This window comes from Hypanus sabinus, chromosome 11, assembly GCF_030144855.1.
Source record: "Hypanus sabinus isolate sHypSab1 chromosome 11, sHypSab1.hap1, whole genome shotgun sequence".
Classification (NCBI taxonomy): domain Eukaryota; kingdom Metazoa; phylum Chordata; class Chondrichthyes; order Myliobatiformes; family Dasyatidae; genus Hypanus; species Hypanus sabinus.
The window spans coordinates 106448594-106592772 of NC_082716.1; the positions used below are offsets into that span (position 1 = coordinate 106448594).

A 144179-nucleotide genomic window follows, 5' to 3' on the forward strand; every position below is an offset into this window, starting at 1 on the left:
CCCAAGGCGCAAATCCATGGTCTATCGAGACTAACGGTATACATCTCGCTTGGAGGATTCTTTGTCTCATTACTTCATGTTTTCGTTATTATTGCTATTTATTTATATTTGCATCTGCTCAGTTTGTTGTCTTCTGCACTCTGGTTGCTCTTTCATTGATCCTGTTATAGTCACTATTCTGTAGATTTACTAAGTATGCCTGCCGGAAAATGAACCTCAGGGCTGAATGTGGAGTTTAAAATGAAATCTACTTTGAAGGAAAGGAATTGGCCAGAGGAATCTCTCCCGCTGTTTTAAATGATAAAGAGGTTAAAGATGGCAGCTACCTGACGATAGTGCCTTAATTTCTGTGTCACAGGATGAATGAAGAACAGATAGCGACCGTCTGCTTGTCTGTGCTGAAGGGTTTGGCCGTCCTCCACGCACAAGGGGTGATTCACCGAGACATCAAGAGCGATTCCATTCTCTTAACCCACGACGGAAGGGTAGGTGCATGTTGCAAGACAACTGCGTGCTATTGTGGCCTTTTTGAAATTATAAATAGGAGGAAATCTGCAGATGCTGGAAATACAAAGCAACATACACACAAAATGCTGGACCTGCTGAGATCCTCCAGCATTTTGTGTGGGTTGTTTTTGAAATTATGATGCCCCTCCTACTTTTGTTAATGTTAGTAACAGTCTCTGTAAATCATCTTTATCCTACACAAGATAACGTGATTTAATGATTCATCATCATATTATGTGCTGTTTCGCATGTCATGGGTGATAGTAGTCTTTAGCTGTGATTGTTCTTGGCAAATGGGGTTTGCCATTGCCTTCTTCTGGGCAGTGTTTTTACAAGACGAGTTACCCCAGCCGTGGGCAATACTCTTTGGAGATTGTCTGCCTGGCGTCAGTGGTCACATAACCAGGATGTGTGATGTGCACCGGCTGCTCGTGGAACCTGCTCCCATGGCTCCACGTGACCCTGATCAGGGGTGAGGGTCTAGGCGGGTGCTATACCTTGCCCAAGGGTGACCTGCAGGCTAGCAGAGGGAAGGAGTGCCTTAAAACTCCTTTGGTAAAGGTGTATCTCCACCTCGCCACCCTAAATTTTGTATCAAATCTCCCCTCGTTCTCCCACGCTCCAGGGAATAAATCCTAACCTGTTCAACATTTCCTGATAACTCAACTCCTGGCCAATGTCCTTGTAAATTTCCTCTGTTCCCTTTCAAGCTTATTTACATCTTTCCTGTAGATCGGTGAGCAGAACTGCACACAATTATGTCTCAAATGATGTCTCACCACATCTGATACAGCTTCAACATAACATCCCACCTCCTGAACCAAACTTTGATATCTGAAGGCCAGTGTGCCAGAAGCTTTCTTTACAACTCTTCACCTGTGATGCCTCTTTCTTGGAATTACGGATCTATATTCCCAGCTCCCTCTTCTACCACACTCCTCAGTGCCCCACTGTTCACTGTGTAAATCCTACCCTGGTTTGTCCTCCCAAAGTGCGACAGCTCACCTTGTCTTCATTGACTTCTATCTGCCATTTTTCCAGCTGGTCCTGCCACAACTGCACAACAAAGATTTTGCTTTCTGAATTCTTTTGGGTTTATCTTATGGATTTCTATTTATTTATTTATTAGATACAACACAGAATAGGCTTTTCCAGTGATGCCGCCCAGCAATTCCTGATTTAACCCCAGCCTAATCACAATGACCCTACTAATCACTACGTCTCTGAACTGTGGGAGGAAACCGGAGCACCCGGAGGAAACCCACGCGGTCACAGAGAGATCATATAAACTCTGTACAGGCAGCAGCGGGAATTGAACTCGGGTCACTGGTGCTGTAAATTGTTGTGTTAACCACTCCACTACCATGAGCTGTTTGTGGATCCTGAATATCATACACCGTTTTGTTAAAAATCACCTGTGCTTGTTACTTCAGTTCATAATTCAAGCCAGTTAAAGCGTTGCCCACAATGTCCGCTGGGAAGTTTTCCATCTTGTCGGGCCTGTCTGGGCAGGATGGATGCTGCATGGCAGGACAGGTTTTAGAGAAACAGGACATGGAGTCCACTGGTGTCCTCTATGCCACCGATCGTGGTGTCATCTGCAGACTTGCTGGTTCAGTTTACTCTGCACCAGACCCTGTGGCACACTGCCTGTCACAGGCCTCCGGTCGGCGAGTTTGTTTTGAACATACGAGAGTAGTCAATGGTCCTACAGCAGCAGGATAAACGCTGTCCCTGGGTCGGGGGGTGTGTGTTCTGAAGTGTTTAGGGAGGTGGTAAGAAGATGTCAGACTGGGTAGAATCTTTAATTATTTTGGATACTTTGGAAAGACCATTAGACATAGGAGAAGAATTAGGCCATTCAGCCCATTGAGTTTGCTGCTTGATTTTCCTGGCTTCTCCCTGGGACTTTTGACTCCTTTCCTAATCAGGAGCCTTTCATCCTCCATTTTAACTGTATACACCCGATGTCTTGGTTTCCATCGCCAAGTGGACGGAGTGGATGGAGGGGTGGATGCTTTTGGGAGGCAGTATGCCCTCTCCTCCCCTCTGCTCCTCACCATTGTGCGTCACCCCCTCCTTCAATGTATCCTCTTCTCTCGTACACCCTGCTCTTCTCGTTTCTACGCTGGCTCTCACGTGTTTGTGCACTCTGCATGTTTCAGCTCCCCTCCTCTCACTCACACCAGCACTGTCCTTCTCCGCCCGCCTGCTCGGATTTAGATTAATTTACTGCCTGTACATCAAAGCGTACAGCCCTCCTCATGTATCCTGGGCTGCGATTTGTCAGTAAGCACGTTTACTGTTCTAGTTGCCGTGCGCACAGCAGAACGGAAAATACACAGCAGGGTTCAGCTAATTGTTCAGTGACTCTGCCACGCTGCCTTTGAAGATTTCTGTAGGTCTGAGGGTGTTGCATTTGCCACGTGGACAAGAATTATTCCCCCTGATGTAGCAGTCATTACCTTTGATTTTAGTTATTAAAAGGTTGTTTCTGTTTTGGGGCACTCTAATAACTGAACTATAAAATTATAGAGCACTTAATTCTGGCCACAGCTTGCTTTAGTTGGATGTGTGTGCCCCTTTGTGGCCAAGTGAGGTACTGCGTGGGAGATTTCTCTTCTGCAGGAAGGTTGGAATTAAATGGAGTCAGTTTCTTTCAAAAACGCGAGGGATTCTACAGGTGCTGGAAATTCAAAGAAACACACACAAAATGTTTGGAGGAACTCAGCAGGCTAGACAACACCTGTAGAAATGAATGAACAGTCTACATTTTGGGCCAAAACCCTTATTCAGGGCTGGAAAGGAAGAGTTCTCACCCCAAAGCGTCGATTGTTTATTCTTTTCCAAAGATGCTGCCTGACCTGCTGAGTTGCTTCAGAGTTTCTTTATTTTCATTGGCATTTAACTTGTTTCATAATCAAAAACACATTCTTCCAGTGGTCATCTGGTTTCTGTGATCACCAACAGTCTTCGGACATGTTTGAACATGCATTTGTTTTGAATTAATTACAAATAAAAAGGAAACAGCGGGCAAATGAGCTGTGCAGTACTGGGATCCGAGTTCCCTCTGCCTAGCGTGATAAAGGCATTGAACCATATGGACCTAAGAACAGCGGCCAGCAGGAGAACGAAAGGTCAAAGGAATTAAAAGAAATCTCAAAAACTAAATTTAAAGAATGAAGTGTACAAGATGATAAGAGGCATTGATCAAGTGGACAGCCAAGGCTTTCTCCCAGGGTGGAAATGGTGAGACAAAGGGCATAATTTTAAGGTATTGTGAGGAACGTATAGGGGGTGTCCCAGAGGTAAGTTATGTAACCGAGAGTGGTGGGTGCTCGGAACATGCTGCAGGGGTGATGGTAGAGGCAAGTGGCTTTGGGGCATTAAAGAGAATCTTCGGAAGAGGCAAGGGTTGGACTGATCTAGTACTGTGTTAAATGGTCAGCACAACATTGTGGACCGAAGGGCCTGTACTGTTCTCTGCTCCTGGTTTAGTTGTGGAACTCCAGCCTTCAGTAGGAAGTATAAATGTACCGTATAGTCTACACCTCTTGACAAATTGGTTATAAGGCCCTTGTCTATATTTTTTCACCAGTGCTGTGCTATGTTCAATAAAGTCTTTCTTATGCTGACTGAGGAAGAAAAAGCTTTTTGAAAGAACTTTCATTAGCTCAACACTAATTCCCCTCCTGCACCCGAATTACTACATCACTACATTTCAACTCGATTTAAAGATAGGTACTGTGAAGGGTTACAGGTTGTTTACACTCTCTCTATTCGTCTTTCAGGTGAAGCTATCGGACTTCGGGTTCTGTGCCCAGGTGTCAAAGGATGTGCCAAGGCGCAAGTCACTGGTGGGCACACCTTACTGGATGGCACCAGAGCTCATCTCCCGGATGCCATATGGTCCCGAGGTAACTTCGTGCTTTTCCTTATCGGCTTCATTCTCAACAACAAACCACAATCACTGCACAGCAATTTTTTTCGAATCTGTTGCTTCTCCAGAAACTTTGTTTTGTTTGTGATAGACTGCTTGAAGCTGAAAACAAATATAATTTCAGATTATCTGTATCACGTCAGAATTCGGAGAAATAATAAATTAACTTTTATTGAATATAATTCGTTTAATTTCATTATGGTGCTGATGCTTTGCAATAGTTCAACTGAGCTAAAAATGGATCTAGTATCTAGAGCTTCCCCGGCGTATATGGTGAATAAACTCTTCTCCGGCTTCCAGCCAGGTACAGGTATCGATTATAACCAATGACAACTCCACCATCTTTATCAGAGATGATGCCTGGTCATGTCTAGTCTGGTGGTATTAATACCCCTGTATTCCAACCCTCCTGATTGGTTAGTCCTTATCCAATCAGGTTTCTGCTTTCCCACCATGAATTCCAGTTCTTACTAAGAGCGAGACCTTTGTCTTTGTTAAAATTCTCTTCCTCCAGTTTTATTTCAGTGGCTTCCTTCACTTGGTGGTCCCAAAAACAACTGGCAGGGCCCTGTAGCTTTCTGCCGTTGAAGTCAATCCTACGGCCATTGCCAATGCAATGTTCTGCTACCGCTGACTTCTCTGGGGAACCCTAACGGGTACACCTCCTGTGCTCCTTGATGTGGGTTTCCATGCTGCATCACGTCTGCCCGATATACACTGCTCCACATTCACACGGAATCCCATAAACGCTAGCTGGCCTGAGTCCCAAGTCATCTTCAACCTGCACGGGCTGTGACTTGAGCTTCCTTACGGGTCTGTGGATGGTATTAATCCGGTATTTCTTCAGGATCCTGGTGATCCTTCCAGAAGCTGTGGAAATATAGGGAAGACAGGCCGTAGTAACAGGTTCCTCCCTGGTGTTAGGCTTCCTGTTATTTTTGGTCATCAGCCAAACCGGCTAAAGTATTGACGAGGTGACTAGATCAGTCCCTGCCAAAGGGCTAATCCACTCCCGTTCTCTCTACACTGGCGGGGTAGAGCAAGCAATCCAGATACCGCGGAGGAGGTAAGGGTGGCCCTCAAAAGGGCCGTTTTGCTGAAACCAGACACCACCAAAGGAGGGGGACTGGCCCTCCAGGCACACAGACATCGTGATTTTACCAGTGGGCAAAGGGAATACCACAGGGATGTCCAGCGGGTTCTGGACGATCCCGCCGACAGAGGTCTACAACGGGATCCCACAGACTCGATTGTCAGCTTTACTGAAGAAATCCGGTCTGCCGGCAGACATCTGCAAGACACTTCTGCCTCGGTACCACCGAGACTTCATGAGCTCCATTAGATACACAAGGAGCCCCCCCCACCCCACCCTCACGACCTATCGTCAGTGGGACAGATTCTCTGACTTACTGCCTCGCTGAGCATTTAACGACCATGCCGTCTCCCTTTGTTGGGGGCTGTGAGCATCACATCACAAACGCGACCGACATTGTTAAAACATCCAGCTGATCCCAAGGACATAACGGTCAGTTTCAATGTGCTGTCCCTGTTCACGAGTGTTCTCATTGACGGCTTGGTCCTCCTGCTGTTTTGAAGGACCTGTCCTGCACCCAGCACAAAAACGCAACTCTGCAGCAGCACCACTACTTCCTTAGTGGTTTGCAAAGATTCGGCGTGACACCTAAAACTTTGACGAAATCCTACAGGTGTGTGGTGGAGAGTGTATTGACTGGCTGCATCACAGCCTGGTAGGGAAACACCAATGCCATTGAATGGAAAATCCTACAAAAATGAATGGATACGACCCAGTTCGTCCCCAGTCAATGGTGGGGAGGGGGGTGCTTTATCATCATGGATCACCCCCCCCCTCCCCATCACTGAGCACATCTACATGAAACGTCAATGCAGGAAAGCAGCGTCCATCATCAGAGACCCCCACCCCACCCCTCGCCACCACCCAGGCCACGCTCTCTTCTCGCTGCTGCCATCAGGAAAAAGGTACAGGAGCCTCAGGTCCCACACCCCCAGGTTCAGGAACAGTCACTAACCCTCGACCATCAGGCTCTCAAACCAGAGGGGTAACTTCACTTGCCCCAACATTGAAGTATTCGCACAACCAATGGACTCACTTTCAAGGACTCTTCCTCTCATGTTCTTGATATTTTTTGCATATTTATTTATCATTATGATTTCTCTCTTTTTATATTTGCACAGTCTGTTGTCCTTTGCACTCTGATTGAACGCCCCAGTTGGTGGGGTCTTTCATTGATTCCATTATGATTATTATTCCATTATGGATTTATTGAGTTCGCCTCAGGGTTGTATGTGGTGACGTATATGTACTTCGATAAAAGAAGTTTACTTTCAACTTTGAAAACTACAAATGGTGGAAGACTCAGCAGGTCAGGTAGCCCCCTCGCCGAGATACCAGGATTGGTGGCATCCGTTAGTCTCGCGAGACCATGGATCTGTGCCTGGAATGGTTTCCAGGGCGCAGGCCTGGTCGAGGTTGTACGGGAGACCGGCAGTTGCCCAAGCAGCGAGCCTCCTCTCTCCACGCCACCGATGTTGTCCAAGGGAAGGGCAAGGGCCGATACAGCTTGGCACCCGTGTCATCGCAGGAGTTGATGGCGATATCAGACTGCCTTAGGGACTCCAGCTCCGGATTTGTCCTCAGGGTTTACTCCCGAAGCCTCTCCCATGAGTGGGTATGGCCACAAGGCAGCGGAGGTTTGAAATCAGAGTTTTCCCTCTCTTAGATGGACTGCCGTCCCAGGCTGACGAGCTCCAGGGTTAGAGAGCATATGTATTAATAGGGCAGGTTGAGCTAGCAAGGGCTTCCCTCTTTGGAGCGAAGGAGGATGAGAGGTGACTTGATAGAGGAGCACAATATAATAAGAGGCAGGCTGAATGGATAGCCAGAGGCTTTTCCCCCCAGGGGAGAAATGGCTCATACTCGGGACTTAATTATAAGGTGAATGGAGGAAAGCATAGTGGGGGGTGTCGGAGGTAATATTTTTTACACACGGAAGGTGGTGGGTGTGTGGAATGTCCTGCCAGGGTGATGGTAGAGGCAGATACAGTAAGGATATTTAGATAGGCGCATGGATGATAGAAAAACGGAGGCTACATAGGAGAGAAGAGTTAGATTGATCTTCGAGTTGGGTAAGGAGTCCGCTCAGCATCGTGAGCTGAAGGCTCAGCACTGTGCTCGAATGTTGAACATTAACGTCACCATGAAATTTCCCTCTCACGTAGCATGTTTTTGAAACGGCCTGTATCTGTTATTTCAAAGAGTTGGCTCAGCACTGTGCTCGAATGTTCTGTGTGCTACAACAGTTGACGGTTTGATTCTGGTGAAGGCTATCGAAACTGAAAAGTTTCATCTGTTTCTCTTCCCACAGATGTTGCTGGGATTTGAGGACTTCAATTATCAGGAAAGATTGAACAGGTTAGGGCTTTATTCCTTGGAATGTAGAAGACTGAGAGGAGATTTGAGAGAGGTGTACAAAATTATGAGCTGTTTAGGTAGGGTTCATGCAAACAAGCTTTTTCCCCCGAGGTTGGGTGAGACTAGAAGTAGACATCGGGAGTTAAGGGTGAAAGGTGAAATGTTCAAGGGGAACCTGAGGGGAAACTTCTTCACTCAGAGGGTTGTGGCAGTGTGGGATGAGATGCTGTTACGAACGAGGAGCAACTCTGATGGGCCGAAGGGTGCAAAGTCGTTCCCCCCCCCCCTTTTTGAGAATCGCAAAATCGCTATTATTTTGGGTCTGAAACCCAGGAAATGAGAGAGATACACAGCATGTCAGTAATGAGAGAGAGACAACGCCAGGATACACAAAGGTTGGAATGTCTCCTATTGACAAAGAGAGAGATTACTGCTATTGTCTCTTGGAGAAGGAATCGTGTATTGAGTACTGTTCTATTCATTGAAACCCCTCAGGGGGCAACCAGAGTGGTCTGGTTGAGGGATTGCATCATCCCAACCTGATTGACATCTGAGACCCCGTGAGTGGGGATAAAAGAGGGGTCTGGGGAACAACCCCTCAGATGCACCAGGAGAGACGCTACGAGGCCGGCGGGGGCTTGTGTGTGTGTGTCCACCCTTGCCTGGGTGATGAGTCCTCCACAGAACGATGTAGCTAAAGGACGGAGATGGATCAAGATCATAAAAGGAAAGTCGCCAAGTTAATAGCTGTTATTCTCTCTCTCTTTCTCTCTCTCCAACAATTGCAACAACAACAACCGCAGCCTGCATGAACTGAACTGAACTCTATATTTCCATCAGACAATTCATTATCCCCTAGACAATGATAGAGCTTATTTCTTATTGATTATTATGATACCCGCACTTTTAGGTTTAGTATTGACGACGTATATTATCTGTATATTTGCATTGATATTATTTTTGTGTATTTTTACTAATAAATACTGTTAAAAATAGTATCATCAGACTTCAATGGTTACTCCTATCTTTGCTGGTAAGACACCCAGTTACGGGGTTCGTAACAGATGCCAGCAGAAGTGGTAGAAGCTGGTTCAGTTGCAACATTTAAGAGTTTGGATAGGTATGTGGATGAGAGGGATATGGTCCAGGACGAAGTAGAAGACCGGGTCAGCATGGACAGGATGGGCCAAACGACCTATTTCTGTGCTGTAGTTCTCTATGACTCTCTGCTGCCCCCTGATGGTCACCTCTGGCAGTTTCTCTTTTTGTTTCAGATTCCCAGCAACTACAGTTCTCGTTTCACTCTTTGGTTTCTGTGGAATTCACTGCCACGGACATTTGTGGCGGCCAAGTCATTGGGTAGATTTAAAGGGGAGGTTGAAAAGTTTTTGATTAGTCAGGGTGAGAAAGGTTATGGGGAGAGGGCAGGAGAAAGGGGGGGGGGAAGAGGGAAAATAAATCAGCCACAACGGAATGGCAATGCAGACTCGATGGTCAAATTCTTCTCCTGTGTATTGTGGTCTGTGGTCTTATTAGTAAATCTGTTCCTGGCCACACTGACAGGCAATTGCTGCTGGGACAACTTGGCTGAATTTACCTCCCTCCACCCCCTGAATATCACAACCGAGGAGTCCGGCTGCTCTTGCAGGCGGGCAGCCGAGAGACAGCGATCAAACACGTGAGAATGCACACATTCCGGCTAAAGAGAGCTTCCTTGTAATTATTTTTAACTCCCTTTCTTTTGGTTCAGTCTTGATGGAAGCACAGCAGCAACAATGCTCCCCGCTTACCTTGGTCCTCGCTCCAGGAATGAAAATATTGATTTAGATAGACACTGTATTGTTAGGGGTGTTATTATTTGGTTCCAGGATACTGCTCTTGATTTGCAGTGTTGGCATTAGTTTTTAGTTAGTTTAGTTAGCAACTTAATTGACCTGGAGTTTATTACACTGGAAACAAAGATTTACTTCCTGAATACTTCTGTCTGTATCTTAAAGATTTTGGACTGCTGATCATAAAAATCACCATGAAATTTCCCTAGCGCACATCATTTTTTAAAATTGTCTATATTTGTTCTTCCAATTCTTAATTTGAGTCAGAATAACTGATGCCAAGATTAAGGAAGGCATTTTTGTTGGTCCACAAACCAATCAGGTTATCAATGTCGGGCAATTTGAAGAACTTCTCGTGGGACCAGAGAAAATCACATGGAAGGCATCCAAGGATGTTGTTGAAAATTTTCTTGGCAACTACAGAGCACCAAACTACGTGCAGCTGGTTGACAACATGCTTCAAGCACACAAAACCATGAAGTGCAACGTGTCACTAAAGATTCATTTTCTGCATTCCCATTTAGACTTCTTCCCTGCAAATCTTGGCGCTGTCAGTGACGAGCACGGTGAAAGGTTTCACCAGGACATTGCGGTCACAGAGAAACAGTATCAGGGCAACTGGAATCCATCAATACTGGCTGATTATTGTTGGACACTTAAGCCAGAAGCCTCAGACACTGAGTATTGAAATGAATTGACTTCATACTTACATCCTTCATAGACATGAAGAATAAAAATCTTTGTTATGTCTCCATCCTAATGTGCAATGTGAAATTTTTAACAATTTATAATAAATAGCACGTACAACAGGACAGTCAATACAAAATAGAAATACAATTGTATCAGCATGAATTAACCAGTCTGATGGCCTCTTGGAAGAAGATGTCCCACAGCTTGCTGGTCCTGGCTTTTATGCTGCGATATCATTTCCTGGATGGTAGCAGCCGGAATAGATTGTGGTTGGGGTGACTCGGGTCCCCAATCATCCATCAGGCCCTTTTTTCACACCTGTCTCTGTAAACGTCCTGAATCATGGGAAGTTCACAACTACAGATACACTGGGCTGTCCACACCACTCTCTGCAGAGTCCTGCGATTGAGGGAGGTACAGTTCCCATATCAGGCTGTGATGCAGCCAGTCAGGATGCTCTCAATTGTGCCCTTGTAGAAAGCTCTTAGGATTTGTGGGTCCATACCAAACTTCTTCAACCGCCTGAGGTGAAAGAAGTGCTGTTGTGCATTTTTCACCACATAGCCGGTATGTACAGAGCATGTGAGATCCTCGGTGATACGTATGCTGAAGAACTTAAAGCTGTTCACTCTCTCAACTCCAGATCCATTGATATCAATAAGGGTTAGCCTGTCTCCATTCCTCCTGTAATCCACAACCAGCTCCTTTGTTTTTGTGACATTGAGGGAGAGTTTGTTTTCTTGACTCCACTGTGTCAGGGTGTCAGGGTACGAATAAAAATCAATAGCTTAGTTGAGCCAAAGCATCAGCACCATTAAACACATTATATTCAAAGAAGCTAATTTCTTCTTTCTCCAAATTCCTAGGTGATACGAGTAGTCTGAAATTATATTCGTGTTCACCTTCCAGTGGTCTATCATTACAAAAAAAATTCAGAGGAAGCAACACTTACGAAAACAGTTGTTCAGTGTTATTTTCCTTTGTTCTGTACAGTTGTTGTTATTATAGATAGCATGGCAGTGTAGTGGTCAGCATAACGCTTTACAGTACCAGCGAGCCAGGTTCAATTCCCGCCATCTCCTATAAGTGTAAGTTCTCCCTGTAACTGTGTCAGTTTCCTCTGGGTGCTCTGGTTTCCTCCCACAGTCCAAAGGCAGACTGGTTGATTGGTTAATAGATAAATGTAAATTTTCATGTGATTGGGCAAGGGTAAAATTGGAGGGTGCTAAGGTGGCGTGGATTGAAGTTCTGGAAAGACCTGTTCTGCACAGCATAGATGTGCTCAATAGCGGGGAGGGCTTTACCCGTCATGGACTCGGGTGTATCCACTACTTTTTGTAGGATCTTCTGTTCAAGGGCATTGTGTTTCCATACCAGGCTGTGATGCAGCCAGTCGGTATACCGTCCACTACACATCTATAGAAGTTTCAGATATCATGCTGAATCTTCACAAAGGAAGTAGAGGTGCTGCCTTGCTTTCTTTGAAATTGCAATTATGTGCTGGGCCCAGGACAGGTCTTCCGAACAATAATACCGAGGAATTCAAAGTTGCTGACCCTCTCCATCTCGGATCCTCCAATGAGGACTGGCTTGTGGACCTCTGGTTTCCTTCTCCTGAAGTCTAGAATCAGCTTGCTGATGCTGAGTGAGAGATCGTTGTCGTGGCACCACTCGGCCAGATTTTCAATCTCCCTCCTATATGCTGACTCACCGCCATCTTTGGTGTCAGCAGCAAACTTGGAAATGGTGTTGGAGCTGTGCTTAGCCACATTTGTCCACACAGCCATAGGAGTGGAATTAAGCCATTCAGCCCATCGACTCTGCTCTGCCACTCAACCCCACACACCCGCCTTCTCGCCATAACCTTTGATGCCCTGACCGATCAGGAAACTATTAACTTCCGCTTTAAATACACCCATGGACTTGGCCTCCACCGCTGTCTGTGGCAGAGCTTTCGTAAGTGTAGAGTGAGTAGAGCCGGAGTTAAGCACACAGCCTGTGCTGATGGAGATTGTGGAGGAGATGTCGTTGCCAGTCTGTACGGACTGGAGTCTGCAAGACAGGGAATTGAGGATCCAGTGGGTTTTACCTCAGTGGCCAAACGTTGGGAAAATATGTTTCACCAGGACATTGAGGTCATGGACAAACAGTATCGGGGCAACTGGAATCCATCAATACTGGCTGATTATTGTTGGACACTTCAGCAAGAAGCCTCAGACACTGAGTACAAATGAAAATCATCAACAAAACATTTTTAGCTCAGTTGAAATATTGCAAAGCATCAGCACTGTTATGTAATTACATGCATTATATTCAAGAAAAGTTAATTTCTTGTTTCCCCAAATTTCTATGTGACACAAGTAGTCTGAAATTATATTTGTTCAAAGTCAAATTTATTATCAGAGTACATACATGCCACCGTGTACAACCCCCAGATTGTTTTTCCTGCGGGCATACTCAGCAAATCTAACAGTAAACAGGATCAATGGACAACAAACTGTGCAAATACAAATATAAATAAATAGCAAATAAATAACGAGAATGAAATAACAGGGTAAAAGGTCCTTAAAGTGAGACTATTGGTTGTGGGAACACCAGAAATAGAATGAGTGCAGTTATCCCCTTTTGTTCAGAAGCCTGACGGTTGAGGGGTAGTAACTGTTCTTGAACCTGGTGGTGTGAGTCCTGAGGCTTCTGTACCTTCTCCCTGATGGCAGCAGTGAGAAGAGAGCATGTCCTGGGTGGTGAGGGTCTCTGGTGATGGATGCACTTTTCTACAGCAACATGCGCAACGTCTGGGAGAGTTTTACCCGCAATCTACCGGGCCGAATCCACTACCTTTTACAGGATTGTCTATGCAAAGGCTTTGGTGTTCCCGTACCAGGCCATAATGCAGCCAGTCACCACACGTCGATAGAAGTTAGCCGGTGTTTTTAATGACATGCCGAACCTCCACAGTCTCCTGAGGAAGTCGAGGCACTGTCATACTTTCTTCGCAATTATATTTATGTAAGTGTCCAGGACACTAAGGTAGCGAGACCCAGGAATTTAAAACTACTGACCCTCTTCACCTCTGATCCTCCAATGATTATTGGCTCATGGATGTCTGGTTTTCCTCCCTTGAAGTCTACAATCAGATGGAAGGCAGTCTATCATAAACAAAAAAACAGGTTCTGAGCCAGTAACACTTTTGAAATAAATTGTTGTCCAGTGTTATCTTCTCCACCTCCTCCTCGAGATCCTGAGCTGAAGTCACCATTCGTTCCACTTGCAGCTGATTGGTTCTACCCGTCCCAGGCGTCACTGAGGCTGCACTTGAACCGAGTGGCTCGCTGGCCATCGTGGAGGACAGCAAAGAGATGACTACACTCTGGCTCCCTTCTCTTCTCCTCACCTCCCTTTGGTGTCCCTCTTCCTTCCCTTTCTCCCACGGTCCACTCTCCTATCAAATTCCTTCTTCTTCAGCCCATTACCTCTCCCACCTATCCCCTTCCAGCTTCTTACTTCATCCCACCCTCGCCCACCCACCCACGTTCCCCTCACCTGGTCTCACCTACCTCCTGCCAGCTTGTACTCTTCCCCTTTCCTCCACCTTCTTATTCCAACTTTTTCTCTCTCAGTCCTGATGAAGGGTCTCAGCATGAATCATTGACTGTTTATTCCTCTCGATAGATGCTACCTGCTCCAAGAGGACAACAATCTTGCCGTTGTGTTTGGAGTCTTGCGTGCATCAATGACCCAGAGAGCTATGTTGGCTGGAGTTTTTATGCTTTGGCTCTTGGTCGGGTCACCCGTGCCAAACAGGTCAAAGGGTAGAGGACAGACTAAGAGAGATCCACTGGTCCTCCAGGTTCGGAGGTTCAGCTCAGGTTCAACCCTGGCTGGTCAAACAAAATTGTTACAGAAACAACAATGAAGAATCCTTCTACATCCCAGTGCGTTGGTTCCTCAGTCTCTACCTGAGACTTGCATTACTCCACTGGGAGTGAAAGCTGAGAGGAAGCTACTGACACGATGAAGGAAGCCCTGAACACCGCCAGAGATGGAGGATCTTCACTGCTGCCCTGAACACCAGTGGGGTAGTGGACAGTAACACAAAGACGCTGCCTGACTGCTGAGCTCCTCCACCATTTTGTGTGCATTGCTCTGGATTTCCAGCATCTGCACAACCTCTCGTGTTTATGAGTAGGCTGCATTGTTGTGGGGCCCTGGATCAGACACAGAGCAGAGCAGAGCAGGTAAAGGCAGGAGAATCCCTTCCACTGAGCGTGTCTGTGAATCAGACGGGTTTTGCTGACACCAGCAGTTTACGGGCAATGATAACAATTCTGGATTTTTACGTCAGATCCGACGGGCAGAGCTTAAATGGTTAGTCCTTAATGTCAACGTGACTCTTTCATTGACCCTGCTGAACTGCTGAAGAAAAGGTCGACAGCTTCAAGTTCCTTGGTAGCCACATCACCAGCAACCCATCCTGGTCCCCTAACACTGACGTGGTGCACATTTACTTTGCCAGGCTTTGGAGAAGATTGGACTTACCCCGCGAGGATTCTCTTGAACTTGGGCAGAGCGCTATAGAAAGAGTCCTGATGGGTTGTACCTCAGCCCTGCTCTGCTCTGGACCGTCAGAACCCACAGGGAGCAGTAAACACTGCCCCACTTTGTCACATTTCACTTTTTAATTCTGTTGAGATACAGCACGGAATAGGTCTAGCCAGTGATCCCCCGACTTAACCCTAGCTTAATCATGGGATTACTTACAATAACCAATTAACCACTATGCTATACCGTGTCACCACATCATTCACTTGCATTCAGTCCATCTTCACGGTACCAATATTTTCAAGGATTAATGTTACGGCTGCCAAACTGTACAGCCCAGGAACTGGCACTGAACATGATCAGCACGATATGGAGGGCAGGCTGTTGCCCATGTGGCAGGCTCCCCCTCTCCACTCAGCTGATGGAACGGCAGAGACCGATACAGTTTGGCCCCAGTGGCATCGCAGGAGTTGCCAGTCAGCGTTGAACTCAACACCGGACTGCCTTAGGGACTCCAGCTCCAGATTTTTCCCTCGGGGTTTACTCCCAAAGCCTTCCCCATGAGTGGGTATAGCCGCAAAGCAGCGGTAGTTTGAGATCAAGAACTTTTCTTCTCCTAGTTGAGCTGCCAACCATGGCTGGCAAGTCCCTTCTGCCCAAAGCAACTGGTTGTAAGTCACCAGTAGCCCATCTTTACCCCTTCTCCTGTCAGTAGAAACAGTTCCACTGGCTCAGTAGCTAAACCAGACGTGAAGGCCAGAAGCTGGACTTGGTTGTCAGAGGCTATTTGAGGTGTACGTCATTGGGAGAATTTAATTGGTATCTATTTATTTGCTTATTGAGGTACAGCACAGAATAAGACATTTCGGCCCAGCCACGCCACCCAGCAACTCACCAATTTAATCTAAGCCTAATCATGAGACAATTTACAATGATCAATCAACCGATTGACCGGTACATCTTCGGACTGTGCAAGGAAACCTACTCGGGCACAGGGAGAACATACAAATTCCTTACAGGCAGCGGTGGAATTGAATCTGGATTGCCTGTAGTGTATACTGTTGTTCTAACCGCTACGCTACCGTACCAGTGGGAACTTGCCCCACTACCACCTCTGACTACAACAGCCTTCAGGAACCTTTTAATTGTTTCTATAATTTTTATAGCAATTGTATTTTATTTAGTATTAATCTTAATACTAAAAAGTATAAATTTGGAGTATTGTGTACAGTTCTGGTCACTGAATTATAGGAAAGATTTCAACAAAATAGAGGGAGTACAGAGGAGATTTACTAGAATGTTACCTGGGTTTCAGCACCTAAGTTACAGAGAAAGGTTGAACAAGTTAGGCCTTTATTCTTTGGAGCGTAGAAGGTTGAGGGGGGACTTGATAGAGGTATTTAAAATTATGTGGGGGTTAGATGGAGTTGACGTGGATAGGCTTTTTCCATTGAGAGTAGGGGAGATTCAAACAAGAGGACATGAGTTGAGAGTTAGGGGGCAAAAGTTTAGGGGTAACACGAGGGGGAACTTCTTTACTCAGAGACTGGTAGCTGTGTGGAACGAGCTTCCAGTAGAAATGGTAGAGGCAGGGTCGATATCGTCCCATTAAAAAAAAATTGGATAGGTATATGGACAGGAAAGGAATGGAGGGTTATGGGCTGAGTGCAGGTCGGTGGGACTAGGTGAGAGTTAGCGTTCGGCACAGACTAGAAGGGCCGAGATGGCCTATTTCCGTGCTGTGATTGTTATATGGTTATGTGGTTTAGTTTAGTTCTTAATACATAAGAAATCATATATATGTTGTACTGCTGCCACAAAATAACAATATTCATGACCTCTGTCAGTAACCAGTCTGGTATGGGGGGGGGGGGGCAGTCTACTACACAGGATCAAAGTCAGCTGCAGAGAGCTGTAACAGCTCCATCATGGACACCAGCTTCATAGCATCCAAGACATCTCCAAGCTGAGATGCCTCAAAAAGGCATTAAGGACCCTCACCACCCAGGACAAACCCTCTTCTCATTGTTACCACCAGGGAGGAGGTACAGGAGCCTGAAGACACACACTCAACGATTCAGGAATAGCTTCTTCCCCTCTGCCATCAGGGAGGAGGTACAGGAGCCTGATGACACACACTCAACCATTCAGGAACAGCTTCTTCCCCTCTGCAATCAGGGAGGAGGTACAGGAGCCTGAAGATACACACTCAGTGATTCAGGAACAGCTTCTTCCCCTCTGCCATCAGGGAGGAGGGACAGGAGACTGAAGACACACACTCAGTGATTCAGGAACAGCTTCTTCCCCTCTGCCATCCGATTTCTGAATGGACTTCAAACCCATGAACACTATCTCATCACCTTTTTTTAAAATTTCTATTCTTTGCACTACTTATTTAATTTATTTTATATTATATTTAATATATACTTACTGTAATTAACAGTTTTTTCCCCCTCTGTTATTATGGATTGCATTGTACTGCTGCCGTAAAGTTAGCAAATGCCACGATACCCGCCGGTGATTCCGGTATTTCACGCATTGCACGGTACTGCTTCCGCAAAAACAATAAATTTCACGGTGATACTGTCAGTGATAATAAATCGGATTCGGATCATGAACCTTTTCTGTAACGGGGTCATACGCATTATAACCAAGTATGGCCCAGCGGAAGTTTTGCACAAAAACGGTGCTCTCCCCGTCATTATTTTCTGCGCAGACACAAATTCGTTCCCGGCGCATTGCCTTTAAGGGTGTTTCCCCTTTAATCCGCCCTGCTAACCTTGCCGAATGCAACGTTGCTGTCGGCCGCGCCGAGGGTAAATGGGCCGGCGGTCGGGCGTCGCGGCCCGGGTGAGTCGGGCCGGCGTCCCCCCCTCGGAGGGGCCGGGGCGGGGGGCAGCAGCAGCAGCAGCTCGGGGAGGGCTTTCCCGAGCAGGAAGTCAGCGTGTGCGGAGCGGGATCCCGCAGGGTGGCGGGGGGCAGACCCCGGGCACCGAGGGAGGCATTGCCGGGGCGGGGGGCAGCAGCAGCAGCAGCTCGGGGAGGGCTTTCCCGAGCAGGAAGTCAGCGTGTGCGGAGCGGGATCCCGCAGGGTGGCGGGGGGCAGACCCCGGGCACCGAGGGAGGCATTGCCGGGGCGGGGGGCAGCAGCAGCAGCAGCTCGGGGAGGGCTTTCCCGAGCAGGAAGTCAGCGTGTGCGGAGCGGGATCCCGCAGGGTGGCGGGGGGCAGACCCCGGGCACCGAGGGAGGCATTGGCGGGGCGGGGGGAGCCGGCGCTGCCGACCGGAGAGGGCCGGGGCCCGGGGTAAGGCGAGACTCTAAAGTGCCCCCGCCTCCGATAACTCCCACCCGGGACCCGCTTAAAGCCTCGGCTTTAACCCGGTTCTACTCCCTGTGCTCCGCGGGTGTGTAGGAAGGGGAACTGGGTGAGGCGAAGCTTGGAGTCTGGAGTTTCACAGTCTGCTGCAAGAACTCAGCAGGTCGAGCAGCGTCTGGGAGGGGAAGTGACATTTCAGGCCGAGATACCTTGATCTCCCCTCCAACTTTCACCCGCTCATGCCTCCCCCCTCTTTTGCCTGTTCCCCCTCTCTCCGTCTCCTCCTCCCCCTTCCCCATCTTCCATGGTCTTCGGTCCTCTCCTGTCACATTCCCCCTTCTCCAGCTCTTTATCTCTTTCACTAATCAACTCCCCAGATTTTACTTCACTCCCTCCCAGTCCCCTGGTTTCACCTATCACCTACCACCTTGTACTACTCACTTGTCTTCCCCCCCCCCCCCACCACCCCCTCGCCCTGACTTCCTCCCCCTTTCCGCTGCTGAAGAAGGGTCTCGCCTTGAAATGTTTCCCCTTCTCCGCAGATGCCGCCCGATTTGCTGAGTTCTCCCACCTTTCTTGTTTGATGCCCTGGGGTCGGAGCCTGGCCCCCGATGCGTGGTCTTCCCAGACCCTGGAGAACTCTTGTCCTTAGGTTCACTTTGGGCTCAGCGACACACACTTAGAATCCAGGCACTGAGGATCGTGGGGTGGGGGGGGGGGCAGTATGCAGGTTGAGTTGTTGTAGGGGGTGTTTGCTGTGGAGGGAGGTGGGTAGGAGACCTTGGAAGCTGGAGTGTGTGTGTGTGTGTGTAATTGGTGCTTGTGGGTTTGGGGGAGAGTTAGGTGTTTGAGTGCATTTTGATGTTAAATTGCTTGGGGTCCTTAGCTCCCACGGGCTTATGATCTCCCGTCTCCATCGTCCAAAGTCGACGGTATGGTTGGAATTCACCAATGTTTCTGTAATGCACTGTGCAGGGTATCGGCCGATATGGCTTCACCAGGATAGGTGTCCTTGCCCATTTCCACCTCTCACAGCAGCTTGGACTTTGAGTGGCATCTCTGGATTCACTGACCAAGATGAGCTTTGTTTGTTGCACGCTCTTGGAGACGTACAATGAAGTACGTCACTTGCGTCAACGGCCCACACAGTCCGAGGAGCTGGGACACTGCTCAAGTGTCACCCCGATTCCGTTACCAGCGCAGCGTGCCCGCACCTCGCTGGACACCTTTTGAACGTGGGTGGAAAACGGAGCACCTGGAAAACCGAGTTCCCGAGGGAATGGGCGTTTAAGGACGTGTTCCCGGCACTGCCACCCTGAACAGAACGCAGACAAACACAGGTGGTAGGCAGTCACAAGTAAATCCAGTCAGGAACTGGGGAGAAGTTCTTCTCCTTGCAGAAGAAGGGGGGGGGGGGGTGAAGAGAAGTGCTGAGAAGGGTTACAAGGAAACTACAAGGGAGAAGAGAGAGAGAAGTAAGAAATAGTTTCCTGCAAGGGAGAGGCAAGATACTACAGATCCTGGAACCTGCAGAAACACGCAGTCATTGGGAGGAAAGAAATAGTCAATATTGTGGGCCATCAGGCCGACAGATGTTTTCCTACAACTGTGTACGGTGTGTTGTCCTTCATTAAGTTCAGGAGCCACGAGGTAATGTTGCGACCATATAAAACACTGGTTAGACCACACTTACAATATTGTGTTCTGGTCACTTCATTATAGGAAGGATGTGGAAGCTTTGGAGAGGGTGCAGAGGAATAGTGTTTGGATTAGTGAGTGTATCTTATGAGGATAGGCTGATTGAACAAGGGCTCGTCTCTTTGGAGTGAAGGAGGATGAGAATTGATTTAATAGAGGTGTACAAGATTATCGGTAATCGTATAGTGAATGCTCAAGGCACCATCAGGGAGTGGTTCCATACCTCTGTAGGAGTCTGTCAGGGCTGCCTCCTCTCCCCCACTCTCTTCGACGTCTTCCTGGAACAGATCCTGAGTGATGCCCTTGAAGATCATGTGGGCACAGTCAGCATCGGAGGGAGAAACATCACAGACCTAAGATTTGCTGAAGACGTTGATGGACTTGCAGGAAAAGAGGACGAACTGGCCACCCAGCTTGACAGAGCCTCCACCAAGCTTGGAATGGAGATAAGTGCCGGGAAAGCCAAGCTGGTGGCAAATGCCAGCAGTGCCATCTCAGTCCGTGGTCAGAAACTTGAGACAGTGCAGCAGTTCAAATACCTCGGGGCAATCATCAGTGATGAAGGATCAAGATGACAGACAGACAGAGACACTTTATTGATCCGGAGGGAAATTGGGTTTCGTTACAGCTGCACCAACCAAGAATAGTGAAGAAATACAGCAATATAAAACCGTAAATAATTAAATAAAAATAAGTTAGTCGTGCCAAGTGGAAATAAGTCCAGGACCAGCCTATTGGCTCAGGGTGTCTGACATTCCGAGGGAGGAGTCGTAAAGTTTGATGGCCACAGGTAGGAATGACTTCCTATGACGCTCAGTGTTACATCTCGGTGGAATGAGTCTCTGGCTGAATGTACTCCTGTGCCTAACCAGTACATTATGGAGTGGATGGGAGTCATTGTCCAAGATGGCATCCAACTTGGACAGCATCCTCTTTTCAGACACCACCGTCAGAGTCCAGTTCCATCCCCACAACATCACTGGCCTTACGAATGAGTTTGTTGATTCTGTTGGTGTCTGCTACCCTCAGCCTGCTGCCCCAGCAAACAACAGCAAACATGACAGCACTGGCCACCACAGATTCGTAGAACATCCTCAGCATCGTCCGGCAGATGTTAAAGGACCTCCGTCTCCTCAGGAAATAGAGACGGTTCTGACCCTTCTTGTAGACAGCCTCAGTGTTCTTTGACCAGTCCAGTTTATTGTCCATTCGTATCCCCAGGTATTTGTAATCCTCCGCCATGTCCACACTGACCTTTTGGATGGAAACAGGGGTCACTGGTGCCTTGGCCCTCCTCAGGTCCACCACCAGCTCCTTCTCTTTTTCACATTAAGCTGCAGATGATTCTGCTCACACCACATGACAAAGTTTCCCACCGTAGCCCTGTACTCAGCCTCATCTCCCCTGCTGATGCATCCAACTATGGCAGAGTCATCAGAAAACTTCTGAAGATGGCAAGACTCTGTGTTGTAACTGAAGTCCGAGGTGTAGATGGTGAAGAGAAAGGGAGACAGGACAGTCCCCTGTGGAGCCCCAGAGCTGCTGACCACTCTGTCTGACACACAGTGTTACAAGTGCATGTACTGTGGTCTGCCAGTCAGGTAATCAATAATCCATGACACCAGGGAAGCATCTACCTGCATCACTGTCAGCTTCTCCCCCAGCAGAGCAGGGCGGATGGTGTTGAATGCACTGGAGAAGTCAAAAAACATGACCCTCACAGAGCTCGCCGGCTTGTCCAGGTGGGTGTAGACACGGTTCAGCGGTGACAAGACAAGAAGTCCGGGCAAGAACTGCACAGACAATGACTGCACTATCCAAACTCAAGACAATATGGAGGGACAGCAACATCACTATGATCAGACTCCTGCATGCATTGGTATTCTCCATCTTCCTGTACTCATGTGAGACGTGGACCCTCACAGCAGAGCTGCAGAGGAAGGTACAGGCACTGGAGATGAGATGCTATCGCAACGTCTTGGACATCTCATACTTGGACCACATCACAAACGAGCAGGTCCGCAAGACCATCCAGCACCACATTGGCCCTCGTGAAGACCTTCTCACAACGGTGAAGAAAAGGAAGCTGAGATGGTACGGCCACGTAGCAAGATCCAGTGGCCTTGCAAAGACCGTTCTACAAGGAACTGTGGAGGGGAAAAGAAGGAGAGGCAGACAGAGGAAAAGATGGAGGGACAACACTAAAGAATGGACAGGGAAAACATTTGCGGCGACCCAGGCCCTGGCACACCACCGTGACAGATGGAACAGACACGCTTGTAATGACGGCTCCCCGACGACTCCACCGGGAGTTAAGGGCGCAACAAGAAGAAGAAGATGATAGGAGAGCAAGATCAAGTGACTGGCCAGAGACATTTTCCCATCATGGAAACAGCTCATACGTGTGTAATTTTAAGGTGATTGTTGGAGATTATATGGGAGGGATTCAGAGGCAAGTTGTATTTTTTTTCCCCCCACACAGAGTGGTGAGTGTTTGGAACTTGTCAGGGGTGTGGTAAAGGCAGATACATTCGGGGCATTTAAGAAACTCTTTGATAGGCATGTGGATGATAGAAAAATGGAGGGCAATGTAGGAGGGAAGGGATTAGATCGATCTTGGAGTGGTCCACAAGACTATAAGACATAGGAGCTGATTAGCCCAGTTGACCCCTCGAGTCTGATTCCATCATGGCTGATGAAAGTTGGCACGATATCATGGGCTGAAGAGCCTGCACTGTGTTTTATATTCCAGCATCTGCTGTCTCTTGGTCTCCTACAAGGCAGTGACTGACCTGAGCACAGCAAGATCCCACTAACATCTGACTATGAACTGAGAGATGTCCGCAAGGCCCCAGATACTGGTTTCCACTTGCCGGACCTCTCAAGTCCACCTGAGAGATCAGATGGGCTGAATGGCCTCTGTTCTGCTATGAATCCCCACGAACCGAGAAGCCAGCCCTGCTTGGAATCCTAGACACCACGGTGGCGTAGCGGTTAGCTCAGGGCATTCTGGCATTTGGAGTTTAATTCTGGTGCCGTTGTGTAAGGAGTCTGTATGCCCTCCCTGTGGAATGCATGGGTTTTCTCCCAATATCCAGAGACTGGTTAATACCTCATTGCAAATTTTCCCATGATTAGGTGTGTCGGGAGGTAGCTGGGCGCTGTGATTCGAAGGGCCAGGAGCTAAATGAAATAGCTCTTCGGTATCCCCAGGCACAACACGAGCTGAGTCGATTTATTTGAAGGTATCTGTAAGTCAAGCCGGGGATCTGCTGACTGGATAATCCTGCCAGGTTTAGTGTTTCCGCTGTCTGCTGCACTCTGTCAGGCCAAGCTGCTAATCTCCTGAGACGGGATTGCGTTGCTGAGGTTAACTTCTCCTCCCAGGTCCCCTCCTTCTCGTCCGAGTCATGTGACTGTGGGCGATCGCGGTCTTTCCGTGACCATGATTGTTCTTGGCAAATTTTCCTACGGAAGTGGTTTGCCATTGGCTTCTTCTGGGCAACGCCTTTACAAGACAGATGATCCCAACCGTCATCGATGCTCTTCACAGATTGACTGGCTGGCGGGCTGGCGTCCGTGGTCTGATAACCAGATCTTGTGATGTCCATTAGCTGCTCGTACGACCATCTACCCCCTGCTCCCATGGCATCATGCAACCCTGATCGTGGGTCTAGGCAGGTGCTACACCTTGCCCAAGGGTGACCTGCAGGCCAGCGGGGGAAGGAGGTCCTTGCATCTCCTTCAGTGGAGACATATCTCCACCCCTTGCTAATCAAGAGCTGAACAACCTCCACTTTAAGTATACCCAATGACTTGACCTCTGCAACTATCTGGCAGTGAATTCCACAGACTTGCCTCCTGACTAAAATTTTTCCTCCTCTCTGTTCTAAAATAGTTAAGTAGTGCAAAAATAGAAATAAAACAGTTAGTGAGGTAGTGTTCATGGGTTCATTGTCCATTCAGAAATCAGATGGCAGAGGGGGAGAAGCAGAAACAGGCCATTCGGCCCATCTAGTCCATTTCAAAATAATTTAAGCTGCCTTCTCCCATCGACCTGCACCAGGACCATAGCCCCCTCATACTCCGACTATCTATGTACCTATCCAAACTTTGCTTGCATGTTGGGATTGGACTTGCGTACACCACTTGTACTGGCAGCTCGTTCAGCACCCTCGCCACCCTTTGGCCTTTCAACCTTAACTCTGGTTGTAGTGTCACCCACCCTCAGTGGAGAAAGCCTGCTTGCGTTTACCCTACCTATGCCCTCATAATTTTGAATGCCTCTATCAAATCTCCTCTCAATCTTATGTTCCAGGGAATAAAATTCCAATCTATTCTATCTGTCCATACAACTCAGATCCTCCAGGCCTGGCAACATCCTTGTAAAATTTTTCTGTACTTTTTCAACCTTATTTACATCTTTCCTGTAGGTAGGTGACCAAAACTGCGCACAATACTCCAAATTAGGCCTCACCAATCTCCCATACGTCTGACATCCCATACACAGACGCGTTCCCATCAGACGTTGGTTCTGAATGCTGGTCTCAGCTAATGCAGAAGATCTAAGCTGGACTAGCCGCTTGTTCCGCTTATACCAGGGACTGGGTAGACCCAGGAGAGCCACAGGATATTGGTGGGTGGGGGGTTGATGTTGGGTGGGGAGGGGGTGCGGTGACACGTTAAGATGACAGCCTAAGCTCTCCAGGTGAGGTGAGGAAGGTGGACTCTTTAATAACTCTCTCAGCCGGGAGCAGCGACACCACACGGTGCTTGGCAATCTGTCTTCCTCAACAGTGCAGACCGAGCTTATGTGACCATGTTGTGCTTCACCTTTCCTGCAGGAGTTACAGAGAAGATAGCTCGCTGTCGGTTGATCTTGCCCAGCTGACCAGAATGGTAAGTGCACAAAAACTCCTGGTAGAAAGCCGCCGGTGTAGTTGTTAACACACCTTCCAAGACACGGTGAGGAGCTGGTCTTGCATACTGTTGACACATCAGACCTTTACAGAGTGCATTAAGCTAGAACAAGGTAAAGCAATAACAGTGCAGGATAAAGTAAAAGCTACAGAGAAAATGCAGTGTAGGTAATCGATAAAATGCAAGATTGTATTGAGATAGATTGTGAAGCCAAGAGCCCATCTTATCCAAGAGGTCCTTCCGGCATCCTGATAACAGCGGGGTAGAAGCTGTCCTTGAGCCTGGTGGAACGTGTTTTCAGGATTTTGTATCTTCTGACTGATGGCGGAAGGTCTGAGGTGGTTGGGATTTTTGATTATGCTGGCTGCTTTACTGATGCAGCGGGAATACAGACAGAGCCCATGGATGGGAGGCTGGTTAAGTGTCGACAGAGTCCATGGAGAGGAGGCTACTGAGCTGCGTTCATAACTCTGCAGTGTCTCGTGGTCAAGAATGGAGGGAGTTGCTGTACCAAGCTGTTATGCATCTCGCCAGAATGCTTTCTATGGTATAGCGATTAAAAAAAATCAGTAAAGGTCGATGAGGCCTTGCCAAATTTCTTTAGCCTCCTGAGGAAGCAGGGGTGTTTGAGTTGCATTGATATCAGGGTGGTTGGACCAGGACAGGCTGTGGGTAATGTTGGCTACTTGAAGCTCTCAACCTCAACAGGAGCACGTGCACCACCTCCCTTTCCGAACACCACCGATGTAGACGGGAGCACGTGCACCACCTCCCTTTCCGAACACCACCGATGTAGACGGGAGCACGTGCATCACCTCCCTTTCCGAACACCACCGATGTAGACGGGAGCACGTGCACCACCTCCCTTTCCGAACACCACCGATGTAGACGGGAGCACGTGCATCACCTCCCTTTCCGAACACCACCGATGTAGACAGGAGCACGTGCACCACCTCCCTTTCCAAACACCACCGATGTAGACAGGAGCGCGTGCACCACCTCCCTTTCCGAACACCACCGATGTAGACGGGAGCACCACCTCCCTTTCCGAACACCACCGATGTAGACGGGAGCACCACCTCCCTTTCCGAACACCACCGATGTAGACGGGAGCACGTGCATCACCTCCCTTTCCGAACACCACCGATGTAGACAGGAGCACGTGCACCACCTCCCTTTCCGAACACCACCGATGTAGACGGGAGCGCCACCTCCCTTTCCGAACACCACCGATGTAGACGGGAGCACCACCTCCCTTTCCGAACACCACCGATGTAGACGGGAGCACGTGCATCACCTCCCTTTCCGAACACCACCGATGTAGACGGGAGCACGTGCATCACCTCCCTTTCCGAACACCACCGATGTAGACAGGAGCACGTGCACCACCTCCCTTTCCAAACACCACCGATGTAGACAGGAGCGCGTGCACCACCTCCCTTTCCGAACACCACCGATGTAGACGGGAGCACCACCTCCCTTTCCGAACACCACCGATGTAGACGGGAGCACCACCTCCCTTTCCGAACACCACCGATGTAGACGGGAGCACGTGCATCACCTCCCTTTCCGAACACCACCGATGTAGACAGGAGCACGTGCACCACCTCCCTTTCTGAACACCACCGATGTAGACGGGAGCGCCACCTCCCTTTCCGAACTCTGTGACCAGATCATTGGTTTCGTTGGGATTGAGAGAACCGTTGTTGTCAGGACACCATGTCACTAAGTTCCTTGTCTGCTTACTGTACTCAGTATTATATGTAATGTTTGAAGTTTTTCTTTTTCTGCATTAATTGAAGTTCATTTCTCGTCAGTGCCTTCCAATTTGATATGGTAGTCAAATATTTAACCTTCCACAAGTTCAACGTTAATGTTTTTTAACTTTTATCTCACCTACTTAATTGCTGCTTGGAACCTAACCCTCTGATTGCTCTTTTCGGCACCTCGGGAGAAGCTGACGTGCGTCTGACTCCGAGTTAGTCTCGTGCATTGTCTTCCGCCTCTCTGTTGGCCAGACTTGCTGTCCTCCTTAGGTGGCGAGATGCTGCCCCACCCACTCATGCTCAACGGCTCAGAGACATTATGTCCTGCTTAGACCTTGAGAAGATTCATTATTCACTTCTTAATTCGGACACAAAGTTCCAAAAGGTGTGGGGACCTTTTCTTGCATATTTTCATAATTCCGGTTTAGATTAAGGGTGCATCCCTCCCTTTTTTCTTTTGCATTTAAATCCCTTACTTCCAGCTTGTGTAAACATTATAGTTCAGGTAGTAGGCAATATACCTTTTTATAAATACAGCTCTGTGGTGATGAAAGTTCTGATCAACTTTTTTATATATAGCAAGGTTGGCTTGGAGTTGGGTCGTGGGAGGTTGGGGTGGTAACTACCTTTATATGATTCTACAAAGGTGCTTTTTCTTAATTGTTACGAATTGTACATTTGATATGTTTGTTTTGCACTGTATAAACCTTTTTTTTGTTTTTCTTTGTTTTATTGCATTGTAGAAACTCATAAATCTTTTTAAATTTCAAAGCAAATTTATTATCAAAATACATATATCACCATATCCAATCCTGAGATTCATTTTCCTGTGGACGTACTGAGCAAATCTTTTGAATAGTTCCTATAGCAGGATCAATGAAAGACCAACCAGAGTGCAGAAGACAACAAACTGTGTGAGTAAGTAATTAGCAATAAATAATGAGAACATGAAGTAATCAGATAAAGAGTCCTTAAAGTGAGATTGAAGTGAGGGTTGTGGGAACATCTCAATGATGGGGCAAGTGAGTGTAGTTATCCCCTTTTGTTCAAGAGCCTGAAGGTTGAGGGGTCGTAACTGTTCTTGAACCTGGTGGGGCGAGTCTTGAGGCTCCTGTACCTTCTACCTGCTGACAGCAGCGAGAAAAGAGTATAACCTCAGTGGTGGGGGATCTCTGTTGATAGATGCTGCTTTCCTGCAACAGCATTTCATGGAGATGTGCTCAACGGTTGGGAGGGCTTTACTGGTGATATACTGGCCTGAATCCAGGACCATTTGTAGGATTTTCCATTCAAAGGCATTGGTGTTTCAATGCAGGCAATCGATACACTCTCTCTGTAGACTTGGCCTACTCTACCCTAAACCTGCCTCGGCAGTGAAACACTACGGACCACCTCTTGCATGGCTGTGGACTTTTTTATGTGACTGGGTTGTTTTTGCACACTTCCTTTCTCCTCATTGTCGTGTATAATTTGTGTTGCCAAGGGTTATGGGGAGAAGGCAGGAGAATGGGAATTGCGAGGGAAGTTAAATCAGAACTGAACACAGCATACTAAGTGTGGCCTAGCCAGAGTTGAATAGAGCTGCAACATTACCTCACGTCTCTTGAACTCAATCCCCTCTCTCATAGCCCTTCTTAACACCTGTAATGCCCTGGTTAAGAATTTTTACCGCTATGCTGTGAGGAATTTCATTTAGCAGTTTTCTGTAAAAGCAATATATCCTGCTGGTAGAATGCTTTCGTTTTGGCTAAAGATAAGGGGCTATGATGTTTAACTTAGGAATGTTGTGTCAGCCAATCAGGATGGTGGGATCAGGAGAAGGTTCTAGAGAGAACTGGGTGGAGAGAGATTTGTGATGGATGCTGGTGCAGTTCTTGGTCTTCTGGCGGTGGGGGGGGAGGGGGGGAGGTGCCATGAAGAGAAAACCGTGAGAAACAACCGTAGATTTGACCAGAAGATGCCATTGCAAGGAGTGCTTCTCGAGACAAAGGATGCTCTACCAGAGATAGGTGATGTGAATTCAGTAACGTGAGTTATGGATGTACCAAGCTTTTGGAAGATACGATCTCCAACGGTCACATTTCTTTTCTTTCCCTTGATAAAGCTGAAATTAGTAAATATATACTTTCTCTATAATTTTATGCAGGTGCGATCTGTTATTTTTTGCTAACCTGTAACTGTGTATGGGCAATATATTCACAGCATTCACTCAAATCGAGGTTTCTTTAATTGGAGCATCACAACATTCCAGTTTGGTCGAACCCCAAATCACAGCGACCCTAGACGTACATTGTTAATAAAAGGTGGCCTTCTTGCCCCTGAGTCACATGGGTGTTAGCAAAGTTGGCTAACGAGCCCACGGAGAGGGTTACACACCCTATCAAATTGTGAGGCAGCTTTGAGGAAGTGTACACCAATGTGCCTCTGTTCCTGCACACTGCTGAGAATCCTGCCATTAACTTTGGACTCTGTCCTGCATTAAGGATGTAATGTTGAGGCTTTATAAGGCACTGGTGGGGCCTCACTTGGAGTACTGAGAGCGGTTTTGGGCCCCTTATCTAAGAAAGGATGTGCTGACATTGGAGAGGGTTCAAAGGAGGTTCACAAGAATGATTCTGGCATTGAACGGTTTGTCATATGAAGAGTGTTGATGGCTCTGGGGCTGTATGCTTTGGAATTCAGAAGAATGAGGGTTGACTTTGTTGAAACCTATTCAATGTTGAAAGACCTCGATAGAGTGGCTGTGGAGAGGATGCTTCCTAGTGGGGAGATGTGTGGGTCCTAAGACCAGAGGGGACAGCCTCAGAATAGAGGGGTGTCCTTTTAGAACAGAGGTGAGGAAGATTTTTTTTTTTAGCCAGATGGGTGGTGAATCTGGAATTCATTGTCACAGGTTCTTGTGGAGGCGAAGTCGATGGGTATATTTAAGGCAGACATTGAAAGTCCTTGATGGGTAAGGGTGTTCAGGGTTATGGAGAGAAAGTGGGAGAATGGGCCTGAGGGGAAAAATCAGCCATGATCAGGCTCGATGGACAGAATGGCCTAATTCTGTTCTTGTATCTAATGGTCTGATTTCTGTGAGTGATTACAAGTTGGGTGGTCACAATGGCCAAAACTTTGCTTGTGTGCCCTCTAGCGGTGTATGGTCTTCTCCAAGCTCCACTGAGTGGGTGCCTTACTCCGAGGAACCTGCATGTGGAATTGGAAGGGTTGAGTTTGGGTGGGGGTAAAAGAGCCATCAACCAGAGGTCCAAAGGTGGCTCAGTCAGTTAGGTAGGTGTGGAGTTTGATTGGGATGGGGGGGGGGGGGAGTTGGATGGGTCAAATTGAGGCTTGGTTGAAATCTTGGCGGAGAAATGACGGGTCCTTTGAGAGATGGAATGGGTAAAACCGGGAATACTGTATCCGGTCACCCCCTCAAAGTCAAAAGGGGCTGTTGTGAGGGCATGGGGCTCCTTTTTCAGGTTGAGCTGTTGAGGGGGCACAGGTAGTCAGAAGATGGGAGTTGAGCGACAAGCACTGAGGTTTTAACTATGGAAGTGAAATGATCACACTCGGAGAGCACAGAAACAGGCCTTTCAGCCCATCTAGTCATGACAAACCTAGTCCCATCGAAGTACACCTGCACCATTGGCCTCCATGCCCCTGCCATCCATGTACTTATCCAAACGTCTCTCGAATGTTGAAATCGAACCTACATCCACCTTTAACGCTGTCAGGTTGTTCCACTCTCCCACCATCCTCTGAGTGAAGGAGTTCCTCCTTAAATATTTCATGTTTCACCCTAAACCTAAGACTACCAAGCCTCAATTTGACCCATCCAACTCCCCCCCTCATCCCAATCAAACTCCACACCTACCTAACTGACTGAGCCATCTTTTGACCTCTAGTCTCAGTGGAAACAACCTGCCTGCATTTACCCTATCTATACCCCTCATAATTTTGTATACCTCTCTCAAATCTTCCCTCGTTCTCCTGTGCTCCAGGGAATAAAGTCCTAACCTGTTCACCTTTTCCCTATAACTTGGGTCCTCGCACCTTAGCTGCATCATTATAATTTATTCTGTCATGCTTTTTTCGATCTCATTGATATCTCTCCTGCAGATGGGTGGCCAGAGCTGCACACAGTACTCCAAATTAGGCCTTGGGGTGACTTAATCTAAGTTTTCAACAATGAGGGATGTTGTACTTCTGTGCGTGATAAAGTTGGGTATGCAGGTGACTCCTGGAACTTCTAGAGCAGGGGTGGGCAAACTTTTTGACTCGAGGGCCACAATGGGTTCTAAAATTTGACAGGGGGGCCGGACCAGGAGCAGATGGACGGAGTGTTTTGGTAATACACCTCATAAGAGAAAATAAAATATCATGGGATTTGTAGAAAACATGTGCTTTAATTTCAATTGAAAATGAACAAATGCATTACAACAAAATATATGTCTTTGAAGTCCCATGGTATTTAGCTATTTATTGAAATGACTTTTAAAACACTGAAAATTAAATGAATAAAATACAGCTTTTTTTTAATAGTAACAGTTATTATTTTAAAGCACTGAAAATTCTGTTATCCTTCAAGATATTATCATCATCACTCTCCTCCTGACTGTCTTTATTTCAAAAACGGTAGGAGATGCAGGTCTACTTGTCCTGCTCCTTCTTATTCAATTGTCCCCTGTGCCAAAACTCAACAACGACCCGCAGAATGACAAAGCAGGGAGAGCGCGCCAATATGCGGAGCTCTGTGCTCGCAAATCCCCGCAGGCTATCTCCCTTAGCCGGAACGCTGGCTAATTGTGAGCCGGTTCGGATGTGCCAGGAAATGGGTCGCCACAAGGTCACAAAGTAAAGCGCAAATGTGGAGTAATACGCTGCACCTCAACAAAGGTCAATGTATATAGAGTGCGTCATCTATTGGGAAAACGGCAGAATTGCGGGGAGAAAACGTTAACAAGGTTTATTAATATAATTTCATCAAGATCTGCGGGCCGGATTAAAAAGCTTAACGGGCCGCATATGGCCCGCGGGCCGTAGTTTGCCCATGCCTGTCCTAGAGGGATGTGTAACTGCGTGTTTTTTATTTTTGCAAAGAGAACTACCTTTAATTCCATCACACTGCACTCTGGTTGAATGCCCCAGTTGGGCAGTTTTTCATCGATTCTGTTATGGTTATTTTTCTATAGATTTATTGAGTATGCCCACACAAAAATGAATCTCAGAGTTGTATGTGATGGCGTTAGGGTATGTACTTTGATATTAGAATTTACTTTGAACTTTGATCATATCTCTATCATGTTTCTGAGTCCCAACTCCCTGCCCCAAGCTCTCACACAATCCTTGATACTTTCCCCTTCCTCCCCCAGTCGGCCGTTGTGGACCCCACCCTAAAGAGCCGCGAGGAGCAGGATGCGGAGCTGGACCGGAGGATTGAAGCTCTGAGGAAGAAGAATGAGGCCCTAATGAGGAGACATCAGGTGAGGTGGAGTTGGCTGCCGTTTTACAGCCATCAGCGGTGTAGGAAACCACTGTTTTTTAAAAATAATACATGTTATAAGATGTGTACTTTTTAACAAACCCGTGCATTTTTCACACTCGCTGACAGAAAGCGGTATAGCAGCTAAACTAACGGTTTATCACCTTTCTCGTTTTTCATTGGCTAAGTATTAGCTCATTACCCGCTTATTGTAATTATGTAGCCTGTTAAAGAGTTTATTCCTATCTATGGAATTTCCATTATCTATAAAAGTGATGGATTTTTCAGGGGTACCATCTTGGCTTCTTTTTTGCATCCATACACCCCTTAATGTTGGTCCTCAGCCCTCTGTTAAGTTTGCTTAGTATTTGTATGTTTGTGCTCTAGAATAAACTAAGAGCTTGGAACGAAGATCTTAATGTCCAACATGGGTGAGTGGGACGAGGGCACTGAGTTGTGACTGTCTCGGCACCTCACCCAGGGACCAGGACACCACCCAGAGTGATGAAGCAGCTGTGGTGCTTGCCGTTGTGCGCTGGCAGCGGGAAGGGGAGCCGGCGCGTGACGGTGCATTGCTCAAGCTCCCGGATATCCCAGCACATCTGGCAGCCGATGTGCAGTGTTGAAAATGTAGCAGGCCCTCTGTGTGCAGCAAGCTGATTACTAATACTAATTACCTGTCTTTTAACTTAATTTCATTTGAGTGGGACCCACTCCCCAGAGAAAACCTGCCTGCGTAACGAATATTGGAGGAATTCCACAGGTCAGGCAGCATCTGGGAGAGGAGTAAGGAGCCTGTGTTTCAGTTTGAGGCCCTCTATCACGACTTGGGTCTCGGCCTGAAAAGCTGGCTCTTCAGTCCCCTCCATTCTACATCACATTCTACAGGGGTTGTAATGAGAGCATCCTGAGCAGCTGTATCGCTGCCTGTTTGGAAATTGCACCATCTCTGATCGCAAGACCCTGCAGCGGGTAGTGAGGTCAGCTGAGAAGATCATCGGGGTCTCTCTTCCCACCATCACGGACATTTACACTACACGCTGCATCCACAAAGCAAACAGCATTATGAAGGATCCCACGCACCCTTCATACAAACTCTTCTCCCTCCTGCCGTCTGGAAAAAGGCTCCAAAGCATTCAGGCTCTCACGAACAGACTGTAAAAGTTTCTTCCCCAAGCTATCAGACTGCTCAATACCCAGAGCCTGGACTGACACCTTACTGCCCTATTGTCTTGTTTATTATTTATCGTAATGCCTGCACTGTCTTGTGCACTTTATGCAGTCCTGTGTAGGTCTGTAGTCTAGTTTTTTTCTGTGTTGTTTTTTTATGTAGTTCAGTCTAGTTTTTGTACTGTGTCATGTAACACCATGGTCCTGAAAAACGTTGTCTCATTTTTACTATGTACTGTACCAGCAGTTAGGGTCGAAATGACAATAAAAGTGATTTGACTTGAGATAGATGCTGCCTGACCTGCTGAGTTCCTCCAACATTTTTGTGTGTGTGTTACTCTGGGTTTCTAGCATCTGCAAGGTCTTTTGTGTTTATGAGAATCTGCCTGCTCTTCTTCACAAAAGCTCCTATTTATTATTAGTAGTGAGGTCACCTGAGCCAAGTATGATCTTCAAAGGCTTAGGAGAACAACCTTGGGACCTAAGGGGTTGTCTGTTGGTTGGGTCCTCTGATGGCAGTAGAGGTTGATCTGGGATCTACACATTCTGGCGCAGTTCAGGCAAGAGTAAGCAGTGGCTCCAGTCAGTGGTTGCTCACTCACATCTGCCGCTTGTTCTCTGCGGTACAGTGGAGGTCGCTGTCAGGTAGCGCAGTTCCCTCTCGAACAGATTTCCTCCAGGTGTATCTATTGGGTGCAGTTTCTTCCCAGCTTTTAAATGTAAAACTGAATTTCTTCAGGCTGATTTACATTGTAAACACCTGCTGGTATCTACATACATTTTATTCCGTATCCGTACTTTAACCTCTTGGCTTTTTAAAAAATTTATTTCATCGTTTGTTGTGTTTATTGAATGTTGTTTTTTGTTGCATGTCCAACACGCCGCAGCTAATTCCTAAGAGATGTAAACGTTATCATCGCTGTTTTCTGTTGTGAGGGACGGGGCCGGGGCTTTGGGGTTTTTGGGGGGTGTGGGCAATCAGTTTGGTTTTTAGTGTGAGGGAGGGGGTGGGGTGTTTTGGGGTTTGCGAGTTTGTTTGTTTTTCCTTTTCATGTGGGGGGTGTAGTGATGGCGTTTCACCAGCTCTCAGTTTTTGTACGTCATGGCTATCTGGAGAAGACAAATATCAGAGTTGTATTGTACACGCATACTTTTACAATAAAGTTGACCTTTGAAACTTTGAAATGAACCCTTGCATATGGGAAATTAAGTTGATCTGTGATATTACTTAAGCCCAGCATTCCTACTGGGGCATAGGTTGCCGATGGCAGCTCACCCAGGGTCTTCTGCCCTCATCCAGTCTTACATGTTGCCCCCAGGTGTAGCCCATCATATGTCTTCTTGGCAAAGATCCTTTCTCTGCCAAGCATGAGACCTTGGCAGTTTCTGTTGCCATTCCTGTGGCTCTGGGTTTTTTATGGGATGGCTTTGCCAGCCCATGCCCAACCCTCCGCCTTTCTCTGCCGGTCTTAGGACTGTCAATGGCAGAGTTAATCCCTGATATGGCATGCCATCATGGTCATCATTGTGCATTATGACATCATCATTATGCGCCGTGTCAATAGACAATAGGTGCAGAAGTAGACCATTCAGCCCTTCGAGCCTGCACCGCCATTTTGAGATCATGGCTGATCATCTACTATCAATACCCGGTTCCTGCCTTGTCCTCATATCCCTTGATTTCCCTATCCATAAGATATCTATCTAGCTCCTTCTTGAAAGCATCCAGAGAATTGGCCTCCACTACCTTCCGAGGCAGTGCATTCTAGACCCCCACAACTCTCTGGGAGAAGTTTTTCCTTAACTCTGTCCTAAATGACCTACCCCTCATTCTCAAACCATGCCTTCTGGTACTGGACTCTCCCAGCATCTGGAACATATTTCCTGCCTCTATCTTGTCCAACCCCTTAATAATCTTATATGTTGCAATCAGATCCCCTCTCAATCTCCTTAATTCCAGCGTGTACAAGCCCAGTCTCTCTAACCTCTCTGCATAAGACAATCCAGACATCCCAGGAATTAACCTCGTGAATCTACGCTGCACTTCCTCTACAGCCAGGATGTCCTTCCTTAACCCTGGAGACCAAAACTGTACACAATACTCCAGGTGTGGTCTCACCAGGGCCCTGTACAAATGCAAGAGGATTTCCTTGCTCTTATACTCAATTCCCTTTGTAATAAAGGCCAACATTCCATTAGCCTTCTTCACTGCCTGCTGCACTTGCTCATTCACCTTCAGTGACTGATGAACAAGGATTCCTCGATCTCTTTGTATTTCTCCCTTACCTAACTCTACACCGCTCAGATAATAATCTGCCTTCCTGTTCTTACTCCCAAAGTGGATAACCTCACACTTATTCACATTAAACATCATCTGCCAAGTATCTGCCCACTCACCCAGCCTATCCAAGTCACCCTGAATTCTCCTAACATCCTCATCACATGTCACACTGCCACCCAGCTTAGTATCATCAGCAAATTTGCTGTCTTTCCAAGACTGTGATTTTTCTTGGCAAAATTTTCTACAGAAGTGGTTTACCATTGCCTTCTTCTGGGCAGTGTCTTTACAAGATGGGTGACCCTCAGCCGTTATCAATCCTCTTCAGAGATCGTCTGCCTGGCGTCAGTGGTCACGTAACCAGTACTTGTGATCTGCACCGGCTGCTCATACGACCACCCACCACCTGCTCCATGGCTTCACACGATCCTGATAGGGGTGGGGAAGGGTGCTTCACCTTGCCCAATGGTGACCCGCAGACTAGCAGAAGGAAGGAGCACCTTACACCTCCTTTGGTAGAGATGTATCTCCACCCGGCCCACCAATCTCCACCCCACCACCCAAGCATACTATATTTCTATTATTCAGTGATTTGGTGCAGAGTAGGCTCTTCTGCCCCCCCCCCCCCCCCCCCAGCAACCCCACAAGCCCAATTACCCCCAACCTAATCGGGGGCAATTTACAGTGACAGTTAACTTACCTGGTATATCTTTGGTCTGTGGGGGGGAAACCCCACACGTTATGTGGGGAGGACGTATGGAGACTCCCTACAGAACGATGTCGGAAATGAGCTCCGGGCTCTGGTATGCCCCAAGCTGCATAGTGTCACACTAACCACAATGCCGCCGTTGTTGTGATAGGAAATCGAAGAAGATCGCAAGAAGGCGGAAGAAGACGGCATCTCTGTGACCACCCGGAGACCGAAATATGAGGCGGAGTATGACCGTAGGCAGAATGGGAAAGGAGTCCCGGCGGAGGCTGGTGACCTCAGTCGATCCCTCCCTGTGAGTAAACGTCTCCTTGCTCTGTTGCAGATCTGTGTATCAACGGTTCTGTGTTTATAAGCTACCTTGCGTTTGCTCGCTGAGCCTGGAGGTCGTGTCACAAACATTTCGTGACCAGTCGAAGTGACGTCATCAGTGGTGTTTCTACCAAGTGCTCGATTTTTATATTGTTCCGACTTGTTCTGGTTTGTTGGCTGCTAGTCTCCGCTGGGTGTCCGCGGCTCACCCCTCGGCCCCGATCCCAGCAGACGCATCAGTTTGTAGATTGCATGCATCCAATATGCTTGTTAATAGAATCTCCCGCTGAGAACCAAGCTTCTTTTTTAAAAAAAAAAGTTCTCTTGTTTTCTTGTTTTGTGCTTCGGTCAGGATCTTTGTAGTTTTGTCGTCCTCTCGTCCCTCAGGAAGAGCAGGAAGGAGACAAGTTCATCTGGGGGAACTAGGAAAATCCTGGCTGAAGCACAAAACAAGAAATGAAGCCAATGCTCGTATCAAGTGATAACCAGAGATATGGGCCAGCAGAGATCAGTCAGCTATCCTGGCTGGCTCCAGCAGCCAGCGTGACAGCAAACCAATCAGAAGAAGGAGTCAGACCAGTATAAACTCGAGCACTCAGCAGAAACAACACTCAATTGTGTGCTGATGATGTCACCTCGAGTAGTGGTGAAACGTTTGTGACCTGACCTCCAGTCTCAGCGGATAACTCCACAAACGTGCAGCCAACCTGAACTACCAATCTTCTCTTTCGTTTCCAGCTATTCCTTGTATTTATATAATCTTTAAAAAGAAAAAAATTATTGTGTTCTTTATCTTGCGGTGTTTTTACTTGTGCTGCATCAGATCCAGAATGATGGTTATTTCTTTTTCCTTTATACTTGTGTACTGGAAATGACGTTAAGCTATCTTGAAATGTTAATTTTTTTTAAATCTTTAAAGATGAGTGATGGGGAACTTCTTCACTCAGAAGGGGGTGAGAGTGTGGAATGAGCTGCCAGCGCAAGTCTCTTTATTGCCTGTTGTGCCACTGGCAATGGAAGTCCTCCATCTTCATTGTTTTCATTACTGTCAGTCGTGCAAGTTCAGAGTGGGGAATCAGGAATACCGTCACACTCAGATGTAGAAGGGTTCTTCATTACTGTTTCCATAACAGTTTTGTTTCACCACTCAGGGTTGTTTACCCTGAGCTGAAACCCGGAGGACCGGTGGACCACTCTCAGTCTGGCCTCTACCCTTTGACCTGTTTGGTATGGGTGACCCTACCAAGAGCCAAACCGGAAGGCTCAGACTGCAGCCAGCTGAGCTCTCCGGGTCACTGAGGCACACAAGCCTCCAAACCCCATGACAAGGTTGTGGTCCTCTCGGAGAGTCAGCGCAAGTGGCGGGTGCAAATTCGATATCAGCGTTTAAGAGAAGTTTGGATAGATACGTGGATGGGAGGGGTATGGTGGGTTCTGGTCGATGGGAGTAGGCGGTTTAAATGAATCAGCACTGACTAGATGGGCTGAATGGCCTATTTCTGTGCTGTAGTTTGCTATGACTGTAAAAATGGAGAGGGACTTTTAGAATCTCAATTGGAAATGCTTCCTGACGTGCCGAGTTCCTCCAGCACTCTGTGTGTCCAATGGAAAGGCTCCTCATTGGACAGCAGGCCATGGCCTGTTTTATGGTGATACGATACCCTTGTACTTATCTGGAAAGAGGTGTTTTAGGACGTGCTCTTCCCTGGAGCTGCTCGTAGAGTCACAGGGCCCTAGAGCACAGAAACAGGCACTCGGGCCATCTGATCTGTGCTGACCCCATTATTCTGCCTAGTCCTATTGATCCACATGGTAGCGTAGTGGCTAGCACGGCACTTTACAGTGCAGGAGACCTAGGTCTAATCCGTGCCGCTGTCCGTAAGGAGCTTGTACGTTCTCCTCACGTCCGCCTGGGTTTTCTCTGGATGTCCCGGTTTCCTCTCACCATTCAAAGGTGTACCGGTTGGTAGGTTAATTGGTCATTGTAAGTTGTCCTCTGACTAGGCCGGGGTGAAATTGGGGATTGCTACAAGGGGCAGCTTGAAGGGGGTGTGTCCATGCTGTATCTCAGTAAACAAACTCCATATCCCTCCCGTCCACATAATAGCTCTTACATGTTGGAATTGAACCACTTTCTCTCTGACAGCTCGTTCCACACTCTCGCCACCCTCTGAGTGAAGAAGCTCTCCTCAGGTTCCCCTTGAAATTTCACCTTTCACCCTTAACCTACGACCTCTAGCTCGAGCCTCACCCCACCTCGGTAGGGAAAAAGCCTCCCTGTATTTATCCTATCTACATAGACCCCTCATGATCTTGCCCCCCCCATCAACTCTCCCCTTGTTCTCCAGCACTCCAGGGATGCCGCAGTCCCTGCCTCCCTCTGAACAATTAGTGCTCTGTCCCATCTATATTTTCAGCCCACAGGAAGGGTCACAACACGAAATGTCTGATGTTCCTTTCCCGCCACCAAGACCTCTCCACTCGCTGAGTTCCTCCGGCAGGTTGTGGCTGTCGATCCCACCATACTGGGCACACCATCCTTCCAGATGGAATGTAGAGTACAGATGTGTACGGTCATGCACTTTGATAGAAGGAATAAAGGAGGAGCAAATTCAGAAATTGGAGGGGGAAAGGCACTTGGGAGTGCAAAGGTTAATTTGCAGCTTGAATCGTTAGTGGGGAAGGCAAATGCAATGTTAGCATTCATTTCAATGAGACTGGAATATAGGAGCAAGGATGTGATGTTGGGGTTTTATAAGGCATTGGACAGATACGTTTGGACTATTGTGAGTGGTTTTGGTCCCCTGATCTAAGAATGAATATGCTGGTGTTGGAGAGGGTCCAGAGAAGGTTTATAGAAAGATCCCGGGAATGAAAGGATTATCGTATGAGGAGCATTTAATGGCTCTGGGCCTGTACTCACTGGAGTTTAGAAGATTGAGGGGGTAGTCCCACAGAAACCTGTTGAATATTGAAAGGCTTCAATAGAGTAGATGTGGAGAGGATGGTTTTCCCTACAGTAGGGAAATCCAGGACCAGAGGGCACAGAATAGGAGAAAGGTCCTTTTAGAACAGAGATGTGGAGGAATTTCTTTAGTCAGAGGCTGGCTGTGGAGGCCAGGTCACTGAGTACATTTAAAGCAGAGGTTGATAGCTCTTAAGCACAAGGGATTTTGCAGAATCTAGATATCCAGAATAACACGCACAAAATGCTGGAGGAACTCAGCAGGTCAGGCAGCATCTGTGGAGGGGAATAAACAATTGGCATTTCGGGACGAGATTTTTCATTGGGACTGAAGGGAGAGGAAGCCAGAATAGGTGGGCGGGAGGGGAAGGAGTACAGGCTGGCAGATGATAAGTGAAGACAGGTGGGGGGGGGGGGGGGCGGGCTGAAGTAAGAAGCTGGAAGGTGATAGGTGGAAGAGGTAAAAGGCTGAAGAAGGTGGTTTCTGATAGGAGAGGTGAGTGGGAGAAAGGGTAAGAGGAGGGGCATTACAGGGTGATAGAAAGATGGGGAGAAGAGAAGGGGTGAGAGGGGAGCCAGAATGGGAAATGGAAAAAGGAGGGGGGGGGGGAATTACTGGAAGTTTGAGAATTCGATGTTCATGCCATCAGGTTGGAGGCTACCCAGACTGAATATGAGGTGGTGTTCCTCCAACCTGAGAGTGACCTCATCATGCTGATGGGTTCTTAGTTAGTCAGGGTGTCAAAGGTTACGGGGAGAAGGCAGGAGAATGGGGTTGAGAGGGATAATAAATCAGCCATGATGGAACGGTGGAGCAGACTCGATGGGAATGGTGTAATTTTGCTCCTGTGTCAGTGTGTGTCTTACAGTGGAGACTGCCCTTGAGGGTTCTTTGTCACTTTGTGTTTGACATGTTCCTGCTTATTCTCCACAGGAGAAGCGGATGACGAACGACAGGAGAGCTCGCAGCGGTCTGGGCTCGCCCGGCCGAGGGGGTTGGGCGGGGAACCCCACGTCCCCCGGCCCCAGAGCCTCGGTAGACCAGGCCGTCCACTACAGCTCTCCCAGCCGCCGGCCTGACAGGACGCTGCAGACTGATCGTCCTGAGCTGACCTCGCGAGGTTTCGCCGGCCCCGAGGGGGAGCGGAGAGGTCGAGGCAGGAGGGGCCGTGGAGGCCGAGGAGGGGGTGGGATGGACGGAGGAGTTCCCACTGGAGTTTCACTGCAGGACAGAAGAGTAAAGGTAAGGTGGGGCGCGTCGTTTATCGTTGTGTGCGTCAGTACAAATTCAAGTTCAATTGTCGTAGAGTCGTAGGAAAGTACAGCACAGAAACAGGCCCTTTGGCCCATCTAGTCTATGCTGAACCATTTAAACTGCCTACTCCCATCCACCTGCACTGGGCCCCATAGCCCTCCATACCCCTGCCATCCATGTACTTATCCAAACTTCTCATTCAACCATACGCTTGTATATAGCCAAATGAAACAGAATTCCTCTGGGGCCAAGGTACAAAACGTAGTACCAACAGTTACACACAGAACAAGGCACATAAAGCACACAATTACAATTACAGTAGAGCATACGGTTATATATATAAGGGAATAACGTAGCCCAAGCCCCTGAGCGTCATATGCTGTCGGTTACGGATTCCCAACATGTTTTATGACATGGACCTCTACCGCTAACAGATGGATCCGTGGACTCCAGGTTGGGAACCCCTACTGTAGATTGATGGTGCATGGGATAATTGTCCTGGAGCCATGTTCACAGGAATTCCTCATCATGCACTTGTGCGGCCATAGTTGCCGGCTTGTCTTTCACTGAGCGAATACTGGAGGGCAGCACTGTCTGTTAGTGAGGTACAGGTACATCAACACCAGCATCATGGCACGTTGCTACAGACCACGTGCAGTATATAGATTATACTGGACAGAACATTTTTTCCCAAAGTGTTGCTTCCTCAGAATTTTTTGTTTTTGTTTATGATAGACTGCTTGAAGCTGAACACAAATATAATTTCAGACTAAGAGACACAAAGTACTGGAGGAACTCGGCAGGCCAGGCAGCATCTGTGGAAAGGAGTGAACAGTCGACATTTCGGGCTGAGACCCTCCATCAGGTCCAGAAAAAAAGAGAAGTAGTTGAGGGGGAGGGGAAGAAGTAGTCCAAGGTAGTAGGTCATAGGTGAAACCAGGAGAGGAGGAAGGGGTGAAGTAAAGAGTTGGGAGTTCGATTGGTGAAAGAGATAAAAGGCTGGAGAAGGGGGAATCTGATAGGAGAGGACAGAAGAACATGGAAGAAAGGGAAGGAGGAGGAGTTTCACCAGTTGACTTCTCAGCTCTTCACCCCTCCTCTCTTCCCCCCTTCCCTAGTTCCACCTATTACCTATTACCATGTACTTCTTCCTCCCCTCACCACCTTTCTCTAACTTTTCAACACTTTTTTTCCCAGTCCTGATGGGGGGTCTCGGCCCAAAAGGTCAACTGTTACTCTTTTCCATAGATGCTGCCTGGCCTGCTGAGTACCTCCAGCATTTCCTGTGTATTACTTTGATTTCCAGCATCTGCAGGTTTTTTTCTTGTTTATCATTTCACGTAGGAGTTTGGCGAGACAAGAAATTAACTTAATGAATATAGTACGTTTAATTCCATAATAGTGCTGACCCTTTGCAATAGTTCAACTAAGCTAAAAATGTTTTGTTGACTGTGTTCATTTGTACTCAGCGTCTGAGACTTAGGGCTTAAATCCCTAACAATAATCAGCCAGTATTGATGGATTCCAGTTGCCCTGATACCGTTTCTCCACGACCACAAAGTCCTGGTGAAACCTTTCACCGTGCTCATCACTGACAGTGCCAAGATTGGCAGGGAAGAAGTCTAAATGGGAATGCAGAAAATGAATCTTTAGTGACATGTTGCACTTCATGGTTTTTGTATGCTTGAAGCATGTAGTTTGATGCTCTGGAATTGCCAAGAAAATTTTCAGCAAAATCCCTTGAATCCCATGCGATTTTCTCCGGTCCCACTAGAAGTTCTTCGAATTGCCCGACATTGATGACTTGTTCAATTTGTGGACCAACAAAAATGCCTTCTTTAATCTTGGCATCGGTTATTCTGACTTGAATTAAGAATTGAAAGAACAAATATAGGCAATTTTAAAAATGGTGCATGATAGGGAAATTTCATGGTGATTTTTGTGATCAGCAGTCCAAAATCTTTAAGATACAGACAGAAGTATTCAGGAAGTAAATCTTTGTTTCCAGTGTAATAAACTCCAGGTCAATAAAGTTGCTAACTAAACTAACTAAAAACTAATGCCAACACTGCAAATCAAGAGCAGTATCCTGGAACCAAATAATAACACCCCTAACAATACAGTGTCTATCTAAATCAATATTTTCATTCCTGGAGCGAGGACCAAGGTAAGTGGGGAGCATTGTTGCTGCTGTGCTTCCATCAAGACTGAACCAAAAGAAAGGGAGTTAAAAATAATTACAAGGAAGCTCTCTTTAGCCGGAATGTGTGCATTCTCACGTGTTTGATCGCTGTCTCTCGGCTGCCCGCCTGCAAGAGCAGCTGGACTCCTCGGTTGTGATATTCAGGGGGTGGAGGGAGGTAAATTCAGCCAAGTTGTCCCAGCAGCAATTGCCTGTCAGTGTGGCCAGGAACAGATTTACTAATAAGACCACAGACCACAATACACAGGAGAAGAATTTGACCATCGAGTCTGCATCGCCATTCCGTTGTGGCTGATTTATTTTCCCTCTTCCCCCCCCCCCCCCCTTTCTCCTGCCCTCTCCCCATAACCTTTCTCACCCTGACTAATCAAAAACTTTTCAACCTCCCCTTTAAACCTACCCAATGACTTGGCCGCCACAAATGTCCGTGGCAGTGAATTCCACAGAAACCAAAGAGTGAAACGAGAACTGTAGTTGCTGGGAATCTGAAACAAAAAGAGAAACTGCCAGAGGTGACCATCAGGGGGCAGCAGAGAGTCATAGAGAACTACAGCACAGAAATAGGTCATTTGGCCCATCCTGTCCATGCTGTCCCGGTCTTCTGCCTCGTCCTGGACCATATCCTTTCTTTCTATCCAAACTCTTAAATGTTGCAACTGAACCAGCTTCTACCACTTCCGCTGGCATCTCATCCCACACTCCCACAACCCTCTGAGTGAAGAGGTTTCCCCTCAGGTTCCTGTAAACATTTCACCTTTCACCTTTAACTCCCGATGTCTACTTCTAGTCTCACCCAACCTCGGGGGAAAAAGCTTGTTTGCATGAACCATACCTAAACAGCTCATAATTTTGTACACCTCTCTCAAATCTCCTCTCAGTCTTCTACATTCCAAGGAATAAAGCCCTAACCTGTTCAATCTTTCCTGATAATTGAAGTCCTCAAATCCCAGCAACATCTGTGGGAAGAGAAACAGATGAAACTTTTCAGTTTCGATAGCCTTCACCAGAATCAAACCGTCAACTGTTGTAGCACACAGAACATTCGAGCACAGTGCTGAGCCAACTCTTTGAAATAACAGATACAGGCCGTTTCAAAAACATGCTACGTGAGAGGGAAATTTCATGGTGACGTTAATGTTCAACAGCCCAAAATCCGTAAGATACACACAAATGTATTCAGGAAGCAAAATCTTCATTGTCCGGTGTTATATGAGACTGAAGAAAGAAAATGTCAAATGTGAAACAAATAGAAGTGTAAAACGAAAAAAATCACACAACTCTTTGGGTCCATTGAGCCCCACCACCAAGGACTCCCATTTATATTCAGACAGACAGACAGACATACTTTATTGATCCCGAGGGAAACTGGGTTTCGTTACAGTCGCACCAACCAAGAATAGTGAAGAAATACAGCAATATAAAACCATAAATAATTAAATAAAAATAAGTTAATCATGCCAAGTGGAAATAAGTCCAGGACCAGCCTATTGGCTCAGGGTGTCTGACACTCCAAGGGAGGAGTTGTAAAGTTTGATGGCCACAGGTAGGAATGACTTCCTATGACGCTCAGTGTTGCATCTCGGTGGAATGAGTCTCTGGCTGAACGTACTCCTGTGCCTAACCAGTACATTATAGAGTGGATGGGAGTCATTGGCCAAGATGGCATGCAACTTGGACAGCAACCTCTTTTCAGACACCACCGTCAGAGCGTCCAGTTCCACCCCAACAACATCACTGGCTTTATGAATGAGTTTGTTGATTCTGTTGGTGTCTGCTACCTTCAGCCTGCTGCCCCAGCACACAACAGCAAACATGATAGCACTGGCCACCACAGATTCGTAGAACATCCTCAGCATCGTCCGGCAGATGTTAAAGGACCTCCGTCTCCTCAGGAAATAGAGACGGTTCTGACCCTTCTTGTAGACAGCCTCAGTGTTCTTTGACCAGTCCAGTTTATTGTCCATTCGTATCCCCAGGTATTTGTAATCCTCCACCATGTCCACACTGACCCTTTGGATGGAAACAGGGGTCACCGGTGCCTTGGCCCTCCTCAGGTCCACCACCAGCTCCTTTTCTTTTTCACATTAAGCTGCAGATGATTCTGCTCACACCATGTGACAAAGTTTCCCACCGTAGCCCTGTACTCAGCCTCATCTCCCCTGCTGATGCATCCAACTATGGCAGAGTCATCAGAAAACTTCTGAAGATGGCAAGACTCTGTGCAGTAGTTGAAGTCCGAGGTGTAGATGGTGAAGAGAAAGAGAGACAGGACAGTCCCCTGTGGAACCCCAGTGCTGCTGACCACTCTGATGCACAGTTTTGCAAGCGCACGTACTGTGGTCTGCCAGTCAGGTAATCAATAATCCACTTATAATTCACTTATTTATCACGTATACATCAAAACATAGTGAAGGTACGAAGTTCAAAAGTTCCAAGTACATAAATTATCAAAGTACATATGTCACAATATACAACACTGAGCTTCATTTTCTTGTGGGCATACTCTGTAAATCCATAATAAAATAATAACCATAATAGAATCAATGGAAGAACACCCAGCTAGGGTGTTCGACCAGAGTGCAGAAGACACCAAACTGAGCAAGCACAAAACAAAAGTAGTAATAAATAAATAAATAAGCAATAAATATTGAGAACATGAGATGAGTCTTTGAAAATGAGTCCATTGGTTGTGTGAGCATCTCGCTGATAGAGCAAGTGAAGTTGAGTGTAATTATCCCCTATAGTTCAAGAGCCTGATGCCCGAGGGGTTGTAACTGTTTCTGAACCTGATGGTGTGAATCCTGAGGGTCCTGTACCTTCTTCCTGATGGCAGTGTCATATACCTTTTGCTAGATCTGATAACAAAGAACCGAAAACAGAGTGGATCTGTTGAAGAGCGCGTTTATTACTTGCAAGGAGAAGTCCACCTCCATTCCTCACAATTGATGGCGGATGGCCCACCAACCAGGACATGTTCTCTTCTCATTGCTGATGTAGAAATATTTTCGAAAGGATGTTTTCTATGCTGGGAGAGTCTAAGGCAAGAGGATACAGCCTCAGAATAGTGGTGCATCCTTTTAGAACAGAGATGAGGAGGAATTTCTTTAACCAGAGAGTGGTGAACCTGTGGAATTCTTTGTCTCAGGCAGCTATGTGGTGACCCATTTGGGCTAACCTCACACTGCATTGGGTGTTAACACAAACACATCATTATCTCCAGTTGCAAAACTCCATGTTCCTGACTGGAGTTGTCTCTTCCTGTTATCGCAAAATTTCAAAACCTCCAAACCTCGGAGAGTGCGGCTGGAGAGCTGGGTTCAATGCCAACTTTTGATGCTACCAGTGTAGCTTTTTTTTGTAGGTTCTCCCAGATACCATCCGTCACGGGTAAAGCCCTTTCCACCACTGAGCACATCTGCATGAAATGCTGTCGCAGGAAAACAGCATCCATCCTGCTCACCATCAAACACTCAATGTGCAGAGAGAAAAAAGCAAATCGTGCAAACAATAGAAGTCAGCGAATAACTTTCTGTACTGAAGTCCACAGCCGATTCGCAGAGATGAGTAAACCTCGCGAAGCAGCGGTCTGAACTGGCCTGCGCCTCACCTCCGGCCCTGCCACCCTCACCTTTTCAGTCAGCTTCAACAAAAGCAAGATTAAACAGGGTGTCAGAATTTACAGAAAGAAGGCAGGAGAATGGGGCTGCGAGGGAAAATAAATCAGCATGATCTGATAGGGGAACAGACTTGATCGGTTGAGTGGCCTTATTCTGCTCCTTTATCCAATGGAAAGGTTCTCTGGAAACTGTCCTTTTGGAGGGTGAAGGTTGCAGATGACCTTAATCCTCGGAGTCTTTTTCCAGTTGGCTCACCTGCATTTATTTGGTCCTGAGGCCCAGTGAATAATGACATCCGAGTTTCTAGGTTGGGACCAGTTGCAGAGATTTGCTGCAAGCCAGTGCTTGGAATATTTCCTCTTGGCCATCGATTAACTTCTCTTCCTTTGTGTTATCGGGGAGTTCCCGAAGGCTTAATCATTTCATGTTTCTATCTCTTTTATTGATTTTCAAATAAAGAATATACAAGTACAAATCGAAAGGGGAGTTTAACAAGTAGATAATATAAAAGACATATAAACAGCAATATTAAAGACAAAAAGCATATAATATCAAACTCAAATAGGTAATAAATTATGCTGTTATATATACAATGGTCAGAGAGAAATTACAACTCCTCATTGCAATCGTAAAAAAAAAGATTGGAAATTTTATTGATAGAGAAAGAAAAGCCCCACTAACTAAACTAAAACAAAAAAGAGAGAAAGAAAAAAAAAGAAAGGTAAAGAAAGATTGGGCAGTCCAAATGAGGATAAACTTAAAAAAGAAAGAGAGAGGAAAAAAAACACATCCTTCCAGTCATCTCCGAACCTTCGTGGACAAGGATATTCTCCAAAGAGAATAAAGAAAAATAAATAAATAAAGATAAATTAAATCATGTGAAAGTATTGAATAAGGGGTCGCCAGGGACTTGTTCAAAATCAAAAGATGTATCAAATGTCTGGCTTCTAATTTTCCCCAAGCTTAAACATGACATGATGGAGGAGAGCCAATAGAAAACAGAGGGCGAGTTAGGTTCTTTCCAGTTTTGGAAAGTCAAAAAATTTTGCATCCTGTCATCTTGATAATGACATCTGAGTTTCTAGGTTGGGACCAGTTGCAGAGATTTGCTTCAAGCCATCGGGGAGTTCCCGAAGGCTTAATCACGCTGGGCGAAGAGCAGCTTCCTGATGAGGAATGACTGCGTGTGCCTCTGTGATTGGGCCCAGGGGAGAGTTCCATGACTCGGCAGCCGGAACCTTGGGATCCACTGCTGCCTCTCAAAGTTCTTGTTTGCATAAGGAGGTCAGTGTGTTGAACACTAAAAGCGAGACGTTAACTTGCCTTTAACTTGGTGGCGTGTTGGTAGCACAGCACTTTACAGTACAGGCAACCAGGGTCCAATTCCTGCCACTGCCTGTAAGGAGTTTGTACGCTCTACCCCATGGCTGCATGGGTTTCCTCCGGGTGCTCTGGTTTCCTCCCACAGTCCAAAGATGTGCCGGTTGTAGGTTAATTGGTCATTGTAAATTATCCGGTGATTAGGCTCAGATTAAATTGGGGGGGGGTTCTGTGCTGTATCTCAAATAAATTGTACAAGTTCCCATTGGGTGTGCTCCCTCTGGAAAGTGAGATTTCTATCACCAAACGTCATTTGGAGTTGGCTGATACTTCAAGCTCAGCAGCATATGAGGAAAACAGTTTTCTATATACACATCAGGAGGACCAAACCCATCATCTTTAGCCTCCATCGTTGTCCCAGCCGCTGAACAACCCTCTGGCCAGAAACTCTCTGGACACTGGCTTCAGTGGCATTTCAGCCAAGATGCAATCCTGCCATATCCGTACTAATGATGAACAGATGAAAGGTTAGCTTTGTCCATCACATGCATGTCGAAACATACAGTGAAATGCACTGTTTGCACCAATGCCAACCAGTCCGAGGATGCGCTGGGTCAGAGTGAGGATTGGAGCGAGGGGGGATTTGAAGAACGAAGGCAGGATCTCATTGTAACCTGTTGAGTATTGAAAGGCCTGGGTAGACTGTTTTTGATGTACTCTGAGCAGTTTTGGGCCTCTTTGTAAGAAAGGATGCGCTGACTTTGGGATGAATTATTTTGGGATCGGAAGTCTCGTATGGGCAGTGATTGAAGGCTCTGGACTGCAAGGCCACTGGAATTTGAAGGATGAGTAAGGGATCTCACTGAAAGGCCTCGAAAGAGTGAATGTGGAGAGGATATTTTCAATAGTGGGGGGAGTCTAGGACCAGAGGGCGCAGTTCCGCTGGGGTGGGATTTCTTTCACCAGAGAGTGCTGAATCTGTGGAAAGCATAGGTTCTTGATTAGTCAGGGTGTCAGAGGTTACGGGGAGAAAACAGGAGAATGGGATTCAGAGTGATAATAAATCGGCCATGATGGAATGATAGTGGGCTGGATGGCCTAGTTCTGCTTTCATGTCGTACGGTCTCTTACGCCCGCAAGGTATATCTGCACGTCCTGTTATCTCCAGTCGCACAGGCTCTGCGTTCCAGGGTGGAGCAGTTTCATCCTGTTATCTCTAAATTTCAACATGCCTGAACCTTGGTTCAACTCCAACCACCCTGAGTGGCAAAGTTCCCCTTAAACATTTCAACTTTCAACCTTATGACCTCGTAACTTTCAGTAATTTTTTTTTGTATTCCACTTTTCACAACCTGCAGTACTGTGCAAAAATCTTAGGTGCCTATATATAGCTAGGGTTCCGTGTTTGCCAACGTGGGGCAGAGGACGGGTTTGTAAGTCTGGTGGGAGCAAAGGAAGTTGGGAACGGTGAGGGTGGGGCACCACAGGAGGGGTGTGGGACAGGTGGCAGAGAAGGAGTGCCGGAGGTGGAGGGTGGTGCAAGGGCAGATGCACCCAGCTCTGAGGCACCAGGCAAGGTCATTTGATCCTGAACAATTGGTTCATTGCTCATTATAGAGTGCCTCACTGGTTCTGCTCCCTCCCCTCTCCTTTCCCCCTCGCACTCTCAGTCCACAACAGACACCCACATCAGGATCAGGTATCATCCCTCACATAGTCATGAAATTTGTTTTATTCTTGCAGCAGCAGTACAGTGCAATACATACAATTACTACCGTACTGTGCAAAAGTCTTGGGCACTTGAGCTATATATATGTGCATAAACTTTTGCACTGTACGAAACTGTTAGGCACATAGCAAACTTGATTCTGATTCCAACCATTACTGATTTTGAGTTTATATTCCAAATTTATAAAGCCATGCCTCCAACCCAACGACCCTGAGCTTGAGATCTTAGATCAGTGAGTGAAAAGCTTTCCACTTAATCTCTCCTGACAGGAGTGGGAAGAAAAGCGACGGCAGAACATCGAGAAAATGAACGAAGAGATGGAGAAGATCGCGGAGTACGAGAGGGGTCAAATGGTGAGGACACACAGCTAATCCCACTGCTCTCCCCAGGGTACCGGTGAACTTTCCAAGCCCATTCATCTGTAATGATCGTGGCTTCGGTGCGGACAACCTCGACTTTTCTGACAAGTGAGGAGATGGGGGTAGAGTGCGTGGGAAGGAAATGGGGTGGAGGGTTACTGATCCACATTGATTAATTACCTCCATCATATCATTACATGATGGAGGTAATGGGGCAATTTGCCCCATTACTGCAATTTGTTTATTAGTTGTCCATGCTCCTCAACATCTCAAATTGTAAATGATGTTTTTCATGCCCGTTATGCCACTGGTGTTAAGGGCATCAATGAAGGACCTCCATCTCCTGTGTTCAGGCCTTCCTTCATCATGTCAGTAGCTTCTTCTAGCCTTTCACTGTCACGCAAGTCCCAGCTGGAATCTCAGGATTACTGTCACACTCTGATGTAGAAGGATTCTTCATGCTGTTTCCCTAACAGTTTTGTTTGACCAGTCGGAGCTGTTAGCCCTGAGCTGAACCCCCAGACCTGGAGGACTGATGGACCAATCTTGGTCTGGCTTCTACCCTTCGACCTCTTTGCCATGGGTGACCCAACCAAGAGCCAAGTCGTAAAGCCCTGACTCCAGCCAGCATACAGGGACTCTCTGGGTCATTGAGGCACACAAGCCTCCAATTCCAGTGACAAGGTTGTGGTCCTCTTGGAGGTTAAATGATGTACCAGAGGTTATTTGTTTGGAGTTGAAGCGTTGAAACCCTCTTAGCGCACAGTTTTGCCATGGTGTTGTTGCTAATGTGCAGCAGAAAGTTTTTCTGGAGCCAAAACATTTCCTTGGTTGGAGGAAGTTGGGGGAGGAGGTTAGGTGGGAGATTTGAAGTCGGATGCCAATCCAAGGTTTTGGGTGGGGGGGGGGGGATACGGTGGGAGAGATGGTTGGTGATCGGGTACCTGTTTGGAAAGGTGGGAGGTGTCCCGGGGATTTACGGTGATCGGGTATCTGTTTGGAAAGGTGGGAGGTGTCCCGGGATTTACGGAGATCGGGTACCTGTTTGGAAAGGTAGGAGGTGTCCCGGGGATTTACGGTGATCGGGTATCTGTTTGGAAAGGTGGGAGGTGTCCCGGGGATTTACGGTGATCGGGTATCTGTTTGGAAAGGTGGGAGGTGTCCCGGGGATTTACGGAGATCGGGTACCTGTTTGGAAAGGTAGGAGGTGTCCCGGGGATTTACGGGGATCGGGTACCTGTTTGGAAAGGTGGGAGGTGGCCCGGGGATTTACGGTGATCGGGTATCTGTTTGGAAAGGTGGGAGGTGTCCCGGGGATTTACGGAGATCGGGTACCTGTTTGGAAAGGTAGGAGGTGTCCCGGGGATTTACGGGGATCGGGTACCTGTTTGGAAAGGTGGGAGGTGTCCCGGGGATTTATGGGGACCGGGTGTGGCGACACATGGATCCTCACTTTGTGTTTTCAGGATCCGAGGTTGGGGTGGGGTGATGGGTCAGTGGGGAGGAGTTGATGGGGAAATTCGGTGATGAGCCAACTTGGGCTGAGATTTGAACGGGGCCAGATCCACGCAGAATCTTTCAAAGAGAAGATCCCAGTTGTGGAATGTATCCAGAAGCAGTTTTATCCGAGTGAACGATGAGGCCCTCCATTGGACAGTGTCGACCATGGATATCGTGTCCTAGTTGTCTAGAGGATTACAATATGGAGAAGAAGCTGTTGCCCATGTAAGCTCCCCCTCTCCACGCAGCTGGTGAATCAAAAGAAATGGCAGAGACCGATACAGTTTGGCACCAGCAGCGTCACAGGAGTTGTCTGTCAGTGCTGAACTTGACGTAGGACTGCCTTAGGGACCCTCGCTCCAGATTTTTTCCTTGGGTTTACGCCCGAAGGCTTCCCATGAGTTGGCGTAGCCTCGAGGTAGTGGAGGTTTGAGGTCAGGGTTTTCTTTCTCCTAAAATGATTTGCCAACCATGGCTGACAAGCCCCATCGGCCCGAAGCGACTGATTTTAAGGCGCCAGTGACCTGCCTTTGTCCCTTCTCCTGGCAGTAGAAACAGTTCTGCTGTGTTTAGTAGCCAGAAGTGAAGGGCATTAGCTGGACTTGATTGTCAGAGGCTATTTGAGACTTGGAGCTTATCCACACTACCACCCCTGGCTTTAACAACGCTAAGGAACCCATGTAAACATGGGGCAGCACAGTAGTCTAGTGGGTAGAACCAGCAACCTGGGTTCAACTCCTGCTGCTGCCTGTAAGGGGTTTGTACATTCTCCCCGTGACCGCGTGGGTTTCCTCCCGCAGTCCGGTTGGTAGGTTAATTGGCCATTGTAAATTGTCCCGCAGTTAGGCTAGGATTAAATTGGGGAATTGCTGGGCAACGTGGCTCGAAGAGCCTATTCCACGCTGTGTGTCAATAAGTAAATAAATATACGATCAAAGGGTAAGCTGAGGTGGGGTGCGTGGGCCTCGCTGCAGTTTGTCTGTGGGGGTGAATTAAGGTGTGTCCCCCGCCCCCGGCTGGTGACAGGGCACCTGGATTCCCCTATCCACTCTGACTCACTGCAGCTTCGTTCACAATTGCCATTAACTCTTCGTGCAAACAGATCGAGTCTCTTGGGTCTTAAGCTTCCCTAGTGAGATGAACTGCCGGTGTTAGGCATCAGATAAATAGTGATCACCAGCGGTTTTAAGTATATAAGCAGCAGATGTTGGTATTTTGCTTGGAAATTGGGCCTGGGTGGCAAGGCTGAAGGTTGCTGCCGTCCAACATTTTCAACTACTGCTGCGGAGGGAGTTGCAAGATTTGTACCTAGTGTCATACAGGCCATTCCTCCCAACTCATCCGTGCTGACCAAGGTTCCTATCTAGGCTAGTCCCATGGTGGCAGATGGAATACAGCGTCAGGAGTTGTAAGGTCATGCACTTTGGTAGAGGAAATAAAAGCATAGACTATTTTGGAATGGGGAGAAAATTCAGAAACCTGGGGTGTAGAGAGGGACTTTGGAGTCTTTGTGCAGGGTTCCCGAAAGGATAATTTGCAGGTTGAGTCTGTGGTGAGGAAGGCAAATGTGAAGTTAGCATTCATTTCAAGAGGACTGGAACATAAAAGCAAGGATGTAATGTTGAGACTTTATAAAGCACTTATGAGGCCAAAATTGTGAGCAGTTTTGGGCCCCTTATCTAAGAAAAGATGTGCTGATTGATATTGGAGAGGGTTCGAAGGAGGTTCACAACAATGCGCCTGGCTTGTCCTGTGAGGAGAGTTTGAAGGCTCTGGGCCTCTACTCACTGGAATTCAGAAGAATGAGGGGTAAGGTCAATGAAGCCTATCAGATATCGAAAGGCCTCAGAATGGAGGGACATTCTTTTGGAACGGAGACGAGAAGGAATTTCTTTAGCCAGAGACCAGCGAATCTATGGAATTTGTTGCCAAAGGCTGCTGTTTTGGCCAAGTCATTGGATATATTTAAGGCAAAGGTTGATAGATTCTTGATTAGTCAGGGCATGGAGGCATACAGGGAGAAGGCAGGAGATTTGGGACAGAGAGGGAAAATGGATCAGCCACGATGAAATGGCAGAGTCAAGTGGCCTAATTCTGCTCCTCTCCTGTATCTTCTAGTCTTGTGGTCTCATTTGCCTGTGTTTGGACGGGATCCCTCTTAAGAGGTTTAGAGTCTAAACTTTTCCTAACCATGGACCTACGCCTCCATGATATCACATAGATCATAGAAGAGTACAGGCCCTTCGGCCCACAATGTTGTGCTGAACCAGCTAAAAATCTTAAAAATGCAATTAACTAATCCCTTCTACTTAAACCATGTCCGTATCTCTCCCATCTTCCTCGTATCCAGGTGCCTATCCAAACGTCTCTTAAAAGCCTCTATTTGGCTCTACCACCACACCAGGCAGGGCATTCCAGGCATCCACCACTCTCTGAGTAAAAAAACTTGTCCCTCCCATCCTCTTTGAACCTACCAGCCTCTCACTTGCAATGCATGCCTTCTGGTATTAGACATTTCATATCTGCTCTATCCATGCCTCTCATAGAAACATAGAAAACCTGCAGCACGATACAGGCCCTTCGGCCCACAAAGCTGTACCGAACTCGTACTTACTTTAGAAATTACCTAGGCTTTACCCATAGTCCTCTATTTTTCCAAGCTCCATCTACCTATCCAGGAGTCTCTTAAAAGACCCTATCGTATCCGTCTCCACCACTGACGCCGGCAGCCCATTCCACACACTCACCACTCTCTACGCAAAAAAAAATTTACCCCTGACATCTCCTTTGTCCTTACTTCCAAGTACCTTAAAAATATGCCTTCTCGTGAGAGCCATTTCAGCCCTGGGTAAAAAACTATCCACACGATCTATGCCTCTGATAACCATGTAAGTCTCTATCAGATCTCCCCTCAGTCTCTGCCGCTCCAGAGAAAACAGTGTAAGTTTGTCCAGTGTCTCATTATAGTACACACCCTGTAAACCAGGCAGCATCCTGGTAAATCTCTTCTCCATCCTCTCTGAAGCCTCAGCATCATTCCTAAATTTGGCGACCAGAACTGTATGCAATACTTCACTCATTTTCAGAAAATTCCCTTGAATTAAATCCCAACCCCTCCCCATCATCCAGTGTCTCGAGCCCTGGCAACATCCTCATAAATCTCCCCCACACTCTTTCAAGCTGAGTGGCATCCTTCTCTGAGCAGGGTGACTAAAGCTGAACATGGAGTCCCAAACATGGCCTCACCATTGTCTTCAGCAGCCAAAGTACATTTATTACCTCCTCGGGTATACAGAGTAAACCTGTGATTCGTCCTCCTGCGGGCAGCCGCGAAACAAATAAAAACACCGTGGAACGAAACAAGTGCAATATGACATCTCGGTTAACGTCCTGACAGATCAAGGTTAGAGTTCAAAGGTCTTCACCACCCTGTCCATATGTTCTGCAGCACTCCCCATTGTGATAATCCTACCCAGGTTTCTTTCCCCAAAATGCATCACCTTACACTTACCTGAATTAAACTGCATCTCCCATTCTTTGGGCCACTTTCCCAGCAGATCAAGACCTGTCTTTAATCCCTAATAGCCTCCTTCACTGTCCACAAAACCATCTTCTAATGGCCCCTACAAATTTACTGACCATGCCTTATTGTTATGTGACAACTTTCCATGACTATGATTGTTTTTGGCAAACTTTTCTTCTTCTGGGCAGTGTCTTTACAAGGCAGGTGACTGCATCCTTATCTTCAGAGATTGTCTGCCTGGTGACAGTGGCCACATAACCAGGACTTGTGGTCTGCACCGGCTGCTCATGTGACTTGCTCCCACGGCTTCACATGACCCTGAATAGGGGGCTGAGCAGGTTCTGCACTTGGCTCAAGGGCGACCTGCAGGCTAGCGGAGGGAAGGAGCGCTTTACATCTCCACCCTGCCGCTGATGACTTGAACATTCTCATTAACGTAGATGACACATAGCAATGTTCTTGGTGCCAACTCCTGGGGAACACTACAAATCATAGTTTCCCAATCCAAAAATAAACAAGCTTCCTCCATCACCCTTTGCCTCTTACCAACAAGCCAGTGTACATCCAGTTAGCTCCAGTTAGCATCTTCCTGGATGCCCTCCAATCCAATTTTACAGAGCAGCCAGTCCTTAATCAAGTCATGTCAAATCAAGTTTATTGTCATTTAACTATATACATGCATGTAACGTATATAGAAACAAGACAATGTTTCTTCAAAACCAGGGTGTAAAGCAAAGTAGTAAATGTTACACAATAACTTAAGGTAAGGATAAAATCTACACATGAATCAAGCATAAATAACAAAAGTAAAAATATTAAATATTGTCAGGTACAGAACAGATTATCCAGTGACCCTTCGAATGCGATGAGGCAGGGAGTTCCGAAGCCTAACGGCCTGCAGGAAGAAACTGTTTCCCATCCTGACCGTTCTTGTCTTTGTGCATCGGAGTCTCCTGCCTGATGGTAGAAAGTCAAAGAGGTGGGATCCTTGAAAATACTAAAGGCCCTGCGTAAGCGACGCTCCTGATAAATGTCCCGATGGAGGGTAGGGAGATCCCTTTGATCCCGTCAGCTGTTCTCACAGTCCTTTGAAGGGACTTCTGGTTCAATACTCAGCTGCCCCCAGACCAGATGGAGATGCAGCTTGTCAGGACGCTCTCAATGATGCTCCTGTAAAATGCAGTTAAGATGGTGGGGTGGGGGAGAAAGTGAGGAGATGTAGGAAATGAAGCTTACATGTACCACCCTTGGGAATGATGAAGGAAGGGGCAATTATATTCCCAGACTGGGGTGTGTACCCTGGCGAGGCTCTCCTTCTTTCTTCCGCATAGTAGAAAGGAGGCCCTTGGAGACGCTGTTGGAACTCGAGCCTGCCCCTTTCTGAGAAAGGTTTTGCACTTCCTCCTGACCATTCCTCTTCCCACGTTACTGTGCTTTGAACTACATTTACCACTTCGTTTTGTAACGACAGTTACAGGCCCTTCCAGCCCAACGAGCCTGCGCTGTCTAAATACGCCCATATGAACAGTGAACCCAAGAGCCCATACGTGTTTGGAATGTGGGAGTAAATTGGAGCACCCGGAGGAAATTCATGTGGTCAGAGGGAGAATGTAAAAACTCCGTACAGACAGTGCCAGGGATTGAACCTGTGGTCACTGGGGCTGCAAATGTCTTACTCTGTGTCAGCCCAAAATGTCGACTGTACTCCTTTTTCCATAGATGCTGCCTGGCCTGCTGAGCTCCTCCAGCATTTTGTGTGTGTTGCCCAGAGCTCATTTTGTGTTTTTTTTTTTAATACTCTTTTTTAAAATCTTCATTTGAAATCTGCCCCTCAGGTGAATAAATTCCATTTACACGCCAACTTAATTATCACTTTTTCATTGATAGCCAATTCAGAATGGTGGGAGTTTGTTGGGGGGTGGGGGGGGGGTGTGAATGAGCGGAGCAGGAAAAGTCAACTTACTGCTCATCGTGGTCACAACTGATCTAGCACTGTCCTGATAAAATTTTATGTCCTGAGGTCTTACAAACCTATAATGGAAACCATGATTGAGTCTGTAATGCCCATTGGGGGCGGTGGGGGGTTCAAAACTTCAAAGGTTTGCCAATCTGAGCAAAGATGTGTTTCCACACCTCTGCTCTAAATGTCTTGCTCTAGACCCATTCTTGGCCCTAAACCCCTCAGCCATAGGAAGTGTCTCTACTACATCCTTACTGTAAGAATTCTGTGGATTTCAGTGAGATCTCCCTGTCAGATCCCTCTTCTAACCTCCAAAGATTATAAATCCCAATCTGCTCAACCAGAGATGAAAGCCCATCATCTCTGTTGCTTTATGACAACACCTGGCGAAGTACAGCACAGAAACAGGCCCGTCCAGTCCGTGCCAAGCCATTTAAAGCGTTACTCCCATCGACGTACACCAGGACCATACCCCTCCATGTCTCTACCATCCATGTACCAATCCAAACTTGTGTTGGACACTGAAATCGAGACTGAATGTAGCACTTACACTGGCAGCTCGTTCCATACTCTCATGACCCTCTGAGTGAAGAAGTTTCCCCTCATGTTTCCCTTAAACTTTTCACCTTTCATCCTTAACCCATGACCTCTGGTTGTAGTCCAACCCAACCTCAGTGGAAAAGTCAATTTGCATTTACCCTGTCTGTACCCCTTATTATTTGTATACCTCAATCAAGCCTCCTTTCAATCTTCTACATTCCAAGGAATAAAGTCCTAACCTATTCAATCTTCCCTTATAATTCAGGTCCTCCAGACCAGGCAACATCCTTGTAAATTTTCTCTGTACTCTTTCAATCATACTTGCATCTTTCCTGTAGGTAGGTGAATAAAACTGCTCACCATACTCCAAATTAGGCTTAACCAATGTCTTATCAACACAGCGTTTCATCCCAGTATCCCAAGAATGTTATTTCTTAGCCAAGCAGACCAAAGATTTGAATTGAGATTCAAAATGCAGGGATGCAACGGGACTTGGGAGTCCTTGTGCAGGATACCCTAAAGGTTAACCTCCAGGTTGAGTCGGTGGTGAAGAAGGTGAATGCAATGTTGGCATTCATTTCTAGAGGTATAGAATTTAAGAGCAGGGATGTGATGTTGAGGCTCTATAAGGCACTCGTGAGACCACACTTGGAGTATTGTGTGCAGTTTTGGGCTCCTATTTTAGAAAGGATATAGTAACATTGGAAAGGTTTCAGAGAAGATTCACAAGAACGATTCCAGGAATGAAAGGGTTACCATATGAGGAACGTCTGGCAGCTCTTGGGCTGTATTCCCTAGAGTTCAGGAGAATGACGGGAGATCTCACAGAAACATTCCAAATGTTAAAAGGCCAGAACAGATTTAGATATGGCAAAGTTATTTCCCATGGTAGAGGAGTCTAGGATGAGAGGGCATAACTTCAGGATTGAAGGATGTCTGTTTAGAACTGAGATGCAGAGAAATTACTTTAGTCAGAGGGTGGTAAATCTGTGGAATTTGTTGCCACGAGCGGCTGTAGAGGCCAAGTCATTGGGTTCATTTAAGACAGAGATAGATAGGTTCTTGATTAGCCAGGGCATCAAAGAGTATGGGGTGAAGGCAGGGGAGTGGGGATGACTAGAAGAATTGGATCAGAATATAAAACACAAAAGGCATATTTCAGTTCAGTTCAGCTTAGTGTTCACTATCCCCGCCCCCCCAACCTTATTCTTTTCCTTTCTCTGCTTGATCTTTGATACCTCAACTAATCAAAAACCTAGCAGCCTCCACTTTAAATATACCCAAACATTTGGCCTCCAAAACCAACTGTGGCAATGAATTCCATAGATTCTCCACTTTCTGGCTAAGGAAATTCCTCCTCGTTCCTGTTCCAAATGGACGTCCCTCTACCTTAAGTTAGTGCCTTCTGATCCTAGACTCTCACACTAAAGGAAACATGCTCTCCACTCCCCCTCCAGCAGCCACAGGCTCAGAGCCATCAAATGCTCTCTATACGTTAACCCTTTCGTGGGAACATGGGACGTGATCACAGAATGGGGATGCTCAGATTCTGCCTGTCACTTCCTGAAGGACTGAGATTGGTGTCTCCCGAGAGAAAGTGAGTGTCTTTATTAACCAACACACAGCTGTGTTTAATTAAAGCCCTCTTCCTTGTGGAGGAGTTACCCGACTCCGTGTTGCTGTGCATTATTTCTGTCAGAGTGTCAATGGCCCTTTTCAGATCTAATTATCTCCTGTGTTGTTTTTTCTGTTATTATCTGAAGAGGAAATAATCTTGCAGCAGTAGACCAGAGCTGGTTCCCCCCCCCCCCCCTCCGCCATCAGTGATGCAGTCATCTTCTTCATGGTTAGAGCTGAGGAACTTGTGTTTCTGTAACCCTTTCTCTGACCTTGGGGTATGCAGACTCTGAACTGCTATCTTCAACAGGGGGCCATGGTAGCGCAGTGGTTAGCACGGTGCTACTACAGCATTGGACATCATCTGTGAGGAGTTTGTACGTTCCTCCCCATGGACCGTGGTGTTTGCCTCCCACGTTCCAGAGACGTACCAGTTAGTAAGTTAATTGGCCTTTGTAAATTGTCCTGTGATCAGGCCAGTGTTAGGTTGCTGGGCAGTGTGGCTTGTTGGGCCTTGTCCACGCTGCCTCTCTTAAATAAATAAAGGAATGCGAGTGCCTAGCAGAGCAGTTAACGTAACACTTCACAGCACCAGCATTTGAATTTGGGGTTCAATTCCCGCCGCTGTCTGTAAGGAGTTTCTGTCATCTCATGAGCGTGTGGGTTTCCGCTGGGTGCTCGGGTTTCCTCCCACATTCCAAAGACGTTCGGATTAGAGTTAGTAACTCTAGGGCATTTCAAGCTGATGCCAGAATCATGGCAACATCTACGGTCTGCCCCCAGCACAGCCGTGGATTGTTGGTTGTTGATGCAAATAGCCCACTGTGTGTTTTGATATGACAGACAGAGGCCCTCCATCGGTCAGGCTCAACCATGGACATTGTGTCCTAGGTGTGTAGATACGACGTGGAGAGCAGGCTGTTGCCCACGTAGCAGGCTCCCCCTCTCCACGCAGCTGATGAATCCAAAGGAACGGCAGAGTCTGACACAGTTTGGCACCAGCAGCGTCACAGGAGTTGTGCGTGTGTCTTCAGGCTTCTGTACCTCCTCCCTGATGGTAGCAATGAGAAGAGGGCATATCCTGGGTTATGGGGGTCCTTAATGATGGATGCCGCCTTTTTGAGGCATCGCTCCTTCAAGATGTCTTGGACACGATGGAGGCTAGTGCCCATGATGGAGCTGACTGAGTTTACAAATGTTTGTAGCTTATTTTTATCCTGTGCATTAGCCCCAATCCCATACTAGACAGTGATGCAGCCAGATAGAATGCTCTCCATAGGTTCTGGTCAGGTATCAAACCTCCTCAAACTTGAAATGAAACATGGGTCAGGGGAGGGTTAGGGTGGCACAAGTGCAGATACACCCCGCCCTGAGACGCCAGGCAAGGTCATTTGATTCCAAAATAATTGGTTTATTGATCATTACAGAATATCTCTCTGGTGCTTCCCACTCTCTCCCCATCCCTTCTCCTTTTCTCAACCGTGATTTCTCCTCTCCCTGCTCCCTTCCCACTGTCTGTCGACAGTAGAGACCCATATCAGAATCAGGTTTATCATCACTCGTATATGCCATGGAATTTTTTTTGTAGTAGCAGTAGGGTGCAATACCTAAAATTACTGCAGTACTGTGCTAAAATCTTGGGCACCATAGCCATATTTATGTGCCTAAGACTTTTGCACAGTCCTGTGGGTCAGCGATAATAACCCTGCTTCTGTTTCTGACCATTACCTGATCGTAAATTTATTTTCCTCATTTATAAAGTCATACCTCCATTTCAAAGCCATTTAGAGAAGTACATGAACAGGACGGGCTGAGTGGGATGGGATAGGATAGGATGGGCCAAACATGGGCAGAGGGGATTAGTTCACTGGGCATTAGAGTCGATATGGATCGTAGGACCTTTCTCTAATGGTTTGAGTTTGCTAGGTTATTGGATGGCTCTATTTCAATGAACTGAAAAATGGACCCAAATTCTTGTTTTCAAGGATGGCACTGGGGAGAGAAACCCCACGCGGAACTTCCTGGATGACCCGCGACGCCTGGGCTCCCTTCCCGATGGCGACAGGAAGGGCGGCAGCCGCCGACACGTGCGTAACTGGGGCGGGCCCGACTTCGACAAGGTGAAGACTGGGTTGGACCGTGGCAAGGACCAGCGGGTAAGGTTTGGGGTTAGCTCAGCCTGCCCGCCCGCCATCCGTGGCTTTGAAATGGAATTTGTAAATTCCCGATGGTGCCCGACCGTTCTGAGCACAGCTCCCTGTTGTCCTGTCCCTCATGAGAAGTACTGCCCTTTTGCTGTAGATAAATCGGAGCACCTTCAATATACTGGGTGGATTTAAGGAGGTCTGTGAGGCGGGAGGATGTGAAATGCTGAGATCTGGAATGAAAACAAATAAATAAGTTTATTATCGATAAACCATTAACATGTATTGTTCCATTTGGGCCAAGGTGCAGAACAGCACGTAAAAGTCGCACAGTTATGATACAGCACGTAGTCGCTGCAGCAGCCAATTCTAACCAACTGGAGATGCTGTTGACTCCCCATAGACTTCTTATGCTTGTCAGACGTGCCCTCGGCTCCGGTAATGATTGTTCTAAAAGTCGAAGATATGTATTCGATCCTTTGTTAGCAATTAGTAAACATACAATCTTGAAGCAATCAAACTTGAGTGCACCAAAATGTTATGTTACATGAAATTGAGCGGCCAACAAAACTTTCGGCATCCGTCAGTCCCCAGCTGCAAACTGCACAGAGCCAAGTATGAATACGTAACTTATACCCTTCGCTGTGACCACGTCCCACTTGTGACTATTTACCATAATAAACGCACATCACAGAATGTAATGCAGAGAGAGCACAGATACTTGGCTCCTACACATTCACAAAATAATATTTGCACAAAGCCCCTGAGCAGCATGGCCTGAAGATTGACTGGTTGATGAAAATTGTGAGGTGCATGTTTATGTAAGACAGTATAATGTTACTGACACTGTAACAAAGTCACCGGAGAGATAGTGAAGTAATGGATATACAAGTGTTTTATTCAACAAAAACGATCAACAGGCATCATATTGAGACACACTTGGAAGAAAAGGCCTCCTGACCCAATATTACATGACGTTTTTATGTGCTGTAAATCAAAGGTAACAGCAGGACAATTCTACAATTACAATGAATCTACAATGCTTCCTTTGAATTACATATAGTTTCCCAATTCACCGACTTCCCACCCACTCTCCACACACCCAGAATGAATGTTATTCAGCATTGTCTGGTTTGCAATTAACTCTATGGTCAGGGTCTTCGGTGTTTCTGGGGTAGTATTGGGGTACAGTGTGATCTGGGATGGCATCGGGGTACACTGTGATCTGGCATGGTGTTGGGGTACACCATGATCTGGGATGATATCGGGGACACATTGATCTGGGATGGTATCGGGGTACACGGTGATCTGAGGTGGTATCGGGGTACACGGTGATCTGGGATGGTATCGGGGTACAAGGTGATCTGAGATGGCGTCGGGGTGCACGGTGATCTGGGATGGTGTCGGGGTGCACAGGGATCTGGGATGGTGTCGGGGTACACGGTGATCTGGGATGGTGTCGGGGTACACGGTGATCTGGGATGGCATGGGGGTACACGGTGATCTGGGATGGCGTCGGGGTACACGGTGATCTGGGATGGCGTTGGGGTACACCATGATCTGAGATGATATCGGGGACACATTGATCTGGAATGGTATCGGGGTACACGGTGATCTGAGGTGGTATCGGGGTACACGGTGATCTGGGATGGTATCGGGGTACAAGGTGATCTGAGATGGCGTCGGGGTGCACGGTGATCTGGGATGGTGTCGGGGTGCACAGGGATCTGGGATGGTGTCGGGGTACACGGTGATCTGGGATGGCATGGGGGTACACGGTGATCTGGGATGGCGTCGGGGTACACGGTGATCTGGGATGGCGTCGGGGTACACCGTGATCTGAGATGGTGTCGGGGTACACGGTGATCTGGGATGGTGTCGGGGTGCACGGTGATCTGGGATGGTGTCGGGGTGCACGGGGATCTGGGATGGTGTCGGGATGCACGGTGATCTGGGATGGTGTCGGGGTACACGGTGATCTGGGATGATATCGGGGTACAAGGTGATCTGGGATGGTGTTGGGGTGCACGATGATCTGGGATGGTGTCGGGGTACACGGTGATCTGGGATGGCGTCGGGGTACACGGTGATCTGGGATGGTGTCGGGGTACACTGTGATCTGGGATGGTATCGGGGTACACCGTGATCTGGGATGGCGTCGGGGTACACGGTGATCTGGGATGGTATCAGGGTACACTGTGATCTGGGATGGCGTCGGGGTACACGGTGATCTGGATGCTGTATGTCAAAGAAAACGAGCTGAGAAGATGAACTGTGGCTTCGTGTCTCATGCATGAGCAGCATTCGTTGTGAAGGCTGTTGGCTCGCTTTTATTGTGTGCATGATTTGTGTTTTTTTTTCTCTCTCTGCACTTTGGGTCTTGGTCTTTTTTTTAATGGATTCTTTCAGGTTTCCTTGTTTTGTGGCTGCCTGGAAGCAGACAAATCTCAAGCTTGTATAATATATGCATACTTTCATAATAATACTTCGAATGAGATTCATAAAGAACAGTTTTTCAAAAAAAGGACACAGTTCTCAAGAAAGATCTGATTGTGGGGAAGGTTCAGTAGAGTACAATTTACTCCACTAACTGGCCACGCTTAAAGGCCTAAGCAATAGATGTCATAGAAACGTCCAGCACAGGAACAGGTCCATCGGCCCTTCTAGTCTAGTCTATAGGGAGATGTAGGGCAGGTTAGAACTTTGTTCATTGGAGTGAAGAGTTACCCGCTCGTGTTTCCCTTAAACGTTTCACATTTCATCTTAACACATGACCTTTAGCTCTATTTTCACCTAACCTCTGTGGGGTTGAGGGGGAGAACTTCCATTTACCTGTCGCAACGCACCATAATTTTGTGCACTTCTGTCAAATTTCTGCTCATTCTCCTGTGTTCTAATGGTAATTTACAGAGTTCAAAGTAAATTTTATTATAAATGTTCATGTATGTCACCATGTCCAACCTTGAGATTCTTTTTCCTGCGGGCATACTCGACAAATCTATAGAATAGTAACTATAGCAGGATCAATGAAAGATCAACCAGAGTGAAGAAGACAACAAACTGTGCAAATGCAAATATAAATAAATAGCAATAAATAATGAGAACATGAGATAATGAGATAAAGACAGACAGACAGATGGGCATACTTTATTGATCCCAAAGAGTCCTTAAAGTGAAGTAATTGGCTGTTGGAACACCTCAATGACGGGGCAAGTGAGTGTAGTTATCCCCTTTTATTTAAGAGCCTGATGATTAACTGTTCTTGAACCTGGTGGTGTGAGTCCTGAGGCTCTTGTACCTTCTACCTGATGGCAGCAGCGAGAAGAGAGCGTGACCTGGGTGGTGGGGATCTCTGCTGATGGATGCTGCTTTCCCACGACAGCGTTTCATGTAGATGTGCTCAGTGGTTGGGAGGGCGTCACCCGTGATGTGAAGTGATGACACAAGTGACGCATTTCGCTGGAGGTTTCGATATGCTGTGCGCGTGACAAAGAAAGCTGATTTTGGTTTAAACTGTGGTGCGGTGTTCCCTTCTCAGGGCAGGCAGTCCGGTGCCAAGGACCATGGCAGGATGGACATGACCCTCTCCATGACCGGGCGGGAGAGAGCAGAGTACATGCGCTGGAAGAAGGAACGAGAACAGATTGACCAGGAGAGGTTGGCTCGGCACCGCAACGCTACGGGGCAGTGGAGGCGCGAGTGGGACGCTGAGAAGACAGAATCTATGTATGTTTGTTTTTGCTTTGTGGCGGGGTGATAAGTGTCCGTGCCTTCGAGGGTCCAGAGGAGATTCATGAGAATGATCCCGTGACTCTGGGCCTGGCAGTGGAGTTTAGAAGATTGAGGGGGAAGTCTCCTAGAAACCTATCAAATATTGAAAGACGTAGATAGTGGGCATGGAATGGATGTAGTGGGAGAAGCTAGGATCAGAGAACACAGCCTCAGGATAAAGCGATCAGAGATGAAGAGGAATTTTTAGACCGAGGGTGATGAATCTGTGAAATTTGTTACCACATCTGTGGAGGCCAAGTCATTGAGGGTTTCTGAGGTGGAGATCAGTAGGTTCTTGATTGATTAAGGGGAGAAAGTGGGAGAATGGTATTGGGGGGGGGAGGAACAATCAGGAATGACTGAATGGTGGATCAGACTGGATGGGGCAAACGCCCGAATTCTGCTTCTATCTGTTACGGTCTAATCCTGAATAGGTTTGGCTAATCTCCTCTGTTCCTGGAGAAGCAAAAGGAGGACATTGGGTGCAGAAATGAAGCTACTGGGTTAAGGCAGAGCAGCTTAGAAACAGGAGTTCCGATGGGGGGGGGGGGGTGGAATCAGAATCAGGTTTAATATCACTGGCATGAGTGTGTGCCTTCAGGCTCCTGTACCTCCTCCTCGATAGTAGCAATGAGAAGAGAGCATGACCTGGGTGATGGGGGTCCTTAATAATGGATGCTGCCTTTTCGAGGCACCGCTCCTTGAAAGTGCCTTGGATACTTCGGAGGAGAAAATTTTCCTTGTGACACAAAGCTGCTAAGCAGCTGAGTCCAAGGTGCGAGTGGGTGCCAGTATGTATTAATTTTTTGGTGTCAAACCAGCATGAGTTTTCACACCATCTTAATCCCTCAGACATTTTATTCACACCTTCCAGGAGAGACAGCTGTTGTACTCTGCCGTGCTCTCCAGTTCTCGGCCGTTGCATTGCAAACATTTTTATTTTGCCTGTCCCCAAATATTAAAATGAAATAAAATTTGCAATAGTTTATTTCCCCCCATTTCTAGCTCCTCGGCTTTATACCTGTTAGGATTCTAACACCGGTTAGTCAAGACCCAGGTACACACTAAGGAGGAGAGGGGATGCGTTGTCTTAGACGATAGGACAAAGGAGCAGAATTAGGCCATTCAGCCCATTGAGTCTGCTCTGCCATTCCATCATGGCTGATTTATTATTCCTTCCAGCCCCATTCTCCTGCCTTCTCCTTGTGACACCCTGACTAATCGAGGTAAGGTGGTGGGGTGGAGCTTCGTGAGCAAGGTGATTAAACTGTTAGTTTAGCCTCTATACTGTTTTCTGCCAGTGAGTGTGGGAAAAACAGTGGTTTCCAACAGCAAAGCAGACCCCATTCCTCCCTCCCTCCCACCTCCACCCCCCGTGCACGTACACAGTCGTCTATCCCGAGGACAGGCCGTCTCCTTGGCCTCCTACTTGCAGTGGATTCTCAAACATTAGGTCTCCAGCTTCGGCTAGGGGTGGGGCTCAGGTTTTTAAAGACCCAATGATGATAAAGAAGTGGATGTTCATTGCGAAGTCAGGAAGGGCTTTGTAATGCTCCTGCAGCCCCGATGAGGGGCGACTGGTGTTGGTGTCCTCTTCAGCCGCAGTGCGCTGAAGTCCCAGTGCCAGGATGGTGGATTGGCATGAGCAAGCCATGGTTAATATCCTGCCCTCCTGTTATTTGCCAGCAACCTTCCTCCTCTCCAACTGATTCAGCCAAAAATCAACAGTGCAGTTTATTGCTGTTTGACCGTTTCTCCTTCAGCACCAGTGAGCGGTCTGGTTAATTACTTGGCTGTTATAAGGGGCTGTCATTGTGCTTAACATAGAGCATAGGACGGTACAGCCAGCCCACAACATTTTGCAAAAAGTAAATCAAAGCACCCAAACTCTGATCCCTCCTACCTACACCGTCCATATCCCTCCATCCTCCTCATATCCATGTGCCAAACCTCCCTCTAATGTATTTGCCTCTATCACCACACCAGGCAGGGCATTCCAGGCATCCACCACTCTCTGAGTGAAAAAACTTACCCTTCACATCCCCCTTGTACCTCCCCCCTCTCACATTCAATGCATGCCCTCTGGTATTAGACATTTCAACCCTGGGAAACAGATACTCTCTCAGTCCACTCTCTGTGCTTCTCATAATCTTGTAAACCTCTATCAGATCTCCCCTCAGCTTCCACCGCTCCAGAGAAAACAACCCGAGTTTATCCAGCCTCTTATGACAGCACAGGCCCTCTAAACCGGGCAGCATCCTGGTAAACCTCTTCTGCCCCCTCTCCAAAGCCTCACCATCCTTCCTATAGTGGGGTGACCAGAACTGTATGCAATACTCCAGATGTGGCCCAATCTGAGTCAACATTAGTTTTGGAGCAGTTCTGAGTAGACATTAAAGTTTGTGCGTGAAGTTTGTGTTCCCTGTAATCTCTGTCTGCTGACCACAATGCTAATTACCTGAGTCCCATTTGCCTGCAGTAAGCCCATATACCTCAACTCATTTCCTATGCCAAAGCCTTTTAAAAGTTGAATCTGCCTGTACCACCTCCTCAGGCAACTCGTTTCAGACGTTCATCACCCTCTGTATGGGGCTGAAAAAAACTTCTTTAAATTTCTCCCCTCTCACCTTCAAAGTAAGTTTATTATCAAAATCTGTAACCGTGACCATATCCTACCTTGAGATTCATTTTCTTGCAGGCAATCATAATAGGACAAAAGGTACAGTAGGATCAATGTAAAACAACCAATGACAAAAGATTCAAAGTCAGTGTGCAGTATAGAATCCTGAAATTCATCTTCCCCACAGACAGCCACGAAATAACGAAACATCATGGCATACATTCAAAGAAAAACATCAAACCTCTTCTCCCCCCCCGCAAAAAATTGTACATACAGCTACCAAACAAAAGCGAGAAACACGGAATATAAAACACAGAATTAAAGAGTCCAGTTCAGCTCAGTGTTCCTTATTTGCTGTCCACCCTGACTCAAAATCACCCAAAATAGCAACAAAAAAGGAGCAATCAGGAACTCATCCTAACATGAACTGCAATTCCAATAAAGTAACAATAAATAGAAGTGAAATTATAAACAAATAAATAATACTGAGACCATAAGTTGTAGAGTCCTTGAAAGTGAGTCCATAGATTATGGAATCAGATTAGTGGTGAGTGAAGTTACCCACACTGGTTCAGGAGCCTGATGGTTGTGGGGTAATAACTGTTCCTGAACCTGGTGGTGTGGAACCTGAGACTCATTGTGGTGAGTGAAGTTACCCACACTGGTTCAGGAGCCTGATGATTGTGGGGTAATAACTGTTCCTGAACCAGGTGGTGTGGGACCTGAGGCACATTGTCGTGAGTGAAGTTATCCACACTGGTTCAGGAGCCTGATGGTTGTCAGGTAATAACTGTTCCTGCACCTGGTGGTGTGGGACCTGAGGCTCATTGTGGTGAGTGAAGTTATCCACACTGGTTCAGGAGCCTGATGGTTGTGGGGTAATAACTGTTCCTGAACCTGGTGGTGTGGGACCTGAGGCTCATTGTGGTGAGTGAAGTTATCCACACTGGTTCAGGAGCCTGATGGTTGTGGGGTAATAACTGTTCCTGAACCTGTTGGTGTGCGACCTGAGGCTCATTGTGGTGAGTGAAGTTATCCACACTGGTTCAGGAGCCTGATGGTTGTGGGGTAATAACTCTTGTACCTCCAGTCCAATGGTGGTAGTGAGAAGAGAGCATGAACTGGAAGGTGGGGGGCCCTTGATGATAGACGCTGCTTTCTAGCAGCAGCACTCCTTGTAGATGTGCTCAGTGGTGGGTAGGGCTTTGCCTGTGATGGACTGAAAACAGGGAAAGAAATTTGCCTCTAGTCACTTAGAGCCAAACATATGTAAGAAGAAACCCTCCCACTAACTGTGGTATGTTGGAGGGAGGAGGGAAAGTGGCTCTAACCAATAGTCATTTTTATCTATTTAATTATTTACTTAGTAATCTGGATAGGTGGATGTATGATGGACAGACAGGCGTTCGGAAAGACACCCTTTTGATGGATAGACAGGCGTTCGGAAAGACACCCTTTTGATGGACAGACAGGCGTTCGGAAAGACACCCTTTTGATGGATAGACAGGCGTATGGAAAGACACCCTTTTGATGGATAGACAGGCGTTTGGAAAGACATGTTTGATGGATAGACAGGCGTTCGGAAAGACACCCTTTTGATGGACAGACAGGCGTTCGGAAAAACATGTTTGATGGACAGACAGGCGTTCGGAAAGACACCCTTTTGATGGACAGACAGGCGTTCGGAAAGACACCCTTTTGATGGACAGACAGGCGTTCGGAAAGACACCTGTGATGGACAGACAGGCGTACGGAAAGACACCGGTTTGATGGACAGACAGGCATACAGAAAGACAGGCGTTCGGAAAGACATGTTTGATGGACAGACAGGCGTTCGGAATGACACCTGTGATGGACAGACAGGCGTTCGGAAAGACACCCTTTTGATGGACAGACAGGCGTTCGGAAAGACACCTGTGATGGACAGACAGGCGTTCGGAAAGACACCCTTTTGATGGACAGACAGGCGTTCGGAAAGACATGTTTGATGGACAGACAGGCGTACGGAAAGACATGTTTGATGGACAGACAGGCGTACGGAAAGACAGACAGGCGTACGGAAAGACAGGCATACGGAAAGACACCTGTTTGATGGACAGACAGGCATACGGAAAGACACCTGTTTGATGGATAGACACATGATAGAGCTGAATTGGCCCTTTGAGTCATGCCACCCAACAATCCCCCGATTTAACCGTAGCCTAATCATGGGATAATTTACAGTGACCAATTAACCTGCCAACTGGTGCATGTTTGGACTGTGGCAAGAAACTGGAGCACCCAGAGGAAACCCATGTGATTAAGCGGAGAACATGCCAACTGCTTAGTGTTAGCGTGTGGCCTAGTGGATAAGACATCGGTCTAGTGATCTGAAGGTCATTGATTTGAGCCTCAGCTGAGGCAGCGTGTTTTGTGGCCTTGAGCAAGGCACTTAACAGCCTTGCTCTGCAACGACACCGGTGCCAAGCTGCTTGGGTTCTAGTGCCCTTCCCTTGGACAACATCGGTGGCGTGGAGAGGGGAAGGCCTGCAGCTTGGGCAACTGCCGGTCTCCCGTACAACCCTGCCCAGGCCTGCGCCCTGGAAACCTTCCAAGGTGCAAATCCATGGTCTCACGAGACTAACGGATGCCTATTACCAACTGCTTATAGGCAGTGGCGGGTATTGAACTCGGGGCACCTGTTTTGTAAAGCACTGTGCTGACGTGTTGTCCCATTAACTTTGGCAACTGAAGATGAATTCCTCTATTGAAGATGAATTGGTCTAATTTTTTTCCTTCTTGCATATCTCAAGGTTCAAGGCTCAAGGTTCACATCCCGTTGAAAAAAGCAGTCCTAGAGGTGAGTACTGAAATGAATTTACAGACCATTTTAGTGGATGTCTGCATAAATTTTAGTAAGGCATTTGACAAGGTTTCCCATGGTGGGTTCATTCACAATGTCAGCAGAAATGGGATCCAGGAACAGTTAGCTATGTGGATTCAGAATTGACTTGCCCACGAAAGACAGTGGGTGGCAGGGTGGAGCTGTGTCTCTCCCAAAGAGATGTAATGTGCCCTTTTCCTCTGCTAGCCTGTAAGTCACTCTTCAGCTGGGTGCAGCACCTGCTTCGCCCACCCCTCCAATCAGGGTCACGTGAAGCTGTGGAGCAGAAGGCAATGGCAAATCACTACTGCGGAAGCATTTGCTAAGAACGATCACAGTCGAGACCACAATCACCCACATCATATGACTCGACACAGGATGAATGAATGAACAGAAGGCAGAGAGTGTTAGTAGATGGAGTGTATTCTGTCTCGAAGTATTTAACTAGTGATGTTCTACGAGGGTTTGTCCTGGGGCCCTGCTCTTTGTTGCTTTTGTAAATGACTTGGATAAGGAATTGGAAGAATGGGTTACTAAGAATGCAGATGACGAAGGTTGGTGGTGTTTTGGGTGATGTAGAAGGTTGTCGTAGATTACAGCGGGACATTGATAGGATGCAGAGCTGGGCTGAGAAGTGGCAGATGGAGTTCAATCCAGAGAAGTGTGAAGTGATTCACTTGGCAGGTCAGATTTGAAGGCAGAATACATGGTTAATGGCAGATTCTTAGCAGTGTGGAGAATCAGAGAGATCTTAGGGATTCACGTCCGTAGATCCATCAACATTGCCGTGCAAGTTGAGGTGATTAAGAAGGCAGTTGGTCTTCGTTAGTTGGAGGATTGAGTTTAAGAGCCATGAAATAATATTGCAGCTCTATAAACTGGTTAGACAACACCTGTGCTCAGTTCTGGCCATCTCACTACAGGAAGGAAGTGGAAGCTTTAGAGAGGGTGCAGAGGAGATTCACCAGGATGCTGCCTGGATTAGAGAGGGTGCAGAGGAGATTTACCAGGATGCTGCCTGGATTAGAGAGGGTGCAGAGGAGATTTACCAGGATGCTGTCTGGATCAGAGAGGGTGCAGAGGAGATTCACCAGGATGCTGCCTGGATTAGAGAGGGTGCAGAGGAGATTCACCAGGATGCTGTCTGGATTAGAGAGGGTGCAGAGGAGATTCACCAGGATGCTGCCTGGATTAGAGAGGGTGCAGAGGAGATTCACCAGGATGCTGTCTGGATTAGAGAGGGTGCAGAGGAGATTCACCAGGATGCTGCCTGGATTAGAGAGGGTGCAGAGGAGATTCACCAGGATGCTGTCTGGATTAGAGAGGGTGCAGAGGAGATTCACCAGGATGCTGCCTGGATTAGAGAGGGTGCAGAGGAGATTCACCAGGATGCTGTCTGGATTAGAGAGGGTGCAGAGGAGATTCACCAGGATGCTGCCTGGATTAGAGAGGGTGCAGAGGAGATTTACCAGGATGCTGTCTGGATCAGAGAGGGTGCAGAGGAGATTCACCAGGATGCTGCCTGGATTAGAGAGGGTGCAGAGGAGATTCACCAGGATGCTGTCCGGATTAGAGAAGGTGCAGAGGAGATTTACCAGTATGCTGTCTGGATTAGAGAGGGTGCAGAGGAGATTCACCAGGATGCTGTCTGGATTAGAGAGGGTGCAGAGGAGATTCACCAGGATGCTGCCTGGATTAGAGAGGGTGCAGAGGAGATTTACCAGGATGCTGTCTGGATCAGAGAGGGTGCAGAGGAGATTCACCAGGATGCTGCCTGGATTAGAGAGGGTGCAGGGGAGATTCACCAGGATGCTGTCCGGATTAGAGAAGGTGCAGAGGAGATTTACCAGTATGCTGTCTGGATTAGAGAGGGTGCAGGGGAGATTCACCAGGATGCTGCCTGGATTAGAGAGGGTGCAGAGGAGATTTACCAGGATGCTGCCTGGATTAGAGAGGGTGCAGAGGAGATTTACCAGCATGCTGTCCGGATTAGAGAGGGTGCAGGGGAGATTCACCAGGATGCTGCCTGGATTAGAGAGGGTGCAGAGGAGATTTACCAGGATGCTGTCTGGATTAGAGAGGGTGCAGAGGAGATTTGCCAGGGCGCTGCCTGGATTAGAGAGGGTGCAGAGGAGATTCACCAGGATGCTGTCTGGATTAGAGAGGGTGCAGAGGAGATTTACCAGGATGCTGTCTGGATTAGAGAGGGTGCAGAGGAGATTTGCCAGGATGCTGCCTGGATTAGAGAAGGTGCAGAGGAGATTTACCAGGATGCTGTCTGGATTAGAGAGGGTGCAGAGGAGATTTGCCAGGATGCTGTCTGGATTAGAGAAGGTGCAGAGGAGATTTACCAGGATGCTGTCTGGATTAGAGAGGGTGCAGAGGAGATTTGCCAGGATGCTGCCTGGATTAGAGAAGGTGCAGAGGAGATTTTCCAGGATGCTGTCTGGATTAGAGAAGGTGCAGAGGAGATTTACCAGGATGCTGTCTGGATTAGAGAAGGTGCAGAGGAGATTTACCAGGATGCTGTCTGGATTAGAGAGGGTGCAGAGGAGATTTACCAGGATGCTGTCTGGATTAGAGAAGGTGCAGAGGAGATTTATCTGGATGCTGTCTGGATTAGAGAGGGTGCAGAGGAGATTCACCAGGATGCTGTCTGGATTAGAGAGGGTGCAGAGGAGATTTACCAGGATGCTGTCTGGATTGGAGAGGGTGCAGAGGAGATTCACCAGGATGCTGCCTGGATTAGAGAGGGTGCAGAGGAGATTCACCAGGATGCTGTCTGGATTGGAGAGCATGTCTTAGGGTAGGTTGAGTAAAGTAGGGCTTTTCTGTTTACAGTGAAGGAGGATGAGAGATGACTTGATGAAAGTATACAAGATGATGAGGCATAGATCGAGTGGACAGCCAGAGACTTTTTCCCAGGGTGGAGATGGTTAATATGAGGGATCATTTTAAGGTGTTGGGAGGAAAACTTCGAGAGAATGTCAGTGGTAGCTATTTTACAGAGAGGGGCGGGTGACTGAAACACCATGCCAAGAGTGTTGGTAGAGGCAGATCATTAAAGGTGTATTTTTTTTTAAAAACTCTTACAAGATTGAAAGTTTGGGATGTCAGGCCGGAGAAGAAGGACACTCTGAAGTGACCTATAAAGGGGGGGGGGGTCATTCTAAAGTGATTGGGGGAAAATCTACAGGGGTGTCAGAGGTAATTTTAAACACAGAGTGTTGGTAGAGGCAGATACATGAGGGACATTTAGGAGAATCTTAGATCAGCAGGTGGGTAATAGAAAAACAGAGGGCAATGTGGGAGGGAAGGGTTAGATTGATTTTAGAGTAGGCTAAAACCTCAACACCTGTGGGCCAAAGGGCTGTACTGTGCTGAACTCTTGTATATTCTAAGTAGAGATGTCTGATATTTGCTGCAGAATGTGGTTTGATTGGGGCGGGGGTGGTTTACAAGTACATAGATCCAGAAATGCTTGATTCCTACTAGTTTTCCTAAGACACGTAGATTGGGATTGTTAATGATTGTTGTCTGTAACTTGATCGTTATTACATTACCATTTTGAAAGTTACTAATTCTGTGCAGGAAATCTCTCCAAAAGAATATCACGCTCTTAAATCCGCCATGGGATTTGAATAGCATTTTTTAATACTTCTGTTGAAGACCTTGCCTCTTCCGTAATCTGCTATAGATCCCATCAGGCCCTTGGGACCTTAGTGTTCTTAAATCCACCTTAATACCCGGCACCACCATCTCCTTGAAGTCAGCGTGCATAGGGGATGTCAGCTCCCCAATCTCACTTTCTTCCATGTCTGTCTCATTGGTCACACAATGTAAGGTGCTTATTCAGTATATCTTCTCTCTGGGTCCGCACATAAATCCCCGCCTTTGTCCTTGAGTGACCCTACACTCTCGTTTTAAATGTATGTGTAAAATTTATTTTATTTCTCTTTAATCCTACTCAACACAAACAGCACAGTGGCGTAGCAGTAAGTGTAATGCTATTGCAGTCCCATTGACCTGGGTTCAATTCCCGCTGCTGTCTGTGTGAGGAGTTTGAATGTTCTCATTTCCTTTGAGTGCTGTGGTTTCCTCCCACGTTCCAAGGAACGTGGATTTATAGGTTAATCGTTCACGCAGGTGTAATTTGGCGGACTAGGCTTGTTGGGTTGGAAGGGCCTGTTACTGACCTGTAGCTCTAAATTAAATGTAAAATTAATAAAATTTCTTAGCCGCCTTGATTTGCTGATAAAGTTCTTTCCTTTATATTCCATAGGACCATAGAATATTACAGCACAGAAACAGGCCTTTTGGCCCTTCTTGGCTGTGCCGAACCATTTTCCTGCCTTGTCCCACTGACCTGCACCTGGACCATATCCCTCCATACACCTCTCATCCATATACCTGTCCAAGATTTTCTTAAATGTTAAGAGTGAGCCCGCATTTACCACTTCATCTGGCAGCTCATTCCATAGAACCAAAGAACGTTTACAGCACAGAAACAGGCCTTTTGGCCCTTCTTGGCTGTGCTGAACCTTTTTTCTGCCCAGTCCCACTGACCTGCACCTGGACCATATCCCTCCATACACCTCTCATTCATGTATCTGTCCAAGATTTTAAATGTTAAAAGTGAGCCCGCATTTACCACTTCATCTGGCAGCTCATTCCACACTCCCACCGCTCTCAGTGTGTGAAGAAGCCCCCCCCCCTTTAAACTTTTCCCCCTTCACCCTTAGCCCATGTCCTCTGGGTTTTTTCCTCCCCTAGCCTCAGTGGAAAAAGCCTGCTTGCATTCACCAAAGACCCTCAGAGAGCCTGTCTGATCTCGGCTTCCTACAATTACTCTCTAACTAAATTTGTAAGATCTCCCGTTGTCATCCTGGCCATCTTTGCGTTAGAACAGAGAACAGTACAACACAGGAAGAGACCCTAATGCCCACATAATTGTTGAATCAATTAAATAAGTCATCAGATAGCCAACTAAACCAATCCCTTCTGCCTTCCATTTCTCTCACGTTCATGGTCGGCCAATCTGAATGTCTCTATCTGTCTCTACCACCATCCCAGGCAGTGCATTCAGGTACCCCACCACTCACTGTGTTTAAGTTTTTTTTAAATGTGCCTCACTTCTCCTTTGAAATTGCCTCCTCTCACCTTAAACCAGAGGTTCCCAAATTTTTTAATGTCATGAACCCCTATCTTTAGCAGGGGTCTGGGGGGGGCGGGGTCGGTTACCCCAGGTCGGGAACCTCTGCCTCAAACACATGCCCCCTGGCATTAGATATTCTGACTCTTGCAAAAAAAAAAATTATCTGTCTAATGTATCAATGCCTCCCATAATTTTATAAACCTCTATCAGATCTCCCCTCAGCCTCCGACACTCCAGAGAAAACAACCCAAGTTTATCCAGCCTTTCGTGATGGTACGTGCCCTCGAAACCAGGCAGCGTCCTGGTAAACCTCTTCTGCACCCTCTCCAAATCCACAGCGTCCGTCCTATAGTGGGGCGACCAGAACTATATATAATACTCCAGATGCAGCCGAACCAGAGTTTTATAAAGCTGCAATGTAACTCCCTGACTTTTGAACTCAGTGTCTCACCTAATGAAGACGAGTAGACTGTAAGCCTTCTGAACCACCCTATCAACCTGTGTAGCCACAGTCTTTTCTCATTCTTCCCCACAGGAGCAGGTTGATCCAGAATTCTGACCAGCCAGCTGTTCATCCCCATGTCAGGTCTGGACTTGCCCAACAACAGCCGCTCCCAATGTACTCTTTGGAATTCCCATCTGTCCCCCTCTACCATATTTCCTCCCCCCCCGCCACCCCGACCACTGCCATTATCAAATGAATTGTGACTCTCCCAGAGAACTTTTCCAATGAATTGGGGAGGTCACAAAGGTGTGAAAGACCTTCAAATGTCAGTAAGAACTGAGAAATACATCCAGTGTCCACTTTATCATCTGCCTCCTGTACCTGATAAAGTGGCCGCTGAGTGTACGGTCGTGGTCTTCTGCTGCTGTAGCCCGTCCACTTCAGGGTTCGGTGTGTTTTCCCTTCGGAAATGCTCTTCTGCACACCACTGTTGTAACACATGTCTATTTGAGTTACAGTCACCTTCCTGTCAGCTTGAACCCATCTGACCATTCTCCTCTGACCTCTCTCACTAACAAGGCATTTTCGCCCACAGAACTGTTGTTCACTGGATGCTTTTTGTGTTCTTCACACCATTCTCTGTGAACTCGAGCAGGGGCTCCCATTCTTTTGTTATAGCCTTGGACCCCTATCATTAACCGAGGGGTCCGTGGACCCCAGGTTGGGAACCTCTGCTCCGGAACCCCTGTTGTGCATGAAAATCCCAGGAAATCTGGGATCTATGCAGTTTTTGAGATACTCAAGCCACCCCATCTGGCACCGGCAATTATTGTACAGTCAAAGTCACTGAGATTACATTTCTTCCCCATTCTGATGTTTGGTCTGAAAAACAACTGAACCTCTTGACCATCCCTGCATGCTTTTATGCATTGGGTTGCTGCCACTTGATTGGCTGATTAGATATCTGCATTAATGAGCAGGTGTACCTAATGAAGCGGCCGCTGGGTGTAAGCTGAAGAAGTGTTTTGTGACGTGTTGTTATAACTAAGCTCCAAGCTGAGTGATATTCAGCATGAAAAGTTAATCATTCTTCAAAGAAGATTATTTTACATTTGTGACTAGTGTCCGTGTTTACCCCCACTCTCTCTCCTACACTAAGTAATCAAAATTAAGGAGGATTTAAAGATTATTTTCATTTTATGTTGGATCTCTGTTTAGTTTCTGATCCTTGGTGTTCTTCCAGGAGTAAAGACTGACAAGCAATCCTAATTCTAATATTTCAATTTATTTTAGAGTACAAGCATACAAATTCTAAGCAAACTAAACAAAGAGCTGAGGAACAGTGTTAAGAGGGGAATAACGCTAAGGGGTTTAGGACAAAGAAATAAATGATGGCGCTTCTGAAAAATTCGTCACTTATAAGATGAAGGAACTTCCTTAGATAGAGATCAACTAGTTAATAGGCTACATAATTAAAACAGTTATGTCACAAGTGTCGCCATATTTCCGGTGCCAACATAGCATGCCCACAACTTATCAACCCTAACCTGGCTGTCTTTAGAATGTGGAGGGAAGCCCGCAGTCACGGAGAGAACATAGCAGCGGGAATTGAACCCTGATCAGAGGTTGCTGGCCTGGTAAAGCGTTATGCTATCCGCTATGCTACCATTTTTTGTAGGTTGAGTTGCTCTCCGGTCTTGGTAATTTGCTTGCAAATGTTTCTTCACCACACGAGACGTTGAGGGTACATTGTTGGTTGTGGTGTAGATAGCACACTGATGTTGTCTTTTTGCATCGGAACAAAAGTGGATTGAGGAAAGTGAGGTTCCCTCTCCCATCTTAACTGTATCTCATAAGAGCACCATTGAGTAGGCATCCCATCTGGTATGAGAGCAGCATAAAAGGACTGGGTGAACAACCAAGGGGATCACAGGGCTCTCCCTAACATCTATCAAGGACATTTATCAGGAGCTCTGCATATCCTTAGTATTATCAAGGATCCCTCCCATCCATCCAGCATCCTCTTTGACATTCTACGTCAGGCAGGAGACTCCGATACGTGAAGACAAGAACGGTCGGGATGGGAAACAGCTTCTTCCTGCAGGCCGTTAGACTTCTGAGAACAAATCATCACACACAAGGTGTGACATGTAAACACCCACACAGCAGAGCAGTGAGCAGCTGTCAGAGGAATCGCCTTTCAGATGAGACATGGAACAGGTCTCCCCTCTTTCCACATCAAAGACCATGCCAGTTCCCCCTGACCTGGGGCTAATATTTATCCCTCAGCTCATTATGTGAGAGCTTGTTCTGTACATCTTTCCCAGCTAACAGGGGTGACCACGTTTCCTTGGTTAAAACGCACTTAGAACAAGAATGAAACATCGCATGTTTTTTATGGGACAAGTAACTTGCTGCTAATTAGAAAGTAGATCGTAGACTACAGAACAGAGAAACAGTGCAGGCCCTTTGGCCCATGATACTGTACTGACCTTTTACCCTACTCCAAGATCAATCTCACCCTTCACTCCCACATGGCCCTCCATTTTTTTCATTCATGTGCCGATCTGCCTACTTACTGCCCGTTACCCCGCTGGTGTTGGGGCAGCAATGAAGGTCCATAGTGTCACACTCAGATGTGGAAGGATTCTTCATTGCTGTTTCCGTAACAATTGTGTTTGACCAGTCAGGGTTGTTAGTCCTGAGCTGAACCCCCGAACCCGGAGGACCAGTGGACCACCCTTAGTCTGGCCTCTACCCTTTGACCTGTTTGACATGGGTGACTCTACCAAAAGCCAAAGCGTAAAGCCCTGACTCCAGCCAATGTAGCTCTCCAGGTCATTGAGGCTGACAAGCCTCCAAACCCAACGACAAGGCTGTGGTCCTCTTGGAGGATCTGCCTATCGAAAGCACACTTAAAGATCCTTAATGAATTCGCCTCTTTGCCATTGCTGGCAGTGCTTTCCACACACTCACCATTCTATGTATTAAAAAGAAAATTACCTCTGACACCCCCCGCCCCCTATACTTCCCTCCCAATCACCTGAAAATTTTCCTCCTGGCACCTTAAAATCATGCTTCCCTAGTATTAGCCATTTCCGCCCTGGGAACAGGTCTCTTGCTGTCCACTCAATCTCTGCCTTCTATCATCTTGTACACCTCTATCAAGTCAGCTCTCATTCTCTTCTCACCAAAGGGAAAGCCCGAGCTCACTCAACCTATCCTCATAAGACGTGGTCTGTAATGCAGGCAGCATCCTGCTGAATCTCCTCTGCACTCTCTAAAGTTTCCATATCCTTCCAATAATGAAGTGACCGGAACTGAACACAGTATTCCATGAACGGTCCAAGTCCAAGCCAGAGTTTTACGGAGCTACAACGTTACCTCGCAGCTCTGGAACTCGATCAGTTAAATTATTTTAGTGAATACTGCATGGATTTGAAAAAGGCAATGGCAAAACACTTGTGTAGGAAAAATTGACCAAGAGCAGCCTTGGTCAATTCACGTCGTTCCTGATTCCTGATCGTTCACGTCGCGGAACGTGATGATGGTGGTGGTGGATTTGATGACGCTGCGGTCTGCTTATACATCCCTGTTTCCTGTTTACCTCGCTATCTCTGCCTCTTATTTCTGACTGTCTGAAGTCCAAAGAGCTTTAAAAAATCAGGTTTGAGTGCCAGGCATCACTGACTCACTCCACTGTATGTTCGGTTTGTGGGTGTGAATTCCGGCGCCCCTCTGCCTCCCCAGTCAGGTTGTTGGGCCAAGACCTGCTACTGAAATGCTGTCAGAAACTCCCAAAGCAGCTGTGTAGGAGGGTGGGCAGAGATGCTTATCTTTGGATCAGATATTACATGGACTTCCAGTTACCCCGTGTATGTGATACCCTGAGCGGAGGAGTCTCGGCCAATATCCTTTCATAGAGCACAACAGCATGGAACCAGGCTCTTTGGACCATCTAGTGCGTGCCGAGTAATTATTCTGCCTCTTCCCGTTGACCTGGTCCATGCTCTTCCCATCCATGTACTTATCCAAACTTCTCTTAAATGTTAACATCAAACCCGTGTCCACCATCTCCGCTGGCAGCTTGTTACACAATCTTAGCACCCTCTGAGTGAAGAAATTTCCCCCCGGTTCCCCTTAAACATTTCACTTTTCACCCTTAGCCCATGAACTCTCCCTAGGCCTTTTGATGGGCTTCAATGAGATTTCCCCTGCCTCCACCTCTCATCTTAATAAAAACCAGCAAGTATGGACCTGGAGCCATCAATCACTCCTGATGAGTTAACCCTTTCATTCCTGGGATTAACCGAGGGGCAAGCTCCTGTGGTCGCTGCAAAAGTGAAAACTGCACATCAGAGATCAACCTTAGGTCACAGAGGCCTTGAGGCATCATCTCTATTACTTGCACCACTGCACTGCCTAGATCAGAGCTGTGTCTGAAAGGTGCTGCAGGAATATAGATCTGTTTGGTTTTGCTGTAGGCTTATAGAACTGTGCAAAAGCCTAGGGTGCATATATATAGCTAGCAAGTCTAAGACTTTTGCACAGAGCGAGTTTGTAAATTTGGCAGGGGCAACGGTGGTTGAGGTTGGCAGGGGTGGAACATCATGGGAGAGGTGTGGGACAGGTGGCAGAGAAGGAGTGCCTGGTTGTGGGGTTTCACAGATGCAGATACACCCAGTCCTGAGACTCCAGGCAAGGTCATTTGATTCCAAACAATTGGTTTATTGATCATCACAGAAAGTCTCTGTTCTCTCCCCTCTCCCTTCTCCTTTTCCCAACCATGATTCCCCTCTCCCCGCCCCCTTCCCACTCTCAGTCCACAATAGTCCGTATCGGAATCAGGTTTATTATCACTCACGTCTGGCATGAAAGTAGATTTTTTTGTGTCGCAGTAGTACAGTGTGTCACAGGTCCACAATCCCTTTTCCGAAATCCTGAAATCCGAAAAACTCCGAAAACCAAAGTTTTTTCGTGGAGCGTAGAGCGAGTCGTAATGAGGCTTGTTTGGTGCGTCAGCAGCTGACGTCACTCAGGTGTGACGTGGCAGCACCAGCAGAGGCCGCCAGACGTCAGTTGTGGCTCAGTGCTCGACTGGTTACAAGTGCATTTGCTGTTCGCTGATATTTTGTGTTCACTGTTGACTTTGTGTTTAATTTCACGGTGAAAATGTCGAAAAGAGCTGCAGGTACCCCCATGGGTAGCAATGAGAAAAAGAGAAGGAAGCATCTATCATTCTCAGTAACGCAGAAAGTGGAGTTATTGCAGAAGCTTAATGGTGGTGTGTCTGCTGCGTCTTACTGAAGAATATGGTGTCAGAACTATCGCTGTATATGATTTAAAGAAACAGAAAGACAAGTCCCGAAGTTTTATAGTGACAGTGATGACCATAAACATGGCGGTTTTCTCAGTTAAAGAGAGATTGCTTAGTCATAAACCTATGTTAATGAGACTGATGACACTTGAAGAAGTCTTAAAAAACGCCATCTGTTGTAGAGCTGCTTCATAACTTGAGAATCCTGTTCTTGGCCCATCAGGTACCTGTAGAGTATTTAGCTTTGTTTGACAGACGTATGTATTTAGCTTAGTTTGAACCTGTATGTGTCCTGGAGTATTTATGTTCTACATTAATTTCAATAAGTCATTTACCATGTGTTTGATTCAGTTCGTTTGAAGCTGTATATTTTTATGTTTTATTGAATAATTTTGTTGGAAATAAAATGTACTAGTATATTTATGGTCTATAATTATCCCACTATTTCATTTATCAGTATATTACTCTATAAATAAACTGTAATAGTATTTGTAAAAGGTTGTGGATTGGGAAAAGCTGGAAGTTCTCTCTCCAGCACTAGTTGTTTGAGCATGTACGGACTTCTTTTCTTGTCATTATTCCCTAAACAATACAGTATTACAACTATTTTACATGGCATTTAGATTGTATCAGGTATTAAAAGTAATCTAGAGATGATTTAAAGTATACGGGAGGATGTGCATCGGTCTGGAGATCCCCCGGGTCCTAAAGTCCACCCGCACTGAGACAAGTTAATTATCAATATATTTATCAATTTTCTGAAATCCAAAAAGTTCAGAATTCCGAAATGCAACTGGCACCAAGGATTTTGGATAAGGAATTGTGGACCTGTACTGTGCAAAGGTCTTGGTCACTCTGTATATATGTGCCTAAGACTTTCAAACAGTACTGTAGGCCACATTAAGATGAGCTGTTCTCCGAGGTGAGGTGGATGGCCTTGTTAATTCTCCAGGTCCTGTAGCTGGTAACCTGTTCAATTTTTTCAGATGAACATAGACCGCCCAAGCCTCCAACGATTTCGGAATTTATCTTTCAATCCAAAAGTAAGGATTCCAGGAAGGGGAGAGTCAAACACAGGGAGAAGAACTACAGGTAGGCATTGCCTTTTAGCCTTGACCACCTCCCTGCTGGTTTGTTCCTGGTCTCTGGTGTCTGGTCTCCAAAACCCACGAGAGAGCATCTCTTGGTTAGTGTTTAAGGTGCCAACATTACCCTTTTGAGTGTGGAACTGATGAAGAATACAGGGGGAGGCTGCCACCTCCTCGTTCCTACCCAAAGAGTGTTGAGAAATGCCAAAGTGGGTAGCTTAAACTGTGCTGAGATGGGCTGGTCAGTCATCTTAAGGTTATGGATTAGCGTTATTTGTGATGTGCATTGAAATATGCTGTTTGCGTCAGTGACCAACACAGTCCAAATATGCTAACCCCAACCAACAAACACGGGAAAATCTGCAGATACTGGAAATCCAGAGAACACACACAAAATGCTGGAGGAACTCAGCAGGTCAGGCAGCACCTGTGCAAAAAGGAGTTAACTGTCGACTTTTCGGGCTGAGACCCATCTTCCGGACTCCAACCCAAACCCTGTCTTTGGAATGTGTGAGGAAGCCCACGTGGTCACGGGGAGAGTGCAAACTCCTTACAGGCAGTGATGGGGGTCCAACGTGGACGGCTGGCGCTGTTACCTCTACGTGACCGCGCCAGCTCTACTTCTCTTCCCTGTCCTTCTAAACAGCCCCAAGTTCAAAGTCAAGTTTGTACTCAAATGCGGGTGTGTGTGCGTGCACACACAGGTACAATGAAAACCTCCAGCCATTCCAAAAGATGCAGGAGAAGAATTAGGCCATTGAGTCTGCTCGACCATCCCATCATGGCTGATCCATTTCCCTCTCGGCACCAGTCTCCTGTCTTCTCCCAGTCAAGAATTTATCAACCTCTGCCTTAACTATACCCAGTGACTTGACTTCCACAGCTGCAAGTTGCAACGGATTCCACAGACTCTCTGTGAGAGACTCTCTCTCTTTCTTTAGACACTCTCTGGCTAAAGAAATTCCTCCTCATTTCAGTTCTAAATGGTTGTCCCTCTATTCTGAGGCTGTGCCCTCTGGTCATAGACTCCCCCACCATAGGAAACATCCTCTCCACATTCACTCTGGTGAGGCCTTTCAACATTTGATAGGTTTCAAAGAAATCCCCCCCCCCCCCCCCCCCCCATTCTTCTGATTTCCAGTGAGCACTGTCCCGGGGCCATCAAACACTTCTCGTATGACAAGCCTTTCAATCCCTGAATCGTTTTTGTAAACTTTCTTTGTACCCTCTCCAATGTCGGCACATCCCTTCTTAGATCAGGGGCCCAGAACTGCTCACAATACTCCAAGTGAGGCCTCACCAGTGCTTCATAAAGCCTCAACGTTACATCCTCGCTTTTATATTCTCGTCCTCTCGAAATGAATGCTAACTTCACATTTGCCTTCCTCACCACAGACTCAACTTATTCGGGCTTGACCCAACCGGCAAAACCCTAATCTGGTGAGGCCACGTCTGGAGTATTGCATACAGTTCTGGTTGCCCCACTATCTGGGAAGGATGTTGTATCTTTGGAGAGGTTTACCCAAATGCTGTCTGGGTTAGTGGGCATGTGCTATCATGAGAGGCTGGACAAACTTGGGTTGTTTTCTCTGGAACAGTGGAGGCTGAGGGGAGATCTGATAAAAGGTTTATAAGATTATGAGAGACATGGGTAGAGTAGACAGGGATTATGTCCTGATGAAGGGGCTCGGCCCGAGATATCTACTCTGTTCCATAGATGCTGCCAGGCTTACTGAGTTCCTTCAGTATTTTGTGTGTGTTGTTCGGATTTCCAGCATAAATCCGTAGATTTTCTCCTGTAGATTTTCTCCTGTTTCTGTAGACGGAGTATCTGTTTCTTAGTGTGGAAATGTCTTATAGCAGAGGGCATGCATTGTAGGTGAAAGGGGGAAGGTTCAAAGGGGATGTAGGGGTAAGCATTTTACTGGGAGAGTTCACTGGAATATACTGCCTGGTATGAGATAGACACATGGATGTGAGGGAGATGGAGGGATGTGGACATGGTGCAGGGAGGAGGGATTAGTGTTTGGGTGTTTTTGATTTGCTTTTTAGCTGGTACAGCACAACATTGTGGGCCGAATGGCCTTTTCCTGTGCTGTACTGCTCTATGTTCTCTAACAGTGATTACTTTGTACTAAAATCGACATTGTCTTTTCTCGTTCCAAATGGAAAAAAACTGTAGATAATTTACATTTAATGTGTGTTTTTCTCGTGAACGCTGCGTATCTGATGCATTATTTATTGAGGTACAGTACAGTGCAGTATTCTGGCCCTTTGAGCCCCACCACCCATCGTTCCCACGATTGAATCCTAGCCTAATTACAGGAGAATTTGCAATGACCAATTAACCTTCCAGTGATTTCTACAAGGAAATCTGCACTGTCAAGGGAAGAGCAATCAAACTCCCTACAGGCAGAGGAGGGAATTGAACCCGCGTCGCCTGCACTTTAAAGTGTTGTGCTAACCACTACACCCTACAAGTCTGTGAGGCTGCTGCAGGTACGCATCCATGGAAATGACAATAAACTCACCTCTGCAGCAGCCGGCAGTCACATTACATCGTGTACACAATGTTCTTAAAAAAAAATTACAAACCAATGACATGAATTGTAGAAAATTATCCAAGTAAGAACACAATTATATTGAAACAAACAGCCCATTATAGTGCTAAGTGGTCATAATATTGCCATACTGGGGTAGCGATCAGGGGTGTGCAGGTTTGGAATCGTGCGTGCCTCAATGACCCGGAGAGCTGTGTTGGCTGGACTCAGGGCTTTATGCTTTGGCTCTTAAGTAAGGTCACCCATGCTAAACAGGTCAAAGGGTAGAGGCCAGACTGAGTGGTGCACCAGTCCTCCAGGTTCGGGGGTGCCGCTCAGGGCTAACAACCCTGACTGGTAAAACACAAGACGGGCGTTGTTTAGGGATGCAGTATGGTAACTGGCCCTTCCGGCATTACAAGCCCACCCCAGTTACAGGCATTGACCAATTAACCTACCAACCGTAACCAGTGCGTCTTTGGACCTTGGGAGGAAACCAGAGCACCCGGAGGAAAGCCACGCGGTCATAGTGAAAGCATACAAGCTCCTCACAGATGGTGCTGTAATAGTGTTAGGCTGACCGCTACACTACCGTACCGCCCCGCAGTCTGACAGCCAGTGCTTATCACGTGTCCTGCTGACGCCAGGCAGACAATCTCTGAAGAGTATTGATAATGGCGGGGGAAGGTCACCCATCTTGTAAAGACACTGCCCAGCCACTTCTGTAGAAAAACTTGCCAAGAATAGTCATGGAAAAACCATGGTCGCCCATGTCATACGACATGGCACAGAATGAACGGATGAACCTTGCCAAAATAACTTTTCCTGAACCTAGTAGTGTAGGACTTCAGGCTTTTGTATGGCTGGGAAAGAGAGAAGGGGGTGTGTTTGGGGAGGGGGGGGAACAAGATGACTTTTCAGTGCTAATGTTGTATCCCTGTCCTCGAAACATTCCTGAATCTCGATCCTATCCAATGACCTAATAGCCAGGAACTGAGTGTGGAGGGTTGAGCTGTGAAATGGACTTTGTTCTTTTTCCTGTAGCATGCATGATGATCGCTGGGAGACACCTGAAGCGGAAGTGGAGGAGAAACGGGTAAGTAGACAGCCAGATCTTCAGTGCAGTGGTGTCCCGGAGCCCCTTCGTCCCTTCTGCTCATGATGTCGTGACGACCTTTTAACCTTCTCTAAGATCAACTTAACCCTTTCTTCCCACATCATTCTTCATTTTTCATTCATCCATGTTTAAAGTTCAAAATATACATTACACAACCTTGAGATTCATCTCCTTACAGTCGGCCACAAAGCAAAGAAACCCAACAGACCCCATTTTTTAAAAAAAACTTGTCTCACACCCAATGTGTTTTTTTTAAAAAAAAGAGCAAGTAGCATTCAGAACTAAAGTTCACAAAAGTGCTCACAGCCACGAAGCCAATTCTTCGGCACAGACAATTCAGGAGCCCGTTAGTTGCAGGCCACAGCCTCAGCTCAGTTCAGGGATGAGTAAATCTCGCAGAGCAGCGAGCTGAAATGGCCCATCTCTCTACTCTGGTCCCGACATCCCAGCCTTTTCAACCCAGCCGTGAGCCTATCTAAGTGCCTGGTGAATGTCCCCAATATATCTGCTTCTAGCAGCACACAGCATTGACTTTCAGGCACCCACCACTCTCTGTAAAATCCCTAAAATGATCCCTCATATTAGCCATCTCCGCCTGAGATGGTCTCTGGTTGTCCACTCGATCTATGCCTCTTATCACCTCTATCAGGTCACCTCTCATCCTCCTTCGCTTCAAAGGGAAAACCCCTAGCTCAGTCAGCCTATCCTCATAAAACATGCTCTCGAATCCAGGCAGCATCCTGGCAAATCTCCTCCACACCCCCTCTAAAGTTTCCACATCCTTCCTATAGTGAGGTGACTGGAACTGAACACAATACTCCAAGTGTGGTCTAATAGTGTTTCATAGAGCTTCAGCATTATCTCACGGCTCTTGAACTCAATCCCCTGACTAAAGATGGCCAACACACCATAAACTTTCTTAACCATCGTATCAACTTGTGCGACAACTTTGAAGAATCTGTGGACACAGACCAAAAGATCCCTCTGTTCCTCCTCACTGCGAAGAATCCTGCCATTAAGCTGGTACTTTGTCTTCAGGATCGATCTTCCCAAAGTGAATCACTTCTCTGTATTGAACTCTACCTGCCTCTTCTCAGCCCAGCTTTGCGTCCTGTCTGTATGCCATTGTAACCTATGACAATCTTCAACAACACCACCCACCTTCATGTCAAACGTAGGGGGGGGAAACAGCCACTTGGGTTTGTATTGTGCTCCCCCCATAAAGGGAGATGTCTGTAGATGTTACACCTGAGAAATATTAATGGGAAAGAACGATCATAATGGGAGAGGGAAATGCATTGGAAGAAAAGAAGTGACCAGGAATACACACAGGCAGAATTTGTGAGGTTAGTTTGGACTTGACGAGGGGTGGTGTCAATACAGACGTAGGACGTGGGACAGTACAGCATACAACTGATCCTTTGGACAACAATGTGCTGACCCTGTTCAATCTAACCCTTCCCTGCTACCCAGGGCATGCCCTCTTCTCACTGTCACCATCGGGATTGAGGTACAGAAGCCAGAAGGCACACACTGAGCGATTCAGGATCAGCTTCTTCCCCTCTGCCATCCGATTCCTAAATGGACATTGAAACCACGAACACTGCCTCACTACTTTTTATTTCAGTTTTTGCTGTACATTTAACTATTTAATATACATAAATATTTACTGTAATTCTGTTTTTTTCTATATTTATCTTGTACCGCTGCCGCAAAGTTAACAAATTTCACGACATTATATTAAACCTGATCCTGATTCTAATCCCTCCCCCACACCGCAACTGAGTTCCCAGAATGACGACAGTCAGCTGCTTGAAAAGTATAAAATGGTCAAGCTGTCAGCGGACGCTCCACAATCAACAGCGCACTGACGGTGTCTCTTTGCGTTGTGATGAAACGTTTGCAAGTAAATTGCCGAGATCAGAAAACAACCCAACCTTGAGATTCACCTTCTTGTAGGCAGTCACGACACAAAGAAACAAAACAGAACCCTAATGTGAAACCACCTCTCCCCCACAAGAATACTGTCAAACATCCAATGTGTGAGAGGGAGCAAATTGTGTAAACAATAAAAAGGTAAATAAATAATACAGAAAACAAGAACCGTAGAGTCGCCAGAAGTGAGTGCCCGACCACGGAGCCAGGTCAACACTGAATTCCTCTAAATAGCAAGTGAAATGAAAACTTTGCGATGAGAGCAACACACACAGAACGCTGGGGGTGTGGGGGGGGGGGGAGCTCAGCAGGTCAGGCAGCATCCTTAGTGGGGAATAAACAGTCAATAGCTAAGTGATCCTTTGGGAAATGGGAATGATAAAGTTCACTGTGCAGTTTGAGAGGGAGAAGATAAAGTCAGATGTACCAGTATTACAGTGGAGTAAAGGGAATTGCAGAGGCATGCGGAAGGAGGAGGCCAAGGGGCACTGGCCTGATTGGAAGGGCCACCGGCTGGAATGACAGCAGAGCAGCAATGGCTGGAGTTTCTGGAACAGTTCGGAGGACACAGGATAGATACATCCCAAAGAAGAAGTATTCTAAAAGCCAGGGTGACACAACCATGTCTGACAAGAATTGAAAGCCAATATAAAATCCAAAGAGAGGCATATAATAGAGCACAAATTAGTGGGAAGTTAGAGGGTTGGTAAGCTTTTTAAAAACCAGCTGAAGACAACTAAAAAAAGTTATAAAGAAAGAAAAGATGGAATGCAAAAGTAAGCTCACAATAATATTAAAGAGGATACCAAAAGTTTCTTCAGATATATAAAGTGTCAAAGAGAAGTGAATACTCTAATGGGTATCAGACCACTTGAAAACAATGCTGGAGAGGTAGTAATAGGGGACAAGGAACTGGCAGGCAAACTGAGTAAGTATTTTGCATCAATCTTCACAATGGAAGGCACTAGCAGTGTGGTGGAATTTCCTGTGTTTTAGGTGTCCTAAGTGAGTGAAGTTGCTGTTACGAGGGAGAAGGTGCTTGCGAAATAAAGGTCTGGAGGTAGATAAGTCACCTGGACCGGATGGACTACACCCCTGGGTTCTGAAAGAGGCGGCTGAAAAGATTGTGATGGCATTAGTAATGATTTTTCAAGAATCACTAGATTCTGGAATTTTTCTGGAAGACTGAAAAATAGCAAATGTCATTCCACTCTTCAAGAAGGGAAGGAGGCCGAAGAAAGGAAATTCTAGACTAGTTAGCCTGACTTCAGTGTTCAGGAAGATGTTGGAGTAAATTATTCAAGATGTGGTTTGGGGGTACGTGGAGGCACATGATAAAATAGGCCAAACTCAGCATGGTTTCCTTAGGCGAAAATCTTGCCTGACAAATCTGTTGGAATTCTTTGAGGAAATAATGAGCAAGATAAAGGAGAATTGGTGGATGTGGTGTACTTGGATTTTAAGAATGCCTTTGACAAGGTGCCGCACATGAGGCTGCTTAACAAGATAAGAGCCCATAGAATACAGGAAAGATACTAGCATGGATAGAGCATTGACTGATAGGCTGTGGGCACAGAGCTGGAGTAAACGGCCCCTTTCCTGTTTAGCTGCTGGTGATGAGCAGTGTTCCACAGGGCTCGGTGTTGGGACCACTTCTTTTTACGTTATCTGTCATTGATCTGGATGATGGAATTGATGGCTTTGTGGCCGAGTTTGCACACAATACGTAGATAGGTGAGGGAGCAGGTAGTGTTGAGGAAGCAGGGAGGCTGCAAAAGGACTTAGGTGAGGAGAAGAGGCAAAGAAATGGCAGATGGAATTACAGTATTAGGAAGTGTATGGTAATGCACTTTGGTGGAAGAAATAAAAGTGTGGACAATTTTCTAAATGTAGAGAAAATTCAGAAGTCTGAGGTGCAAAGGGACTTGGGAGTTGTGTAAGATTCCTTAAAGGTTAACTTGAGCCAGTGGTGAGGAAGACAAATGCAATGTTGGTGCGGACTAGAATATAAAAGCAAGGATGTAATGTTGAGGCTTTATAAAGCACTGATGAGGCTTCACATGGAGTGTTCTCAGCAGTTTTGGGCCCCTTATCTAAGAAAGGATGTGCTGACATTGGTGAGGTCCAGAGGAGTTTCATGAGAATGATTCTGGGAATGTAAGGGTTAACATGTGAGGGGCGTTCGATGGCTCTGGCCCTGTACTTGCTAGAACTTAGAAGAATGGCGGAGGGAGGGATCTTACTGAAACCTAACAGCCTCGATAGAGTGGATGTGCAGAGGGTGTTGCCTATGGTTGGAGAGTCTTGAACCAGAAGTCACAGCCTCAGAACAGAGGGACGTCCATTTAGAACAGGTGAGGAATTTCTTTAGCCAAAGGATTGCGAACCGGTGGAATTTGTTGCCACAGGTGGCTGTGGTTTAAGGCGGAGGCTGATAGGTTCTTGACTAGTCAGGGTGTGAAGGGTTACAAGGAGAAGGGAGTAGAATGTGGTTGAGAGGGAAATGGATCAGTCATGATAAGATGGTGGAGCAGACCCAATGAGCTGAATGTCTTAATTCAGCTTCTATGTCTTATGATCTTGTAGGCAAGAGGAGTATGGACAGCGATGGTGTGGGTTGATGGGACTGGGCAGAATAAGAGTTTGGCATGGACTGGATGGGCCAAAAGACCTGTTTTATGACTCTATGACCACTTTCTTACTTGTCTGAGACGGCTTTCCCCGGTGGCTGAATCAGTATGTGCTCTCCTCATCCAGTGAAACATTGAATGATTATCTTGGAGCTCGGAGCTCCATGTTAATCTGCATTAGATACATAGCTGAGCAGTTGGAGGACTTGTGACCAGGTTGTCCATCTGTGAAGCACCATCAGTTTAACATTGTCCCGTTGCAAGGATTTTAACCCAGCAGTTCCTTTGCCTTCCCCCACAGAGGCTGCTCGACCCAGAGTTCCAACAGCCAATTGTTGTATCAGTCAAATGTTCTTGTCTTCGCAGGAGGAGGAGGAGTTGAAAGCCCCATCTCCCAAGCAGTCTGAGAGCAAGGTCCATGTGGATGAGTCTCCTGCAGAAGATGACGATGATCAATGGGAAGACGCCAGTGACAGTGAAGAGGAAATTGTTGGAGAGGATGTGTCAGAGGGTGAGGAGGCGGCAGAGGATTTGAATGAGGAAAAGAAGAAAGATGGTGAAGGAACAAAGAAGCAGGAGGCGCAGAGCGCTGACCAAAGTCCGAAGGTTGGAGCCAAGGACCAGCGAGTCAAGAAGTCCCGGGAGACTCCCAGACTACACATCAAAGATGAAGCTGAGAACCCGGCAGATACAGAATCCAAACCCCTCAGTCCGTTCTCGCTTGAAGGGTATCATCCGGTCAAAGACTGGGCAGAGGAGATGGAAATCACTTCACCCAGAACCAATGCGTTACAGAATCCCCTCCAATCGGCCTCCACTGGCGAATCTTCCCAGGACGACATCAGGGCTAATGGTAAGATCGGTGAATGGAAACTCTCCACAGAGAACGTGGAGTTCATTTGAATTTGTTTTCATATTAATTCCTGGGTTTTTTTATATTCACTTTTCTCACTATTTTTTCTCTTTTTGTGCACTAGTTATTCAATTTATATGTAATGTTTGTTCATAATGTACCATGTCCTGTGACGTGGGCCATCGTGGTCTTTCCATGACCATGATTGTTTTTGGGAAATTTTTCCACAGAAGTGGTTTGCCATTGCCTTCTCCCGGGCAGTGTCTTTACAAGACGGGTGATCCCAGTCATTATCAATACTCTTCAGAGACTGTCTGCCTGGTGTCAGTGGTCACATAACCAGGACCAGCTGTTCATACGACCATCCACCAGCTGCTCCCATGGCTTCACATGACCCGCCTCGGGGTGGAGGGCTAAGCAGAGGCTACACCTTGCCCAAGTGTAACCTGTAGGCTAGCGAAGGGAAGAAACACCTTACACCTCCTTTGGTACAAATCTCCACCCCACCACTCCGATATATTTTATTTATATATATAATGCTTATAACATGCATTTATATGTGCACATTATATCTATTAAGTTCATTATTAATTAAGTACAATATAAGGGATTTTTTCTTTTTGTCATTTATAGTTTATTTTATGCCTTGCACTGTACTACAGCTGTACTGCCACAAAACAACAAATTTCAGAACATAGTGTCTTGTGAAAATATTCGTCGCCCAACCCTTTGTTCACACAAATGAGTATTACAACCAGGGATTTTGATCAACTTAACTGAGAATTTTTACTTGTGAATCACATGCTCCTTTTTTTCACAGTAGAGCCCGAGAAACAGGGAAAATTGTAAAGCCTGAAAAACTAAAACATCACAAACTGAAATGTCAGCAATTCAAAAGTGTTCGTCCCCCTTTGCTCAGCACTCAGTTGAAGCACCTCTCGCGGCTATTACAGCCAGTAGTTTTTTTTTTGATGTCTTTATTGGCTGTGCCCAACATGAGAGAACAAGATTCGCCCATTCATCCTTGCAGAATTGCTCAGGCAGTGCTGGATTATTAAAGGAGTGGTGGTGGACAGTAGTCTTGAGGTCTTGTCAGAGATGTTCAGTTGAGTCATGATCAGGACTCTGACCTGGCCACTCAGTGACATCAGTTGTCTTCATTTGAAGCCACTCCATGGTTGCTCTGACAGTCTGTTTTAGGTTGTTGTCCTGCTGAAGGATGAATTTCCTCCCCAGTTTAAGCTTTTTGGCAGAGGCTAGCAGGTTTTTATCCAGGATCTCTGGGTACTTAGTAGTATTCATCTTCCCATCAATCCTGGCCAGATTGCCAGTCCCTGCTGCTGGAAAGCATAAGCCCAGAAGATACAGTAGCAGAAGTAGACCATTTGGCCCATCAAGTCTGCTCCGCCATTCAATCATGGGCTGATCCAATTCTTCAGTCATCCCCACTCCCCTGCCTTCTCCCCATAGCCTTTGATGCCCTGGTTAATCAAGAACCTATCTATCTCCACTTTAAATGCACTCAATGACTTGGCTTCCACAGTTGCTTGTGGCAACAAATTCCACAGATTTACCACCCTCTGACTAAAGTAATTTCTCTGCATCTCGGTTCTAAATGGACGTCCTTCAATCCTGAAATCATACCCTCTTGTCCTAGACTCCCCTGCCATGGGAAATAACTTTGCCATTCAGGCCTTTTAACATTTGGAATGTTTCTATGAGATACTCCCATCCTCCTGAACTCAAGGGAATACAGCCCAAGAGCTCCCAGATGTTCCTTGTATGGTAACCCTTTCATTCCTAGAATCATTTTCATGAATCTTCTCCGAACCCTCTCCAATGTCAGTATATCCTTTCTAAAATAAGGAGCCCAAAACTGTACACAATATTGCAAGTGTGGTCTCACGAGTGCCTTATAGAGCTTCAAAATCACACCCCTGCTCATCCCTATTCTGTACCTCTAGAAATGAATGCCAACATTGCATTCGCCTTCCTCACCACTGACTCAACCTGGAGGTTAACCTTTACGGTATCCTGTACAAGGACTCCCAAGTCCTTATCTCTGCATTTTGAATTCTCTCCCCGTCTAATTAATAGTCAGCTCGTTTATTTCTTCCACCAAAGTGCAGACCATACACTTCCCAACATTGTATTTCATTTGCCATTTCTTTGCCCATTCCCGTAAACTATCTAAGTCTCTCTGCAGCCTCTGTTTCCTCAACACTTCCCGCTCCTCCACCTACCTTTTGTATCATTTGCAAATTTAGCCACAAATCCATTAATCCCATAGACCTTATACATCATAAAAAGTAGTGGTCCCAACACCGATCCCTGTGGAACTCCACTGGTAACCAGCAGCCAGCCAGAATAGGATCCCTTTATTCCCATTGTCTGTTTTCTGCTGATCAGCCAATGCTCCACCCGTGCTAGTAACTCCCCTGTAATTCCACAGGCTCTTATCTTGCTAAGCAGCCTCCTGTGCGGCACCTTGTCAAAGGCCTTCTGAAAATCCAAGTACACCACATCTACTGCATCTCCTTTGTCTAACTGCTTGTAATTTCCTCAAAAAATTGCAGAAGGTTAGGCAGGATTTTCCTTTCAGGAAACCATGCTGGCTTTGGCCTATCTTGTCATGTGCCTCCAGGTACTCTGTAATCTCATCCCTAACAATCGATTCCAAAAACTTACCCACCACTGATGTCAGGCTAACAGGTCTATAATTTCCCTTTTGCTGCCTCCCAGCTTTCTTTAGCAGAGTAGCATTTGCAATTTTCCAGTCATCCGGTATAATGCCAGGATCTATCGATTCTTGAAAGATCATTGTTAATGCCTCTGCAATCTCTCCAGCTACTTCCTTCAGAACCCGAGGGTGCATTCCATCAGGTCCAGGAGATTTATCCACCCTCAGACCATTAAGCTTCCTGAACACCTTCTCAGCCGTAATTTTCACTGCACAAACTTCACTTCCCTGACACTCTTGCATGTCTGGTTTACTGCAGATGTCTTCCACTGTGAAGACTGATGCAAAATATGCATTCAGTTCCCCTGCCATCTCTGCATCTCTCATTACAATACCTCCAGCGTCATTTTCTATTGGTCCTATTATCTACCCTCAACTCTCTTTTACTCTTTATATACTTAAAAAAAAACTTGTAGTATCTTCTTTGATATTAGTTGCCAGCTTCCTTTCTTAATTCTTCTTTTCCTTCCTAATGACCTTCTTAGTTTCCTTTTGCAAGTTTTTAAAAGCTTCCCAATCCTCTATCTTCCCACTAGCTTTGGCTTCCTTGTATGCTCTCTCTTTTGCTTTTAATTGTCAGCCACGGTACTGTCCTTCTTCCATTTGAAAATTTCTTCTTATTTGGAATATATCTGTCTTGCACTTCCCTCGTTTTTCGCAGAAACTCCAGCCATTGCTGCTCTGCTGTCCTTCCTGCAAACGTCCCTTTCCAGTCAATGTTGGCCAGTTCCCCGTCATGCTATTGTAATTTCCTTTATTCCACTGAAATACCGACACGTTGGAATTTAGTTTCTCCTTCTCAAATTTCAAAGTGAACTTGATCATATTGTGATCACTGTTCCCTAAGGGTTCCTATCATTTCTATCTCCTGCTGTAATTGGTAATCCACATCCTGGCTGCTGTTTGGAGGCCTGTATACAACCGCCATTAGGGTCCTTACCATTTCTTAACTCAACCCATAGAGACTACACCTTCCGATCCTATGTCATCCCTTTCTAATGATTTAATATTATTTCTTATACACAAGGCCACACCCTCTGGCTGTTCACCCCCTCCCTTCAGAATACTCTGCACCCAATCCGAAATATCCCATACCCTGGCAGCTGGGAGGCAACACACCATGTGGGCATCTCTAGCAGGCTGACAGAGCCTCCTGTCTGTTCCCCTCACTATGGAATCCCCACAGCGTGATAGTACCATCACCATACTTCATGGTAGGGATGTTGCGCTGTAGTAGCTTTACGCCACACGTACTGCTTAGTGCTGAGACCAAAAGAGTTCCACTTTAGTCTCATCTGAGCACAAAATCTTTCACATCTTTATGGTATCTTCTAAGTGACGGTTTGTAGAGTCTTTACGGGAAGGATAGGCTTTTTATCAGTCAGAGCTTCTTCTTTGCCACCCTAACATAAGTGCTCCTTCTGTGCAAGGCCTTGGAGTTCGTGGATCCGTAAACTTCATCTGCACCCACTGTCTTCTGTGTATTTGTTTATTGGGGCAAAGTGCGGAATTAGCCCTTCGAGCAGCAATCCCCCGATTTCATCTGAGCCACGCTCCTCGAATTCAGGTGCCACCACAGCTGAGGAAAGTTAGTGCAGTCATTTCAAAGGCGATGACTACATTTTCACCCTCTCAATTTTGTTTTTAGTAAATTGTCAACCGATTTTTGGAATTTTTCCTTTGATTTGACATGATGCACGACATTTTATAGATTCGCTCCAAAAAATCCTACTTCAGTATATCCTAAATTTAGAAAACAAGACAGTAAAATGCAAAAGTAGTTGTAGGGGCTGAATACTTTTCCAAGGTTCTGTATGTCAGTGATAGTAAACCTGACTGTGACATTTTTTACATTTTTTAAAACTTCCCTTCCTGGAGTAAAGTGAGAAGGTCCCAGAGCCACAGCTCAACAGCAACTTAATCGTAAACCACCCTTAAAATTTACGTAGACTGCAGCCCTCGCTTGTTTAAAGGTCTTTTCTCCCCACAGCCATCCCCCACTTTGTTGAACCAGATGTGAAACTGCGTCTTTGCTCAGTCCCCGGATCTGTCCACTGGACTGTGGAGCTGAAATGCTTTACAGTACCGGCAACCCAGGTTCAGTTCTTACCGTTGCCCTTAAAGCAGTTTTTATGTTCCCCTCATGACAGTGTGGGTTTCCTCCCACAGTCCAAAGACATACCGGTTGGTCGGGTAGTTGTACATTGTCCTATGGTTAGTCAAGGGTTAAATCGGGGGATTGCTGGGCGGCGTGGCTCAAAGGGATGGAAGGGTGTATTCCACATTGTGTGTCAATAAATAAATAAACCGTACCAACTGGTGGGTGAGACAATGAAGAAAGCTCAATCTGTGTTCCTCCACCTCCACCTCCACCTCGACAGGCAAGCTGGCCTAATTCTGCCTCTGTAGCTTACGGTCTTGGTGCCCAACGCACCCTTTAAGTTCCAGTTCAAGTTTATTGTCATTCAACCATACACACATGTATACAGCTGAATGAAACACCATTCCCCTGGGGTCATTCCTCTTCCCCTTGTTCTGCGTCCCAGAGGAACGGTGTTTCAGCCTGACCTCTCCTTGTTCTGTGCTGCTGGAAGCCTCTGGTCCAACAGCTTGAGTTAATGGTCGTGCTTTTGTTTGGCAGCAGAGTCGGAGCCTCAGGTCTCCCCTACCGACTGTGATCCTCCCCCCTCCAGAGTCCAGGCTGGGCAGGGGTCTATGGCCACCCCTGAGCCCGGTGGGGTTCCTCTCGCTGCGGTGCCAGAGCAGGAAGCTGAGGCTGCTGCTGACAACACGGCCACCACAGAAGCTGTGCCCGTGGAGGGAGAAGCGGGGTCAAGGACGGAGGTCAGCGAACATGCAGGTTGGTGCTTTAGTGCAGTACCGTCACACCTCTAATCCCAGTTGCACAGTAACACGGAGCTCAGGGTCAGTTCCTGCAGGCACACTGAGGTCCTGGATTCTTCTCCAAAAGCGATGCCCATCCCATAGTGAGTTTCCAGATCTTCGGTGTCTGCTTGGTCTTCCTGTAACATTACCCGCGTGACTTCTCACATTGCGTCCCTCCAGTCTCAGCTTCTTGTTTATACTGTGACATCAAAACTATTCATTTGGAGGGAGGTATTTCAAGGAAAGGTTGTTACTCACTTTCAGAACGTTAAGTGAACGTGCTGTACTGAAGATATTTTAGCTCGATCAGACCTTGAACAAGTCTTCCCCCCCCCCCCGCTCACGACAAAGACCAAACCAGTTCCCCTGTGTGTCCTGAGATCTATATTTAGATTGTTAACAGTTTATAAAACCGTAAGATGTAGGAGCGGAATTAGGGCCTGCTCCGCCATTTCATCGTGGCTGACCCATTTCCCTCACGGCCTCGATCTCCTGTCTTCTCCCTGTATCCTTTCATGCCCCGACTCATCAAAGGTCTACCAGCCTCTGTCCTAAATATACCCAATGACTTGGCCTCCACAGCCTCCTGTGGCAGTGAATTCCACAGATTCACCTCCCTCTGACTAAAGAAATTCCTCCTCATCTCCATTCTAAATGGATGCCCCTCTATTCTGAGACTGCGTCCTCTAGCCTTCGTCTCCTCACCTTAGGAAACATCCTCTCCACGTCCACTCCATTGAGGCCTTTCAACATTCAATAGGTTTCAATGAAAAACTCATTCTTCCGAATTCCAGTAGGTAAAGGCCCAGAGCCATCAAACGCTCCTCAGATGATAAGCCTTCCATCCCAGAATCATTTTCGTGAATCTCCTTTGAAGCTTCTCAAATGTCAGCACATCTTTTCTTAGGTAAAGAGCCCAAAGCTGCTCACGTTACTCCAGGTGAGGCCTCAGTAGTGCCTTATCAAGCCCAACATTACATCCTTGCTTTTATATTCTAATCCTCTCAAAGTGAATGCTAACATCGCATTTGCCTTCCTCATAACCTGCGAATTAGCATCTAGGGAATCCTGCACAGGGACTCCCAAGCCCTTTGCGCCTCAGATTTTTTAATTTTCTCTCCACTTAGAAAGTAGACAATGCTTCTACCGAAGTGTGTGACCATACATTTCCCAGTACCGTATTCCATCTGCCACGTCTTTGTGACCATACATTTCCCAATACCGTATTCCATCTGCCACGTCTTTGTGACCATACATTTCCCAGTACCGTATTCCATCTGCCACGTCTTTGTGACCATACATTTCCCAATACCGTATTCCATCTGCCACGTCTTTGTGACCATACATTTCCCAGTACCGTATTCCATCTGCCACGTCTTTGTGACCATACATTTCCCAGTACCGTATTCCATCTGCCACGTCTTTGTGACCATACATTCCCCAGTACCGTATTCCATCTGCCACGTCTTTGTGACCATACATTTCCCAATACCATATTCCATCTGCCACGTCTTTGTGACCATACATTTCCCAATACCGTATTCCATCTGCCACGTCTTTGTGACCATACATTTCCCAGTACCGTATTCCATCTGCCACGTCTTTGTGACCATACATTTCCCAGTACCGTATTCCATCTGCCACGTCTTTGTGACCATACATTTCCGAATACCATATTCCATCTGCCACGTCTTTGTGACCATACATTTCCCAGTACCGTATTCCATCTGCCACGGTTCTCAGAATCTGTCCAATTCTTCTGCAGCCTTTCTACTTGCTCAAAGCTACCTGCCCCTCCATCTATCTTCGTATCTTCAGCAAACTTGGCCGCAAAGCTATCAGTTCCATCAAACAGATCATTGATGTATAAAAGAAGCGGTCCCAACACAGGATCCTGTGGAATACCACTAATCACCGGCAGCTGACCAGAAAAAAAGCTCCCTTTATTCCCACTCTGCCTAATATCTTTCCTGTAATAGCATGGGCTTGTCGAAGGTCTTCTGAAATTCCAAGTAAACTCACCAATTTTTCTTTGTCTATCCTGCTTGTTATTTCCTCAAAGAATTCCAACAGATCTGTCTGGCAAGATTTTCCTATTTTGTTATGTGCCTCCAAGTACCCCGAAACCACATACTTGACGATTGACTCCCAGTATCTTCCCAACCACTCAGCTCAGGCTAATTTCCTGTCTTCTCCGTGGAGAGCGGAGTGAGAGTTTGTTCTCCACATATTACTAGTCACATTTCCGATCCAGTAAGAGTGGCCACATTTCAAAATGTGGTTTTAATTCACTTGGAAATGTAATGAAACATCATACATGTCTTGTATGGAACTAGTAACTTGCTGCTTATCAATACGTAGAACATTACTGCACAATACAGGCCCTTCAGCCCACAATGTTGTGCCAACCCTTTAACCTAATGTAAGATCAATATTACCCTTCCCTCCTATGTGGACCTCCATTTTTTTATCATCCACGTGCCTAGCTAAAAGTCTTAAATGTCCTAATATATCTCTCTCTGCCACCACCCCTGCAGGGTGTTCCACACACCCACCACTCTCTGTGTGAAAACACTACCTCTGACATTGTTGTTTCCCCCCCCCCCCCCACATACTTACCTCCAATCTCCTTAAAATTATGTCCCCATATTAGTCAGTTTCACCCTGGGGGGAGAAAGTCTTTGGCTGTCCACTAGATCTGTGCCTTTTACTGTCTTCTACACCTCTATTAAATTGTCTCTCATCCTCCATCGGTCCAATATTGTGTGGTTGTCTTTCCTTGATAACATGACCAATTCCTTTCCCGATGCTGCTTGTAGGTATTGTCTATACCGTGAAATTTCATCTCTATACAGTACTGTGCAATAGTCTTAGGCACCCTAAATTTTTTAATCTAAATTTTGTTTGAGATGTTTATTTTTTTGTCTTCTGCCTTAGTGTGTCAGATCAATAGACCAAAGATAAGATTTCCAAACATTAACTTCTCAAAAAATTTGAGATTACAGAAATGTTTGTATTTCATTAAACAAAGTAACGTTAAATAACAAACCACTTTTCAAATAAAAACTTGATGACTTTGTCGGTGTCTAGCCCAGTGCATGATTAAACAAAGATATCGAACAGGATGCTAATGATCAATGATGTAATGAGTTGGATGAGCTAGACCAGGGGTCGGCAACGTTTACCACTAAAAGAGCCAATATGGACCCATTTCCCACAGAAAAGAAAACACTGGGAGCCACAAAATGAAATAACACTGCATACAACGGGTTTTTTTTGCCTTTATGCTATGTATAAACAAACTATAATGTGTTGCATTTTTGAAATTGATGAACTCCTGCAGAGAAAACGAAATTACATTTCTGCATGCAACAAAAACATTTTGAACTCCGAAAAAAAGACGTTGGGTTGAAGGTTACTACATAGGTAGCCTACCTTGGATCGAAGAATTAAAAGAAAGCGCGCACTGGCGGGTGTCAGGCATTGGCAGTTGTGATGTATATTAATAGCGATAAAAAACACGTTGTAGCGGTGTAGCGCTACACGCAGCGCTAAAATAAAGACTGCAGCCAAAGGTAACTTTATTCGAACTAAACAGCCTTGCTTTAAAGCCTCCCTCAACCCGTCCCCGTGGGCGCGGATGCTCCAAAAGACACGTACTCACAAACCCCCGTAGGCTATCTCCCTTAGTCGGAACGGTGGCTAATTGTAAGCCGGTTCGGATGTGCCAGGAAACGGTGTCTCAGCAAAGTTTTCATATTGTACAAGATCACCATAATCTTCAAATTTCGAATTACATTTCAAAAGCTAACAAACCACGGGGAGCCGCATCACAGAGATCAAAGAGCCGCATGTGGCTCCGGAGCCGCAGGTTGCCGACCTCTGAGCTAGACTGATTACCTGAAATAGAAGCGGGTAAGGAAGGAACAAATTTGTTTGTCTTTCACTCAACTAAAAGGTGAGGGTGTGGCCGATGTGACAGTTTAATCTTCAGATCATCAATTCTTACACCATGGCAAGAGTGAGCACAGCAACGGAACACAAGGCGGTCATCCTGCATCAGCAAGGTCTCTCCCAAGCAGAAATTTTGTGGCTGACAGGAGTCTCAAGATGAGCTGACCAAGTTCTTCTGAAAAAGCACAAAGAAACGGGCAAGGTTGAGGACCAGTAACGTAGTGGTCGGCCACAGAAACCCAGTGCAGTAGATGAGAGATACATCAGAGTAACGTCCCTTCTAAACTGGAAGAAGTCCAGCACTGTTATCAGCTTTGAACTTACACTGGAACCCAAGTACGCCCCTCTACAATCTGGAGTAGAATGGTCAGAAGTAGTCTTCACGGAAGAGTTGCTGCCAAAAAGCTATTCCTCCGAAGTGGAAACAGCCAAGTGACTCGTCTAAGCACAAAAGCACAAGGACTGGGATGCTGAATAACAGCAGCAAGTGCTCTGGATGATGCATCCATGTTTGAAACTTTTGGATCAAACAGGAGCCTGTCTGTTCGTAGAAAAGCTGGAGAGTGCTACATGGACACGTGTCTGCAGCCAACAGTGAAGCACAGCGGAGGTTCCCGGCTGGTTTAGGGCTGTGTTTCTGCAAGTGGAGTTGATGTTCTGAATGACCCCAAACACACGGCCAACATCATAAGGAACTATCTTCAGCGAAAAGAAGCACAGCAGATGGTGTGGCCTCGACGGGGCCCTGATCTCAACATCATCAAGGCCGTCTGATTACCTGGAGAGACGGAAGCAAGTGAGACAGCTGATCTTGTGGTCAGTTCCCCAAGATGCTTGGAACAACCTACCAGCCGATTTTCTTATAAACCTGCACAGCAGTGTACCCAAGAGAAATTGGTGTAGTTTTAAAGGCAAATGGAGGTCGCACCTTTAGTTATTTTTTTACTGCCTGCTGCTCTTTATAGTAAATTTTTTCATGTTTAGAGATTTTTCATTTCATTATTTTTGAAATCCTCTTTGCTTTACAGAATTTTCTTTTTTTTACATGTGCCTAAGACTTCTGCACAATACTGTCAGAGATTTAATTATAAACAAGAGAAAATCTGCAGGTGCTGGAGATCCGAGCAACACAGACAAAGTGCTGGAGGAGCTCGGTCCTATCAGAAGGCTTTGTCCTGAAACGTCAACTGTACTCTTCCCCTAGATGCTGCCTGGCCTGCTGAGCTCCTCCAGCATTTTGTGTGTGTTGCAGTGATTTAATTCTGTTAGTGTGGGAGTTAGCGCAGCGCTATTACAGACCTGGGCTTCACTTCCTGCCGCTGCCTTTAAGGGGTTTGCATGTTCTCCTGTGGGTTTCCTCCAGGTGCACTGGTTTCCTCTCACAGCCCAAAGATGTGCAGGTTAATAAGTTAATTGGTCACATGGGGCGGACTCGTTGGGCTGGAAGGGATGCTAGCGTGGCTGTCTCTCTAAATAAAGTATTGATTGTTTCAGGTTCAAGGTTTGATAACACATGATCTTCCCCTCCATCCAGTAAAGAACGTCACTGAATGTATATCACACCTCTTCAGAGTTCTGGCTGTCTGAAAGAAGAAAAGCAGTTAACCCATTCCTGCTCCTTTCCCTGATTCAGCTGCATTACGTGTTTATTTTCAAATAATTATCTGTCTCCCATGTTTGTATTTTTGATAGATTCTCCTTCCACCAACATTCCCTCTAATTCAGGGCTCCATGGACCCCTTGCTTAATGATGTTGGTCCAGGGGAACCGCTGCTCTAGATTTTTTAACGGTTGAGCGGAGCAGTTGTTTCTCTGAGCAGGAAGTTCTTACACGGCCTAAGAACTGCATGGCACTTTAAATGTTTTTTTGTTGTAATATCCATTCTATGAATATTTAAAATGAAAGTTGAAAAATCACATCCTATTTTATTCATTGAAGGCTGTAGTGAAATACAGTACAGCAAAGAAAACCTTTTATGTTTCGTAAACTCTTTCTTGCTGTGTCCTGTTCTAGCCGTGCAACACAAAAGGCTAGATGCACTGGAGCATTTCAATTACTGCGGGGCTGCGCACCCATGCAGCTGAGTGGGAACTGAATGGAGATTAAAATTGTTCCCTTTGTCTACTCAGGAGCCCTGCTCATTATCCCACTAGCCTCTCAGCAGGCACGGTACCCTCTTGGGGTGGCTTGGTAGTGTAATGGTTTACAGTACAAGCGACTCGGGTTCAATTCTGCAGTGCTGCCTGGAAGATGTTTGTATGCTCTCCCTGTTACTCCAGGTGCTCCAGTTTTCCCTCTCAGTCCAACGATGGGCCAGTTGGTAGATTAATTGGTTCATTGAAAATTGTTCAGTGATTAGACTAAGACTAAATCAGGGGATTGCCGGCCATGCGGTTTGAAGGCTGGATGGGTCTATTGCACACTGTATCACTATAAATAAATAATGTCTCTCCAAGGGCTTGATTCTTCTCCCAGTCTCCTCCTGTACGTTGTTGATCCCCGTTCAAGTGGGTATTCTGAATATTCAGTAACAGACTACATCAAACCCAGAGCGGTTCAAATTATATGCGCGTTTATTACTTGCAAGGGAAGACTATCTCTGTACATTGAGTCATCGGGAGGTAGCTTCAATCTTACAGCTCAAAACAGTTAACTTTTATATGTTTACAGAGTCCAGTAATTCATCAACTTCATGTCTTTGAGGTTGTTCCATCCCTTAATAGCATTCCTGTCTTATCTCACATTTGTCTTAAATGAGCTATGTTTGTCTTTAATGAGCCCATTTGTCTTTGAGGCTTCTCCTCTCCCACAGCTGTGTGATATTTTTCTCTGCTTTCAATCATGTAATGTCAAAACACTCCCTGCTATAAATCACGTACCCTTGCAAGCATCCCATCCGCCCATATCAGCAAACCAGCAAAGCACTCTGGAAGCACACAGGTTCCATTTTGTCACATTACATTTTGCAAACGTTATAAATTCATAAAGACTTAAGGGTTACAGATTTATTTCCACAGCGTTCATAGAATATTACAGCATAGTACAGAACCTTTGGCCCATGATGTTGTGCCGACGTTTTAACCTACTCCAAGATCATTTCTATGCTCTGCTTTAGCAGATTTGTTACCACAGATGTTCGGCTGAAAAGTTAATTGCATGTTGACATTTTGGATGTACAATCATTTTTGGGCCATTCGTTGTCTGCTTTTGTTAAACACTAATGTTTCTGGGGTGCACACTAACTTTTCTTTTCCCCTCTCTGAAGGCGAAGCTGCCAGTGAGACGTCGCGGAGGACGGACTGTGTGGAAGGAAATGAGCCCACCTCAGGTGCAGTTCGCATCACCAGCTTTGAGACGGTTCGCTTTCGTAAGACTCCCCTCTCTCTGGGCTAAGCTCTCTCTCTTGAGCCTGACTAACTCCAAAAGACAAAATCCTTGCTTAACCAGTTGAGGCAGTGTGTCTAACATCAAACCCAACAAAAAGCAGGCTCTAATGGCTGTTTGGTGCAAAGTTGCCGATGTTGGTCTCTGCTGCGCGAGGCACAAGACTCTGTCTGTGACAAAATCCATGACTGTTAGTCCGGACTGCTCCTGATTCCTCTGTCTCTCTGCTCTCCCTGCCTCACGCAACACGTGTGGCTCTGACATTGCAGGCTTTGCTGCTGCTCTCTCTGACTGGAGAGTGGAGTACTCTACTAGACACAGGATTTCTCTACAAACCCTCAAAGCTCAGCACACCATCTGAAAATCATCTGGACACCAGATATCTGACTGTTTTTTTTTAAAGTAGACATTACCGTTTTACCAACAACGCAGATTCCTTTTAGTTACTGACGTAGAAAAGCACGCGTGGATTTGAACCATTGCTTTATTTTTACTTGGGGGTACAACACAGTACAGGCCCTTCCAATGAGCCTGCGCCGCCCGATTACATCCACGTGGCCAATTAACCTACTAACCCGGACTCCTTCAGAATGGTGGGGGGAAACCAGGGCACCCAGGTGAAGCCCGCCCGGCCACGGGGAGAACGTACGCACTCCTTACAGACAGCAACCCGGGTTCACTGGCGCTGTTATAGAGTTACACTAATCGCTACACCTTGGCGCCACCCTCCCTTTACTTTCTTTGTCCTTTGTGTGAGTGTGGCCACTATCTGGGATTTTGTAAAACACCATACATGGGCCGTGAAGTCAGTCGTTTAAAATGGAATAGGTTGGAGCTGCAAGAGGCCTTTCAGGGCCACATCATGTCTACATCCTAGCCTGATGACCAATGTGCAAAAATGTATTGATTCCACCCGGCCAGTTTATTGCTATTACAGTGCCGGTGATCTGTGTTCAGTTCTGCTGCTCACTGTAAGGAGTGTGTAACTATCCCTGTGACCGTGTGGGTTTCCTCTGGGTGATCTAGTTTCCTTCCACAGTCCTAAAATATATGGATTAGTAGGTTAATTGATCACACGGGTGTAATTGGGCGGTGTGGGGACTGTAACCATGCTGAATCTCAAACTAAACTATGAGAGCATAAGACATAGGAAAGCCATTCAGCCCGTCAAGTCTACTGTGCCATTCTATCGTGGCTTATTTATTTTCCCACTCAATCCCAGAGGGAATATTCTGGAAAACCACGTCCATAACCCTTGGAGGGAGAAAGTTGTAGACTTGTAACTTTCTCAGTTTGGTGAAATTCTCTTTAAGATGATCCTTTCACCCCAAGACTCAGTGGTTCTAGACTTCGGGCAGCATCATCTGTGCTGTCAGTCCTTCTCCAAACCTGTCAGTCTTGATGAGGTGGCCTCTCTTGCTTCTAAGCCCCAGGGAATTGTGGGATTGAAAGTGGAAGAGCTATAAGTCCATTCCCCAGGTTGGGGAGAAAACTGAGATGGTAACTTAATGGGATGTGTTTTCATTCCCGCTGGGCGGTTGGGCTTGGTCATGTCGTTTTTCTTTTGTTCTCTTGTGCTGTTGGTTGGCTGCGTTGCTGGTCTTCCTACTGCCCGCTACACCGCTGGCATTTAGGGCAGCAGTGAAGGCCCTCAATCCCTGGCGGTGTTCGGGTCTTCCTTCGTTGTGTCGTTAGCTCAGTTTTCACAGCTGTCAGTCATACAAGTCCTGGGTGGAGACTCAGGACTACCATCACACTCAAATGTGGAAAGATTCTCTGTTGGTGTTTCCATAACAATTTTACTAATTGGGGTTGTTAACTCAGAGCTGAACCACCCCCCCCCCCCCCAACCCCGAACCCAGAAGACAGGTGGAATGCTCTGCAGCTGGCCTCTACCCTTTGACCTGTTGGGCGTGGGTGACCCTACCAAGAGCCAAAGCAGAAATCCTTGACTCCAGCCAACATAGCTCTCCAGGTCATTGGGTCATGCTAGCCTCCAAACCAGAATAAGGTTGTGGTCCTCTTGGAGCATGCATTAGGGTACTCGCCCTTTAATTAAATCAGTTATTGTCTTGGATGTCCACAAAATTCTCTGCTTTGGGTTGCATTCGATTTTCAATAGTTTTAAGTATTCTGCTTGAACAATTCAATGTACAGTGACGGTGCAGATATTACTACTAGTGCCAAATTTATCCACAAGATGCTGGAGGAACTCAGCAGGTCTGGCAACATCTAAAGCAGGGGTTCCCAACTTTGTTTTAAACGCATGGTCCAGTACCATTAAGCAAGGGGTCCGTGGTTCCCAGATTGAGAATCCCTAATCTGCAGAGGGGACCCGATGAAGGGTCATGGTCTGTCCGTTTCCCTCCTGAGCTACCTGACCCACTGAGTTCCTCCAGCGAGTGAGTGTGTGTGTGTCACTCTGGATTTCTCCAGCTGCCCATTTTGAATCTGTGTGCTGGGGCAGGTTGAATGTTCATGTGATATCTGCTCCGAGGCATTCCACTCCTAAAGCTCTACTCTGGTTGCCAAACCTCCACAAACATGCAGTTTTTTGTTCCATGATAAATCCTAGAATACCCCAACCTACGTTGAATTCTAGAAAATCCATAACTCTGTTGGATTCTAGAATACACACAACCCAACTGAATTCTAGAATACCGGTGTATCTGTTATATTCTAGAATGCACATGGCCCTGCTGAATTCTAGAATACCCATAAACTGTGTCAGCTCCTAGAATGGCTGCTTCTAGAATACTCCTAACTCTGAATTTTAGAACACCCCTAACTCCTTTGAATTTTGGAATATGCCCACCTCCTTTGGATTCTAGAATTCCACTATATCCCTTGATCTATTTTTCTTCCAATGTGAAATACCACATTTGCATTTCATTAGTGACTTTCCTGTCCTTTATTGAACTTTCATAGGCCATCCATAACCAATGAATCAATTCTGAATCTTTTGACTAAAGTATAATCAGGCTTTTTGGAACAGAACATTACTGCACAGTTCAGGCCTTTCAGCCCACAAAGTTGTGCTGACCTTTTAACCTACTAACCATCAATCTAACCCTTCCCTCCCACATAGCCTTGGTAGTTTCTGAAATTCAAAAACCAGATTACATAATAAGATGAAAATTAAAGGAGCAGATAGTTTTTATGACAGTGTTAGCTGATGAACAAGTATTATCTAACATCAGGATGAAGCAACTGTGGCAGTCAAGGGAAGTCCAAGCCACCAAAAAAGCAAGAGAAAAGGCATATTAGTGAGAATATTAGTGAGAATTTAGAGGATTGGGAAATGTTTAAAAACCAACAGAAGGCACCAAAAACAAAAGCCATAAGGAGGAAAAAGATGAAATACGAAGTAAGCTAGGCAATAATATCAAAGATGCCAACATTATTTTCAGATATATTAAGAGTAAAAGAGAGGCAGGAGTAGATGTTGGATGACTGCAAAATTATGCTGAACAGATCTTAATGGGTGACAGGGAAAGGGCGGACGAACTGAATAAGTATTTTGCATCAATCTTCACTGTGGAGGACGCTATCAGTATGCTGGAAGTTCGAGAGTGTCGGAGGCCCATACACTGAGGAGAAGGTGTTTGGGAAACTGAAAGGTCTGAAGGTAGATAAGCCACCTGGACCGGATGATCTACACCCCGGGGTTCTGAAAGAGGTGGCTGAAGAGATTGCGCGGCATTAGTAATGATCTTTCAAGGATCATTGGATTCTGCCATGGTTCCGGAGGACTGGAAAGTTGTAAATGTCACTTCAGTCTTCAAGAGGGGAGAAAGACAAAAGAAAAGTAATTATAGGCCAGTTAGTCTGACCTCAGTGGTTAGGAAAATTGGAGTGGATTGTTAAAGATGTCATTTTGGGGTACCTGGAGGCACATGATAAAATAGGCCAAAGTCAGCATAGTTTCCTTAAGGGAAAATCTTACGTGACAAATTTGTTGGAATTCTTTAAAGAAATAACAAGCAGGATAGACAAAGGAGAATTGGTGGATGTTGTGTACTTGGGATTTTCGGAAGACCTTTGACAAGGTGCTGCACGTGGGACTGATTAACAAGAGCCAGTAGTATTACAGGAGAGATATTAGCATGGATAGAGGATTGGACAGATTAGGAGAATGGACAAAGAAATTGCGGATGGAATATATTGTCAGGAAGAATTCTTCTTTGGTAGAATAAATAAAAGTTTAGACTCTTTCTAAGTGGGGAGAAAATTCAAAATTCAGAGGTACAAAGGGACTTGGGAGTCCTCGTGCGGGATTCCCTAAAGGTTAATTTACAGGTTGAGTCCGTGGTGAGGAAGGCAGATGTGATGTCAACATTCATTTTGAGAGGACTAGAATATAAAAACAAGGATGTAATGCTGACGCTTTATGAATACCAGTGAGGCCTCCCTTGGAGTATTCCGAGCAGTTTTGGGCCTTTTATCTAAGGAAAGATGTGCTGACGTTGGTGAGGGTCCAGAGTGGGTTCACGAGAATGATCCCAGGAATGACTGGGTCAGTGTATGAGTAGTGCTTGCTGACTGTGGGCCTGTACTTGCTGGAGTTCAGAAGACTGAGGGGGAATCACATTGGAAACTGTTGAATATTGAAAAGCCTAGATGTGGATGTGGAAAAGATTATTCCAATGGTGGGGGAGTCCCGGACCAGAGGGCACAACTTCAGACTAGAAGGATGTTCCTTTAAAACAAAATGAGGAGGAATTTTTTTAGCCAGAGGGTGGTAAATCTGTGCAATTCGTTGCCATGGGCGACTGTGGAGGCCAAGTCATTGGGTGTATTTAAAGCAGAGTTTGATAGATTCTTGATTAGTAAGGCTGTCAAAGATTATGGGGAGAAGGCAGGAGAATGGGGTTGAGAGGGATAATAAATCAGCCATAATGGAATGGCAGAGAAGACTCAATGGGCCAAGTGGTCTAGTTCTGCTCCTTTGTCTTCTGGTCATACGGTGGGTTCTGTGATTTTCAGAAGCTTGCTGGTACTGACAGCACCTCTCCTTTTTGCAGAACTGACCAGCCTAGACATTCTTCCCCTGCTTTGGGTACAGATCATGGACCTATCCTCCTCGATTTCAGTCATTGTATCACATTTAATCGATGGTGTTCCCAGAATACTACCCTGACAGAATTGGAAAACCAATTCTGGTGGGAACTGTTAGAGTGAGAGAGGGTTGGTGTAGCTTTGAATAAGACCATGAAGCAGAATTTGGCCCAATGAGTCTACTCTGCCATTTTATCATAGATGATCCATTTCCCTCTCTATTGCAGGCATTCTCCTGTCTTCTTCTAACCCTTCACACCCTGACTAATCAAAGACCGGTCAACCTCGGCTTTAAATATACCCAATGACTTGGCCTTCACAGCTGCCTGTGGCAACGAATTCCACAGATTCTGGTGAAAGAAACTCCTCATCTCCGTTCTAAATGGGCATCCCTCTATTCTGGGATCTTCTCCGCATCCACTTTATTGAGGCCTTTCAGCAGACAATGAGATTCCCCCCCATCCCCCCTTCATTCTTCTAAACTCCAGTGAGTAAAGGCCAGAGCCGTCAAGCGTTCCTCATGTGCTAGGCCTTTCAATCCCAGAATCATTTTGTGAACCTCCTTTGAATCCTCTCCAATGTCTGCACATCCTTTCTTAGATAAGGGGCCCATAGCTGCTCACAATACTCTAAATGAAGCCTCACCGGTAATAACCACCATGATAAACCATCCATTGTGTCAGCCCCACTTCCCAGCTCACTGACATCCTGTGAGTGTTTGCTTTTTCAGCTTGTATCCGTTCCCTCAGAAGTTTCTGTTGAATGTTCTGCCCGACACCAGTTGCTAGATGGAAAGTGCTTTGCAAAACTGAATGCTTCTGCTGCAAATCAAGCTCCAGTTCAACTGTATTGTCATTCGACCATACACAGGTATTTCGTCAAACAGAGCTGCACTCCTCCTGACCAAGGTCCAGAACTTAATTACTTGCTGCCCATTGCACCAGTGGTGTTTAAGGCAGCAATGAACATCCTTGTCTATGGCTGTCACAGCGTCACACTCAGATAGAGAAGGATTCTTCATTCCTGTTTCCATATCAATTCTGTTTGACCAGTCAGAGTTGTTAGTCCTGAGCTGAACCCCTGGACCCTGGAGAACCAGTGGAGTCTGTCCTCTACCCTTTGACCTTTTTGGCATGGTTGACTCTACCAAGAGCCAAAACATGAAGCCCTGACTCCATCCAGCATAGCTCTCTGGGTCATTGAGGCACGCAAGTCTACAAACCCAATGACAATGTTACGGTCCTCTTTGGAGGAGGTGCACGACACAGTACATATAATTTGTACAATACCTTCAGTTTGTCCGGACCAAGGCACACAACACAGTGCATGTAACTCAGGCACACAACATGTAAAGTAATATTACAACAAATAAGTTAACAAATAATGAGGTATATTTATGACACAAGTTAAAAGATTAGAAAGTGTAACTCTGCTGGTGTTTCATACCTGATGAGACCTGGGTGGTAACAGGGAGTTCGGTCTCGTGGTTTGGAGAAGAAGCTCGTTCCCATCCCAACAGTCCTAATGCTATGGTCCTTCCTGGCTGACGATAGGGGGTGGGAGATTGTAGGATTGTTAATCATGGCCTCGTAGTCTAAAAGTGATTGATGCACGATCAGCACTTTGCCATAATCTTACCAGCATCCATCTATGCCCTGCTTATGAGAGTTTGGATATGTTTTTTGATAAACTTTTAATCAGAGAATGCATTTCAGTATTGGGAGGGAGGACCAGGTGCTCTGGGTCAGATCTATTATGCACATTTGAATTAAAATATTCGAGGTTCATGAATTTTATAAATATTTGTGACTGTTAAAAGGACCTTGTCGAACATTCCATTTGCTAGGTTTATTACTGCTGTTGTTTGTATGCCCGAAGGATCTGTGTGGCAACTTTTTTTTAAGAATTCTTGACTGCCGTAGACCACAGTGGTGGCAGAGTTCATAAGGGAAGCTCTGGGCCTTTTCTGTTGAACATTGATTTCTCAAACTTCCAGTAATTGCCCCCCCCCCACCCCACTTCACCATTCTCCATTCCTCTCCCTCATTATCTCCTTACCTGCCCATCACTTCCCTCTGGTGCTCCTCCCCCTTCCCTTTCTTCCATGGTCTTCTATCAGATTCCCCCTTCTCCAGCCCTTTTCTCTTCCACCAACCAACTTCCCAGCTCTTTACTTCACCCCCTCCCCCGTTTCACCTGTCACCTGCCACCTCGTACTACTTCCTCCCCTCTCCACACCTCCTTACTCTGATTTCTCATCTTTATTTCCAGTCCTGAAGAAAGGTCTTTGTCAGAAATGTCGACTGTTTACTCTTTTCCATAGAAGCTGCCTGGCCTGCTGAGTTCCTCCAGCATTTTGTGTGTTACTTTTTCTATTAAAGCTTTTCTATAACCTGTGTTCTGTCTTACTGGTGAATGCATTTTCTCTATCTGCTGTTTGAACACTAATCCACTCAGTAGTTAAATGTGAAATGTCAGATTGCAAGCATCTTTATATTGCATTGTGTCACAGAAACTTTCTGATTTGTACCACTGCAGTTTCTGATATCTTGTTTCACTTTCACAACTTTCTTTTTTGTATTTTCTGACCAAATGGACAAGAATATTAAATATATGCTTGTTCTAAAAATCTCCAGCTTCTCGTAGAAGTCTTCAGTCATTTCATCTGCACTCTCATTCTCTTTATGGGACCCTTTGCCATCTTGAATAAATGGCTTTTTTACTCTCTCAGCCAATGCTGGGTGGCTCAGTAGAACTGAGGTAGAGCTGCGGTCTTATAGCTCAAGGGTCCCAGGTTCAATCCTAACCTGGGACCGGGTGGGCTTCCAGATCACAAAGGGATTGTACGGTGGTGCAAAGGTTAGTACTTACTGCCCGGTTCGCTGCTGGCCCTCCATCTCTCTCTCTCTGTCCATACCATCGCACTCAGATGTAGAAGGAACCTTCACTGCTTTTTCCATAACAATATATTTCTTTTGCCCAGTCCGGGTAGTTTGCCCTGAGCTGAACCCCGAACCACTCTTAGTCTGACTTCTACCCTTTGACCTGTTTGGCATGGGTGACCCTGCCAAGAATCAAAGCATAAAGCCCTGATTCCAGGCAGCATAGCTCCCCGGGTCACTGAGGCACGCAAACCTCCAAACCCTATGGACAAGATGGTGGTCCTCCTGGAGGAGCGTTGAAGTTAAGGGGCAGCAAAATAACAATTCCCGCCACTGTCTGTAAGATATTTGTGCTTTCTCCCTGTGACCACGAATGTTTCCTCTGGGTACTCCAGTTGCCTCCACTTTTCCAAAGAAGTATGGGTTAGGGTTAGTGAGTTGTGGGCACACTATGTCAGAAGTGTGGTAACACCTGCTCAAACTATGCTTGATGTTGAATGCGAAAGACATATTTCACTGTATATTTTGATGTACATGTGACAAGTGAAGCTAATCTTGGTTACAAGATTGATTGGATATGTTACCCCAGGTAGGACAATCTGGGGCAAGTGGGAGAGAATAGATTTAGGGAAACAGGTGGGGTGAATGGGACTGATGGGATTGCTCTGATGGCTGGGATAGAACTGATGGGCTGAATGGCTTTTTATTGCAAAGCAAATAGTCATAGAAAAGTACAGCACAAAAACAGGCCCTTTGGCCCATATGGTCTGTGCTGAACCATTTAAACTGCCTACTTCCATCAACCTAAACCAGGACCACAGCCCTCCATATCCTTACCATCCATGTAGCTATCTAAACTTAGCTTAAATGTTGAAATCGAGCTGGCATGCACCACACTCTAACCACCCTCTGAGTGAAGATGTTTCTCCTTAGACTTTTCACATTTTGCTCTTAACGCATGACCTCTAGTTGGAGCCCCACCCAACCCAAAGTATAAGGGTCAATATGGTTACTGGACAAGTGTCTTCTGGCTTTTCATCCAGACAGAGTGATCAGAGTTTGCTGGATAGTGATCATACAAGCAGGGTACCACAGGATATGGGGGCAGGAGTAGGCCATTCGGCCCATCTAATCTGCACTGCCATTCCATCTTGTCTGATCCATTATCGCTCTCAACCCCTTCTCTCCTCAGCCTTTGGCACCTTTACTAATCAAAAACCTATCAACCACTGCTTTAAATATACCCAGTGTTTTGGACTTCACAGCCATCTGTGGCAATGAATTCCACAGATTCACCACCCTCTGGCTGAAGAAATTGCTCCTCATCTCTCTTCTAAATTGTTTACTGAGGCTATACGCTCTGTTCCTAGAATGCCCCATTGTATCTAGGCTTTTCAATATTTCAATGAGATTCCACCCCCCCCCCCCCCCGCCCAGTCTTTTAAACTCAAGCAAGTACAGGCCCAGAGCCATCAAATGCTTATGTTAACCCTTTGATTCCCAAAATTATTCTTGTGAACCTCCTCTGGACCCTCTCCAATGCCATCACATCCTTTCTTAGATGTGGTGCCCACAAGACTCCAAGTGTGGTCTGTCAAATGCCTGATTAAAGCCCCAGCATTACCTGAGCAGCCAGTGCAGATTACAAGTCCTGGTCATGTGACCACTGACTCCAAATAGACCATCTCTGAAGAGTATTGATAATGGCTGGGGTCACCCGTCTTGTAAAGTCACTGCCCAGAAGAAGGCAATGGCAAACCACTCCTGTGGGGAAGATTTGCCAGGAACAGTCAAAGACCATGATTGCACACGTCGCCAAATGAAGATGATGAGGATTACTTCAATATCCTAGCCATCTCAAAATGAATGCTGGTATTTAATTTGTAGCCATTTCCCCTCGAGTCTGTCATACCATGGGGTTGGACCAAAGTCATGCTTTGTTCTTATTGCTGCTATCAGGGAGGAGGTACAGGAGCCTGAAGACACACACTCAGTGATTCAGGAACAGCTTCTTCCCCTCTGCCATCAGGGAAGAGGTACAGGAGCCTGAAGACACACTCAATGATTCAAGAACAGCTTCTTCCCCTCTGCTAGAAATGTCAATTTCTGAATAGACGTTAAACCTATGAACACCATCTCACTACTTTTTCATTTCTATTTTTGCACTACGTATTTATCTATATCTATATATATATGTTTCTCTATTATGTACTGCTGCCACAAAGACAACAAATTTCGCAACATATTAAACCTGATTCTGATTGGCTGGATGCTATTGATGAAAGGTTTAAGCCCCTCCAAATTGCGATGTAAACGTGATTTTCTCCACTGTCAGAAGCGAAATCATTCCTGAATCTGGCGGTCTTGTATGGACAGTCTGTGAGATGTTTACTCCATACTAAACATGGGTTATAACTGGATCGTTAAGAGTAGCATTGAGCAGTGGCCCACGATGTTCTCTGCTCTGTATTCTCCTTTGTTCTCTGCCACTCTGCTCCGGAATTGAAAGAGATAAACACAAGCAGGGGTGGTTATTGAGTCCTATGGGTGCGTGGTTTCAGCGGCAGCCCAAGCTGTGTGTTGGGAAATGGTCCAGAAACTTGGACGCGGTAAATCGTGCCCATTACTTGGTAATGTGACTTCAAAACGGCAAAAGAGATGCCAATCTGAGGGCAGTTTTGTACAGTGTGGTGGACGGAGGTAACTCCCAAGTAACGGATCCAACCAAAAAAAGCAACTAGAGTAATAGAATGGTGCCCCTCCTCCTCCAGCCCCTAACCTCTTTCACCTTTCACTTGCCAGCTTCTTACTTCACTCCCTCTTCCCCACCAACCTGGCTTCACCTATCACCTGCCAGCTTCTTACTTCATCCCCGTCCCACACACCTTCCCCTCACCTGATCTCCCTATCACCTTTCCCCTGGTTTCCCCTCCCCTTCCCTTTTTCCCATGGTCCACTGCCCCCTCCTATCAGATTCCTCCTTCATCAACCCTTTAACTTTTCCACCTATCACCTCTCAAATTCTTACTGCATCCACCATCACCTTTCACCTATCACCTGAGAGCTTGTAGTCCACTCCCTCCCCTTCCCTCCACTTTCTTATTCTAGCTTCTTCCCCCCTCCTTTCCAGTCCTGAAGAAGGGTCTCAGCCCAAGACATCGACTGTTGATTCCCCTCCATCGATGCTGCCTGACCTATTGAGTTCCTTCAGCATTTTGTGTGTATTACATTGAATTTCCTGCATCTGCAGAACCTCTTGTCTTTGTGACTGTATTCATGAATTGATTGCTTCCAGTTTCCTGAATTATTTTTTCTGCTTTGGGTAGCAGCTAAGGAAATCAGACATCAAATCAGAATGATATTTAATATCACAAGCGTGCACAAGTAGAAGGGTACAGCACAGCAACAGGCCATTCGGCCCTCAATGTTGTGCTGAACCAGCTAAAGAGTAAATGAAAAACACACAAACACTAATCCCTCCTACCTATACCATGTCCACATCCCTCCATCTTCCTCACATCCATGAGTATAACCAAACATTTCTAAAGCCTCTAATGTACCACCAAGCCAGACAGCACATTCCAGGCATATGTCGTGAAATTTGTTTTTTTAGCACCTGTACATAAATATACTATAAATTACAATAAGAAATAGAAATTGAAGATTAAGTAAGTAATGCAAACATATTGAGGTAGTGTTCATGGGTTCAATGTCTGTTCAGAAATCCGATGGCAGAGGGGAAGAAGCTGTTCCTGAATCGTTGAGTGTGTGTCTTCAGGCTCCTGTACCTCCTCCCAGATGGTAGCAATGAGAAGAGGGCATGACCTGGGTGGTAGAGGACCTTTATGATGGGTGCTGCCTCCTTGAGCCTCGCCTTTTGAAGGTGTCTTCGATGATGGGGAGGCTAGTGCCTGTGATGGAGCTGACCGTTTACAACTCTGCGGCTTTTTTCAATCCCGTGCAGTGGCCCCACCATACATCTGTAGGTATTTGATATCGAGCAGGGGTTTCCAACCTGTACTCCATGGACCCCTTACTTAATGGCGTTGGTCTGTGGCATGAAAAAGGCTGGAAACCTCTGATATAGAGACTTGTTTCAGTTGGTGCTGAAGATTACTTTGCAATAAACGAAAACTTTTATTATGGTTTATGCCTTTTCTCCTAACAATGTCGTTGTTGTTTGCAGGTTGACTGACCTTTGGATGAGGATGTCTACTTCAATCCATGTGTGGAGAGACACGGAATGATCTGTGCACGGAATGTACCATATCATGTCTCCAAACTAGTCCGACTGAGGCGAGAAATTAGTGGATTCGGAAGGGAGATTCGTAAAATATCAGCAGAAGTTATTTTATTTACACCAGAGGGTTCTCTTCACTTTTTCCAATAGTTAAGCTGCAGCCTCTTTCTGCATTTTGACCTCACCACCAGCACAAGAAGTTTTAACAAGTTAGATAGAAACAGGTGTGTCTTTGTCGTGAGGTGAAGGGAACTGTTAGAATTGTATATTTTTGTGTCTAATCTGGGCGATGCTGTGGTGCAATAAATACTTTGAATCAAGTGGTGGTGTGGAGTTGAACAGATGCTAACGGAGATTTAAACCACATTTCTTTTTAATACCCTAAGACATAGGAGTGGAATTAAGCCATTCAGCCCATTGAGTTTTCACCGCCGTTCCATCATGGCTGATTTATTATCCCTCTCAGCCCCATTCTCCTGCCTTCTCGCCACAACTTTCAAGACTAATCAAGTTAACCTCGAATTTGTGGTGTCCACAGCTGACTGTGGCAATGAATTCCAGATATTCATTGCCCTCGGTCTAAAGAAGCTCCTCTTCATCTTGGTTCTAAAGGAAAAACCATCTATTCTGAGGCTGTGCCCTTTGGACCCAGGCTTCAACACTGTAGGAAACATCCTCTCCAAATCCACTTTATCCAGGCCTTTCAGTATTTGATCTCCCCAGAGATGTTGTCAGCTTTCCTTAAAGTATTGGCACTCAGTAACCCTGCCCTGTCTGTCTCTGAAGTGTAATACGTCCACACTCTTCTGATTTATTTTCATGTTCTTTTGCTGAAATATTACTTTCATTCAACTGAAACAGACAGATTCATCAAAGTTGTCGTGGACTACTGTAGCAATGAGCCATATTTGTGTTTCTGTCATAACATTGTTATTGTGTCTGACATTGAAAGAGCTGAATCGGTCCGGGAAGTCGCTGTTAGAAATTCCATAAAATTCATCATCTGCATCATTCTGTGCTGTGTCATGTGACATGGGCGATCGTGGTCTTTCCATGATTGTGATTGCTCTTGACAAATTTTTCCACAGAAGTGGTTTGCATTTGCTGCCTTCTAGGCAGTATCTTTACAAGATGGGTGATCCTAGGCATTATAAATACTCCTCAGAGATGGTCTGCCCAACATCAGAGGTTGCATAACCAGGACTTGTGATATGCACCAGCTGCTCCCGTGGCTTCACGTGACCCTGATTGTGGGGATGTGGCCTAGGCAGGTGCTACATCTTACCCAAGGGTAGCCTGCAGGCTATCAGAGGGAAGGAGTGCCTTTCACCTCCTTTGGTAGAGATATATCTACCACCCAGTACCTCAGTACATGTTCCTATAATGAGCCATTTTACCATCAAGCAACACACTGGAGGAACTGATCAGGTCAAGCAGAATCCATGTTTATGCCATGAGCGAGGGATCTGTGGGCCCAAATTAGGAACCCCTGATCAATGAAGAGGATTAGCCTTGAAACCCTCCATCGACATTTTGTGTGTGTTGCTCAAGATTTCCAGCATCTGCAGAACCTCTTGTGTCTCCGACTTACCAGTGATGTGACTTTCCATACAGATCCTTATGGGATATCTTCCTTTTTCATGAACCAAAGATTACTCTGTATTGTAATTATTTTTGATGTCTTTTATTAATTTCAAGATGCAGCGCAGAATGAGCCCTTGCTGCACAATTACACCAATGTGACCAGTTAATCTACTAATACAGCCACTAACCCACACGCTTTTGGAACACGGGAGGAAACCCACGTGGCCACGGGGAGAGCGTATGAGTGATGCCAGGATTGAACGGTTTGTCATGTGAAGAGTGTTTGAAGACTTTGGGTGTGTATTCACTGGAATTCACAAGAATTAAAGGTGACCTCATTGAAACCTATCGTATTGTTGAAAGGCCTCGATAAAGTGGATGTGGAGAGGATGTTTCCTATGGTGGAGGAATCTAAGACCTGAGGGCACAACTTCAGAATAGAGGGGTGGCCTTCTAAAAGGGAGATGAGGAATTTCTTCAGCCAGAGAGTGGTGAATTGTGGAATTCATTGCCAGAGGCAGCTGTGGAGGCCAAGTCTTTACCTTTTTAGGTACAGAGGAGATGTCAGGGGTAAGTTTGTTTACACAGAGAGTGGTGAGTGCGTGGAATGGGCTGTCGGCAGTGGTGGAAGCAGAAACGATAGGATCTTTAAAGAGACTCCAGGATAGGTACATGGAGCTTAGAAAAATAGAGGGCTATGGGTAAGCCTGGGTAGTTCTAAGGTAGGGACATGTTCGCCACAGCTTTGTGGGCCGAAGGGCCTATATTGTGCTGTGGGTTTTCTATGTTTCTATATTTAAGGCAAAGATTGATGGATTCTTGATTGGTTAGGCATAAAGGGATGTGGGAAATTGGAGCTGAGAGGAAATATGGATCAAACATGATGAAATGGCGGAGCAGACTCAATGAGCTAAATGACCTAATTCTGCTATTGCTATTGAATCTTATGGTCTTACAGACAGTGACAGGAATTAAACCCGGATTGCTGGCACTGTAACAGCATTATGCTAACCATTACTCTACTGTGTCCCCCAAATGAGTGTCAGAGTCTCACACCGATCACTCTCTGTTTAAAAACTCACCTCTGACATCTACTTATAGTTTCTTCCACTCACCTTCAATGTAAATTTATTGTCAAAGTGCATATTTGTCACCATATGCAACCCTGAGATTCATTTTCTTGCGGGCATTCACAGTAAATACAAAGAAGTACAAAAAGAGAGACAAACAACTAGTGGAGGAAAAACTCTGCAAGTACAAAAATAATAATAATAATAATAATACTAACAAAATAAATTAGCAATGAATACCTAGAACATGAGATGAAGAGTCTTTGAAACTGAGTCCATAGATAGTGGGAAGATTTCAATGATGGGACAAGTGAAATTGAGTGAAGTTATCCCCTTTGGTTCAAGAGCCTGATGCTTGAGGGGTAATGACTGTTTCTGAATCTGGTGCTGCAAGTCCCAAGGCTCTTGTACCACCTTCCTGATGGCAACAGAGAGAAGAGAGCATAGCCTGGGTGGTGGGGATCCCTGATGATGGATGCTGCTTTCCTGTGATGTGCTCAATGGTGGGGAGGGTTTACCCATGATGATCTAGGCTGTATCCACTACTTTTTGTAGGATTTTCCGTTTGGGGCATTCCGTTTCCATATCAGGCTATGATTTAGCTTGACAATATATTTTCCACCTCGCAACTATAGAAATTTGACAAAGTTTTAGATGACGTGCCAGATCTACGCAAGCTTCTATGAAAGTAGAGGTGCTGCTGTGCTTTCATAATGGCACTTAGGTGCTGGACCCGGGACTGATCGTCTGAAATTACAACACCAAGGAATTTAAAGTTGCTGACCTCCACCTTTGATCCCTTGATGAGGACAGGCTCATGGACCTTTGGTTTCCTTCTCCTGTAATGAATAGTCCGCTCCTTGGTCTTGCTGACATTAAGTGAGAGGTGGTTGTCATGGCACCATTCAGCTTCTGCCTAAAGTATATCCAGGGACTTGGCCTCCAAAGCTGCCTGTGGCAATGAATTCTACAGATTTACAACACTCTGGCTAATGAAATCCCTCCTCACCTCTGTCCAAAAAATAGAATATTCTAATATTCTGAGGCAGTGCCCTCTGTTCCTAGACTCCTCCACTACAGGAGACATACTCTCCAAATCAACTTTATCAAGTCCTTAAAATATTCGACAAGTTTCAATGAGACTTCTCTACCACCACCACTGTCTCATTCTTCTGAACTCCAACGAGTACAGATCCAGAGCTATCAAATAACCCTAGCATAACTCTTTCAATCCCAGAATCATTTTTGTGAACTTCCTCTGAACCCTCTCCATCTTTTCTTGGGTAAGGGGTCCAAATCATCCCACAGTACTCCAAGTGAAGCCTCACCAGTGCTTTATAAAGCCTCAACATTACATTCTTGCTTTTATGTTCCAGTCCTCTTGAAATGAATGCCAACATTGTATTCACCTTCCTCACCACCAACACAACCTGCAAATTAACCTTTAAGGGACGCTACATGAGTGCCATCGCACCTTGGAGTTTTGAATTTTCTGCCCATTTCGAAATAGTCACTGATTTTATTTCTTCTACCAAGTGCCTGACCATACAGTTCCCAACAATGTATTCCATCTGCCACTTCTTTGCCCATTCGACCCGCTTCAGCAGAACTACATCCCCGTCCACCTATCTTCATATCATTTGCCAACTTGGCCACAAAAGCCATCAATTCCATCATCCAAATTATTGACATATAACAAAAAAAGAAGCAGTTGCAACACTGACCCCTGTGGAACACTGCTAGTCACCGTCAGCCAACCAGAAAAGTCTCCCTTTATACCCATTCTTTGCCTCCTGTCCATCAGCTAATCCTCCATCCATGCTAATTTCTTTCCTGTAATACCATGGACTCTTGTGAAGCAACCTCATGTGTAGCATCATGTCAAAGGCCTTCTGAAAGCATAAGTAAACAACATCTACCAATTCTCCTTTGTCTATCCTGCTTCTTGTTTCTTCAAAGAATTCCAAAAGATTTGTCAGACAAGGTTTTCCCTTGAGGAAACCATGCTGACTATGGCCCATTTTATTTTGTACTTCCAAGTACCCTGAGACCTTATCTTTAACAATCAACTCCCAACATCTTCCCAAGCACTGAGATCAGACTAAATGGCTTATAATTTCTTTTCTTCTGCCTACCTCCTTCCTTGAAGAGTGGTGTGACATGTACAATTTTCCAATTCAGTGGAGCCATGCCAGAATCTTTGATTCTTAAAATATCAGCACAACATGTCGGCCAAGTGTCCAGTACTATGCTGCAAAGTTGTGCGAAGGGTGATTGATAAGTTAGTGGCCTAGGGTAGAAGGAGTCCATTTCAGAAAGCCTAGCACATTTATTTTTCAACATAGTCCCCTCCTACATACACACACTTAGCCCAGCGGTCATGGAGCATATGGATCTTGGACTTTCAGAAAGTGTCCACAGCAGGGGTGATTGATTAAGTTCATGGCCTAAGCTAGGAGGAGATGAGTTATACAGCTCTTGTTACATGCACGTACAGTTCAACACTTTGACTGATTATGCAGAAAGTCTGTAGTTAATAACTCATCGGGGTGATTAATAAGTTCGTGGCCTAAGGTAGAAAGAGGTGGTATTAACTAAAATTGACTCCTTCTACCTTAGGCCACGAACTTATCAATCACCCCTCATTTGTTCCTTGTGCTAAATGCGTTGTAGTTTCAGTGTGTACATGACACTGTCTCCTATCACTGTCACAGTTAATTCAACAGCAATATAATTTCTGCATTTCAAAGTTCAAAGTAAATTTATTATCAAAGTATGTATATGTCACTATATATTACCCTGAGATACATTTTGCAGGCAACATAATAGAACCAATGAAAAGCTACACATAAAGACTGACAAGCAACCAATGTGCAGAGGAAGAGAAACTGCAAATACAATAGATAAATTAATAGATGGATGGATAGAGAGATGGATAGATAAATAGATGGGTGGATAGATAGACAAACAGATAGATAGATAGGTAAATAAATAAATACTGAGAACCAGTTGTAGAGTCCTTGAAAGTAAGTTCATAAGACGTAGAACCCGTTCAGAGTTGAGGTGAGTGAAGTTATTCACACTGATTCAGGACCCTGATGATTGGAAGATTGTAACTGTTCCTGAACCTGGTGGTGTTGGACCAAAGGCAGCGAGAAGAGAGCATGATCTGGGTGGTTGGGGTGCTTGATGATTGAAGCTGCTTTCCTGGCATAGAGCTCGTAGTAAATGTGTTCAGTGTTGCAGAGGGCTTTGCCTGTGACGGCCTGGGTTGAGTCCACCAATTTTTGTAGGCTTTTTCCATTCTTGGGCATTGGTGTTCTCATACCTTTCAAGGTAGTAAAGCCAAGGAATGTTGAAAGACCTTAATAGAGTGGATGTGGAGAGAATGTTTCCTACGGTGGGACAGTCTAACAACAGAGGGCACAGCCTCAGAATAGAGAGGCGTCCATTTAGAATGGAGACGAGGAGGACTCAGAGTGGTGAATCTGGAATTTGTTGCCACAGGTGGCAGTGGAGGCCAGTCACTGGGTACATTTAAGGCAGAGGGCGATAGATTCTTGATTAGTCAGGGCATAAAGCGATACAGGGAGAAGTCAGGAGATTGGGGCTGAGAGGGAAATGTATCGGCCATGATGAAATGGCGAAGTGGACCCGAGAGGCCAAGTAGCCTATTTTTCTCCTATATTTTATGGTCTTGTGGCTTCAGTCATATTACTTTTCCACAATGTCAACATGACAAGCACAACGTGAAGAAAGTATCTTGTAGGGTGCACGTCTCCAATTAAGAATTATGTTTGTCATGAGATCTTGTTGTTTATATTCATCTTAATATGTCCCTCCTGTAATTGTAAAACACATTTTCAAATGTTATTAATGATTCTCCTCTGCAGCATTCACACTTGAGATTTTATCTTCGTTTTGCACAATTTGAGCTCCTCAACTAATATAGTTCCCCTGCATAACACCCGCATTTGACCAGTGTCTCTCTCTTCTCTCTCTTTCCTCTCTCTCTATCTCTCTCTCCCTCTCCCCCTCTCTCCCTCTCCCTCTCTCTCCCCCTCCCCTCACCCTCTCTCCCTCTCCCCTCTCCCCCTCCCCCTCTCTCTCCCCCTCCCCTCACCCTCTCCCTCTCTCCCTCTCTCCCTCTCTCCCTCTCTCCCTCTCTCCCTCTCTCCCTCTCTCCCTCTCTCCCTCTCTCCCTCTCTCCCTCTCTCCCTCTCTCCCTCTCTCCCTCTCTCCCTCTCCCCCTCTCTCCCTCTCCCCCTCTCCCCCTCTCCCCCTCTCCCCCTCTCCCCCTCTCCTCCTCTCCCCCTCTCCCCCTCTCCCCCCTCTCCCTCTCTCCCTCCCTCCTGCCAGAGGAAGGTGCTGGAGGCTTGGGTGTGGGGCAAGGTTTGATAGGCATGGTTTGTGAATTGGGCTCTGCATTTCATGTTATGATGTGTTTCTAGCTTCTGGTTACTCCTTTTCCGTTGCTATTTTGCACGCTCTTGATCTGGCTCTGTGGCCCACAGTCAACAAATCACTAAACTGAACACTGTTTCAAGGTTTGAAATTTAATATTCTGTGTGTTTTCACACGTTTTTAAATGTGCATGATTTATTCTTTTTTGTGTGTTTGGTGTTTTCCTTGAATGTGTTCCATGGCGTTTCTTTGTTTCGTGGCTCTCTGTGGGAAGATGAATCTCAGGGTTGTATACTGCGTACGTACTTTGATAATGAATGTACTTTGAATGTTTGAATATGGATGAGTAGGAACAGGATTGTAGTTAGTAGGTTGGCATTTTACACAATGCATGACGGTACTATGGTGGCAAGTGGAGGGTGCGGGTTTATACTAAATGTAAATCAAATAGTTAGCTTTGACAGGATACCACAAGGCAAGCATATTCCATCAAATGCCCAAGCTTTGTAAGTCAAAGCCAGAATAAATTTATTATCAAAGTATATATATAGAAATCCATTTTCTTACAGGTGTTTACAGGAATATAAAACACAATAGAATGTATGAGAAAATATATATTAAAAAATTGTCAGACAACCAACCAATGTGGAAAAGAAGCCAAAGTGTGCAAATGAATAAATAAAGTTGGTGCGGTCTTTATGGTTACTATCCTATAGGTTTATTGAGTAGGCCTGAAAGAAAATGAATCTCAAGGTTGTATATGGTGACATGTATGCCCTTTGATAATAAATTTACTTTGAACTTTTGAACTTTGAAATAATACTGAGAATAGGAGTTGTAGACTCACCAAAAGTGAGTCTACAGGTTGTGGAATCTATTCTGTGCTGAGGTGAGTGAAGTTGTCCCCACCAGTTCAGGATGACAAAATAAGAACATTATTTTGAATTGAATGAACTAAACCTTTGCAAAGGTAGAGTCATTCGTCGAGTCATCTTTTGAGAAACGTGCCAGTGATAGCATGGTCTCATGGAAATGAAACTATTGTGTGGCTAGGTTCATTCTAACAGTGGATCGTGTTGACAGGCAATTTTTTAGAGATACAGGTCCTTTCAGCCCAACGAGCCCCACCACCTGTACAGACGGCGCCGGAATTGAACTCCCGACTCCGAACTCCCATTCTGTAATAACGTCGCTTAACCGCTACGCTACCAAGGTGCCCTGAAGTCTTGGGGAAAAAAACTGTCTCCAATGGTTCTAACTAGAGGATTTAATGCTTAAAACAAAAGAGCCAAGGAAGTGGTTGTACAAAATGAGTTGTAAAATGAAAATTATATAAAAAACGATTTTTAAAATATTTTATAAAGAGTCGCTTTATTTGTCACATATGCATCGAAGCATACGGTGAAACGCACCATTTTGCCTCAACGACCAACACAGTCCGAAGATGTGCGGGGGGAGGCAGCCCGCAAATGTCACCACGCTTCTGGCGACATCATAGCATCCCATGGCTCTAACCCAAACGTCTTCAGTAAACAGTAAACGTCCAGCTAGTTTCTTGAAAGGGCCGATGCAATCATATCGGGCCGAATGGCAGCATCTTCTACCGTTTAACGCAGGGGTTTCCAACCTGGGGTCCACGGACCCCTTGCTTAACCGCTTGGTACATGACATTAGATAAAAAGGTTGGGAACCCCTGGTTTAATGTAACTACGTAAATTCATCGCAAATGACAACAAACGATAGGCGGTCGTCCAGATCTTAGATGCTTGCGTGTGCGTGAGCGCGCACAGGGAATCGCCCTTTGAGATCAGTCCCGGGCCCCTCTGTCCTACCAATCGACTGACGTGCTGGACCAAGTTGAACTACCATGCCGTCTAGCTAATGAAAGGCTCTTCATTTTTGACACAAGCCAACTGCTCAGTGGAAGGGGCGGGACGATCTCTCGGGCTGACGCTGTAAACAAAACCATGTTTCGATAGCAGTCGGGCTAGAGAAACCGAAGGGATAAAATAGAGGTTTGAGGGCATGCTGCTGCTGACGACGTAACCCTGCGGCTGTTTTTTAAGGGGAAAAAAAAACAAAGAGCGCTACTTTGCTTTGAAGGCCGAGATGAAAAACAGGGCTTCTGACGGGATCAGGAAGCAGATCAGAGGTCCCAGTTTCACGGGAGACAAGAAAATCAAGGTTGCAGCCAAGAACCAGAAGACGTGGGTGAGACTCGCGACCGTTTTCGCCTATTTGCTCTGCGTGTCTCTAACTGCCGTGATATTGGTAATTTACTATACTTTGATCTGGGAGCCGGTCCGGTCGAGGCCGGGACCTTCTAACGCCAATCTAACTGCGGTTAATACGGAACCCGGCAACTTTAGCTCCGGGCTTAGACGGAGAAACAGCCTGCAAGATTTCAACCATCCCCGACGACATTTAAGAAGCAAAAGCACTGGGGCTGGCGATCTAGTGAACCCGGGGGCTTGGAGGGGGAGCGCGGAGGACGGCATAGTGGGCTTGGTCGCCCACGCAGGACATCTGAAAGCTGCACCCAGCCCGAGAGAAACCACAGACAGCGAAGGATTCAGCACTCTGGACAGAGAAAGCACCTGGACCACAGATAAAGGGGTAGAGTCCACAATGGGTGGAGGATTAAAACCCCCAGGCAGCGGCAACCTCAGAGCTGCGGTGGGGAGAAGAGCGAGCACTAAAGGGAAAAGATTCAGCACCCTGGACAGCGGCAGTCGCGGGGCACCTGGCGGATGGAGAGCGGACCCCTCAAGCGAAGAAATCAGCACCGCGAACAGCGGCCGTTCTCCCACAGTCGCCACCCTGCAGATGTTCCAGGCATCCGGCCTGCATAAGGCAACGGACGGTAGTTCTAATGACCCCAGCGAAGCGGGCAAGTACAAAGCAGTAACTGTGGGCTCTAAACGGTGGGCAATCACCCCGTTCAGTATAGGGGAATTGGCGCACGCGCCCGGGGCACCGGCGCCGAAGGAAGGGGGTATAAAAACTGCTACGCCCAGTAACACCCCCGTGATGAAAGTGGACAGCACAACGACAAAGGAAATGGGGCGCAGGGTTTCTGTCAGGTCGCGTAAGAGCGATTTGGAGACCATCCGGACCCTCGCCACCTCGACAGACGAGAACCGTAATGAATTGCAGACTGAAACAACCGAAATTAAAATGGATGAAAATAATAACGCGATGTCTTCCGGCAGGTATAACCGGCCTGAGCATAACCTAACCACGACCACCCCTACAAAAAAACCAGCGCTGCCTAGCATTGTCTCTTCAAGCGTAAGCAATAATCCGTTGAACCGTCCACACTCTCATAAATCCACCTCTAACAATTTGACGGGGATACCAGGCAGAGTTGAAAGGTTGCAGATCCCGGACACCACAACGAAGAAAGAAGGAGGCGATGCTTCCATTGACCTGGATGGTGATGGTCAACTGACAATCGCAAGCCCAGCAGGGACTGTCATCCCCGCATCATTGCTATCATCACCCACGCCTACCAATGCAGCAGAGGTGTGGACTAGCGGCAGGTCGGATCACACCGGAATGTCTAACCTTGAACTTCACAAAGTCCTACAAAACCACAAAAAATCCGAGGAACTGTCTTCACCCTCTTGGAAAGAAAGACAGACCGAGCGGGAAAATACTGTAACTAACTCTATACCTACATCCCCAATCACGTAACTTTACTTGGCATATTTTTCTACCATAGGATAAAGATACTTTGCAATATATTTTAATTATTTAGAACAATATATATTGCAATATATTTTAGTTTATAATAATCCTGCTATTTCTCACTTTAGTGTCGAAGTTGAATGTAAAGAAACGTTTCAGCGATAAACTAAGATAAATAGCTAATTTAACAAACATTTTGCGACACGCCGATCATTTTACACGCTTCTTTTAATGTAAGCAGTTTTAGCTGAACATCATGCATTGAAGTATTGCAAAACTGCAAGGTTAAAATCCCGCATCCATCTCAAATACTGTATTTTATTTTTCATTCTTTGAATTTCAATATCATGTTTATTATATGAGTTACCTCTCTGCGTTTGTCAGACTTTCTAGTTACACTTGTTAATCAGTAGTGGAAGAGCATCATCATGATTTACAGGAGGATATAATTTCCCTGTGACTTTCTTAGATAGTAATTTATTGTAGGTGACTTATGTGAGGCGGGGGATAGACTTTAAAGCAGAAGTCTGTGTACTGTAGTTCAAATGTACTCCGCCATTCTCTCCACTTCAGCCGAACCTGGTCTCGACTCTGCATTAACGATAAGACTGAGTAACAGAAGATCTCTGTATGTGACCAAGATGTGATACACTTGCACCGCAAATATACTAGCTGTGTCAATTTCACCGCAGTGAATAACTACCACATGACTTATCTACACTGACTTATCCCGGTAAATGAAGAACATTTGATTGTTTTGATTTCGAAATCTGCAATAAGAACTGAGCATAAATAATTCAGCTGCAATACTTATTAAGTTGTCATTCCGGAAAGATTTTTAAAATTATAATGTTGCATCTTTGTTGGTTGATTGAAAATATATATTAAACGTCAAAATCGTAAATGTTTTTTCATGGTATTTGTGATGGAAATCCGTGTTCTGTGAATTGTTGGAGCACCCGACTGTTCTGGGACTACATTTATATAGCTGCTAGCACAACCTCTGGATTTCAAATGTACAGACTGCTGTAACTTAGTAGGCGGCACTGTCAGTTTATGCATAGCAAACCCGTTCCACCCTTTATCTCTTCCACCTATCACCTCCCAGCTTCTCACTTCATTCGCCCTCTCCCTCCCACGTTCCCCTCCACCTGGCCTCACCTATCACCTGCCAGCTTGTATGCCTTCCCCTTTCCCACCTTCTTATTCTGGCCTCTTCCTCCTTCCTTTCCAGTCCTGACGAAGGGTTTTAGCGAAATGCTGACTGACTGTTTATTCTCCTCCATAGACACTGTTTGACCTGCTGAGTTCCTCTGGCATTTTGTGTGTGTTACTCTGTCCATAAACACTGTCTGACCTGCTGAGTTCCTCCGGCATTTTGTGTGTGTTACTCTGTCCATAGACACTGACCTGCTGAGTTCCTCCAGCATCTTGTGTGTGTTACTCTGACCGTAGACACTGTCTGACCTGTTGAGTTCCTCCAGCATTTTGTGTGTGTTACTCTGTCCGTAGACACTGTCTGACCTGCTGAGTTCCTCCAGCATTTTGTGTGTGTTGCTCTGTCCGTAGACACTGTCTGACCTGCTGAGTTCCTCCAGCATTTTGTGTGTGTTACTCTGTCCATAGACACTGTCTGACCTGCTGAGTTCCTCCAGCATTTTGTCTGTGCTGCTTTGGATTTCCAGCTTCTGCAGTCTTTCTTGTGTTTATGTCTTGGAATATTGGATTCAGTTCTGGTTTTCTCATTATAGGAAAGAAGAGCACAGGAACAGGCCATTCAGCCCACAATCTTGAGCTGAACCAGCTAGATTACAAATCAAAAACGCCCAAACACTAATCCCTCCACCCTACACCATGTCCATATCCCTCCATCTTCCTCACATCCATGTGCCTATCCAAACGTCTCTTAAAAGCCTCTAATGTATTTGCCCCTACCACCACACCAGGGGATACATTGCAGGCATCCACCACTCTCTGAGTAAAAACTTTACCCCTCACATCCCCCTTTGAACCTACCCCTTCTCATCTGCAATGCATGCCCTCTGGTATTAGGCAACTCTACCCTGGGAAACAGATACTCTCTGTCCACTCTATCTATTCCTCTCATAATCTTGTAACCTCCATCAAATATCCCCTCAGCCTTCAAAATGCCTGAGAAAGCAGCCCACGTTTGACCAACATCTCATGGTAAAACCTCTTCTGCACCCTCTCCAAAGCCTCAACATTCTTCCAATAGTGGGTCAATCAGAACTGTCGCAATACTCCAGATGTAGTCTAACCAGAGTTTTATAAAGTTGCCTCGACTTCGTACTCAATGCCTCGACAAAAGAAAAGCAAGCATTCCATAAACTTTCTTAACCACCTTATCAGCCTGTGTAGCCATTTTCAAGGAACTATGAACCTGGATCCCAAGATCTCTCTACTCAGCAATGCTCTTAATGACCTTTCCCTTAACAGTGTACTGCTTTCTTGCATTTACTGTCCTGAGGTGAAACACCTCACATCTATCTGGGTTAAACTCCATCTGCCATTTCTCTGCCAATATCTCCAACTGATCTGTATCGTGCTGTATTCTTTGCCAGTCTTCTACTCTATCCACAACTCCACCAGTCTTGGTATCATCTGCAAACTTACTAACCCACACACCTACATTTTCATCCTGCTCATAGAGTTATAGAGATGAGCAGTACAGAAACAGGCCCTTCAGCCCATCTAGTCCATGCTACTCCCACCGACCTGCACCAGAATCATGGCTCTCCATATCCTTACTATCTAGGTCATTTATATACATTACAACCAGCAGAAGCTCCAGCACAGATCCCTGCGGAATTCCACAAATTACAGACTTACAGTTCAAATATGTCCCTTCACCCAGCGCCCTCTGTCTTCTATGCGCAAGCCAATTCTGAATCCAGATGGTCAATTCACCATGGATCCTATAAATCTTAATCTTCTGGATTAACCCTCCATGAGGGACTTTTCAAACACCTTACTAAAATCCCTGTAGACAACATCCACTGCCCTACCCTCATCAATCTCTCCTGTCACCTTGTTAAAAAACTCCATCAAGTTGGTAAGATATGATCTGCCCCTCGCAAAGCTATTCTGGCTCTCCCTAGTTAGGCCATGGGTTTCCAAATGCTCGTATATCCTGACCCTAAGAATTTTCTCCAGCAATTTCCCTACAACTGACATGAGACTCAACAGTCTATAGTTTCCAGGATTTTCCCTTGTTCCCTTCTTAAATAGAGGTACAACATTAGCCTCTCACCAGTCCTCTGGGACCTTGACTGTGGCTAGAAAAGACATAAAGAGCCCAGGGCCCAGAAATCCTGTCTCTTGCCTCCTTCAATGACCTGGGGTAAATTCCATCAGGCTCTGGGGACTTATCCACCTTAATACTCATTAAGAGGCCCAATACATCCCTCTGCTTGATCTCTGAACACTCAGCACCAATCTCCTGGTCCTCCATATTCCTTTCCTTGGTAAATTCTGAAGCAAAGAATTTATTAAGTACCTCACTCACATTCTCTGCATCCAAGCAAGTGTTCTACCCCTTTACCCTTGCGTCATCCCACCCTCTTTGTAGTTTCTTTTTACTCTTGATGTATAGAATGCCTTAGGATTCACCTTAATCCTTCTTGCCAAGGACTTTCCACCAGGCTTCCCTAAGGATGTTCATTAGGATGTGGAAGCTTTAGAAAACGTGCAGAGGAGATTTACCAGGATACTGCCTGGATTAGAGAGCAGAGGATGATGAGGGGCAGAGGAGGGGGGGTGCCATGGGCGCAGACACACCCAGCCCTGAGACACCAGGCAAGGTCAATTGATTTCAAACGATTGGTTTATTGATCATTACAGAATGTCTCTCTGGTGCCTTCCACGCCCTCTCCCCTTTCCCCTTTTCCCAACCATGATTCGCCTCTTCCTACACCCTTCCCACTCTCAGTCCACAATAAAGACCCATATCAAAAATCAGGTTTATCATCACTCACATATGTCATGAATTTTGATTTTATGGCAGTTATACAGTGCAATACATAAAATTACTACAGTGCAAAAGTCTTCAGTACCTCTCTACAGTATATACATGTGCGCCTCAGACTTTTGCACAATAGAATTGATGCATCTAAAAGTTACACTGCAGAAGGCCAACTATGTCCACTCAATCCACTGTATCCATTCAGCTGAAACCCACTGTGCAACATCGAGTCCATGGCCTGGAGAGTGATCCACACCAAAACACCGTTAAAGTGAGAAGAAGGTTTCTACCTCCACCTCAGACAGGGAGTCCCAAACCCATAAAACCCTCAGAATACAAACATCTCCTTTATCACCACAGCACACTCACAGACCTTCCACTGATTATTCTAAGCCTGTCCTCCTTGGGTTTGGACCCTTCTGCTCAGAAAATAGCTCTGGCCTATGTTATCTTGACCCATAAGACATAGGAGCAGAATGAGGCCATTTGGCCCATTGAGTCTGCTCCACCATTCCATCATGGCTGACCCATTTCCCTCTCAGCCCCAACCTCCTGACTTCTCCCTGTAATGCTTCATATCCTAGCTAATGAAGAAACTATCAACTTCTGCCTTAAATGCTCCCATCGACCTGGCCTTCACAGCTGCCTGTGGCAATGAATTCCACAGATTCACCACCCTTTGACTAAAGAAACTTGTCCTCATCTCTGTCCTAAAAGGATGTCCTATTTTGAAGCTGTGCCCTCTGGTCCTAGACTCCCCCACTATAGGAAACATCCTCTCCACATCCACTCTATCTGTGTACTCTGGTCCTAGACTCCCCCACTATAGGAAACATCCTCTCCACATCCACTCTATCTGTGTCCTCTGGTCCTAGACTCCCCCACTATAGGAAACATCCTCTCCACATCCACTCTATCTGTGTCCTCTGGTCCTAGACTCCCCCACTATAGGAAACATCCTCTCCACATCCACTCTATCTGTGTCCTCTGGTCCTAGACTCCCCCACTATAGGAAACATCCTCTCCACATTCACTCTATCTGTGTCCTCTGGTCCTAGACTCCCTCACTACAGGAAACATCCTCTCCACATGCACTCTATCTATGTCCTCTGGTCTTAGACTCCCTCACTATAGGAAACATCCTCTCCACATGCACTCTATCTGTGCCCTTAGGTCCTAGACTCCCCCCACTATAGGAAACATCCTCTCCACATCCACTCTATCTATGCCCTTTGGTCCTAGATTCCTCCACTATAGGAAACATCTTCTCCACATCCACTCTATTGAGGTCTTTCAATATTCCATAGGTTTCAATGAGATCCCCCCTCATTCTCCTAAATTCTCCTGCGTATAGGCCTGGAGTTTTCAATCACTGCTCATATAATAACCCTTTCAAGCCCGGAATCATTTTTGTGAACCTCCTCTGAACCCTCTCCAATGTCAACATGTCCTTTCTTAAACAGGGAACCCAAAACTACTTTCAATACTCCCAAGTGAAGCCTCACCTATAAACCCTCAACATCATATCCTTGCTTTTATATTCAAGTCCTCTTGAAATGAATGCTAGCATTGCAGTCACCTTCCTCACCACTAATTTAACCTGCAAATTAACCTTCAGGGTATCCTTAACAAAGACTCCCAAATCCCTTTGCACCTCATATTTTTGAATTTTCTCTCTTATGATTTTCTACACAATTATTACCTGTCAGCTTTTTTTCTTACAGTAAACAACACCATTCCATCTACTCTTTCCTCATCAATTTCAGCAAAAAATGGAAAATAAATTTCAGACAAAAATGGAAATCAGAAAATAAAAGTGGAAATGCTCAGGAGGTCAGACAACAGCTGGGTAGAGAAGAAGAGAGACAATGTTTGAGAATGGAGCTTGGAGAACGTGCTGCCTGATCTGTTTGAGAGTGAGATTGAGATTTAGATAACAGATTCAAATTTATTTATCCAATGTACATTGAAGCATTGGAATGTGACGAGTTAGTTTCTTCTGCCGTGCCAATCATCAATTCACCCATTTGAAAGATGCAGTAGCTCTTTACCAATGGTTGTCTTGTGTGCCATGGCACCGATGTCCGGTTTCAAGTGCCTTGCAGGTATAAGAATAGCACGCGTGAGAGACTCGCCAGCTTTCCTGTGTCTCCAGGGGTTTACCTTCATACTGAGGTCACAACAGTGCTGAAGAACCATGGGGAAAGAGCTGTAGATACAGGAGGGCCCACATACGCACATACATTAAATATCAGTTTAATGAATGGTTAGGTTTGTAATTGTGTAACTTGGGGAGACTTAATGAGGTACCTGATGAGATTGAAGTATTGCTGAATGTTTAGTGTCGTAGCTTGTGTAACTTAAGGTGACTTAGATGTTTGGTTGAATGTTTTAGTGTTTGTCTTTAAATCAATGGTTAACGTTCTTATTTGTAATTAGTGTCTTCTGTCTCACTTACCAAGCCTGTGAACCTGTTTCCTCATCATAAACGTACAGTGAAAGGTATAATTTGTGTTAACAACCAACAGAACCCAAGGATGTACTGGGGGTGCAGCTGTAAGACCATGAGAAGTAGGCTTTTGGTCTCATTGAGACTGCTCTGCTATTTCATGATGGCCGATTCATTTCCCTCTCTGTCCCAATCTCCTCTCTTCTCTCCATATCCATTCATGCCCTAACTAATCAAGAATCTATAAACCTCTGCCTTAAATTCTGGCACCAACATAGCATGCACACAACAGTCAGCAGAAAATATTCAGCAAAAAATATTTCCAGTTCTGATGAATGACCTCCACCAGAAATGTCAATTATTTATTCCTCTCCATAGATGCTGCCTGACCTGATGAGTTTCTCAAGCATTTTGTGTGTGCTGATCAAGATTTCCAGCATCTGCAGAATCTCCCGTGTTTTCACCGTTTTTAATTCTATTCATTCTTGCAGATCTCCTTAACACTCTTTCACGTCTTTCCTGTAACGTGGGGTCGTTAATGATTGAAGGTGCAGTGGTGTCCATTGATCCCTGCTCTATTCGCTTTGCACTGATGACTAAGTGCATGTTCCATTTTTAAGTTTGCTGAAGATTTAAGGCTGAATCAAAGGTGGTGGCAAATCAGCATATAGGAGGGAGACTGAAAAACTGGCTGAGTGATACCAGAACAACAACCTCTCACTCAATGCCAAAAAGACCAAGGAGCTGATTATTGATTTCAGGAGAAGGAAGCTAGAGGTCCACGAGCCAGTCCTCTTTGGAGGATCAGAGATGGAGAGGGTCAACAACTTTAAATTCCTCAGTGTTGTCATTTCCCACAGAAGGCAAAGGGTGGTTGTAGGTGGTTCGTATTCTGCATGGAGATAGGTCAGTAGCGGTGTTCCGCAGGGACCTGTTCTGGGACCCCCTCCTCTTTGTGATTTTCATAAATGACCTGGATGAGGAAGTGGAAGGGTGGTTTAGTAAGTTTGCTGATGACACAAGGGTTGGAGGTGTGGTGGATAGTCTGGAGGGTTGTTAGAGGTTACAGCGGGACATCGATAGGATGCAGAATTGGGCTAAGAAGTGGCAGATGGAGTTCTACCCAGATAGTTGTGAAGTGGTCCAATTTGAAAACAGAATATAATATTAATGGTAGACTCTTGGCAGTGTGGAGGATCAGAGGGATCTTAGGGTCCATGTCCATAGGACGCTGAAAGCAGCTGCGTTGTTAAGAAGGCATATGGTGTGTTTGCATTCATCAACCGTGGGATTGAATTCAAGAGCTGTGAGGTAATGTTACAGCTATTTAAGACCTTGGTCAGACCCCACTTGGAGTACTGTGTTCAGTTCTGGTCATGTCACTACAGGAAGGATGTGGATACTATAGAGAGAGTACAGAGGGTATTTACAAGGATGTTGCCTGGATTTGAGGGTGTGCCTTTTGAGAATAGATTGGGTGAACTTGCCCTTTTCTTCTTGGACAGAAGGTGAGAGGTGACCTGATAGAGGTGCATAAGATGATGAGGGGCATTGATCGTGTGGATAGCCAGAGGCTTTTTCCCAGGGCTGAAATGGCTAACACGAGGGGGCATAGGTTTAAGGTGCTTGGAATTAGGTACTGAGGAGATGTCAGGGTAAGTTTTTTACAAAGAGTGGAATGCACTGCCGATGGCGGTGGTGGAAGCATATACGATAGGGTCTTTTAAGAGCCTCTTAGATAGGTACATGGAGCTCAGAGATATAGAGGGCTATGCGCTAGGAAAATTCGAGGTCGTTTCTAGAGTAGGCTACATGGTCAGCACAACATTGTGGGCCAAAGGACCTGTAACGTGCTGTAGATCTCCACGTTCTATTTCAGAGCACCTGTCCTGGGCCCAGCATGTAAGTGCAATTACAAAGAAAACATGGCAGCACCTCTACTTCCCTAGGATTTTGCCAAGATTTGCCAATAAAGGGCTGGCAAACTTCTATAGTTGTGTGGTGAGAGTACATTGACTGGCTGCATCACTGCCTGGTGTGGAAAATCCCACAAAAAGTAGTGGATTCAGTGGATTCAGCCCAGCCCAGCCCAGCCCAGCCCAGCCCAGCCCAGCCCACCATCGAGCCCACCTACACGAAGCATCGTCAAGGGAAGCAGCATCCGTCATCTGGCCCCATCACCACCGAGGTCGCGCTCTCTTCTTTCTGCTGCTACCATCAGGAAGAAGGTATAGCATTAAATTTTATGAGGTATAGAAAAGGCAGCCAGTATTTTTCTCGAGGTTGAAATGTCCATCACTTGAAGGTGTAAAGATGAGGTGCTAGGCAAGTGTGTAGGGGGACTGGAATGCCAATCCAGAATCAATGGTGAATGCAGACGGCACGGGAGAGTTTAATAGACTTGTGAACATGCAGGAAAGGGGGGGATATGGTCAATGTTTGGGAAAGAAGTATTAGGTTAACTAGGGGACATTACTTTAATTAGATAAGCATAACATTGTGGGCCAAAGGGCCACCCTGTGCTGTACTGTTGGATGTTGCTTGCCACTTTATATTCTTCTCTTCATTGTGTAGTTCTTTGCCCACACTTCCCTTACACAACGTCTCTCCTTCGCTCTTTTTCCATTCTCCATACTGCCTCCCTCCCCCTTACCCTTCCTCCTCCTCACCTGCCCATCACTTCTCTCTGGCCCTTCCCTTTCCTCCAGTGTCCAGTCTCCTCTCCAATCTGATTCCTTCGTCTTCAGTCCTGTACGTCTTGCACCCGGCTTCTTACTTCATCCTCCATCTGATCTCACCTGTCACATTCCACTGGTTCCCATCCCCCTTCCCTTTCACCCTTGGTCCACTCTCCTATCCTATCAGATTCCTCCTTTTCAGCCCCTTATCCTTTCCGCCTGTCACCTCCCAGCTTCCCCGCCCAACCTCACTCTGCCTTCTTCCCCCTTCCAGTCCAGTCTTGATGAAGGGTCTCAGCTCAAACCCTTGTCTGGTGATTTCTCTCCAGAGATGCTGCTGAGTTCCTCCAGCATTTTGTGCATTACTCTGGATTTCCAGCACCAGCAGCATCTCTTGCATTTATTCATTTTCCAAATCGTTACCTCAGAGAAACAGAACAATCATGATAGGACTTACCTCAGCATCTAAAGGGGAATGGAATTAGCATGGACATCAGCAGCTGTAGCGTGAATGCTAGCAGGTGAACAATGGCCTCTTTCATAGGGTCATAGCACAGAAACAGGCCCTTTGGCCCATCAATTCTGTGCCAAATTATTTTTCTGCCTCGACCCATCTATCTGCCCTGAAACTTACCCCTCCATACCCTCCTTTCCATGCCATCACCATCATCATTCTGTACCGTCATATGACATGAATGGTCGTGGTCTTTCCATGACCATGATTGTTCTTGGCCAGTTGTTCTACAGAAGTGTTTGCTATTGCCTTCTTCTGGGCAGTGTCTTTACAAGACGGGTGACTCCAGCCATTATCAATACTCTTCAGAGATTGTCTGCCTGGTGTCAGTGGTCACATGACCAGGACTTGTGATCTGCACCGGCTGCTCGTACGACCATCCACCACCTGCTCCCATGGCTTCACGTGACCCTGATTCGGGTGGAGGGGGGGGTAAGTAGGTGCTACACCTTATCCAAGGGTGACCTGCAGGTGAGCAGAGGGAAGGAGCACCTCACACCTCCTTTGGTAGAGACGTATCTCCACCCCACCACCCATACATGTACCTATCCAAGCTTCTCTTAAATGCTGAAATCAAACCCCATCCACCACTTCCACTGACAGCTCGTTCCACACTCTCCGAATGAAGAATTTCCCCCTCATGGTCCCCTTAAACATTTCACCTTTCACCCCGAACCCATGACCTCTAGTTGTAGTCCCACCCAACCCCAGTGGAAAACACCTGCTTGCATTTACCAGATCTGTAACCGTTGTAATGCTGTGGCTCTTCGCAGTGTCTCCCATCATTCCCCAGGGCACCAGTGTCCGCCTGATACTGTTTACTCTGTGATTCCCTTCTCGTCGAACCCCGAGCAGGTGAGGGCAGCACACTGACACGACCGAGAGGCAGGCTGAGGGGAGGTGTCAGAGTCTATTACAGAGGGAGCAACGCGTTTCAACTTTGACAGTTCCATCTTGATAATTAGATTCATCTCCGTTGCCTGGCAAGAAGACAGATTGTCAGAGAGCGCGTGGGGAACCAGTCCATTTATGCAAGGGATGACAGGGATAACAGTCTCTGTAGATGTTTTGTCAAGAGCCTGGACACCACTGATAGTAAAATTCAGCTCTAAATTCAGTCAGGGTAGGTTTGATCATACACAGTCCTGCCCATGGACTGTTTGTCCCACTCCCATCAGGGAGGAGGCTACGTAGCATACACGCCAGGTCCACCAGACTCAAAAACAGTTACTTCCCCAAGCAGTAAGGCTGATCAACACCTCCACCCACTGACCCACCCCTCCACACCCCCAATCACCACTGCTTTATCATTCCCTGTCAGTCACCTTATGTACAGACCCTCCTGTGCCTAGCTTCACTTTGTGGACACACAATCAATCTTTGTACATCAGCTGTCTTGTGTATTGATTGAGATACAGTGCGGAATAGAACCTTCCACCCATCGATCCACACCGCCCAGCAGTGGTCCAATTTAACCCCAGCCTAATCACAGGACAATTTACAATGTCCAAATGACTTACCACCCATACGTCTTTGGACTGTGGGAGGAAACCGGAGCACCAGGAGGAACCCATGTGGTCACAGGGAGAATGTACAAACTCCTTACAGGCAGTGGCAGGATCTACATTTATAGTGTTTTAAAATTATTTTTTCTTTTATTGTGTTTTATTTTTGTGCTGCACCGGATCCGGAGTAACAATTATTTTGTTCTCCTTTACCCTTTGTGTACTGGAAATGGCATTAAACTATCTTGAATTTGAATCCATTTGGGAGACAGCAAAACACTTTTGTGATATGGTCACTGTCGCAAACCAAGATCTGCGGTGGGCAATGTGTTCAGAGTACGATTTATTATCAAAGTACGTATACATCACCATTTACAACCCTGAGATTCATTTTCTTGTGGGCATTTACAGCAAAATAAAGTAATGCAATAGAATTTAGCTGTGGTGAACTACATACACCTGTCTGGACACGCCCCCGCACCCCCCGCCGCTGACTGCTCCTGTGGCTCCTCCCACAGTCCCCGGTATAAAGGCGATTGGGGACACAGCCCCAGCCTCAGTCTCCAGGATGTTGTGTGGTGGTCACTTGCTGCTTGTGCTTTCTTTCAGCCAATAAAAGCCTATATCTCGCCTCACGTCTCCGAGAGTTATTGATGGTGCATCATTTGCAAAAAATATAAATAACAAACTATATACATAGAACATAGGCATTACCATATAGAACAGGCCCTTCAGCCTACAATGTTGTGCTAATCTTTTAACCTACTCTAAGGTCAATCTAACCCTTTCTTTCTACATAGCTCTCCATTTTTCTATCATTCATGTGCCTACATAAGAGTTTCTTAAGTGTTCCTAAGCTATCTGGCTTGACCACCACCCCTGACAAGTCACTCCACACACCAAGCACTCTGTGTAAAGAACTTACCTTTGTCATCCCCCCCTATATTTTGCCCCCTTGTATTAGCCATTTCCACCTTTGGAAAAATTCTCTCTCTGTCCACTTAATCTGAGCCTCTTATCATCCTGCGCACCTCCTGTTGTCCCCCTCTCATCAGACAGGAGGCTACATAGCATCCATGCCAGGACCTCCAGATTCAAAAACAATCCCTTTCCCCAAAAGGGCTGATCAACACCTCCACCCACTAAAGCACCCCTCCACTCCCCACCACCACAAGGGGCAGGTAGTGTTGAGGAAGCAGATGGGCTGCAGAAGGACTCAGACAGAGTAGGAGAATGGACAGAGATGGAAAACAGTGTTGGGAAGTGTATTGTCATGCACTTTGGTAGAACAAAATAAAAGCGTGGACTATTTTCTGAATGGGGAAAAAGATTACAAAAATCTGAGGTGCAAATGGACTTGGGAGTCCTTGGGCAGGATTCCCTAAAGGTTAACTTGCAGGTTGAGTCTGTGGTGAGGAAGAGAAATCCGAAGTTTTCATTCATTTCGAAAGGACGAGAATATAAAAACAAGGATGTAACATTGAGGCTTTATAAAGCACTGCTGACACCTCCCTTGGAGCATTGTGAGCAGTTTAGGGCCCCATATCTAACAAAGGAGGTGCTGACGTTGGAGAGGATTCAGAGGAGGTTCATGAAATGATTCCTGAATGAAAAACTTATCATATGAACAGCAATTGAAGGCTCTGGGCCTGAACTCTCCGGAATTTAGAAGAATGGGGTGGAGGGAGGGTGGGTTGGATCTCTTTAAGACCGATTAAATGCTGTAAGGCTTCAGTAGAGTGGCTGTGGAGAGGATGCTTCCTTTGGTGGGGGCATCTAGGACAAGAATAGACGGACGTCCATTTAGAACGGAGATGAGGAGGAATTTCTTCAGCCAGATTCTGCAGAGTTCATGCTACAGGTGGCTGTGGAGGCCAGGTCATTGGATGTATTTAAGGCAGAGGTTGAGAGATTGTTGGTAAGTTAGGGAGAAGGCAGGAAGATGGGATAGAGAGGGAGATGGATCAGCCATGATCAAATGACAGAAAAGACTCGATGGGCAAGATGGTCTACCTCAGTTCCTAGTTCTTATGTTTCCCAGGGCACCAATAGCAAACAACAGAGGGCATATGTACAAAATTAAAGGGGGGAGGTTTAGGGGAGACATCAGGGGTAAGTGTTTTACACAGAGGGTTGTGGGTGCCTGGAATGACTTGACAGGGATGGTGGTGGAGGCTAAAACATTGGGGGTATTTAAGAGCCTCTTGGACAGACACATGGATGAAAGAAAAATAGAGGGTTATGGGGTAGTGTGGGTTTAGTACATTTTTTTAAGGATTATATGGGTCAGCACAACATGGAGGGCTGAAGGGCCTGTACTGTGCTGTAGTGTTCTATAGTTCTAAGGTCTATCAAGTGACCTCTCGTCCTCTTTCATTTCAAAGAGAAAAGTCCAAGTTCATTCAACCTTCTTTCATGAAACATGCTCTGTAATCCAGACAGCAGTTTGGTAAGCCTCCTCTCTGAAACTTCCACATCCTTCCTGTAATGAGGCAACCAGAACTGAATATTCCAAGGGTGGTCTAATCAGGGTTTTATAGAGCTGCAACATTATCACACAGCTTTTGAACTCAGTCCTCTGGATATTGAAGGGCTGCACACCAAACCGTCTTAACCAATCCAACAACTGGCGAAGGTTTTCCACATCCAGAGTTTCTCTGCCAACTTGTGCAGTGTGTGTGTGTGTGTGCGTGTGTATGAGTGTGTGCGTGTGTGTGTGCGTTTGTGTGTGTGTGTGTGAGTGCATGTGTGTGTGAGTGTGTGTGTGTGTGAGTGCGTGTGTGTGTGCGTGTGAGTGCATGCATGTGTGTGAGTGTGTGCGCACGTGTGAGTGCATGCGTGTGTGTGTGAGTGCGTGTGTGTGAGTGTGTGTGTGTGAGTTTGTGTGTGTGTGAGTGTGTGTGGGCGTGCGTGCATGCGTGTGTGTGAGTGTGTGTGTGCGTGTGTGTGTGAGTGAGTGTGTGTGAGTGTGTGTGAGTTTGTGTGTGTGTGAGTGTGTGTGGGCGTGCGTGCATGCGTGTGTGTGAGTGTGTGTGTATGTGCAGTGTGTGTGTGTCTGTGTGTGTGAGTGTGTGTGCGCGTGTGTGTGCATGTGTACATGCGCGCGCGTGTGTAAGTGCATGTGTGCGTGTGCGTGTCTGTGTGTGTGTCTGTGCGTGTGTGTACATGTCTGTGTGTGTGTCAGTGTGTGTGTGAGTGTGTGCGTGTGAGTGTGTGTGTGAGTGAGTGAGTGAGTGTGTGTGAGCATGCGTGCGTGCGTGCGTGCGTGTGTGTGCGTGCGTGTGTGTGTGTGTGTGTGTGTGTGTGTGTGTGTGTGGAGTCCAGTCACACCCAGGTGCCATCAGGTGGCAGCACTGAGAGCTGCAAAGGGGCATACTGTTCTATTGCGGGAACCCTACTTCCCATCCAAGAGTCAGATCAAACAGAAGATTATCTTCATTTGTCACATTTGCATCGAAGCAGGTACATCATGAGGATGTTTCCTGTAGTGGAGGAGTCTAGGCGCAGAGGGCAAAGGCTCAGAATAGAAGGCTATCCTTTAGAACAGAGATGAGGAAGAATTTCTTTGGCCAGAGGATGTTCAGATTAGTAGATTATCTTTGACTGTCACAGGTACACTGAAAAATGCAGTGAAATGAGTCTTTTGCATCAGCACATCCATGGGTGTGCCGGGGGCAGCCCACAAATGTTGCCACACGTCCAGCCTCAACATAGCCTGCCCACAACCTAAATGCCTTTGGACTGCGGGAGGAAACCCGCATGATCACGGGGAGAACGTACAAACTCCTTATGGACAGCAGCGGGAATCAAAACCCAGTCGGCGACCTCTGGCGCTGTAACCAGCTACTAAGTGCTACGGTACCAGGCTGACCATACAGGGAACCGGATTCTCCATGAAGAGTTTGAGCTTAATTGTCATTCAACCATACATGAATACAGGCAAAGAAAGCCTCTGAGGCCATGGGGTGAACTGTCACACACGGAGCAAATAAACTTAACACGTTGTCTAAAAATGGATAAAACCCACCTTTAGAGGATGTGACTCATGAAAGACAACAGTAGAGAGACACAGGGAGAGAACCACTGCTCTGCAGTGCTAAAAACTATAAATTCTCTGTTCTGTTATAAAAAGCTCAGGCTTGAAATGTGATTCTCACTTGATTACAATGTAGGGGTCAGAACATCGACGTTACCTAGGGAACGCAGAGTGCCTTGGCAACCAGCCCAAAAATGTACCCACTTATCCTTCACAGATCACCCTCAGCTTAGGAAGCAACCTCGGTCAATGAAAGGGAAGGACTACTAGCTCTTTCTCTGTATGAGTCACCTTACCTAGTTAGCATTTCTGAAAAGGAGGGAGGGTTATAATTATTCTGATTTAATATTCAAGAGGCATTCTGCTTCGCGTGGAAGGAGGCGCGGGATTCACTGTGCAGCCTGGTCTGAGGCACACTGCCATGTGGTAGCTGTGAGAAATAATGCCCTGAGCGGCCGGACCTGAGGGAAGTTCAGAGTCACAATCAGGTTTAATATCACAGGCATTTGTCATAACATTTGTTGTTTAGCGGCAGCAGTGCATTGCAACATATAATAATAAAAATTATAAATTATAGTGAGCAGTATATATTTAAGAAATTAAATCGAATAAGTAAGAGGTAAAGGTAGTGAGGTAGTGTTCACAGATTCGATCTCCATTCAGAAATCGGATGGCAGAGGGGAAGAAGCTGTTTCTGAATCGTTGAGTGTGTGACTTCAGACTCCTGTACCTCCTCACTGATGGCAGAGGGGAAGAAGCTGTTCCTGAATCACTGAGTGTGTGTCTTCAGGCTCCTGTACCTCCTCCCTGATGGCGGAGGGGAAGAAGCTGTTCCTGAATCGCTGAGTGTGTGTCTTCAGGCTCCTGTACCTCCTCCCTGATGGCGGAGGGGAAGAAGCTGTTCCTGAATCGCTGAGTGTGTGTCTTCAGGCTCCTGTACCTCCTCCCTGATAGCAGAGGGGAAGAAGCTGTTTCTGAATCGTTGAGTGTGTGCCTTCAGACTCCTGTACCTCCATCCTGATGGCAGAGGGGAAGAAGCTGTTCCTGAATCGTTGAGTATGTGACTTCAGGCTCCTGTACCTCCTCACTGATGGAACAGGACATGTCCTGGGTGATGGAGAGCACCTTGAAGATGTCCTGGACGTTTGGGGAGACTGACGCCCACGATGGCGCTGACTGAGTTGGCAACTCTCTGCAGGTTATTTCAATCCTGTGCAGCAGTTGCCCCCCACCCCACCCCCTACTCACCACACCAGGCAGTGATGCAGCCAGTCAGAATGCTCTCCTCAGCACCTGTATAGAAATTTGTGTGTGTTTTCGGTGACATACCAAATGTCCTCAAACTCCTAATGAAATATAGTCGCTGTCTTGCCTTCTTTGTAACTACATCGATACGTTGGGTCCAGGATAGACCCTCAGAGATATTGCCACCCAGGAACATGAAATTGCTCACTCTT

At 46.2% G+C, this 144179-nt stretch overlaps 2 protein-coding genes across 8 annotated transcripts in view; both read left to right on the top strand.

Moving 5' to 3' along the window:
• The window catches only part of LOC132401513 (uncharacterized), a 56871-nt gene extending 52300 nt beyond the window's left edge, over positions 1–4571 (top strand). The window contains exons 4-5 of the mRNA XM_059983539.1: positions 359–485; positions 4299–4571. Coding sequence (XP_059839522.1) covers positions 359–485; positions 4299–4535 — 364 coding nt within the window. The 3' untranslated portion in view covers positions 4536–4571. The remainder of the gene's footprint in view (positions 1–358; positions 486–4298) is intronic.
• A 13032-nt stretch (positions 4572–17603) lies between these two features.
• Positions 17604–117130, top strand: ccdc9 (coiled-coil domain containing 9). 7 transcript variants are annotated; one of them, XM_059985025.1, is made up of 16 exons: positions 17757–17812; positions 23116–23222; positions 24822–24876; positions 32021–32131; positions 36439–36582; positions 40499–40807; positions 49958–50041; positions 61173–61343; positions 64870–65057; positions 70515–70561; positions 82489–82594; positions 86175–86226; positions 91179–91665; positions 97047–97265; positions 104512–104613; positions 116757–117130. In XM_059985025.1, exons 3-16 carry the CDS (start codon positions 24874–24876, stop codon positions 116759–116761), a joined length of 2028 nt encoding a protein of 675 aa, XP_059841008.1. In that variant the 5' UTR covers positions 17757–17812; positions 23116–23222; positions 24822–24873; the 3' UTR covers positions 116762–117130. The 7 variants fall into 7 exon arrangements, with proteins under 7 accessions (XP_059841003.1, XP_059841005.1, XP_059841006.1 ...); XM_059985020.1 differs by lacking the exon at positions 23116–23222 and having other exon boundaries at positions 17604–17812; XM_059985022.1 differs by lacking the exon at positions 23116–23222 and having other exon boundaries at positions 17604–17812; positions 104512–104603.
• The last annotated feature ends 27049 nt before the right edge of the window (positions 117131–144179 follow it).

Coding starts and splice junctions, on each gene's coding strand:
- ccdc9 (XM_059985020.1), top strand. CDS start 17,619: ATGGCCCAGCGGAAGTTTTGCACAAAAACGGTGCTCTCCCCGTCATTA. Junction 50,042..61,172: donor AGTACGAGAGGGGTCAAATG/GTGAGGACACAC, acceptor CTTGTTTTCAAG/GATGGCACTGGGGAGAGAAA. Junction 97,266..104,511: donor GGAGGTCAGCGAACATGCAG/GTTGGTGCTTTA, acceptor CCCTCTCTGAAG/GCGAAGCTGCCAGTGAGACG.